This window comes from Chiloscyllium punctatum, chromosome 13 (assembly GCF_047496795.1).
Source record: "Chiloscyllium punctatum isolate Juve2018m chromosome 13, sChiPun1.3, whole genome shotgun sequence".
Lineage (NCBI taxonomy): Eukaryota > Metazoa > Chordata > Chondrichthyes > Orectolobiformes > Hemiscylliidae > Chiloscyllium > Chiloscyllium punctatum.
The window spans coordinates 75864612-76008790 of NC_092751.1; positions in this window are offsets into that span (position 1 = coordinate 75864612).

The window sequence follows — 144179 nt, forward strand, 5'->3', positions numbered from 1 at the left end:
TGTGATAACCCACTGACAGTGCAGCACTTTCTCTGTGATAACACACTGACAGTGCAGCACTTTCTCTGTGATAACCCACTGACAGTGCAGCTCTTTCTCTGTGATAACTCACTGACAGTGCATCACTTTCCCTGTGATAACCCACTGACAGTGCAGCACTTTCCCTGTGATAACCCACTGACAGTGCAGCACTTTCTCTTTGATAACCCACCGACAGTGCAGCACTTTCTCTGTGATAACCCACTGACAGTGCAGCACTTTCTCTGTGATAACTTACTGACAGTGCAGCACTTTCTCTGTGATAACTTACTGACAGTGCAGCACTTTCTCTGTGATAACCCACTGACAGTGCAGCGCTTTCTCTGTGATAACCCACTGACAGTGCAGCACTTTCTCTGTGATAACCCACTGACAGTGCAGCACTTTCCCTGTGATAACACACTGACAGTACAGCACTTTCCCTGTGATAACCCACTGACAGTACAGCACTTTCCCTGTGATAACCCACTGACAGTACAGCACTTTCTCTGTGATAACCCACTGACAGGCAGGAACTTTCTCTGTGATAACCCACTGACAGTGCAGCACTTTCCCTGTGATAACCCACTGACAGTGCAGCACTTTCTCTGTGAAAACCCAATAACAGTGCAGCACTTTCTCTGTGATAACCCAGTGACAGTGCAGCACTTTCTCTGTGATAACCCACCGACAGTACAGCACTTTCTCTGTGATAACCCACCGACAGTACAGCACTTTCCCTGTGATAACCCACTGACAGTGCAGCACTTTCTCTGTGATAACCCACTGACAGTGCAGCACTTTCTCTGTGATAACACACTGACAGTGCAGCACTTTCTCTGTGATAACCCACTGACAGTGCAGCACTTTCTCTGTGATAACGCACTGACACTGCAGCAGTTTCTCTGTGAAAACCCGCCGAAAGTGCAGCACTTTCTCTGTGATAGCCTACTGACAGTGCAGCACTTTCTCTGTGATAACCCACTGACAGTGCAGCACTTTCTCTGTGATAACCCACTGACAGTGCACCACTTTCTCTGTGATAACCGACCGACAGTACAGCACTTTCCCTGTGATAACCCACTGACAGTGCAGCACGTTCCCTGTGATAACCCACTGACAGTGCAGCACTTTCTCTGTGATAACCCACTGACAGTGCAGCACTTTCTCTGTGATAGCCTACTGACAGTGCAGCACTTTCTCTGTGATAACCCACTGACAGTGCAGCACTTTCCCTGTGATAACCCACTATCAGTGCAGCACTTTCTCTGTGATAACCCACTGACAGTGCAGCACTTTCCCTGTGATAACCCACTGACAGTGCAGCACATTCTCTGTGATAACCCACTGACAGTGCAGCACTTTCTCTGTGATAACCCACTGACAGTGCAGCACTTTCTCTGTGATAACCCACTGACAGTGCAGCACTTTCCCTGTGATAACACACTGACAGTACAGCACTTTCCCTGTGATAATCCACTGACAGTACAGCACTTTCCCTGTGATAACCCACTGACAGTACAGCACTTTCTCTGTGATAACCCACTGACAGGCAGGAACTTTATCTGTGATAACCCACTGACAGTGCAGCACTTTCCCTGTGAAAACCCACTGACAGTGCAGCACTTTCTCTGTGATAACCCACTGACAGTGCAGCACTTCCTCTGTGATAACCCACCGACAGTGCAGCACTTTCTCTGTGATAACCCACTGACAGTGCAGCACTTTCTCTGTGATAACACAATGACAGTGCAGCACTTTCTCTGTGATAACTTACCGACAGTGCAGCACTTTCTCTGTGATAACTCACCGACAGTACAGCACTTTCCCTGTGATAACCCACTGACAGTGCAGCACGTTCCCTGTGATAACCCACTGACAGTGCAGCACTTTCTCTGTGATAACCCACCGACAGTACAGCACTTTCTCTGTGATAACCCACCGACAGGACAGCACTTTCCCTGTGATAACCCACTGACAGTACAGCACTTTCTCTGTGATAACCCACTGACAGTGCAGCACTTTCTCTGTGATAACCCACCAACAGTACAGCACTTTCCCTGTGATAACCCACTGACAGTACAGCACTTTCTCTGTGATAACCCACTGACAGTGCAGCACTTTCTCTGTGATAACCCACTGACAGTGCAGCACTTTCTCTGTGATAACCCACCGACAGTACAGCACTTTCCCTGTGATAACCCACTGACAGTACAGCACTTTCCCTGTGATAACCCACTGACAGTGCAGCACTTTCTCTGTGATAACCCACCGACAGTACAGCACTTTCCCTGTGATAACCCACTGACAGTACAGCACTTTCTCTGTGATAACCCACTGACAGGCAGGAACTTTCTCTGTGATAACCCACTGACAGTGCAGCACTTTCTCTGTGATAACACACTGACAGTTAAGCACTTTCTCTGTGATAACTTACTGACAGTGCATCACTTTCACTGTGATAACCCACTGACAGTGCAGCGCTTTCTCTGTGATAACCCACTTACAGTGCACCACTTTCCCTGTGATAACCCACTGACAGTACAGCACTTTCTCTGTGATAACCCACTGACAGGCAGGAACTTTCTCTGTGATAACCCACTGACAGTGCAGCACTTTCCCTGTGATAACCCACCGACAGTGCAGCACTTTCTCTGTGATAACACACTGAGAGTGCAGCACTTTCTCTGTGTTAACCCACTGACAGTGCAGCACTTTCCATGTGATAACCCACTGACAGTACAGCACTTTCCCTGTGTTAACCCACTGACAGTGCTGCACTTTCTCTGTGATAACATACTGACAGTTAAGCACTTTCTCTGTGATAACTTACTGACAGTGCATCACTTTCCCTGTGATAACCCACTGACAGTGCAGCACTTTCTCTGTGATAACCCACTGACAGTGCACCACTTTCTCTGTGATAACCCACTGACGGTGCAGCACTTTCCCTGTGTTAACCCACTGACAGTGCAGCACTTTCTATGTGATAACTCACTGACAGTGCAGCACTTTCTCTGTGATAACCCACCGACAGTGAAGCACTTTCTCTGTGATAACACACTGACAGTTAAGCACTTTCTCTGTGTTAACCCACTGACAGTGCAGCACTTTCTTTGTGATAACCCACTGACAGTGCAGCACTTTCTCTGTGATAACCCACCGACAGTGCAGCACTTTCTCTGTGATAACCCACTGACAGTGCAGCACTTTCTCTGTGATAACACACTGACAGTGCAGCACTTTCTCTGGGATAACCCTCTGACAGTGCAGCACTTTCTTTGTGATAACTCGCGACAGTGCAGCACTTTCCCTGTGATAACCCACTGACAGTGCAGCACTTTCTCTGTGATAACCCACTGACAGTGCAGCACGTTCCCTGTGATAACCCACTGACAGTGCAGCACTTTCTCTGTGATAATCCACTGACAGTACATCACTTTCTCTGTGATAACCCACTGACAGTGCAGCACTTTCTCTGTGATAACCCACTGACAGGGCAGCACTTTCTCTGTGATAACCCACTGACAGTGCAGCACTTTCTTTGTGATAACTCGCGACAGTGCAGCACTTTCTCTGTGATAACCCACCGACAGTGCAGCACTTTCTCTGTGATAACCCACTGACAGTGCAGCACTTTCTCTGTGATAACCCACCGACAGTGCAGCGCTTTCTCTGTGATAACCCACTGACATAGCAGCACTTTCTCTGTGATAACCCACTGACAGTGCAGCACTTTCTCTGTGATAACTCGCGCCAGTGCAGCACTTTCCCTGTGATAACCCACTGACAGTGCAGCACTTTCTCTGTGATAACACACTGACAGTGCAGCATTTTCTCTGTGATAACCCACTGACAGTGCAGCACTTTCTCTGTGATAACTTACTGACAGTGCAGCACTTTCTCTGTGATAACCCACTGACAGTGCAGCACTTTCTCTGTGATAACACACAGACAGTGCAGCTCTTTCTCTGTGATAACTCACTGACAGTGCATCACTATCCCTGTGATAACCCACTGACAGTGCAGCACTTTCCCTGTGATAACCCACTGACAGTGCAGCACTTTCTCTGTGATAACCCACCGACAGTGCAGCACTTTCTCTGTGATAACCCACTGACAGTGCAGCACTTTCTCTGTGATAACTTGCTGACAGTGCAGCACTTTCTCTGTGATAACTTACTGACAGTGCAGCACTTTCTCTGTGATAACCCACTGACAGTGCAGCGCTTTCTCTGTGATAACTTACTGACAGTGCAGCAAATTCTCTGTGATAAATCACCGACAGTGCAGCACTTTCTCTGTGATAAATCACTGACAGTGCAGCACTTTCCCTGTGATAACTTACTTACAGTGCAGCACTTTCCCTGTGATAACTTACCAACAGTGCAGCACTTTCTCTGTGATAACCCACCGACAGTGCAGCAATTTCTCTGTGATAACCCACTGACAGTGCAGCACTTTCTCTGTGATAACACACTGACAGTGCAGCACTTTCTCTGTGATAACCCACTGACAGTGCAGCACTTTCTCTGTGATAGCCTACTGACAGTGAAGCACTTTCTCTGTGATAACCCACTGACAGTGCAGCACTTTCCCTGTGATAACACACTGACAGTGCAGCACTTTCTCTGTGATAACCCACTGACAGTGCAGCACTTTCCCTGTGATAACCCACTGACAGTGCAGCACTTTCTCTGTGATAACCCACTGACAGTGCAGCACTTTCTCTGTGATAACCCACTGACAGTGCAGCACTTTCTCTGTGATAACCCACTGACAGTGCAGCACTTTCCCTGTGATAACACACTGACAGTACAGCACGTTCCCTGTGATAACCCACTGACAGTACAGCACTTTCCCTGTGATAACCCACTGACAGTACAGCACTTTCTCTGTGATAACCCACTGACAGGCAGGAACTTTCTCTGTGATAACCCACTGTCAGTGCAGCACTTTCCCTGTGATAACCCACTGACAGTGCAGCACGTTCTCTGTGATAACCCAATGACAGTGCAGCACTTTCTCTGTGATAATCCACTGACAGTGCAGCACTTTCTCTGTGATAACCCACCGACAGTACAGCACTTTCTCTGTGATAACCCACCGACAGTACAGCACTTTCCCTGTGATAACCCACTGACAGTGCAGCACTTTCTCTGTGATAACTTACCGACAGTGCAGCACTTTCTCTGTGATAACCCACTGACAGTTCACCACTTTCTCTGTGATAACACACTGAAAGTCCAGCACTATGCCTGTGATAACCCACTGATAGTACAGCACTTTCCCTGTGATAACCCACTGACAGTGCATCACTTTCCCTGTGATAACCCACTGACTGTACAGCACTTTCCCTGTGTTAACCCACTGACAGTGCAGCACTTTCTATGTGATAACTCACTGACAGTGCAGCACTTTCTCTGTGATAACCCACCGACAGTGCAGCACTTTCTCTGTGATAACACACTGAGAGTGCAGCACTTTCTCTGTGATAACACACTGACAGTGCAGCACTTTCTCTGTGATAACTTACTGACAGTGCAGCACTTTCTCTGTGATAAATCACCGACATTGCAGCACTTTCTCTGTGATAAATCACTGACAGTGCAGCACTTTCCCTGTGATAACTTACTGACAGTGCAGCACTTTCTCTGTGATAACTTACTGATAGTGTGGCACTTTCTCTGTGATAACCCACTGACAGTGCAGCACTTTCTCTGTGATAACACACTGACAGTGCAGCACTTTCTCTGTGATAACCCACTGACAGTGCAGTACTTTCTCTGTGATAACGCACTGACACTGCAGCAGTTTCTCTGTGAAAACCCGCCGAAAGTGCAGCACTTTCTCTGTGATAGCCTACTGACAGTGCAGCACTTTCTCTGTGATAACCCACTGACAGTGCAGCACTTTCTCTGTGATAACCCACTGACAGTGCACCACTTTCTCTGTGATAACCCACTGACAGTGCAGCACTTTCCCTGTGATAACCCACTGACAGTGCAGCACTTTCTCTGTGATAACCCACTGACAGTGCAGCACTTTCTCTGTGATAACCCACTGACAGTGCAGCGCTTTCTCTGTGATAATCCACTGACAGTTCAGCACTTTCTCTGTGATAACACACTGACAGTGCAGCACTTTCTCTGTGATAACTTACCGACAGTGCAGCACTTTCTCTGTGATAACTCACCGACAGTACAGCACTTTCCCTGTGATAACCCACTGACAGTGCAGCACGTTCCCTGTGATAACCCACTGACAGTGCAGCACTTTCTCTGTGATAACCCACCGACAGTACAGCACTTTCTCTGTGATAACCCACCGACAGTGCAGCACTTTCTCTGTGATAACTTACTGACAGTGCAGCACTTTCTCTGTGATAACCCACTGACAGTGCAGCACTTTCTCTGTGATAACCCACCGACAGTACAGCACTTTCCCTGTGATAACCCACTGACAGTACAGCACTTTCTCTGTGATAACCCACTGACAGTGCAGCACTTTCTCTGTGATAACCCACTGACAGTGCAGCACTTTCTCTGTGATAACCCACCGACAGTACAGCACTTTCTCTGTGATAACCCACTGACAGTACAGCACTTTCCCTGTGATAACCCACTGACAGTACAGCACTTTCTCTGTGATAACCCACTGACAGTGCAGCACTTTCTCTGTGATAACCCACCGACAGTACAGCACTTTCCCTGTGATAACCCACTGACAGTACAGCACTTTCCCTGTGATAACCCACTGACAGTACAGCACTTTCCCTGTGATAACCCACTGACTGTACAGCACTTTCTCTGTGATAACCCACTGACAGGCAGGAACTTTCTCCGTGATAACCCACTGTCAGTGCAGCACTTTCCCTGTGATAACCCACTGACAGTGCAGCACTTTCTCTGTGATAACCCAATGACAGTGCAGCACTTTCTCTGTGACAACCCACTGACAGTGCAGCACGTTCTCTGTGATAACCCACCGACAGTACAGCACTTTCTCTGTGATAACCCACCGACAGTACAGCACTTTCCCTGTGATAACCCACTGACAGTGCAGCACTTTCTCTGTGATAACTTACCAACAGTGCAGCACTTTCTCTGTGATAACCCACTGACAGTTCACCACTTTCTCTGTGATAACACACTGAAAGTCCAGCACTATGCCTGTGATAACCCACTGATAGTACAGCACTTTCCCTGTGATAACCCACTGACAGTGCATCACTTTCCCTGTGATAACCCACTGACAGTACAGCACTTTCCCTGTGTTAACCCACTGACAGTGCAGCACTTTCTATGTGATAACTCACTGACAGTGCAGCACTTTCTCTGTGATAACCCACCGTCAGTGCAGCACTTTCTCTGTGATAACACACTGAGAGTGCAGCACTTTCTCTGTGATAACCCACTGACAGTGCAGCACTTTCTCTGTGATAACTTACTGACAGTGCAGCACTTTCACTGTGATAAATCACCGACATTGCAGCACTTTCTCTGTGATAAATCACTGACAGTGCAGCACTTTCCCTGTGATAACTTACTGACAGTGCAGCACTTTCCCTGTGATAACTTACTGATAGTGTGGCACATTCTCTGTGATAACCCACTGACAGTGCAGCACTTTCTCTGTGATAACACACTGACAGTGCAGCACTTTCTCTGTGATAACCCACTGACAGTGCAGCACTTTCTCTGTGATAACGCACTGACACTGCAGCAGTTTCTCTGTGAAAACCCGCCGAAAGTGCAGCACTTTCTCTGTGATAGCCTACTGACAGTGCAGCACTTTCTCTGTGATAACCCACTGACAGTGCAGCACTTTCTCTGTGATAACCCACTGACAGTGCACCACTTTCTCTGTGATAACCGACCGACAGTACAGCACTTTCCCTGTGATAACCCACTGACAGTGCAGCACGTTCCCTGTGATAACCCACTGACAGTGCAGCACTTTCTCTGTGATAACCCACTGACAGTGCAGCACTTTCTCTGTGATAGCCTACTGACAGTGCAGCACTTTCTCTGTGATAACCCACTGACAGTGCAGCACTTTCCCTGTGATAACCCACTGACAGTGCAGCACTTTCTCTGTGATAACCCACTGACAGTGCAGCACTTTCCCTGTGATAACCCACTGACAGTGCAGCACTTTCTCTGTGATAACCCACTGACAGTGCAGCACTTTCTCTGTGATAACCCACTGACAGTGCAGCACTTTCTCTGTGATAACCCACTGACAGTGCAGCACTTTCCCTGTGATAACACACTGACAGTACAGCACTTTCCCTGTGATAACCCACTGACAGTACAGCACTTTCCCTGTGATAACCCACTGACAGTACAGCACTTTCTCTGTGATAACCCACTGACAGGCAGGAACTTTATCTGTGATAACCCACTGACAGTGCAGCACTTTCCCTGTGAAAACCCACTGACAGTGCAGCACTTTCTCTGTGATAACCCACTGACAGTGCAGCACTTCCTCTGTGATAACCCACCGACAGTGCAGCACTTTCTCTGTGATAACCCACTGACAGTGCAGCACTTTCTCTGTGATAACACAATGACAGTGCAGCACTTTCTCTGTGATAACTTACCGACAGTGCAGCACTTTCTCTGTGATAACTCACCGACAGTACAGCACTTTCCCTGTGATAACCCACTGACAGTGCAGCACGTTCCCTGTGATAACCCACTGACAGTGCAGCACTTTCTCTGTGATAACCCACCGACAGTACAGCACTTTCTCTGTGATAACCCACCGACAGGACAGCACTTTCCCTGTGATAACCCACTGACAGTACAGCACTTTCTCTGTGATAACCCACTGACAGTGCAGCACTTTCTCTGTGATAACCCACCGACAGTACAGCACTTTCCCTGTGATAACCCACTGACAGTACAGCACTTTCTCTGTGATAACCCACTGACAGTGCAGCACTTTCTCTGTGATAACCCACTGACAGTGCAGCACTTTCTCTGTGATAACCCACCGACAGTACAGCACTTTCTCTGTGATAACCCACTGACAGTACAGCAATTTCCCTGTGATAACCCACTGACAGTACAGCACTTTCTCTGTGATAACCCACTGACAGTGCAGCACTTTCTCTGTGATAACCCACCGACAGTACAGCACTTTCCCTGTGATAACCCACTGACAGTACAGCACTTTCTCTGTGATAACCCACTGACAGGCAGGAACTTTCTCTGTGATAACCCACTGACAGTGCAGCACTTTCTCTGTGATAACACACTGACAGTTAAGCACTTTCTCTGTGATAACTTACTGACAGTGCATCACTTTCCCTGTGATAACCCACTGACAGTGCAGCACTTTCTCTGTGATAACCCACTTACAGTGCACCACTTTCCCTGTGATAACCCACTGACAGTACAGCACTTTCTCTGTGATAACCCACTGACAGGCAGGAACTTTCTCTGTGATAACCCACTGACAGTGCAGCACTTTCCCTGTGATAACCCACCGACAGTGCAGCACTTTCTCTGTGATAACACACTGAGAGTGCAGCACTTTCTCTGTGTTAACCCACTGACAGTGCAGCACTTTCCATGTGATAACCCACTGACAGTACAGCACTTTCCCTGTGTTAACCCACTGACAGTGCTGCACTTTCTCTGTGATAACATACTGACAGTTAAGCACTTTCTCTGTGATAACTTACTGACAGTGCATCACTTTCCCTGTGATAACCCACTGACAGTGCAGCACTTTCTCTGTGATAACCCACTGACAGTGCACCACTTTCTCTGTGATAACCCACTGACGGTGCAGCACTTTCCCTGTGTTAACCCACTGACAGTGCAGCACTTTCTATGTGATAACTCACTGACAGTGCAGCACTTTCTCTGTGATAACCCACCGACAGTGAAGCACTTTCTCTGTGATAACACACTGACAGTTAAGCACTTTCTCTGTGTTAACCCACTGACAGTGCAGCACTTTCTTTGTGATAACCCACTGAGAGTGCAGCACTTTCTCTGTGATAACCCACCGACAGTGCAGCACTTTCTCTGTGATAACCCACTGACAGTGCAGCACTTTCTCTGTGATAACACACTGACAGTGCAGCACTTTCTCTGGGATAACCCTCTGACAGTGCAGCACTTTCTTTGTGATAACTCGCGACAGTGCAGCACTTTCCCTGTGATAACCCACTGACAGTGCAGCACTTTCTCTGTGATAACCCACTGACAGTGCAGCACGTTCCCTGTGATAACCCACTGACAGTGCAGCACTTTCTCTGTGATAATCCACTGACAGTACATCACTTTCTCTGTGATAACCCACTGACAGTGCAGCACTTTCTCTGTGATAACCCACTGACAGGGCAGCACTTTCTCTGTGATAACCCACTGACAGTGCAGCACTTTCTTTGTGATAACTCGCGACAGTGCAGCACTTTCTCTGTGATAACCCACCGACAGTGCAGCACTTTCTCTGTGATAACCCACTGACAGTGCAGCACTTTCTCTGTGATAACCCACCGACAGTGCAGCGCTTTCTCTGTGATAACCCACTGACATAGCAGCACTTTCTCTGTGATAACCCACTGACAGTGCAGCACTTTCTCTGTGATAACTCGCGCCAGTGCAGCACTTTCCCTGTGATAACCCACTGACAGTGCAGCACTTTCTCTGTGATAACACACTGACAGTGCAGCATTTTCTCTGTGATAACCCACTGACAGTGCAGCACTTTCTCTGTGATAACTTACTGACAGTGCAGCACTTTCTCTGTGATAACCCACTGACAGTGCAGCACTTTCTCTGTGATAACACACAGACAGTGCAGCTCTTTCTCTGTGATAACTCACTGACAGTGCATCACTTTCCCTGTGATAACCCACTGACAGTTCAGCACTTTCCCTGTGATAACCCACTGACAGTGCAGCACTTTCTCTGTGATAACCCACCGACAGTGCAGCACTTTCTCTGTGATAACCCACTGACAGTGCAGCACTTTCTCTGTGATAACTTGCTGACAGTGCAGCACTTTCTCTGTGATAACTTACTGACAGTGCAGCACTTTCTCTGTGATAACCCACTGACAGTGCAGCGCTTTCTCTGTGATAACTTACTGACAGTGCAGCAAATTCTCTGTGATAAATCACCGACAGTGCAGCACTTTCTCTGTGATAAATCACTGACAGTGCAGCACTTTCCCTGTGATAACTTACTTACAGTGCAGCACTTTCCCTGTGATAACTTACCAACAGTGCAGCACTTTCTCTGTGATAACCCACAGACAGTGCAGCAATTTCTCTGTGATAACCCACTGACAGTGCAGCACTTTCTCTGTGATAACACACTGACAGTGCAGCACTTTCTCTGTGATAACCCACTGACAGTGCAGCACTTTCTCTGTGATAGCCTACTGACAGTGAAGCACTTTCTCTGTGATAACCCACTGACAGTGCAGCACTTTCCCTGTGATAACACACTGACAGTGCAGCACTTTCTCTGTGATAACCCACTGACAGTGCAGCACTTTCCCTGTGATAACCCACTGACAGTGCAGCACTTTCTCTGTGATAACCCACTGACAGTGCAGCACTTTCTCTGTGATAACCCACTGACAGTGCAGCACTTTCTCTGTGATAACCCACTGACAGTGCAGCACTTTCCCTGTGATAACACACTGACAGTACAGCACGTTCCCTGTGATAACCCACTGACAGTACAGCACTTTCCCTGTGATAACCCACTGACAGTACAGCACTTTCTCTGTGATAACCCACTGACAGGCAGGAACTTTCTCTGTGATAACCCACTGTCAGTGCAGCACTTTCCCTGTGATAACCCACTGACAGTGCAGCACGTTCTCTGTGATAACCCAATGACAGTGCAGCACTTTCTCTGTGATAATCCACTGACAGTGCAGCACTTTCTCTGTGATAACCCACCGACAGTACAGCACTTTCTCTGTGATAACCCACCGACAGTACAGCACTTTCCCTGTGATAACCCACTGACAGTGCAGCACTTTCTCTGTGATAACTTACCGACAGTGCAGCACTTTCTCTGTGATAACCCACTGACAGTTCACCACTTTCTCTGTGATAACACACTGAAAGTCCAGCACTATGCCTGTGATAACCCACTGATAGTACAGCACTTTCCCTGTGATAACCCACTGACAGTGCATCACTTTCCCTGTGATAACCCACTGACTGTACAGCACTTTCCCTGTGTTAACCCACTGACAGTGCAGCACTTTCTATGTGATAACTCACTGACAGTGCAGCACTTTCTCTGTGATAACCCACCGACAGTGCAGCACTTTCTCTGTGATAACACACTGAGAGTGCAGCACTTTCTCTGTGATAACACACTGACAGTGCAGCACTTTCTCTGTGATAACTTACTGACAGTGCAGCACTTTCTCTGTGATAAATCACCGACATTGCAGCACTTTCTCTGTGATAAATCACTGACAGTGCAGCACTTTCCCTGTGATAACTTACTGACAGTGCAGCACTTTCTCTGTGATAACTTACTGATAGTGTGGCACTTTCTCTGTGATAACCCACTGACAGTGCAGCACTTTCTCTGTGATAACACACTGACAGTGCAGCACTTTCTCTGTGATAACCCACTGACAGTGCAGTACTTTCTCTGTGATAACGCACTGACACTGCAGCAGTTTCTCTGTGAAAACCCGCCGAAAGTGCAGCACTTTCTCTGTGATAGCCTACTGACAGTGCAGCACTTTCTCTGTGATAACCCACTGACAGTGCAGCACTTTCTCTGTGATAACCCACTGACAGTGCACCACTTTCTCTGTGATAACCCACTGACAGTGCAGCACTTTCCCTGTGATAACCCACTGACAGTGCAGCACTTTCTCTGTGATAACCCACTGACAGTGCAGCACTTTCTCTGTGATAACCCACTGACAGTGCAGCGCTTTCTCTGTGATAATCCACTGACAGTTCAGCACTTTCCCTGTGATAACACACTGACAGTACAGCACTTTCCCTGTGATAACCCACTGAGAGTACAGCACTTTCCCTGTGATAACCCACTGACAGTACAGCACTTTCTCTGTGATAACCCACTGACAGGCAGGAACTTTCTCTGTGATAACCCACTGACAGTGCAGCACTTTCTCTGTGATAACCCACCGACGGTACAGCACTTTCTCTGTGATAACCCACCGACAGTACAGCACTTTCCCTGTGATAACCCACTGACAGTGCAGCACTTTCTCTGTGATAACTTAACGACAGTGCAGCACTTTCTCTGTGATAACCCACTGACAGTGCACCACTTTCTCTGTGATAACACACTGACAGTACAGCACTTTCCCTGTGATAACCCACTGACAGTACAGCACTTTCCCTGTGATAACCCACTGACAGTGCATCACTTTCCCTGTGATAACCCACTGACAGTACAGCACTTTCCCTGTGTTAACCCACTGACAGTGCAGCACTTTCTCTGTGATAACACACTGACAGTGCAGCACTTTCCCTGTGATAACCCAGTGACAGTGCAGCACTTTCTCCGTGATAACCCACCGACAATACAGCACTTTCTCTGTGATAACCGACTGACAGTGCAGCACTTTCTCTGTGATAACTCACCGACAGTGCAGCACATTCTCTGTGATAAATCACCGACAGTGCAGCAGTTTCACTGTGATAACTTACCGACAGTGCAGAACTTTCTCTGTGATAAATCACTGACAGTGCAGCACTTTCTCTGTGATAACATACCGACAGTGCAGCATTTTCTCTGTGATAACTTACCGACAGTGCAGCACTTTGTCTGTGATAACCCACTGACAGTGCAGCACTTTCTCTGTGATAACCCACTGACAGTGCAGCACTTTCTCTGTGATAACCCACTGACAGTGCAGCACTTTCTCTGTGATAACCCACTGACAGTGCAGCACTTTCCCTGTGATAACACACTGACAGTACAGCACTTTCCCTGTGATAACCCACTGACAGTACAGCACTTTCCCTGTGATAACCCACTGACAGTACAGCACTTTCTCTGTGATAACCCACTGACAGGCAGGAACTTTATCTGTGATAACCCACTGACAGTGCAGCACTTTCCCTGTGATAACCCACTGACAGTGCAGCACTTTCTCTGTGATAACCCACTGACAGTGCAGCACTTTCTCTGTGATAACCCACTGACAGTGCAGCACTTTCTCTGTGATAACACACGGACAGTGCAGCACTTTCTCTGTGATAACACACTGACAGTGCAGCACTTTCTCTGTGATAACCCACTGACAGTGCAGCACTTTCTCTGTGATAACCCACTGACAGTGCAGCAGTTTCCCTGTGATAACCCACTGACAGTGCAGCACTTTCTCTCTGATAACCCACTGACAGTGCAGCACTTTCTCTGTGATAACTCGCTGACAGTGCAACACTTTCTCTGTGATAACCCACTGACAGTGCAGCACTTTCCATGTGATAACCCACTGACAGTGCAGCACTTTCTCAGTGATAACTCGCTGACAGTGCAGCACTTTCTCTGTGATAACTCACCGACAGTGCAGCACTTTCTCTGTGATAACCCACTGATAGTGCAGCACTTTCTCTGTGATAACCCACTGACAGTGCAGCACTTTCTCAGTGATAACTCGCTGACAGTGCAGCACTTTCTCTGTGATAACCCACTGACAGTGCAGCACTTTCTCTGTGATAACTCACAGACAGTGCAGCACTTTCTCTGTGATAAATCACCGACAGTGCAGCCGTTTCACTGTGATAAATCACTGACATTGCAGCACTTTCTCTGTGATAACTTACCGACAGTGCAGCACTTTCTCTGTGATAACTCACCGACAGTACAGCACTTTCCCTGTGATAACCCACTGACAGTGCAGCACGTTCCCTGTGATAACCCACTGACAGTGCAGCACTTTCTCTGTGATAACCCACTGACAGTGCAGCACTTTCTCTGTGATAGCCTATTGACAGTGCAGCACTTTCTCTGTGATAACCCACTGACAGTGCAGCACTTTCCCTGTGATAACCCACTGACAGTGCAGCACTTTCTCTGTGATAACCCACTGACAGTGCAGCACTTTCTCTGTGATAACCCACTGACAGTGCAGCACTTTCTCTGTGATAACCCACTGACAGTGCAGCACTTTCCCTGTGATAACACACTGACAGTACAGCACTTTCCCCTTGATAACCCACTGACAGTACAGCACTTTCCCTGTGATAACCCACTGACAGTACAGCACTTTCTCTGTGATAACCCACTGACAGGCAGGAACTTTATCTGTGATAACCCACTGACAGTGCAGCACTTTCCCTGTGATAACCCACTGACAGTGCAGCACTTTGTCTGTGATAACCCACTGACAGTGCAGCACTTTCTCTGTGATAACCCACTGACAGTGCAGCACTTTCTCTGTGATAACACACGGACAGTGCAGCACTTTCTCTGTGATAACACACTGACAGTGCAGCACTTTCTCTGTGATAACCCACTGACAGTGCAGCACTTTCTCTGTGATAACCCACTGACAGTGCAGCAGTTTCCCTGTGATAACCCACTGACAGTGCAGCACTTTCTCTCTGATAACCCACTGACAGTGCAGCACTTTCTCTGTGATAACTCGCTGACAGTGCAACACTTTCTCTGTGATAACCCACTGACAGTGCAGCACTTTCCATGTGATAACCCACTGACAGTGCAGCACTTTCTCAGTGATAACTCGCTGACAGTGCAGCACTTTCTCTGTGATAACTCACCGACAGTGCAGCACTTTCTCTGTGATAACCCACTGATAGTGCAGCACTTTCTCTGTGATAACCCACTGACAGTGCAGCACTTTCTCAGTGATAACTCGCTGACAGTGCAGCACTTTCTCTGTGATAACCCACTGACAGTGCAGCACTTTCTCTGTGATAACTCACAGACAGTGCAGCACTTTCTCTGTGATAAATCACCGACAGTGCAGCCGTTTCACTGTGATAAATCACTGACATTGCAGCACTTTCTCTGTGATAACTTACCGACAGTGCAGCACTTTCTCTGTGATAACTCACCGACAGTACAGCACTTTCCCTGTGATAACCCACTGACATGCAGCACGTTCCCTGTGATAACCCACTGACAGTGCAGCACTTTCTCTGTGATAACCCACTGACAGTGCAGCACTTTCTCTGTGATAGCCTATTGACAGTGCAGCACTTTCTCTGTGATAACCCACTGAAAGTGCAGCACTTTCCCTGTGATAACCCACTGACAGTGCAGCACTTTCTCTGTGATAACCCACTGACAGTGCAGCACTTTCTCTGTGATAACCCACTGACAGTGCAGCGCTTTCTCTGTGATAACCCACTGACAGTGCAGCACTTTCCCTGTGATAACACACTGACAGTACAGCACTTTCCCTGTGATAACCCACTGAGAGTACAGCACTTTCCCTGTGATAACCCACTGACAGTACAGCACTTTCTCTGTGATAACCCACTGACAGGCAGGAACTTTCTCTGTGATAACCCACTGACAGTGCAGCACTTTCTCTGTGATAACCCACCGACAGTACAGCACTTTCTCTGTGATAACCCACCGACAGTACAGCACTTTCCCTGTGATAACCCACTGACAGTGCAGCACTTTCTCTGTGATAACTTAACGACAGTGCAGCACTTTCTCTGTGATAACCCACTGACAGTGCACCACTTTCTCTGTGATAACACACTGACAGTACAGCACTTTCCCTGTGATAACCCACTGACAGTACAGCACTTTCCCTGTGATAACCCACTGACAGTGCATCACTTTCCCTGTGATAACCCACTGACAGTACAGCACTTTCCCTGTGTTAACCCACTGACAGTGCAGCACTTTCTCTGTGATAACACACTGACAGTGCAGCACTTTCCCTGTGAAAACCCAGTGACAGTGCAGCACTTTCTCCGTGATAACCCACCGACAGTACAGCACTTTCTCTGTGATAACCGACTGACAGTGCAGCACTTTCTCTGTGATAACTCACCGACAGTGCAGCACATTCTCTGTGATAAATCACCGACAGTGCAGCAGTTTCACTGTGATAACTTACCGACAGTGCAGAACTTTCTCTGTGATAAATCACTGACAGTGCAGCACTTTCTCTGTGATAACTTACCGACAGTGCAGCATTTTCTCTGTGATAACTTACCGACAGTGCAGCAGTTTCACTGTGATAACTTACCGACAGTGCAGCACTTTCTCTGTGATAAATCACGGACAGTGCAGCACTTTCTCTGTGATAACTTACCGACAGTGCAGCACTTTCTCTGTGATAACACACTGACAGTGCAGCACTTTCTCTGTGATAACCCACTGACAGTGCAGCACTTTCTCTGTGATAACCCACTGACAGTGCAGCAGTTTCCCTGTGATAACCCACTGACAGTGCAGCACTTTCTCTCTGATAACCCACTGACAGTGCAGCACTTTCTCAGTGATAACTCGCTGACAGTGCAACACTTTCTCTGTGATAACCCACTGACAGTGCAGCACTTTCCATGTGATAACCCACTGACAGTGCAGCACTTTCTCAGTGATAACTCGCTGACAGTGCAGCACTTTCTCTGTGATAACTCACCGACAGTGCAGCACTTTCTCTGATATTAACCCACTGATAGTGCAGCACTTTCTCTGTGATAATCCACTGACAGTGCAGCACTTTCTCAGTGATAACTCGCTGACAGTGCAGCACTTTCTCTGTGATAACCCACTGACAGTGCAGCACTTTCTCTGTGATAACTCACAGACAGTGCAGCACTCTCTCTGTGATAAATCACCGACAGTGCAGCCGTTTCACTGTGATAAATCACTGACATTGCAGCACTTTCTCTGTGATAACTTACCGACAGTGCAGCACTTTCTCTGTGATAACTCACCGACAGTACAGCACTTTCCCTGTGATAACCCACTGACAGTGCAGCACGTTCCCTGTGATAACCTTCTGACAGTGCAGCACTTTCTCTGTGATAACCCACTGACATTGCAGCACTTTCTCTGTGATAGCCTACTGACAGTGCAGCACTTTCTCTGTGATAACCCACTGACAGTGCAGCACTTTCCCTGTGATAACCCACTGACAGTGCAGCACTTTCTCTGTGATAACCCACAGACAGTGCAGCACTTTCCCTGTGATAACCCACTGACAGTGCAGCACTTTCTCTGTGATAACCCACTGACAGTGCAGCACTTTCTCTGTGATAACCCACTGACAGTGCAGCACTTTCTCTGTGATAACCCACTGACAGTGCAGCACTTTCCCTGTGATAACACACTGACAGTACAGCACTTTCCCTGTGATAACCCACTGACAGTACAGCACTTTCCCTGTGATAACCCACTGACAGTACAGCACTTTCTCTGTGATAACCCACTGACAGGCAGGAACTTTATCTGTGATAACCCACTGACAGTGCAGCACTTTCCCTGTGATAACCCACTGACAGTGCAGCACTTTCTCTGTGATAACCCACTGACAGTGCAGCACTTCCTCTGTGATAACCCACTGACAGTGCAGCACTTTCTCTGTGATAACCCACTGACAGTGCAGCACTTTCTCTGTGATAACCCACTGACAGTGCAGCACTTTCTCTGTGATAACCCACTGACAGTGCAGCACTTTCTCTGTGATAACACACGGACAGTGCAGCACTTTCTCTGTGATAAATCACCGACAGTGCAGCAGTTTCACTGTGATAACTTACCGACAGTGCAGAACTTTCTCTGTGATAAATCACTGACAGTGCAGCACTTTCTCTGTGATAACTTACCGACAGTGCAGCATTTTCTCTGTGATAACTTACCGACAGTGCAGCAGTTTCACTGTGATAACTTACCGACAGTGCAGCACTTTCTCTGTGATAAATCACGGACAGTGCAGCACTTTCTCTGTGATAACTTACCGACAGTGCAGCACTTTCTCTGTGATAACACACTGACAGTGCAGCACTTTCTCTGTGATAACCCACTGACAGTGCAGCACTTTCTCTGTGATAACCCACTGACAGTGCAGCAGTTTCCCTGTGATAACCCACTGACAGTGCAGCACTTTCTCTCTGATAACCCACTGACAGTGCAGCACTTTCTCAGTGATAACTCGCTGACAGTGCAACACTTTCTCTGTGATAACCCACTGACAGTGCAGCACTTTCCATGTGATAACCCACTGACAGTGCAGCACTTTCTCAGTGATAACTCGCTGACAGTGCAGCACTTTCTCTGTGATAACTCACCGACAGTGCAGCACTTTCTCTGATATTAACCCACTGATAGTGCAGCACTTTCTCTGTGATAACCCACTGACAGTGCAGCACTTTCTCAGTGATAACTCGCTGACAGTGCAGCACTTTCTCTGTGATAACCCACTGACAGTGCAGCACTTTCTCTGTGATAACTCACAGACAGTGCAGCACTCTCTCTGTGATAAATCACCGACAGTGCAGCCGTTTCACTGTGATAAATCACTGACATTGCAGCACTTTCTCTGTGATAACTTACCGACAGTGCAGCACTTTCTCTGTGATAACTCACCGACAGTACAGCACTTTCCCTGTGATAACCCACTGACAGTGCAGCACGTTCCCTGTGATAACCTTCTGACAGTGCAGCACTTTCTCTGTGATAACCCACTGACATTGCAGCACTTTCTCTGTGATAGCCTACTGACAGTGCAGCACTTTCTCTGTGATAACCCACTGACAGTGCAGCACTTTCCCTGTGATAACCCACTGACAGTGCAGCACTTTCTCTGTGATAACCCACTGACAGTGCAGCACTTTCCCTGTGATAACCCACTGACAGTGCAGCACTTTCTCTGTGATAACCCACTGACAGTGCAGCACTTTCTCTGTGATAACCCACTGACAGTGCAGCACTTTCTCTGTGATAACCCACTGACAGTGCAGCACTTTCCCTGTGATAACACACTGACAGTACAGCACTTTCCCTGTGATAACCCACTGACAGTACAGCACTTTCCCTGTGATAACCCACTGACAGTACAGCACTTTCTCTGTGATAACCCACTGACAGGCAGGAACTTTATCTGTGATAACCCACTGACAGTGCAGCACTTTCCCTGTGATAACCCACTGACAGTGCAGCACTTTCTCTGTGATAACCCACTGACAGTGCAGCACTTCCTCTGTGATAACCCACTGACAGTGCAGCACTTTCTCTGTGATAACCCACTGACAGTGCAGCACTTTCTCTGTGATAACCCACTGACAGTGCAGCACTTTCTCTGTGATAACCCACTGACAGTGCAGCACTTTCTCTGTGATAACACACGGACAGTGCAGCACTTTCTCTGTGATAACCCACTGACAGTGCACCACTTTCTCTGTGATAACACACTGACAGTACAGCACTTTCCCTGTGATAACCCACTGACAGTACAGCACTTTCCCTGTGATAACCCACTGACAGTGCATTCACTTTCCCTGTGATAACCCACTGACAGTACAGCACGTTCCCTGTGTTAACCCACTGACAGTGCAGCACTTTCTCTGTGATAACACACTGACAGTGCAGCACTTTCCCTGAGATAACCCACTGACAGTGCAGCACTTTCTCCGTGATAACCCACCGACAGTACAGCACTTTCTCTGTGATAAACGACTGACAGTGCAGCACTTTCACTTTGATAACTCACCGACAGTGCAGCACATTCTCTGTGATAAATCACCGACAGTGCAGCAGTTTCACTGTGATAACTTACCGACAGTGCAGCACTTTCTCTGTGATAACTTACCGACAGTGCAGCATTTTCTCTGTGATAACTTACCGACAGTGCAGCAGTTTCACTGTGATAACTTAACGACAGTGCAGCACTTTCTCTGTGATAAATCACTGACAGTGCAGCACTTTCTTTGTGATAACTTACCGACAGTGCAGCACTTTCTCTGTGATAACACACTGACAGTGCAGCACTTTCTCTGTGATAACCCACTGACAGTGCAGCACTTTCTCTGTGATAACCCATTGACAGTGCAGCAGTTTCCCTGTGATAACCCACTGACAGTGCAGCACTTTCTCTGTGATAACCCACTGACAGTGCAGCACTTTCTCAGTGATAACTCGCTGACAGTGCAACACTTTCTCTGTGATAACCCACTGACAGTGCAGCACTTTCCCTGTGATAACCCACTGACAGTGCAGCACTTTCTCAGTGATAACACGCTGACAGTGCAGCACTTTCACTGTGATAACTCACCGACAGTGCAGCACTTTCTCTGTGATAACCCACTGACAGTGCAGCACTTTCTCTGTGATAACCCACTGACAGTGCAGCACTTTCTCAGTGATAACTCGCTGACAGTGCAGCACTTTCTCTGTGATAACCCACTGACAGTGCAGCACTTTCTCTGTGATAACTTCCCGACACTGCAGCACTTTCTCTGTGATAACTCACCGACAGTACAGCACTTTCCCTGTGATAACCCACAGACAGTGCAGCACGTTCCCTGTGATAAGCCACTGACAGTGCAGCACTTTCTCTGTGATAACCCACTGACAGTGCAGCACTTTCTCTGTGATAACCCACTGACAGTGCAGCACGTTCCCTGTGATAACGCACTGACAGTGCAGCACTTTCTCTGTGATAATCCACTGACAGTGTAGCACTTTCTCTGTGATAACCCACTGACAGTGCAGCACTTTCTCTGTGATAACCCACTGACAGGGCAGCACTTTCTCTGTGGTAACCCACTGACAGTGCAGCACTTTCTTTGTGATAACTCGCGACAGTGCAGCACTTTCTCTGTGATAACCCACCGACAGTGCAGCACTTTCTCTGTGATTACCCATTGACAGGGCAGCACTTTCTCTGTGATAACCCACTGACAGTGCAGCACGTTCCCTGTGATAACCCACTGACAGTGCAGCACTTTCTCTGTGATAACCCACTGACAGTGCAGCACTTTCTCTGTGATAGCCTATTGACAGTGCAGCACTTTCTCTGTGATAACCCACTGACAGTGCAGCACTTTCCCTGTGATAACCCACTGACAGTGCAGCACTTTCTCTGTGATAACCCACTGACAGTGCAGCACTTTCCCTGTGATAACCCACTGACAGTGCAGCACTTTCTCTGTGATAACCCACTGACAGTGCAGCACTTTCTCTGTGATAACCCACTGACAGTGCAGCACTTTCTCTGTGACAACCCACTGACAGTGCAGCACTTTCCCTGTGATAACACACTGACAGTACAGCACTTTCCCTGTGATAACCCACTGACAGTACAGCACTTTCTCTGTGATAACCCACTGACAGGCAGGAACTTTATCTGTGATAACCCACTGACAGTGCAGCACTTTCCCTGTGATAACCCACTGACAGTGCAGCACTTTCTCTGTGATAACCCACTGACAGTGCAGCACTTCCTCTGTGATAACCCACTGACAGTGCAGCACTTTCTCTGTGATAACCCACTGACAGTGCAGCACTTTCCCTGTGATAACCCACTGACAGTGCAGCACTTTCTCTGTGATAACCCACTGACAGTGCAGCACTTTCTCTGTGATAACCCACTGACAGTGCAGCACTTTCTCTGTGATAACCCACTGACAGTGCAGCACTTTCCCTGTGATAACACACTGACAGTACAGCACTTTCCCTGTGATAACCCACTGACAGTACAGCACTTTCCCTGTGATAACCCACTGACAGTACAGCACTTTCTCTGTGATAACCCACTGACAGGCAGGAACTTTATCTGTGATAACCCACTGACAGTGCAGCACTTTCCCTGTGATAACCCACTGACAGTGCAGCACTTTCTCTGTGATAACCCACTGACAGTGCAGCACTTCCTCTGTGATAACCCACTGACAGTGCAGCACTTTCTCTGTGATAACCCACTGACAGTGCAGCACTTTCTCTGTGATAACCCACTGACAGTGCAGCACTTTCTCTGTGATAACCCACTGACAGTGCAGCACTTTCTCTGTGATAACACACGGACAGTGCAGCACTTTCTCTGTGATAACCCACTGACAGTGCACCACTTTCTCTGTGATAACACACTGACAGTACAGCACTTTCCCTGTGATAACCCACTGACAGTACAGCACTTTCCCTGTGATAACCCACTGACAGTGCATTCACTTTCCCTGTGATAACCCACTGACAGTACAGCACGTTCCCTGTGTTAACCCACTGACAGTGCAGCACTTTCTCTGTGATAACACACTGACAGTGCAGCACTTTCCCTGAGATAACCCACTGACAGTGCAGCACTTTCTCCGTGATAACCCACCGACAGTACAGCACTTTCTCTGTGATAAACGACTGACAGTGCAGCACTTTCACTTTGATAACTCACCGACAGTGCAGCACATTCTCTGTGATAAATCACCGACAGTGCAGCAGTTTCACTGTGATAACTTACCGACAGTGCAGCACTTTCTCTGTGATAACTTACCGACAGTGCAGCATTTTCTCTGTGATAACTTACCGACAGTGCAGCAGTTTCACTGTGATAACTTAACGACAGTGCAGCACTTTCTCTGTGATAAATCACTGACAGTGCAGCACTTTCTTTGTGATAACTTACCGACAGTGCAGCACTCTCTCTGTGATAACACACTGACAGTGCAGCACTTTCTCTGTGATAACCCACTGACAGTGCAGCACTTTCTCTGTGATAACCCATTGACAGTGCAGCAGTTTCCCTGTGATAACCCACTGACAGTGCAGCACTTTCTCTGTGATAACCCACTGACAGTGCAGCACTTTCTCAGTGATAACTCGCTGACAGTGCAACACTTTCTCTGTGATAACCCACTGACAGTGCAGCACTTTCCCTGTGATAACCCACTGACAGTGCAGCACTTTCTCAGTGATAACACGCTGACAGTGCAGCACTTTCACTGTGATAACTCACCGACAGTGCAGCACTTTCTCTGTGATAACCCACTGACAGTGCAGCACTTTCTCTGTGATAACCCACTGACAGTGCAGCACTTTCTCAGTGATAACTCGCTGACAGTGCAGCACTTTCTCTGTGATAACCCACTGACAGTGCAGCACTTTCTCTGTGATAACTTCCCGACACTGCAGCACTTTCTCTGTGATAACTCACCGACAGTACAGCACTTTCCCTGTGATAACCCACAGACAGTGCAGCACGTTCCCTGTGATAAGCCACTGACAGTGCAGCACTTTCTCTGTGATAACCCACTGACAGTGCAGCACTTTCTCTGTGATAACCCACTGACAGTGCAGCACGTTCCCTGTGATAACGCACTGACAGTGCAGCACTTTCTCTGTGATAATCCACTGACAGTGTAGCACTTTCTCTGTGATAACCCACTGACAGTGCAGCACTTTCTCTGTGATAACCCACTGACAGGGCAGCACTTTCTCTGTGATAACCCACTGACAGTGCAGCACTTTCTTTGTGATAACTCGCGACAGTGCAGCACTTTCTCTGTGATAACCCACCGACAGTGCAGCACTTTCTCTGTGATTACCCATTGACAGGGCAGCACTTTCTCTGTGATAACCCACTGACAGTGCAGCACGTTCCCTGTGATAACCCACTGACAGTGCAGCACTTTCTCTGTGATAACCCACTGACAGTGCAGCACTTTCTCTGTGATAGCCTATTGACAGTGCAGCACTTTCTCTGTGATAACCCACTGACAGTGCAGCACTTTCCCTGTGATAACCCACTGACAGTGCAGCACTTTCTCTGTGATAACCCACTGACAGTGCAGCACTTTCCCTGTGATAACCCACTGACAGTGCAGCACTTTCTCTGTGATAACCCACTGACAGTGCAGCACTTTCTCTGTGATAACCCACTGACAGTGCAGCACTTTCTCTGTGACAACCCACTGACAGTGCAGCACTTTCCCTGTGATAACACACTGACAGTACAGCACTTTCCCTGTGATAACCCACTGACAGTACAGCACTTTCTCTGTGATAACCCACTGACAGGCAGGAACTTTATCTGTGATAACCCACTGACAGTGCAGCACTTTCCCTGTGATAACCCACTGACAGTGCAGGACTTTCTCTGTGATAACCCACTGACAGTGCAGCACTTCCTCTGTGATAACCCACTGACAGTGCAGCACTTTCTCTGTGATAACCCACTGACAGTGCAGCACTTTCTCTGTGATAACCCACCGACAGTACAGCACTTTCTCTGTGATAACCCACTGACAGTACAGCACTTTCCCTGTGATAACCCACTGACAGTACAGCACTTTCTCTGTGATAACCCACTGACAGTGCAGCACTTTCTCTGTGATAACCCACCGACAGTACAGCACTTTCCCTGTGATAACCCACTGACAGTACAGCACTTTCTCTGTGATAACCCACTGACAGGCAGGAATTTTCTCTGTGATAACCCACTGACAGTGCAGCACTTTCTCTGTGATAACACACTGACAGTTAAGCACTTTCTCTGTGATAACTTACTGACAGTGCATCACTTTCCCTGTGATAACCCACTGACAGTGCAGCACTTTCTCTGTGATAACCCACTGACAGTGCACCACTTTCCCTGTGATAACCCACTGACAGTACAGCACTTTCTCTGTGATAACCCACTGACAGGCAGGAACTTTCTCTGTGATAACCCACTGACAGTGCAGCACTTTCCCTGTGATAACCCACCGACAGTGCAGCACTTTCTCTGTGATAACACACTGAGAGTGCAGCACTTTCTCTGTGTTAACCCACTGACAGTGCAGCACTTTCCCTGTGATAACCCACTGACAGTACAGCACTTTCCCTGTGTTAACCCACTGACAGTGCGGCACTTTCTCTGTGATAACACACTGACAGTTAAGCACTTTCTCTGTGATAACTTACTGACAGTGCATCACTTTCCCTGTGATAACCCACTGACAGTGCAGCACTTTCTCTGTGATAACACACTGACAGTGCACCACTTTCTCTGTGATAACCCACTGACGGTGCAGCACTTTCCCTGTGTTAACCCACTGACAGTGCAGCACTTTCTATGTGATAACTCACTGACAGTGCAGCACTTTCTCTGTGATAACCCACCGACAGTGCAGCACTTTCTCTGTGATAACACACTGAGAGTGCAGCACTTTCTCTGTGTTAACCCACTGACAGTGCAGCACTTTCTCTGTGAAAACACACTGACAGTTAAGCACTTTCTCTGTGATAACTTACTGACAGTGCAGCATTTTCTCTGTGATAACCCACTGACAGTGCAGCACTTTCTCTGTGATAACCCACTGACAGTGCAGCACGTTCCCTGTGATAACGCACTGACAGTGCAGCACTTTCTCTGTGATAATCCACTGACAGTGTAGCACTTTCTCTGTGATAACCCACTGACAGTGCAGCACTTTCTCTGTGATAACCCACTGACGGTGCAGCACTTTCCCTGTGTTAACCCACTGACAGTGCAGCACTTTCTATGTGATAACTCACTGACAGTGCAGCACTTTCTCTGTGATAACCCACCGACAGTGCAGCACTTTCTCTGTGATAACACACTGAGAGTGCAGCACTTTCTCTGTGTTAACCCACTGACAGTGCAGCACTTTCTCTGTGAAAACACACTGACAGTTAAGCACTTTCTCTGTGATAACTTACTGACAGTGCAGCATTTTCTCTGTGATAACCCACTGACAGTGCAGCACTTTCTCTGTGATAACCCACTGACAGTGCAGCACGTTCCCTGTGATAACGCACTGACAGTGCAGCACTTTCTCTGTGATAATCCACTGACAGTGTAGCACTTTCTCTGTGATAACCCACTGACAGTGCAGCACTTTCTCTGTGATAACCCACTGACAGGGCAGCACTTTCTCTGTGATAACCCACTGACAGTGCAGCACTTTCTTTGTGATAACTCGCGACAGTGCAGCACTTTCTCTGTGATAATCCACTGACTGTGTAGCACTTTCTCTGTGATAACCCACTGACAGTGCAGCACTTTCTCTGTGATAACCCACTGACAGGGCAGCACTTTCTCTGTGATAACCCACTGACAGTGCAGCACTTTCTTTGTGATAACTCGCGACAGTGCAGCACTTTCTCTGTGATAACCCACCGACAGTGCAGCACTTTCTCTGTGATTACCCATTGACAGGGCAGCACTTTCTCTGTGATAACCCACTGACAGTGCAGCACGTTCCCTGTGATAACCCACTGACAGTGCAGCACTTTCTCTGTGATAACCCACTGACAGTGCAGCACTTTCTCTGTGATAGCCTATTGACAGTGCAGCACTTTCTCTGTGATAACCCACTGACAGTGCAGCACTTTCCCTGTGATAACCCACTGACAGTGCAGCACTTTCTCTGTGATAACCCACTGACAGTGCAGCACTTTCCCTGTGATAACCCACTGACAGTGCAGCACTTTCTCTGTGATAACCCACTGACAGTGCAGCACTTTCTCTGTGATAACCCACTGACAGTGCAGCACTTTCTCTGTGACAACCCACTGACAGTGCAGCACTTTCCCTGTGATAACACACTGACAGTACAGCACTTTCCCTGTGATAACCCACTGACAGTACAGCACTTTCTCTGTGATAACCCACTGACAGGCAGGAACTTTATCTGTGATAACCCACTGACAGTGCAGCACTTTCCCTGTGATAACCCACTGACAGTGCAGGACTTTCTCTGTGATAACCCACTGACAGTGCAGCACTTCCTCTGTGATAACCCACTGACAGTGCAGCACTTTCTCTGTGATAACCCACTGACAGTGCAGCACTTTCTCTGTGATAACCCACCGACAGTACAGCACTTTCTCTGTGATAACCCACTGACAGTACAGCACTTTCCCTGTGATAACCCACTGACAGTACAGCACTTTCTCTGTGATAACCCACTGACAGTGCAGCACTTTCTCTGTGATAACCCACCGACAGTACAGCACTTTCCCTGTGATAACCCACTGACAGTACAGCACTTTCTCTGTGATAACCCACTGACAGGCAGGAATTTTCTCTGTGATAACCCACTGACAGTGCAGCACTTTCTCTGTGATAACACACTGACAGTTAAGCACTTTCTCTGTGATAACTTACTGACAGTGCATCACTTTCCCTGTGATAACCCACTGACAGTGCAGCACTTTCTCTGTGATAACCCACTGACAGTGCACCACTTTCCCTGTGATAACCCACTGACAGTACAGCACTTTCTCTGTGATAACCCACTGACAGGCAGGAACTTTCTCTGTGATAACCCACTGACAGTGCAGCACTTTCCCTGTGATAACCCACCGACAGTGCAGCACTTTCTCTGTGATAACACACTGAGAGTGCAGCACTTTCTCTGTGTTAACCCACTGACAGTGCAGCACTTTCCCTGTGATAACCCACTGACAGTACAGCACTTTCCCTGTGTTAACCCACTGACAGTGCGGCACTTTCTCTGTGATAACACACTGACAGTTAAGCACTTTCTCTGTGATAACTTACTGACAGTGCATCACTTTCCCTGTGATAACCCACTGACAGTGCAGCACTTTCTCTGTGATAACACACTGACAGTGCACCACTTTCTCTGTGATAACCCACTGACGGTGCAGCACTTTCCCTGTGTTAACCCACTGTCAGTGCAGCACTTTCTATGTGATAACTCACTGACAGTGCAGCACTTTCTCTGTGATAACCCACCGACAGTGCAGCACTTTCTCTGTGATAACACACTGAGAGTGCAGCACTTTCTCTGTGTTAACCCACTGACAGTGCAGCACTTTCTCTGTGAAAACACACTGACAGTTAAGCACTTTCTCTGTGATAACTTACTGACAGTGCAGCATTATCTCTGTGATAACCCACTGACAGTGCAGCACTTTCTCTGTGATAACCCACCGACAGTGCAGCACTTTCTCTGTGATAACACACTGACAGTGCAGCACTTTCTCTGTGATAACCCACTGACAGTGCAGCACTTTCTCTGTGATAACTTACTGACAGTGCAGCACTTTCTCTGTGATAACCCACTGACAGTGCAGCACTTTCTCTGTGATAACAGACTGACAGTGCAGCACTTTCTCTGTGATAACCCACTGACAGTGCAGCACTTTCTCTGTGATAACTCACTGACAGTGCAGCACTTTCCCTGTGATAACCCACTGACAGTGCAGCACTTTCCCTGTGATAACCCACTGACAGTGCAGCACTTTCTCTGTGATAACCCACCGACAGTACAGCACTTTCCCTGTGTTAACCCACTGACAGTGCAGCACTTTCTCTGTGATAACACACTGACAGTGCAGCACTTTCGCTGTGATAACCCACTGACAGTGCAGCACTTTCTCCGTGATAACCCACCGACAGTGCAGCACTTTCTCTGTGATAACTTACCGACAGTGCAGCACTTTCTCTGTGATAACCCACTGACAGTGCACCACTTTCTCTGTGATAACACACTGACAGTACAGCACTTTCCCTGTGATAACCCACTGACAGTACAGCACTTTCCCTGTGATAACCCACTGACAGTGCATCACTTTCCCTGTGATAACCCACTGACAGTACAGCACGTTCCCTGTGTTAACCCACTGACAGTGCAGCACTTTCTCTGTGATAACACACTGACAGTGCAGCACTTTCCCTGAGATAACCCACTGACAGTGCAGCACTTTCTCCGTGATAACCCACCGACAGTACAGCACTTTCTCTGTGATAACCGACTGACAGTGCAGCACTTTCACTTTGATAACTCACCGACAGTGCAGCACATTCTCTGTGATAAATCACCGACAGTGCAGCAGTTTCACTGTGATAACTTACCGACAGTGCAGCACTTTCTCTGTGATAACTTACCGACAGTGCAGCATTTTCTCTGTGATAACTTACCGACAGTGCAGCAGTTTCACTGTGATAACTTAACGACAGTGCAGCACTTTCTCTGTGATAAATCACTGACAGTGCAGCACTTTCTTTGTGATAACTTACCGACAGTGCAGCACTTTCTCTGTCATAACACACTGACAGTGCAGCACTTTCTCTGTGATAACCCACTGACAGTGCAGCACTTTCTCTGTGATAACCCATTGACAGTGCAGCAGTTTCCCTGTGATAACCCACTGACAGTGCAGCACTTTCTCTGTGATAACCCACTGACAGTGCAGCACTTTCTCAGTGATAACTCGCTGACAGTGCAACACTTTCTCTGTGATAACCCACTGACAGTGCAGCACTTTCCCTGTGATAACCCACTGACAGTGCAGCACTTTCTCAGTGATAACACGCTGACAGTGCAGCACTTTCACTGTGATAACTCACCGACAGTGCAGCACTTTCTCTGTGATAACCCACTGACAGTGCAGCACTTTCTCTGTGATAACCCACTGACAGTGCAGCACTTTCTCAGTGATAACTCGCTGACAGTGCAGCACTTTCTCTGTGATAACCCACTGACAGTGCAGCACTTTCTCTGTGATAACTTCCCGACACTGCAGCACTTTCTCTGTGATAACTCACCGACAGTACAGCACTTTCCCTGTGATAACCCACAGACAGTGCAGCACGTTCCCTGTGATAAGCCACTGACAGTGCAGCACTTTCTCTGTGATAACCCACTGACAGTGCAGCACTTTCTCTGTGATAACCCACTGACAGTGCAGCACGTTCCCTGTGATAACGCACTGACAGTGCAGCACTTTCTCTGTGATAATCCACTGACAGTGTAGCACTTTCTCTGTGATAACCCACTGACAGTGCAGCACTTTCTCTGTGATAACCCACTGACAGGGCAGCACTTTCTCTGTGATAACCCACTGACAGTGCAGCACTTTCTTTGTGATAACTCGCGACAGTGCAGCACTTTCTCTGTGATAACCCACCGACAGTGCAGCACTTTCTCTGTGATTACCCATTGACAGGGCAGCACTTTCTCTGTGATAACCCACTGACAGTGCAGCACTTTCTTTGTGATAACTCGCGACAGTGCAGCACTTTCCCTGTGATAACCCACTGACAGTGCAGCACCTTCTCTGTGATAACACACTGACAGTGCAGCACTTTCTCTGTGATAACCCACCGACAGTACAGCACTTTCTCTGTGAAAACTTACTGACAGTGCAGCACTTTCTCTGTGATAACCCACTGACAGTGCTGCACTTTCTTTGTGATAACACACTGAGAGTGCTGCACTTTCTCTGTGATAACCCACTGACAGTGCAGCAATTTCTCTGTGATAACTCACTGACAGTGCAGCACTTTCCCTGTGATAACCCACTGACAGTGCATCACTTTCCCTGTGATAACCCACTGACAGTGCAGCACTTTCTCTGTGATAACCCACCGACAGTGCAGCACTTTCTCTGTGATAACCCACTGACAGTGCAGCACTTTCTCTGTGATAACACACTGACAGTGCAGCACTTTCTCTGTGATAACCCACTGACAGTGCAGCACTTTCTCTGTGATAACTTACTGAGAGTGCAGCACTTTCTCTGTGATAACCCACTGACAGTGCAGCACTCTCTCTATGATAACAGACTGACAGTGCAGCACTTTCTCTGTGATAACCCACTGACAGTGCAGCACTTTCTCTGTGATAACCCACTGACAGGGCAGCACTTTCTCTGTGATAACCCACTGACAGTGCAGCACTTTCTCTGTGAAAACTTACTGACAGTGCAGCACTTTCCCTGGGATAACCCACTGACAGTGCTGCACTTTCTTTGTGATAACACACTGACAGTGCAGCACTTTCTCTGTGATAACCCACTGACAGTGCAGCACTTTCTCTGTGATAACTCACTGACAGTGCAGCACTTTCCCTGTGATAACCCACTGACAGTGCATCACTTTCCCTGTGATAACCCACTGACAGTGCCGCACTTTCTCTGTGATAACCCACCGACAGTGCAGCACTTTCTCTGTGAAACCCCACTGACAGTGCAGCACTTTCTCTGTGATAACACACTGACAGTGCAGCACTTTCTCTGTGATAACCCACTGACAGTGCAGCACTTTCTCTGTGATAACTTACTGACAGTGCAGCACTTTCTCTGTGATAACCCACTGACAGTGCAGCACTTTCTCTGTGATAACAGACTGACAGTGCAGCACTTTCTCTGTGATAACCCACTGACAGTGCAGCACTTTCCCTGTGATAACTCACTGACAGTGCAGCACTTTCCCTGTGATAACCCACTGACAGTGCAGCACTTTCCCTGTGATAACCCACTGACAGTGCAGCACTTTCTCTGTAATAACCCACCGACAGTGCAGCGCGTTCACTGTGATAACCCACTGACAGTGCAGCACTTTCTCTGTGATAAATCACCGACAGTGCAGCACTTTCTCTGTGATAAACCACTGACAGTGCAGCACTTTCCCTGTGATAACTTCCTGACAGTGCAGCACTTTCCCTGTGATAACTTACTGACAGTGCAGCACTTTCTCTGTGATAACCCACCGACAGTGCAGCACTTTCTCTGTGATAACCCACTGACAGTGCAGCACTTTCTCTGTGATAACACACTGACAGTGCAGCACTTTCTCTGTGATAACCCACTGACAGTGCAGCACTTCCTCTGTGATAGCCTACTGACAGTGCAGCACTTTCTCTGTGATAACCCACTGACAGTGCAGCACTTTCCCTGTGATAAACCACTGACAGTGCAGCACTTTCTCTGTGAAAACCCACTGACAGTGCAGCACTTTCCCTGTGATAACCCACTGACATTGCAGCACTTTCTCTGTGATAACCCACTGACAGTGCAGCACTTTCTCAGTGATAACTCGCTGACAGTGCAACACTTTCTCTGTGATATCCCACTGACAGTGCAGCACTTTCCCTGTGATAACCCACTGACAGTGCAGCACTTTCTCAGTGATAACACGCTGACAGTGCAGCACTTTCACTGTGATAACTCACCGACAGTGCAGCACTTTCTCTGTGATAACCCACTGACAGTGCAGCACTTTCTCTGTGATAACCCACTGACAGTGCAGCACTTTCTCAGTGATAACTCGCTGACAGTGCAGCACTTTCTCTGTGATAACCCACTGACAGTGCAGCACTTTCTCTGTGATAACTTCCCGACAGTGCAGCACTTTCTCTGTGATAACTCACAGACAGTACAGCACTTTCCCTGTGATAACCCACAGACAGTGCAGCACGTTCCCTGTCATAACCCACTGACAGTGCAGCACTTTCTCTGTGATAACCCACTGACAGTGCAGCACTTTCTCTGTGATAACCCACTGACAGTGCAGCACGTTCCCTGTGATAACGCACTGACAGTGCAGCACTTTCTCTGTGATAATCCACTGACAGTGTAGCACTTTCTCTGTGATAACCCACTGACAGTGCAGCACTTTCTCTGTGATAACCCACTGACAGGGCAGCACTTTCTCTGTGATAACCCACTGACAGTGCAGCACTTTCTTTGTGATAACTCGCGACAGTGCAGCACTTTCTCTGTGATAACCCACCGACAGTGCAGCACTTTCTCTGTGATTACCCATTGACAGGGCAGCACTTTCTCTGTGATAACCCACTGACAGTGCAGCACTTTCTTTGTGATAACTCGCGACAGAGCAGCACTTTCCCTGTGATAACCCACTGACAGTGCAGCACTTTCTCTGTGATAACACACTGACAGTGCAGCACTTTCTCTGTGATAACCCACCGACAGTACAGCACTTTCTCTGTGAAAACTTACTGACAGTGCAGCACTTTCTCTGTGATAACCCACTGACAGTGCTGCACTTTCTTTGTGATAACACACTGAGAGTGCAGCACTTTCTCTGTGATAACCCACTGACAGTGCTGCACTTTCTTTGTGATAACACACTGAGAGTGCCGCACTTTCTCTGTGATAACCCACCGACAGTGCAGCACTTTCTCTGTGATAACCCACTGACAGTGCAGCACTTTCTCTGTGATAACACACTGACAGTGCAGCACTTTCTCTGTGATAACCCACTGACAGTGCAGCACTTTCTCTGTGATAACTTACTGACAATGCAGCACTTTCTCTGTGATAACCCACTGACAGTGCAGCACTTTCTCTGTGATAACAGACTGACAGTCCAGCACTTTCTCTGTGATAACCCACTGACAGTGCAGCACTTTCCCTGTGATAACTCACTGACAGTGCAGCACTTTCCCTGTGATAACCCACTGACAGTGCAGCACTTTCCCTGTGATAACCCACTGACAGTGCAGCACTTTCTCTGTAATAACCCACCGACAGTGCAGCGCGTTCACTGTGATAACCCACTGACAGTGCAGCACTTTCTCTGTGATAACTCACTGACAGTGCAGCACTTTCCCTGTGATAACCCACTGACAGTACAGCACTATCCCTGAGATAACCCACTGACAGTGCAGCACTTTCTCTGTGATAACACACTGACAGTGCAGCACTTTCCCTGTGATAACCCACTGACAGTGCAGCACGTTCCCTGTGATAACCCACTGACAGTGCAGCACTTTCTCTCTGATAACACACTGACAGTGCAGCACTTTCTCTGTGATAACCCACTGACAGTGCAGCACTTTCTCTGTGATAACTTACTGAGAGTGCAGCACTTTCTCTGTGATAACCCACTGACAGTGCAGCACTTTCTCGATGATAACAGACTGACAGTGCAGCACTTTCTCTGTGATAACCCACTGACAGTGCAGCACTTTCTCTGTGATAACCCACTGACAGGGCAGCACTTTCTCTGTGATAACCCACTGACAGTGCAGCACTTTCTCTGTGAAAACTTACTGACAGTGCAGCACTTTCTCTGGGATAACCCACTGACAGTGCTGCACTTTCTTTGTGATAACACACTGACAGTGCAGCACTTTCTCTGTGATAACCCACTGACAGTGCAGCACTTTCTCTGTGATAACTCACTGACAGTGCAGCACTTTCCCTGTGATAACCCACTGACAGTGCATCACTTTCCCTGTGATAACCCACTGACAGTGCAGCACTTTCTCTGTGATAACCCACCGACAGTGCAGCACTTTCTCTGTGATAACCCACTGACAGTGCAGCACTTTCTCTGTGATAACACACTGACAGTGCAGCACTTTCTCTGTGATAACCCACTGACAGTGCAGCACTTTCTCTGTGATAACTTACTGACAGTGCAGCACTTTCTCTGTGATAACCCACTGACAGTGCAGCACTTTATCTGTGATAACAGACTGACAGTGCAGCACTTTCTCTGTGATAACCCACTGACAGTGCAGCACTTTCCCTGTGATAACTCACTGACAGTGCAGCACTTTCCCTGTGATAACCCACTGACAGTGCAGCACTTTCCCTGTGATAACCCACTGACAGTGCAGCACTTTCTCTGTAATAACCCACCGACAGTGCAGCGCGTTCACTGTGATAACCCACTGACAGTGCTGCACTTTCTCTGTGATAACTCACTGACAGTGCAGCACTTTCCCTGTGATAACCCACTGACAGTGCAGCACTTTCCCTGTGATAACCCACTGACAGTGCAGCACTTTCTCTGTGATAAATCACCGACAGTGCAGCACTTTCTCTGTGATAAATCACTGACAGTGCAGCACTTTCCCTGTGATAACTTACTGACAGTGCAGCACTTTCCCTGTGATAACTTACTTAGAGTGCAGCACTTTCTCTGTGATAACCCACCGACAGTGCAGCACTTTCTCTGTGATAACCCACTGACAGTGCAGCACTTTCTCTGTGATAACACACTGACAGTGCAGCACTTTCTCTGTGATAACCCACTGACAGTGCAGCACTTCCTCTGTGATAGCCTACTGACAGTGCAGCACTTTCTCTGTGATAACCCACTGACAGTGCAGCACTTTCCCTGTGATAAACCACTGACAGTGCAGCACTTTCTCTGTGAAAACCCACTGACAGTGCAGCACTTTCCCTGTGATAACCCACTGACATTGCAGCACTTTCTCTGTGATAACCCACTGACAGTGCAGCACTTTCTCTGTGATAACCCACTGACAGTGCAGCACTTTCTCTGTGATAACCCACTGACAGTGCAGCACTTTCCCTTTGATAACACACTGACAGTACAGCACTTTCCCTGTGATAACCCACTGACAGTACAGCACTTTCCCTGTGATAACCCACTGACAGTACAGCACTTTCTCTGTTCTTTCCCACTGACAGGCAGGAACTTTCTCTGTGATAACCCACTGACAGTGCAGCACTTTCCCTGTGATAACCCACTGAGAGTGCAGCACTTTCTCCGTGATAACCCACTGACAGTGCAGCACTTGCTCTGTGATAACCCACTGACAATGCACCACTTTCTCTGTGATAACCCACCGACAGTACAGCACTTTCTCTGTGATAACCCACCGACAGTACAGCACTTTCCCTGTGATAACCCACTGACAGTGCAGCACTTTCTCTGTGATAACTTACCGACAGTGCAGCACTTTCTCTGTGATAACCCACTGACAGTGCACCACTTTCTCTGTGATAACACACTGACAGTACAGCACTTTCCCTGTGATAACCCACTGACAGTGCATCACTTTCCCTTTGATAACCCACTGACAGTACAGCACTTTCCCTGTGTTAACCCACTGACAGTGCAGCACTTTCTCTGTGATAACACACTGACAGTTAAGCACTTTCTCTGTGATAACTTACTGACAGTGCAGCATTTTCTCTGTGATAACCCACTGACAGTGCAGCACTTTCTCTGTGATAACCCACTGACAGTGCAGCACTTTCCCTTTGATAACACACTGACAGTACAGCACTTTCCCTGTGATAACCCACTGACAGTACAGCACTTTCCCTGTGATAACCCACTGACAGTACAGCACTTTCTCTGTTCTTTCCCACTGACAGGCAGGAACTTTCTCTGTGATAACCCACTGACAGTGCAGCACTTTCCCTGTGATAACCCACTGAGAGTGCAGCACTTTCTCCGTGATAACCCACTGACAGTGCAGCACTTGCTCTGTGATAACCCACTGACAATGCACCACTTTCTCTGTGATAACCCACCGACAGTACAGCACTTTCTCTGTGATAACCCACCGACAGTACAGCACTTTCCCTGTGATAACCCACTGACAGTGCAGCACTTTCTCTGTGATAACTTACCGACAGTGCAGCACTTTCTCTGTGATAACCCACTGACAGTGCACCACTTTCTCTGTGATAACACACTGACAGTACAGCACTTTCCCTGTGATAACCCACTGACAGTGCATCACTTTCCCTTTGATAACCCACTGACAGTACAGCACTTTCCCTGTGTTAACCCACTGACAGTGCAGCACTTTCTCTGTGATAACACACTGACAGTTAAGCACTTTCTCTGTGATAACTTACTGACAGTGCAGCATTTTCTCTGTGATAACCCACTGACAGTGCAGCACTTTCTCTGTGATAACCCACCGACAGTGCAGCACTTTCTCTGTGATAACCCACTGACAGTGCAGCACTTTCTCTGTGATAACACACTGACAGTGCAGCACTTTCTCTGTGATAACCCACTGACAGTGCAGCACTTTCTCTGTGATAATTTACTGACAGTGCAGCACTTTCTCTGTGATAACCCACTGACAGTGCAGCACTTTCTCTGTGATAACACACTGACAGTGCAGCACTTTCTCTGTGATAACCCACTGACAGTGCAGCACTTTCTCTGTGATAACTCACTGACAGTGCAGCACTTTCCCTGTGATAACCCACTGACAGTGCAGCACTTTCCCTGTGATAACCCACTGACAGTGCAGCACTTTCTCTGTGATAACCCACCGACAGTGCAGCACTTTCTTTGTGATAACTCGCGACAGTGCAGCACTTTCCCTGTGATAACCCACTGACAGTACAGCACTTTCCCTGTGTTAACCCACTGACAGTACAGCACTATCCCTGTGATAACCCACTGACAGTACAGCACTTTCCCTATGATAACCCACTGACAGTGCATCAATTTCCCTGTGATAACCCACAGACAGTGCAGCACTTTCCCTGTGTTAACCCACTGACAGTGCAGCACTTTCTCTGTGATAACACACTGACAGTGCAGCACTTTCCCTGTGATAACCCACTGACAGTGCAGCACGTTCCCTGTGATAACCCACTGACAGTGCAGCACTTTCTCTGTGGTAACCCACTAACAGTGCAGCACTTTCTCTGTGATAACCCACTGACAGTGCAGCACGTTCCCTGTGATAACCCACTGACAGTGCAGCACTTTCTCTGTGATAATCCACTGACAGTGCAGCACTTTCTCTGTGATAACCCACTGACAGTGCAGCACTTTCTCTGTGATAACTTACCGACAGTGCAGCACTTTCTCTGTGATAACTTACCGACAGTGCAGCAGTTTCACTGTGATAACTTACCGACAGTGCAGCACTTTCTCTGTGATAACCCACTGACAGGGCAGCACTTTCTCTGTGATAACCCACTGACAGTGCAGCACTTTCTTTGTGATAACCCACTGACAGTGCAGCACTTTCTCTGTGATAACTTACTGACAGTGCAGCACTTTCTCTGTGATAACCCACTGACAGTACAGCACTTTCTCTGTGATAACCCACTGACAGTGCAGCACTTTCTCTGTGATAACTCACTGACAGTGCAGCACTTACCCTGTGATAACCCACTGACAGTGCATCACTTTCCCTGTGATATCCCACTGACAGTGCAGCACTTTCCCTGTAATAACCCACTGACAGTGCAGCACATTCTCTGTGATAACCCACCGACAGTGCAGCACATTCTCTGTGATAAATCACCGACAGTGCAGCACTTTCTCTGTGATAAATCACTGACAGTGTAGCACTTTCCCTGTGATAACTTACTGACATTGCAGCACTTTCCCTCTGATAACTTACCGACAGTGCAGCACTTTCCCTGTGATAACCCACTGACAGTGCAGCACATTCTCTGTGATAAATCACCGACAATGCAGCACTTTCTCTGTGATAAATCACTGACAGTGCAGCACTTTCCCTGTGATAACTTACTGACATTGCAGCACTTTCCCTGTGATAACTTACCGACAGTGCAGCACTTTCTCTGTGATAACCCACCGACAGTGCAGCACTTTCTCTGTGATAACCCACTGACAGTGCAGCACCTTCTCTGTGATAACACACTGACAGTGCAGCACTTTCTCTGTGATAACTCACTGACAGTGCAGCACTTTCCCTGTGATAACCCACTGACAGTGCATCACTTTCCCTGTGATAACCCACTGACAGTGCAGCACTTTCTCTGTGATAACCCACCGAGAGTGCAGCACTTTCTCTGTGATAAACCACTGACAGTGCAGCACTTTCTCTGTGATAACCCACTGACAGTGCAGCACTTTCTCTGTGATAACTTACTGACAGTGCAGCACTTTCTCTGTGATAACCCACTGACAGTGCAGCACTTTCTCTGTGATAACACACTGACAGTGCAGCACTTTCTCTGTGATAACCCACTGACAGTGATTCACTTTCTCTGTGATAACTCACTGACAGTGCAGCACTTTCCCTGTGATAACCCACTGACAGTGCAGCACTTTCCCTGTGATAACCCACTGAGAGTGCAGCACTTTCTCTGTGATAACCCACCGACAGTGCAGCACATTCTCTGTGATAAATCACCGACAGTGCAGCACTTTCTCTGTGATAAATCACTGACAGTGCAGCACTTTCCCTGTGATAACTTACTGACATTGCAGCACTTTCCCTGTGATAACTTACCGACAGTGCAGCACTTTCCCTGTGATAACCCACTGACACTGCAGCACATTCTCTGTGATAAATCACCGACAATGCAGCACTTTCTCTGTGATAAATCACTGACAGTGCAGCACTTTCCCTGTGATAACTTACTGACATTGCAGCACTTTCCCTGTGATAACTTACCGACAGTGCAGCACTTTCTCTGTGATAACCCACCGACAGTACAGCACTTTCTCTGTGATAACCCACTGACAGTACAGCACTTTCCCTGTGATAACCCACTGACAGTACAGCACTTTCTCTGTGATAACCCACTGACAGTGCAGCACTTTCTCTGTGATAACCCACCGACAGTACAGCACTTTCCCTGTGATAACCCACTGACAGTACAGCACTTTCTCTGTGATAACCCACTGACAGGCAGGAACTTTCTCTGTGATAACCCACTGACAGTGCAGCACTTTCTCTGTGATAACACACTGACAGTTAAGCACTTTCTCTGTGATAACTTACTGACAGTGCATCACTTTCCCTGTGATAACCCACTGACAGTGCAGCACTTTCTCTGTGATAACCCACTGACAGTGCACCACTTTCCCTGTGATAACCCACTGACAGTACAGCACTTTCTCTGTGATAACCCACTGACAGGCAGGAACTTTCTCTGTGATAACCCACTGACAGTGCAGCACTTTCCCTGTGATAACCCACCGACAGTGCAGCACTTTCTCTGTGATAACACACTGAGAGTGTAGCACTTTCTCTGTGTTAACCCACTGACAGTGCAGCACTTTCCCTGTGATAACCCACTGACAGTACAGCACTTTCCCTGTGTTAACCCACTGACAGTGCGGCACTTTCTCTGTGATAACACACTGACAGTTAAGCACTTTCTCTGTGATAACTTACTGACTGTGCATCACTTTCCCTGTGATAACCCACTGACAGTGCAGCACTTTCTCTGTGATAACACACTGACAGTGCACCACTTTCTCTGTGATTACCCACTGACGGTGCAGCACTTTCCCTGTGTTAACACACTGACAGTGCAGCACTTTCTATGTGATAACTCACTGACAGTGCAGCACTTTCTCTGTGATAACCCACCGACAGTGCAGCACTTTCTCTGTGATAACACACTGAGAGTGCAGCACTTTCTCTGTGTTAACCCACTGACAGTGCAGCACTTTCTCTGTGAAAACACACTGACAGTTAAGCACTTTCTCTGTGATAACTTACTGACAGTGCAGCATTTTCTCTGTGATAACCCACTGACAGTGCAGCACTTTCTCTGTGATAACCCACCGACAGTGCAGCACTTTCTCTGTGATAACCCACTGACAGTGCAGCACTTTCTCTGTGATAACACACTGACAGTGCAGCACTTTCTCTGTGATAACCCACTGACAGTGCAGCACTTTCTCTGTGATAACTTACTGAGAGTGCAGCACTTTCTCTGTGATAACCCACTGACAGTGCAGCACTTTCTCTGTGATAACAGACTGACAGTGCAGCACTTTCTCTGTGATAACCCACTGACAGTGCAGCACTTTCTCTGTGATAACTCACTGACAGTGCAGCACTTTCCCTGTGATAACCCACTGACAGTGCAGCACTTTCCCTGTGATAACCCACTGACAGTGCAGCACTTTCTCTGTGATAACCCACCGACAGTACAGCACTTTCCCTGTGTTAACCCACTGACAGAGCAGCACTTTCTCTGTGATAACACACTGACAGTGCAGCACTTTCGCTGTGATAACCCACTGACAGTGCAGCACTTTCTCCGTGATAACCCACCGACAGTGCAGCACTTTCTCTGTGATAACTTACCGACAGTGCAGCACTTTCTCTGTGATAACCCACTGACAGTGCACCACTTTCTCTGTGATAACACACTGACAGTACAGCACTTTCCCTGTGATAACCCACTGACAGTACAGCACTTTCCCTGTGATAACCCACTGACAGTACAGCACTTTCCCTGTGTTAACCCACTGACAGTGCAGCACTTTCTCTGTGATAACACACTGACAGTGCAGCACTTTCCCTGAGATAACCCACTGACAGTGCAGCACTTTCTCCGTGATAACCCACCGACAGTACAGCACTTTCTCTGTGATAGCCGACTGACAGTGCAGCACTTTCACTTTGATAACTCACCGACAGTGCAGCACATTCTCTGTGATAAATCACCGACAGTGCAGCAGTTTCACTGTGATAACTTACCGACAGTGCAGCACTTTCTCTGTGATAACTTACCGACAGTGCAGCATTTTCTCTGTGATAACTTACCGACAGTGCAGCAGTTTCACTGTGATAACTTAACGACAGTGCAGCACTTTCTCTGTGATAAATCACTGACAGTGCAGCACTTTCTTTGTGATAACTTACCGACAGTGCAGCACTTTCTCTGTGATAACACACTGACAGTGCAGCACTTTCTCTGTGATAACCCACTGACAGTGCAGCACTTTCTCTGTGATAACCCATTGACAGTTCAGCAGTTTCCCTGTGATAACCCACTGACAGTGCAGCACTTTCTCTGTGATAACCCACTGACAGTGCAGCACTTTCTCAGTGATAACTCGCTGACAGTGCAACACTTTCTCTGTGATAACCCACTGACAGTGCAGCACTTTCCCTGTGATAACCCACTGACAGTGCAGCACTTTCTCAGTGATAACACGCTGACAGTGCAGCACTTTCACTGTGATAACTCACCGACAGTGCAGCACATTCTCTGTGATAACCCACTGACAGTGCAGCACTTTCTCTGTGATAACCCACTGACAGTGCAGCACTTTCTCAGTGATAACTCGCTGACAGTGCAGCACTTTCTCTGTGATAACCCACTGACAGTGCAGCACTTTCTCTGTGATAACTTCCCGACAGTGCAGCACTTTCTCTGTGATAACTCACCGACAGTACAGCACTTTCCCTGTGATAACCCACAGACAGTGCAGCACGTTCCCTGTGATAACCCACTGACAGTGCAGCACTTTCTCTGTGATAACCCACTGACAGTGCAGCACTTTCTCTGTGATAACCCACTGACAGTGCAGCACGTTCCCTGTGATAACGCACTGACAGTGCAGCACTTTCTCTGTGATAATCCACTGACAGTGTAGCACTTTCTCTGTGATAACCCACTGACAGTGCAGCACTTTCTCTGTGATAACCCACTGACAGGGCAGCACTTTCTCTGTGATAACCCACTGACCGTGCAGCACTTTCTTTGTGATAACTCGCGACAGTGCAGCACTTTCTCTGTGATAACCCACCGACAGTGCAGCACTTTCTCTGTGATTACCCATTGACAGGGCAGCAATTTCTCTGTGATAACCCACTGACAGTGCAGCACTTTCTTTGTGATAACTCGCGACAGTGCAGCACTTTCCCTGTGATAACCCACTGACAGTGCAGCACTTTCTCTGTGATAACACACTGACAGTGCAGCACTTTCTCTGTGATAACCCACCGACAGTACAGCACTTTCTCTGTGAAAACTTACTGACAGTGCAGCACTTTCTCTGTGATAACCCACTGACAGTGCTGCACTTTCTTTGTGATAACACACTGAGAGTGCAGCACTTTCTCTGTGATAACCCACTGACAGTGCAGCAATTTCTCTGTGATAACTCACTGACAGTGCACCACTTTCCCTGTGATAACCCACTGACAGTGCATCACTTTCCCTGTGATAACCCACTGACAGTGCAGCACTTTCTCTGTGATAACCCACCGACAGTGCAGCACTTTCTCTGTGATAACCCACTGACAGTGCAGAACTTTCTCTGTGATAACACACTGACAGTGCAGCACTTTCTCTGTGATAACCCACTGACAGTGCAGCACTTTCTCTGTGATAACTCACTGACAGTGCAGCACTTTCCCTGTGATAACCCACTGACAGTGCATCACTTTCCCTGTGATAACCCACTGACAGTGCAGCACTTTCTCTGTGATAACCCACCGACAGTGCAGCACTTTCTCTGTGATAACCCACTGACAGTGCAGCACTTTCTCTGTGATAACACACTGACAGTGCAGCACTTTCTCTGTGATAACCCACTGACAGTGCAGCACTTTCTCTGTGATAACTTACTGACAGTGCAGCACTTTCTCTGTGATAACCCACTGACAGTGCAGCACTTTATCTGTGATAACAGACTGACAGTGCAGCACTTTCTCTGTGATAACCCACTGACAGTGCAGCACTTTCCCTGTGATAACTCACTGACAGTGCAGCACTTTCCCTGTGATAACCCACTGACAGTGCAGCACTTTCCCTGTGATAACCCACTGACAGTGCAGCACTTTCTCTGTAATAACCCACCGACAGTGCAGCGCGTTCACTGTGATAACCCACTGACAGTGCTGCACTTTCTCTGTGATAACTCACTGACAGTGCAGCACTTTCCCTGTGATAACCCACTGACAGTGCAGCACTTTCCCTGTGATAACCCACTGACAGTGCAGCACTTCTCTGTGATAAATCACCGACAGTGCAGCACTTTCTCTGTGATAAATCACTGACAGTGCAGCACTTTCCCTGTGATAACTTACTGACAGTGCAGCACTTTCCCTGTGATAACTTACTTAGAGTGCAGCACTTTCTCTGTGATAACCCACCGACAGTGCAGCACTTTCTCTGTGATAACCCACTGACAGTGCAGCACTTTCTCTGTGATAACACACTGACAGTGCAGCACTTTCTCTGTGATAACCCACTGACAGTGCAGCACTTCCTCTGTGATAGCCTACTGACAGTGCAGCACTTTCTCTGTGATAACCCACTGACAGTGCAGCACTTTCCCTGTGATAAACCACTGACAGTGCAGCACTTTCTCTGTGAAAACCCACTGACAGTGCAGCACTTTCCCTGTGATAACCCACTGACATTGCAGCACTTTCTCTGTGATAACCCACTGACAGTGCAGCACTTTCTCTGTGATAACCCACTGACAGTGCAGCACTTTCCCTGTGATAACCCACTGACAGTGCAGCACTTTCCCTGTGATAACCCACTGACAGTGCAGCACTTTCTCTGTAATAACCCACCGACAGTGCAGCGCGTTCACTGTGATAACCCACTGACAGTGCAGCACTTTCTCTGTGATAACTCACTGACAGTGCAGCACTTTCCCTGTGATAACCCACTGACAGTGCAGCACTTTCCCTGTGATAACCCACTGACAGTGCAGCACTTTCTCTGTGATAAATCACCGACAGTGCAGCACTTACTCTGTGATAAATCACTGACAGTGCAGCACTTTCCCTGTGATAACTTACTGAGAGTGCAGCACTTTCTCTGTGATAACCCACCGACAGTGCAGCACTTTCTCTGTGATAACCCACTGACAGTGCAGCACTTTCTCTGTGATAACACACTGACAGTGCAGCACTTTCTCTGTGATAACCCACTGACAGTGCAGCACTTCCTCTGTGATAGCCTACTGACAGTGCATCACTTTCTCTGTGATAACCCACTGACAGTGCAGCACTTTCCCTGTGATAAACCACTGACAGTGCAGCACTTTCTCTGTGAAAACCCACTGACAGTGCAGCACTTTCCCTGTGATAACCCACTGACATTGCAGCACTTTCTCTGTGATAACCCACTGACAGTGCAGCACTTTCTCAGTGATAACTCGCTGACAGTGCAACACTTTCTCTGTGATAACCCACTGACAGTGCAGCACTTTCCCTGTGATAACCCACTGACAGTGCAGCACTTTCTCAGTGATAACTCGCTGACAGTGCAGCACTTTCACTGTGATAACTCACCGACAGTGCAGCACTTTCTCTGTGATAACCCACTGACAGTGCAGCACTTTCTCTGTGATAACCCACTGACAGTGCAGCACTTTCTCAGTGATAACTCGCTGACAGTGCAGCACTTTCTCTGTGATAACCCACTGACAGTGCAGCACTTTCTCTGTGATAACTTCCCGACAGTGCAGCACTTTCTCTGTGATAACTCACCGACAGTACAGCACTTTCCCTGTGATAACCCACAGACAGTGCAGCACGTTCCCTGTGATAACCCACTGACAGTGCAGCACTTTCTCTGTGATAACCCACTGACAGTGCAGCACTTTCTCTGTGATAACCCACTGACAGTGCAGCACGTTCCCTGTGATAACCCACTGACAGTGCAGCACTTTCTCTGTGATAATCCACTGACAGTGTAGCACTTTCTCTGTGATAACCCACTGACAGTGCAGCACTTTCTCTGTGATAACCCACTGACAGGGCAGCACTTTCTCTGTGATAACCCACTGACAGTGCAGCACTTTCTTTGTGATAACTCGCGACAGTGCAGCACTTTCTCTGTGATAACCCACCGACAGTGCAGCACTTTCTCTGTGATTACCCATTGACAGGGCAGCACTTTCTCTGTGATAACCCACTGACAGTGCAGCACTTTCTTTGTGATAACTCGCGACAGTGCAGCACTTTCCCTGTGATAACCCACTGACAGTGCAGCACTTTCTCTGTGATAACACACTGACAGTGCAGCACTTTCTCTGTGATAACCCACCGACAGTACAGCACTTTCTCTGTGAAAACTTACTGACAGTGCAGCACTTTCTCTGTGATAACCCACTGACAGTGCTGCACTTTCTTTGTGATAACACACTGAGAGTGCAGCACTTTCTCTGTGATAACCCACTGACAGTGCAGCAATTTCTCTGTGATAACTCACTGACAGTGCAGCACTTTCCCTGTGATAACCCACTGACAGTGCATCACTTTCCCTGTGATAACCCACTGACTGTGCAGCACTTTCTCTGTGATAACCAACCGACAGTGCAGCACTTTCTCTGTGATAACCCACTGACAGTGCAGCACTTTCTCTGTTATAACACACTGACAGTGCAGCACTTTCTCTGTGATAACCCACTGACAGTGCAGCACTTTCTCTGTGATAACTTACTGAGAGTGCAGCACTTTCTCTGTGATAACCCACTGACAGTGCAGCACTTTCTCTATGATAACAGACTGACAGTGCAGCACTTTCTCTGTGATAACCCACTGACAGTGCAGCACTTTCTCTGTGATAACCCACTGACAGGGCAGCACTTTCTCTGTGATAACCCACTGACAGTGCAGCACTTTCTCTGTGAAAACTTACTGACAGTGCAGCACTTTCTCTGGGATAACCCACTGACAGTGCTGCACTTTCTTTGTGATAACACACTGACAGTGCAGCACTTTCTCTGTGATAACCCACTGACAGTGCAGCACTTTCTCTGTGATGACTCACTGACAGTGCAGCACTTTCCCTGTGATAACCCAATGACAGTGCATCACTTTCCCTGTGATAACCCACTGACAGTGCAGCACTTTCTCTGTGATAACCCACCGACAGTGCAGCACTTTCTCTGTGATAACCCACTGACAGTGCAGCACTTTCTCTGTGATAACACACTGACAGTGCAGCATTTTCTCTGTGATAACCCACTGACAGTGCAGCACTTTCTCTGTGATAACTTACTGACAGTGCAGCACTTTCTCTGTGATAACCCACTGACAGTGCAGCACTTTCTCTGTGATAACAGACTGACAGTGCAGCACTTTCTCTGTGATAACCCACTGACAGTGCAGCACTTTCCCTGTGATAACTCACTGACAGTGCAGCACTTTCCCTGTGATAACCCACTGACAGTGCAGCACTTTCCCTGTGATAACCCACTGACAGTGCAGCACTTTCTCTGTAATAACCCACCGACAGTGCAGCGCGTTCACTGTGATAACCCACTGACAGTGCTGCACTTTCTCTGTGATAACTCACTGACAGTGCAGCACTTTCCCTGTGATAACCCACTGACAGTGCAGCACTTTCCCTGTGATAACCCACTGACAGTGCAGCACTTTCTCTGTGATAAATCACCGACAGTGCAGCACTTTCTCTGTGATAAATCACTGACAGTGCAGCACTTTCCCTGTGATAACTTACTGACAGTGCAGCACTTTCCCTGTGATAACTTACTGACAGTGCAGCACTTTCTCTGTGATAACCCACCGACAGTGCAGCACTTTCTCTGTGATAACCCACTGACAGTGCAGCACTTTCTCTGTGATAACACACTGACAGTGCAGCACTTTCTCTGTGATAACCCACTGACAGTGCAGCACTTCCTCTGTGATAGCCTACTGACAGTTCAGCACTTTCTCTGTGATAACCCACTGACAGTGCAGCACTTTCCCTGTGATAAACCACTGACAGTGCAGCACTTTCTCTGTGAAAACCCAATGACAGTGCAGCACTTTCCCTGTGATAACCCACTGACATTGCAGCACTTTCTCTGTGATAACCCACTGACAGTGCAGCACTTTCTCTGTGATAACCCACTGACAGTGCAGCACTTTCTCTGTGATAACCCACTGACAGTGCAGCACTTTCCCTGTGATAACACACTGACAGTACAGCACTTTCCCTGTGATAACCCACTGACAGTACAGCACTTTCCCTGTGATAAATCACTGACAGTGCAGCACTTTCTCTGTGATAACTTACCGACAGTGCAGCACTTTCTCTGCGATAACCCACTGACAGTGCTGCACTTTCTCTGTGATAACACACTGACAGTGCAGCACTTTCTCTGTGAAAACCCACTGACAGTGCAGCACTTTCTCTGAGATAAATCACTGACAGTGCAGCACTTTCCCTGTGATAATCCACTGACAGTGCAGCACTTTCTCTGTGATAACACACTGACAGTGCAGCACTTTCTCTGTGATAACTTACTGACAGTGCAGCACTTTCTCTGTGATAACCCACTGACAGTGCAGCACTTTCTCTGTGATAACACACTGACAGTGCAGCACTTTCTCTGTGATAACCCACTGACAGTGCAGCACTTTCTCTGTGATAACTCACTGTCAGTGCAGCACTTTCCCTTTGATAACCCACTGACAGTGCAGCACTTTCCCTGTGATAACCCACTGACAGTGCAGCACTTTCTCTGTGATAACTGACTGACAGTGCAGCACTTTCTCTGTGATAACTTACTGACAGTGCAGCACTTTCTCTGTGATAACCCACTGACAGTGCAGCACTTTCTCTGTGATAACTTACTGACAGTGCAGCTGTTTCTCTGTGGTAAATCACCGACAGTGCAGCACTTTCTCTGTGATAAATCACTGACAGTGCAGCACTTTCCCTGTGATAACTTACTGACAGTGCAGCACTTTCCCTGTGATAACTTACCGACAGTGCAGCACTTTCTATGTGATAACGCACCGACAGTGCAGCACTTTCTCTGCGATAACCCACTGACAGTGCTGCACTTTCTCTGTGATAACAAACTGACAGTGCAGCACTTTCTCTGTGATAACCCACTGACAGTGCAGCAGTTTCTCTGAGATAACTCACTGACAGTGCAGCACTTTCCCTGTGATAACCCACTGACAGTGCAGCACTTTCCCTGTGATAACCCACTGACAGTGCAGCACTTTCTCTGTGATAAATCACTGACAGTGCAGCACTTTCTCTGTGATAACTTACCGACAGTGCAGCACTTTCTCTGTGATAACTTACCGACAGGGCAGCAGTTTCACTGTGATAACTTACCGACAGTGCAGCACTTTCTCTGTGATAAATCACTGACAGTGCAGCACTTTCTCTGTGATAACTTACCGACAGTGCAGCACTTTCTCTGTGATAACTTACCGACAGTGCAGCAGTTTCACTGTGATAACTTACCGACAGTGCAGCACTTTCTCTGTGATAACTTACCGACAGTGCAGCACTTTCTCTGTGATAACACACTGACAGTGCAGCACTTTCTCTGTGATAACCCACTGACAGTGCAGCACTTTCCCTGTGATAACCCACTGACAGTTCAGCACTTTCTCTGTGATAACCCACTGACAGTGCAGCACTTTCTCAGTGATAACTCGCTGACAGTGCAGCACTTTCTCTGTGATAACCCACTGACAGTGCAGCACTTTCCCTGTGATAACCCACTGACAGTGCAGCACTTTCTCAGTGATACCTCGCTGACAGTGCAGCACTTTCTCTGTGATAACTGACCGACAGTGCAGCACTCTCTCTGTGATAACCCACTGACAGTGCAGCACTTTCTCTGTGATAACCCACTGACAGTGCAGCACTTTCTCAGTGATAACTCGCTGACAGCGCAGCACTTTCTCTATGATAACCCACTGACAGTGCAGCAATTTCTCTGTGATAAATCACCGACAGTGCAGCAGTTTCACTGTGATAAATCACTGACATTGCAGCACTTTCTCTGTGATAACTTACCGACAGTGCATCACTTTCTCTGTGATAACTCACCGACAGTACAGCACTTTCCCTGTGATAACCCACTGACAGTGCAGCACGTTCCCTGTGATAACCCACTGACAGCGCAGCACTTTCTCTGTGATAACCCACTGACAGTGCAGCACTTTCTCTGTGATAACCCACTGACAGTGCAGCACGTTCCCTGTGATAACCCACTGACAGTGCAGCACTTTCTCTGTGATAATCCACTGACAGTGCAGCACTTTCTCTGTGATAACCCACTGACAGGGCAGCACTTTCTCTGTGATAACCCACTGACAGTGCAGCACTTTCTTTGTGATAACTCGCGACAGTGCAGCACTTTCTCTGTGATAACCCACCGACAGTGCAGCACATTCTCTGTGATAACCCACTGACAGTGCAGCACTTTCTTTGTGATAACTCGCGACAGTGCAGCACTTTACCTGTGATAACCCACGGACAGTGCAGCACTTTCTCTGGGATAACACACTGACAGTGCAGCACTTTCTCTGTGAAAACTTACTGACAGTGCAGCACTTTCTCTGTGATAACCTACTGACAGTGCAGCACTTTCTCTGTGATAACACACTGACAGTGCAGCACTTTCTCTGTGATAACCCACTGACAGTGCAGCACTTTCTCTGTGATAACTCACTGACAGTGCTGCACTTTCCCTGTGGTAACCCACTGACAGTGCAGCACTTTCCCTGTGATAACCCACTGACAGTGCAGCACTTTCTCTGTGATAACTTACTGACAGTGCAGCACTTTCTCTGAGATAACTTACTGACAGTGCAGCACTTTCTCTGTGATAACCCACTGACAGTGCAGCACTTTCTCTGTGATAACTTACTGACAGTGCAGCACTTTCTCTGTGATAAATCACCGGCAGTGCAGCACTTTCTCTGTGATAACTTACTGACAGTGCAGCAGTTTCACTGTGATAACTTACCGACAGTGCAGCACATTCTCTGTGATAAATCACTGACAGTGCAGTACTTTCTCTGTGATAACTTACCGACAGTGCAGCACTTTCTCTGTGATAACACACTGACAGTGCAGCACTTTCTCTGTGATAACCCACTGACAGTGCAGCACTTTCTCTGTGATAACCCACTGACAGTGCAGCAGTTTCCCTGTGATAACCCACTGACAGTGCAGCACTTTCTCTGTGAAAACCCACTGACAGTGCAGCACTTTCTCAGTGATAACTCGCTGACAGTGCAGCACTTTCTCTGTGATAACCCACTGACAGTGCAGCAGTTTCCCTGTGATAACCCACTGACAGTGCAGCACTTTCCCTGTGATAACTCGCTGACAGTGCAGCACTTTCTCTGTGATATCTCACCGACAGTGCAGCACTTTCTCTGTGATAACCCACTGACAGTGCAGCACTTTCTCTGTGATAACACACTGACAGTGCAGCACTTTCTCTGTGATAACCCACTGACAGTGCAGCACTTTCTCTGTGAAAACCCGCCGACATTTCAGCACTTTCTCTGTGATAGCCTACTGACAGTGCAGCACTTTCTCTGGGATAACCCACTGACAGTGCAGCACTTCCTCTGTGATAACCCACTGACAGTGCAGCACTTTCTCTGTGATAACCCACTGACAGTGCAGCACTTTCCCTGTGATAACCCACTGACAGTGCAGCACTTTCTCTGTGATAACCCACTGACAGTGCAGCACTTTCTCTGTGATAACCCACTGACAGTGCAGCACTTTCCCTGTGATAACACACTGACAGTACAGCACTTTCCCTGTGATAACCCACTGACAGTACAGCACTTTCCCTGTGATAACCCACTGACAGTACAGCACTTTCTCTGTGATAACCCACTGACAGGCAGGAACATTCTCTGTGATAACCCACTGACTGTGCAGCACTTTCCCTGTGATAACCCAATGAGAGTGCAGCACTTTCTCTGTGATAACCCACTGACAGTGCAGCACATTCTCTGTGATAACCCACTGACAGTGCAGCACTTTCTCTGTGATAACCCACTGACAGTGCAGCACTTTCTCTGTGATAACTTACCGACAGTGCAGCACTTTCTCTGTGATAACCCACTGACAGTGCACCACTTTCTCTGTGCTAACACACTGACAGTACCGCACTTTCCCTGTGATAACCCACTGACAATACAGCACTTTCTCTGTGATAACCCACTGAGAGTGCAGCACTTTCTCTGTGATAACACACCGACAGTGCAGCACTTTCCCTGTGATAACTTACCGACAGTGCAGCACTTTCTCTGTGATAAATCACTGACAGTGCAGCATTTTCTCTGTGATAACTTACCGACAGTGCAGCACTTTCTCTGTGATAACTTACCGACAGTGCAGCAGTTTCACTGTGATAACTTACCGACACTGCAGCACTTTCTCTGTGATAAATCACTGACAGTGCAGCACTTTCTTTGTGATAACTTACCGACAGTGCAGCACTTTCTCTGTGATAACTTACCGACAGTGCAGCAGTTTCACTGTGATAACTTACCGACAGTGCAGCACTTTCTCTGTGATAACTTACCGACAGTGCAGCACTTTCTCTGTGATAACACACTGACAGTGCAGCACTTTCTCTGTGATAACCCACTGACAGTGCAGCACTTTCTCTGTGATAACCCACTGACAGTGCAGCACTTTCCCTGTGATAACCCACTGACAGTTCAGCACTTTCTCTGTGATAACCCACTGACAGTGCAGCACTTTCTCAGTGATAACTCGCTGACAGTGCAGCACTTTCTCTGTGATAACCCACTGACAGTGCAGCACTTTCCCTGTGATAACCCACTGACAGTGCAGCACTTTCTCAGTGATAACTCGCTGACAGTGCAGCACTTTCTCTGTGATAACTCACCGACAGTGCAGCACTTTCTCTGTGATAACCCACTGACAGTGCAGCACTTTCTCTGTGATAACCCACTGACAGTGCAGCACTTTCTCAGTGATAACTCGCTGACAGCGCAGCACTTTCTCTGTGATAACCCACTGACAGTGCAGCAATTTCTCTGTGATAAATCACCGACAGTGCAGCAGTTTCACTGTGATAAATCACTGACATTGCAGCGCTTTCTCTGTGATAACTTACCGACAGTGCATCACTTTCTCTGTGATAACTCACCGACAGTACAGCACTTTCCCTGTGATAACCCACTGACAGTGCAGCACGTTCCCTGTGATAACCCACAGACAGCGCAGCACTTTCTCTGTGATAACCCACTGACAGTGCAGCACTTTCTCTGTGAAAACTTACTGACAGTGCAGCACTTTCTCTGGGATAACCCACTGACAGTGCTGCACTTTCTTTGTGATAACACACTGACAGTGCAGCACTTTCTCTGTGATAACCCACTGACAGTGCAGCACTTTCTCTGTGATAACTCACTGACAGTGCAGCACTTTCCCTGTGATAACCCACTGACAGTGCATCACTTTCCCTGTGATAACCCACTGACAGTGCAGCACTTTCTCTGTGATAACCCACCGACAGTGCAGCACTTTCTCTGTGATAACCCACTGACAGTGCAGCACTTTCTCTGTGATAACACACTGACAGTGCAGCACTTTCTCTGTGATAACCCACTGACAGTGCAGCACTTTCTCTGTGATAACTTACTGACAGTGCAGCACTTTCTCTGTGATAACAGACTGACAGTGCAGCACTTTCTCTGTAATAACCCACTGACAGTGCAGCACTTTCCCTGTGATAACTCACTGACAGTGCAGCACTTTCCCTGTGATAACCCACTGACAGTGCAGCACTTTCCCTGTGATAACCCACTGACAGTGCAGCACTTTCTCTGTAATAACCCACCGACAGTGCAGCGCGTTCACTGTGATAACCCACTGACAGTGCAGCACTTTCTCTGTGATAACTCACTGACAGTGCAGCACTTTCCCTGTGATAACCCACTGACAGTGCAGCACTTTCCCTGTGATAACCCACTGACAGTGCAGCACTTTCTCTGTGATAAATCACCGACAGTGCAGCACTTACTCTGTGATAAATCACTGACAGTGCAGCACTTTCCCTGTGATAACTTACTGAGAGTGCAGCACTTTCTCTGTGATAACCCACCGACAGTGCAGCACTTTCTCTGTGATAACCCACTGACAGTGCAGCACTTTCTCTGTGATAACACACTGACAGTGCAGCACTTTCTCTGTGATAACCCACTGACAGTGCAGCACTTCCTCTGTGATAGCCTACTGACAGTGCATCACTTTCTCTGTGATAACCCACTGACAGTGCAGCACTTTCCCTGTGATAAACCACTGACAGTGCAGCACTTTCTCTGTGAAAACCCACTGACAGTGCAGCACTTTCCCTGTGATAACCCACTGACATTGCAGCACTTTCTCTGTGATAACCCACTGACAGTGCAGCACTTTCTCAGTGATAACTCGCTGACAGTGCAACACTTTCTCTGTGATAACCCACTGACAGTGCAGCACTTTCCCTGTGATAACCCACTGACAGTGCAGCACTTTCTCAGTGATAACTCGCTGACAGTGCAGCACTTTCACTGTGATAACTCACCGACAGTGCAGCACTTTCTCTGTGATAACCCACTGACAGTGCAGCACTTTCTCTGTGATAACCCACTGACAGTGCAGCACTTTCTCAGTGATAACTCGCTGACAGTGCAGCACTTTCTCTGTGATAACCCACTGACAGTGCAGCACTTTCTCTGTGATAACTTCCCGACAGTGCAGCACTTTCTCTGTGATAACTCACCGACAGTACAGCACTTTCCCTGTGATAACCCACAGACAGTGCAGCACGTTCCCTGTGATAACCCACTGACAGTGCAGCACTTTCTCTGTGATAACCCACTGACAGTGCAGCACTTTCTCTGTGATAACCCACTGACAGTGCAGCACGTTCCCTGTGATAACGCACTGACAGTGCAGCACTTTCTCTGTGATAATCCACTGACAGTGTAGCACTTTCTCTGTGATAACCCACTGACAGTGCAGCACTTTCTCTGTGATAACCCACTGACAGGGCAGCACTTTCTCTGTGATAACCCACTGACAGTGCAGCACTTTCTTTGTGATAACTCGCGACAGTGCAGCACTTTCTCTGTGATAACCCACCGACAGTGCAGCACTTTCTCTGTGATTACCCATTGACAGGGCAGCACTTTCTCTGTGATAACCCACTGACAGTGCAGCACTTTCTTTGTGATAACTCGCGACAGTGCAGCACTTTCCCTGTGATAACCCACTGACAGTGCAGCACTTTCTCTCTGATAACACACTGACAGTGCAGCACTTTCTCTGTGATAACCCACCGACAGTACAGCACTTTCTCTGTGAAAACTTACTGACAGTGCAGCACTTTCTCTGTGATAACCCACTGACAGTGCTGCACTTTCTTTGTGATAACACACTGAGAGTGCAGCACTTTCTCTGTGATAACCCACTGACAGTGCAGCAATTTCTCTGTGATAACTCACTGACAGTGCAGCACTTTCCCTGTGATAACCCACTGACAGTGCATCACTTTCCCTGTGATAACCCACTGACTGTGCAGCACTTTCTCTGTGATAACCCACCGACAGTGCAGCACTTTCTCTGTGATAACCCACTGACAGTGCAGCACTTTCTCTGTTATAACACACTGACAGTGCAGCACTTTCTCTGTGATAACCCACTGACAGTGCAGCACTTTCTCTGTGATAACTTACTGAGAGTGCAGCACTTTCTCTGTGATAACCCACTGACAGTGCAGCACTTTCTCTATGATAACAGACTGACAGTGCAGCACTTTCTCTGTGATAACCCACTGACAGTGCAGCACTTTCTCTGTGATAACCCACTGACAGGGCAGCACTTTCTCTGTGATAACCCACTGACAGTGCAGCACTTTCTCTGTGAAAACTTACTGACAGTGCAGCACTTTCTCTGGGATAACCCACTGACAGTGCTGCACTTTCTTTGTGATAACACACTGACAGTGCAGCACTTTCTCTGTGATAACCTACTGACAGTGCAGCACTTTCTCTGTGATAACTCACTGACAGTGCAGCACTTTCCCTGTGATAACCCAATGACAGTGCATCACTTTCCCTGTGATAACCCACTGACAGTGCAGCACTTTCTCTGTGATAACCCACCGACAGTGCAGCACTTTCTCTGTGATAACCCACTGACAGTGCAGCACTTTCTCTGTGATAACACACTGACAGTGCAGCATTTTCTCTGTGATAACCCACTGACAGTGCAGCACTTTCTCTGTGATAACCCACTGACAGTGCAGCACTTTCTCTGTGATAACCCACTGACAGTGCAGCACTTTCTCTGTGATAACAGACTGACAGTGCAGCACTTTCTCTGTGATAACCCACTGACAGTGCAGCACTTTCCCTGTGATAACTCACTGACAGTGCAGCACTTTCCCTGTGATAACCCACTGACAGTGCAGCACTTTCCCTGTGATAACCCACTGACAGTGCAGCACTTTCTCTGTAATAACCCACCGACAGTGCAGCGCGTTCACTGTGATAACCCACTGACAGTGCTGCACTTTCTCTGTGATAACTCACTGACAGTGCAGCACTTTCCCTGTGATAACCCACTGACAGTGCAGCACTTTCCCTGTGATAACCCACTGACAGTGCAGCACTTTCTCTGTGATAAATCACCGACAGTGCAGCACTTTCTCTGTGATAAATCACTGACAGTGCAGCACTTTCCCTGTGATAACTTACTGACAGTGCAGCACTTTCCCTGTGATAACTTACTGACAGTGCAGCACTTTCTCTGTGATAACCCACCGACAGTGCAGCACTTTCTCTGTGATAACCCACTGACAGTGCAGCACTTTCTCTGTGATAACACACTGACAGTGCAGCACTTTCTCTGTGATAACCCACTGACAGTGCAGCACTTCCTCTGTGATAGCCTACTGACAGTTCAGCACTTTCTCTGTGATAACCCACTGACAGTGCAGCACTTTCCCTGTGATAAACCACTGACAGTGCAGCACTTTCTCTGTGAAAACCCAATGACAGTGCAGCACTTTCCCTGTGATAACCCACTGACATTGCAGCACTTTCTCTGTGATAACCCACTGACAGTGCAGCACTTTCTCTGTGATAACCCACTGACAGTGCAGCACTTTCTCTGTGATAACCCACTGACAGTGCAGCACTTTCCCTGTGATAACACACTGACAGTACAGCACTTTCCCTGTGATAACCCACTGACAGTACAGCACTTTCCCTGTGATAAATCACTGACAGTGCAGCACTTTCTCTGTGATAACTTACCGACAGTGCAGCACTTTCTCTGCGATAACCCACTGACAGTGCTGCACTTTCTCTGTGATAACACACTGACAGTGCAGCACTTTCTCTGTGAAAACCCACTGACAGTGCAGCACTTTCTCTGAGATAAATCACTGACAGTGCAGCACTTTCCCTGTGATAATCCACTGACAGTGCAGCACTTTCTCTGTGATAACACACTGACAGTGCAGCACTTTCTCTGTGATAACTTACTGACAGTGCAGCACTTTCTCTGTGATAACCCACTGACAGTGCAGCACTTTCTCTGTGATAACACACTGACAGTGCAGCACTTTCTCTGTGATAACCCACTGACAGTGCAGCACTTTCTCTGTGATAACTCACTGTCAGTGCAGCACTTTCCCTTTGATAACCCACTGACAGTGCAGCACTTTCCCTGTGATAACCCACTGACAGTGCAGCACTTTCTCTGTGATAACTGACTGACAGTGCAGCACTTTCTCTGTGATAACTTACTGACAGTGCAGCACTTTCTCTGTGATAACCCACTGACAGTGCAGCACTTTCTCTGTGATAACTTACTGACAGTGCAGCTGTTTCTCTGTGGTAAATCACCGACAGTGCAGCACTTTCTCTGTGATAAATCACTGACAGTGCAGCACTTTCCCTGTGATAACTTACTGACAGTGCAGCACTTTCCCTGTGATAACTTACCGACAGTGCAGCACTTTCTATGTGATAACGCACCGACAGTGCAGCACTTTCTCTGCGATAACCCACTGACAGTGCTGCACTTTCTCTGTGATAACACACTGACAGTGCAGCACTTTCTCTGTGATAACCCACTGACAGTGCAGCAGTTTCTCTGAGATAACTCACTGACAGTGCAGCACTTTCCCTGTGATAACCCACTGACAGTGCAGCACTTTCCCTGTGATAACCCACTGACAGTGCAGCACTTTCTCTGTGATAAATCACTGACAGTGCAGCACTTTCTCTGTGATAACTTACCGACAGTGCAGCACTTTCTCTGTGATAACTTACCGACAGGGCAGCAGTTTCACTGTGATAACTTACCGACAGTGCAGCACTTTCTCTGTGATAAATCACTGACAGTGCAGCACTTTCTCTGTGATAACTTACCGACAGTGCAGCACTTTCTCTGTGATAACTTACCGACAGTGCAGCAGTTTCACTGTGATAACTTACCGACAGTGCAGCACTTTCTCTGTGATAACAGACTGACAGTGCAGCACTTTCTCTGTGATAACCCACTGACAGTGCAGCACTTTCCCTGTGATAACCCAATGACAGTGCATCACTTTCCCTGTGATAACCCACTGACAGTGCAGCACTTTCTCTGTGATAACCCACCGACAGTGCAGCACTTTCTCTGTGATAACCCACTGACAGTGCAGCACTTTCTCTGTGATAACACACTGACAGTGCAGCATTTTCTCTGTGATAACCCACTGACAGTGCAGCACTTTCTCTGTGATAACTTACTGACAGTGCAGCACTTTCTCTGTGATAACCCACTGACAGTGCAGCACTTTCTCTGTGATAACAGACTGACAGTGCAGCACTTTCTCTGTGATAACCCACTGACAGTGCAGCACTTTCCCTGTGATAACTCACTGACAGTGCAGCACTTTCCCTGTGATAACCCACTGACAGTGCAGCACTTTCCCTGTGATAACCCACTGACAGTGCAGCACTTTCTCTGTAATAACCCACCGACAGTGCAGCGCGTTCACTGTGATAACCCACTGACAGTGCTGCACTTTCTCTGTGATAACTCACTGACAGTGCAGCACTTTCCCTGTGATAACCCACTGACAGTGCAGCACTTTCCCTGTGATAACCCACTGACAGTGCAGCACTTTCTCTGTGATAAATCACCGACAGTGCAGCACTTTCTCTGTGATAAATCACTGACAGTGCAGCACTTTCCCTGTGATAACTTACTGACAGTGCAGCACTTTCCCTGTGATAACTTACTGACAGTGCAGCACTTTCTCTGTGATAACCCACCGACAGTGCAGCACTTTCTCTGTGATAACCCACTGACAGTGCAGCACTTTCTCTGTGATAACACACTGACAGTGCAGCACTTTCTCTGTGATAACCCACTGACAGTGCAGCACTTCCTCTGTGATAGCCTACTGACAGTTCAGCACTTTCTCTGTCATAACCCACTGACAGTGCAGCACTTTCCCTGTGATAAACCACTGACAGTGCAGCACTTTCTCTGTGAAAACCCAATGACAGTGCAGCACTTTCCCTGTGATAACCCACTGACATTGCAGCACTTTCTCTGTGATAACCCACTGACAGTGCAGCACTTTCTCTGTGATAACCCACTGACAGTGCAGCACTTTCTCTGTGATAACCCACTGACAGTGCAGCACTTTCCCTGTGATAACACACTGACAGTACAGCACTTTCCCTGTGATAACCCACTGACAGTACAGCACTTTCCCTGTGATAAATCACTGACAGTGCAGCACTTTCTCTGTGATAACTTACCGACAGTGCAGCACTTTCTCTGCGATAACCCACTGACAGTGCTGCACTTTCTCTGTGATAACACACTGACAGTGCAGCACTTTCTCTGTGAAAACCCACTGACAGTGCAGCACTTTCTCTGAGATAAATCACTGACAGTGCAGCACTTTCCCTGTGATAATCCACTGACAGTGCAGCACTTTCTCTGTGATAACACACTGACAGTGCAGCACTTTCTCTGTGATAACTTACTGACAGTGCAGCACTTTCTCTGTGATAACCCACTGACAGTGCAGCACTTTCTCTGTGATAACACACTGACAGTGCAGCACTTTCTCTGTGATAACCCACTGACAGTGCAGCACTTTCTCTGTGATAACTCACTGTCAGTGCAGCACTTTCCCTTTGATAACCCACTGACAGTGCAGCACTTTCCCTGTGATAACCCACTGACAGTGCAGCACTTTCTCTGTGATAACTGACTGACAGTGCAGCACTTTCTCTGTGATAACTTACTGACAGTGCAGCACTTTCTCTGTGATAACCCACTGACAGTGCAGCACTTTCTCTGTGATAACTTACTGACAGTGCAGCTGTTTCTCTGTGGTAAATCACCGACAGTGCAGCACTTTCTCTGTGATAAATCACTGACAGTGCAGCACTTTCCCTGTGATAACTTACTGACAGTGCAGCACTTTCCCTGTGATAACTTACCGACAGTGCAGCACTTTCTATGTGATAACGCACCGACAGTGCAGCACTTTCTCTGCGATAACCCACTGACAGTGCTGCACTTTCTCTGTGATAACACACTGACAGTGCAGCACTTTCTCTGTGATAACCCACTGACAGTGCAGCAGTTTCTCTGAGATAACTCACTGACAGTGCAGCACTTTCCCTGTGATAACCCACTGACAGTGCAGCACTTTCCCTGTGATAACCCACTGACAGTGCAGCACTTTCTCTGTGATAAATCACTGACAGTGCAGCACTTTCTCTGTGATAACTTACCGACAGTGCAGCACTTTCTCTGTGATAACTTACCGACAGGGCAGCAGTTTCACTGTGATAACTTACCGACAGTGCAGCACTTTCTCTGTGATAAATCACTGACAGTGCAGCACTTTCTCTGTGATAACTTACCGACAGTGCAGCACTTTCTCTGTGATAACTTACCGACAGTGCAGCAGTTTCACTGTGATAACTTACCGACAGTGCAGCACTTTCTCTGTGATAACTTACCGACAGTGCAGCACTTTCTCTGTGATAACACACTGACAGTGCAGCACTTTCTCTGTGATAACCCACTGACAGTGCAGCACTTTCCCTGTAATAACCCACTGACAGTTCAGCACTTTCTCTGTGATAACCCACTGACAGTGCAGCACTTTCTCAGTGATAACTCGCTGACAGTGCAGCACTTTCTCTGTGATAACCCACTGACAGTGCAGCACTTTCCCTGTGATAACCCACTGACAGTGCAGCACTTTCTCAGTGATACCTCGCTGACAGTGCAGCACTTTCTCTGTGATAACTGACCGACAGTGCAGCACTCTCTCTGTGATAACCCACTGACAGTGCAGCACTTTCTCTGTGATAACCCACTGACAGTGCAGCACTTTCTCAGTGATAACTCGCTGACAGCGCAGCACTTTCTCTATGATAACCCACTGACAGTGCAGCAATTTCTCTGTGATAAATCACCGACAGTGCAGCAGTTTCACTGTGATAAATCACTGACATTGCAGCACTTTCTCTGTGATAACTTACCGACAGTGCATCACTTTCTCTGTGATAACTCACCGACAGTACAGCACTTTCCCTGTGATAACCCACTGACAGTGCAGCACGTTCCCTGTGATAACCCACTGACAGCGCAGCACTTTCTCTGTGATAACCCACTGACAGTGCAGCACTTTCTCTGTGATAACCCACTGACAGTGCAGCACGTTCCCTGTGATAACCCACTGACAGTGCAGCACTTTCTCTGTGATAATCCACTGACAGTGCAGCACTTTCTCTGTGATAACCCACTGACAGGGCAGCACTTTCTCTGTGATAACCCACTGACAGTGCAGCACTTTCTTTGTGATAACTCGCGACAGTGCAGCACTTTCTCTGTGATAACCCACCGACAGTGCAGCACATTCTCTGTGATAACCCACTGACAGTGCAGCACTTTCTTTGTGATAACTCGCGACAGTGCAGCACTTTACCTGTGATAACCCACGGACAGTGCAGCACTTTCTCTGGGATAACACACTGACAGTGCAGCACTTTCTCTGTGAAAACTTACTGACAGTGCAGCACTTTCTCTGTGATAACCTACTGACAGTGCAGCACTTTCTCTGTGATAACACACTGACAGTGCAGCACTTTCTCTGTGATAACCCACTGACAGTGCAGCACTTTCTCTGTGATAACTCACTGACAGTGCTGCACTTTCCCTGTGGTAACCCACTGACAGTGCAGCACTTTCCCTGTGATAACCCACTGACAGTGCAGCACTTTCTCTGTGATAACTTACTGACAGTGCAGCACTTTCTCTGAGATAACTTACTGACAGTGCAGCACTTTCTCTGTGATAACCCACTGACAGTGCAGCACTTTCTCTGTGATAACTTACTGACAGTGCAGCACTTTCTCTGTGATAAATCACCGGCAGTGCAGCACTTTCTCTGTGATAACTTACTGACAGTGCAGCAGTTTCACTGTGATAACTTACCGACAGTGCAGCACATTCTCTGTGATAAATCACTGACAGTGCAGTACTTTCTCTGTGATAACTTACCGACAGTGCAGCACTTTCTCTGTGATAACACACTGACAGTGCAGCACTTTCTCTGTGATAACCCACTGACAGTGCAGCACTTTCTCTGTGATAACCCACTGACAGTGCAGCAGTTTCCCTGTGATAACCCACTGACAGTGCAGCACTTTCTCTGTGAAAACCCACTGACAGTGCAGCACTTTCTCAGTGATAACTCGCTGACAGTGCAGCACTTTCTCTGTGATAACCCACTGACAGTGCAGCAGTTTCCCTGTGATAACCCACTGACAGTGCAGCACTTTCCCTGTGATAACTCGCTGACAGTGCAGCACTTTCTCTGTGATATCTCACCGACAGTGCAGCACTTTCTCTGTGATAACCCACTGACAGTGCAGCACTTTCTCTGTGATAACACACTGACAGTGCAGCACTTTCTCTGTGATAACCCACTGACAGTGCAGCACTTTCTCTGTGAAAACCCGCCGACATTTCAGCACTTTCTCTGTGATAGCCTACTGACAGTGCAGCACTTTCTCTGGGATAACCCACTGACAGTGCAGCACTTCCTCTGTGATAACCCACTGACAGTGCAGCACTTTCTCTGTGATAACCCACTGACAGTGCAGCACTTTCCCTGTGATAACCCACTGACAGTGCAGCACTTTCTCTGTGATAACCCACTGACAGTGCAGCACTTTCTCTGTGATAACCCACTGACAGTGCAGCACTTTCCCTGTGATAACACACTGACAGTACAGCACTTTCCCTGTGATAACCCACTGACAGTACAGCACTTTCCCTGTGATAACCCACTGACAGTACAGCACTTTCTCTGTGATAACCCACTGACAGGCAGGAACATTCTCTGTGATAACCCACTGACTGTGCAGCACTTTCCCTGTGATAACCCAATGAGAGTGCAGCACTTTCTCTGTGATAACCCACTGACAGTGCAGCACATTCTCTGTGATAACCCACTGACAGTGCAGCACTTTCTCTGTGATAACCCACTGACAGTGCAGCACTTTCTCTGTGATAACTTACCGACAGTGCAGCACTTTCTCTGTGATAACCCACTGACAGTGCACCACTTTCTCTGTGCTAACACACTGACAGTACCGCACTTTCCCTGTGATAACCCACTGACAATACAGCACTTTCTCTGTGATAACCCACTGAGAGTGCAGCACTTTCTCTGTGATAACACACCGACAGTGCAGCACTTTCCCTGTGATAACTTACCGACAGTGCAGCACTTTCTCTGTGATAACACACCGACAGTGCAGCACTTTCCCTGTGATAACTTACCGACAGTGCAGCACTTTCTCTGTGATAAATCACTGACAGTGCAGCATTTTCTCTGTGATAACTTACCGACAGTGCAGCACTTTCTCTGTGATAACTTACCGACAGTGCAGCAGTTTCACTGTGATAACTTACCGACACTGCAGCACTTTCTCTGTGATAAATCACTGACAGTGCAGCACTTTCTCTGTGATAACTTACCGACAGTGCAGCACTTTCTCTGTGATAACTTACCGACAGTGCAGCAGTTTCACTGTGATAACTTACCGACAGTGCAGCACTTTCTCTGTGATAACTTACCGACAGTGCAGCACTTTCTCTGTGATAACACACTGACAGTGCAGCACTTTCTCTGTGATAACCCACTGACAGTGCAGCACTTTCTCTGTGATAACCCACTGACAGTGCAGCACTTTCCCTGTGATAACCCACTGACAGTTCAGCACTTTCTCTGTGATAACCCACTGACAGTGCAGCACTTTCTCAGTGATAACTCGCTGACAGTGCAGCACTTTCTCTGTGATAACCCACTGACAGTGCAGCACTTTCCCTGTGATAACCCACTGACAGTGCAGCACTTTCTCAGTGATAACTCGCTGACAGTGCAGCACTTTCTCTGTGATAACTCACCGACAGTGCAGCACTTTCTCTGTGATAACCCACTGACAGTGCAGCACTTTCTCTGTGATAACCCACTGACAGTGCAGCACTTTCTCAGTGATAACTCGCTGACAGCGCAGCACTTTCTCTGTGATAACCCACTGACAGTGCAGCAATTTCTCTGTGATAAATCACCGACAGTGCAGCAGTTTCACTGTGATAAATCACTGACATTGCAGCGCTTTCTCTGTGATAACTTACCGACAGTGCATCACTTTCTCTGTGATAACTCACCGACAGTACAGCACTTTCCCTGTGATAACCCACTGACAGTGCAGCACGTTCCCTGTGATAACCCACAGACAGCGCAGCACTTTCTCTGTGATAACCCACTGACAGTGCAGCACTTTCTCTGTGATAACCCACTGACAGTGCAGCACGTTCCCTGTGATAACCCACTGACAGCGCAGCACTTTCTCTGTGATAATCCACTGACAGTGCAGTACTTTCTCTGTGACAACCCACTGACAGTGCAGCACTTTCTCTGTGATAACCCACTGACAGGGCAGCACTTTCTCTGTGATAACCCACTGACAGTGCAGCACTTTCTTTGTGATAACTCGCGACAGTGCAGCACTTTCTCTGTGATAACCCACCGACAGTGCAGCACTTTCTCTTTGATAACCCACTGACAGGGCAGCACTTTCTCTCTGATAACCCGCTGACAGTGCAGCACTTTCTTTGTGATAACTCGCGACAGTGCAGCACTTTCCCTGTGATAACCCACTGACAGTGCAGCACTTTCTCTGTGATAACACACTGTCAGTGCAGCACTTTCTCTGTGATAACTTACTGACAGTGCAGCACTTTCTCTGTGATAACCCACTGACAGTGCAGCACTTTCTCTGTGATAACCCACTGACAGTGCAGCACTTTCTCTGTGATAACCCACTGACAGTGCAGCACTTTCTCTGTGATAACCCACTGACAGTGCCGCACTTTCTCTGTGATAACGTACTGACAGTGCAGCACTTTCTCTGTGATAACTTACCGACAGTGCAGCACTTTCTCTGTGATAACTTACCGACAGTGCAGCAGTTTCACTGTGATAACTTACCGACAGTGCAGCACTTTCTCTGTGATAAATCACTGACAGTGCAGCACTTTCTCTGTGATAACTTACCGACAGTGCAGCACTTTCTCTGTGATAACTTACCGACAGTGCAGCAGTTTCACTGTGATAACTTACCGACAGTGCAGCACTTTCTCTGTGATAACCTACCGACAGTGCAGCACTTTCTCTGTGATAACACACTGACAGTGCAGCACTTTCTCTGTGATAACCCACTGACAGTGCAGCAATTTCTCTGTGATAACCCACTGACAGTGCAGCACTTTCCCTGTGATAACCCACTGAGAGTTCAGCACTTTCTCTGTGATAACCCACTGACAGTGCAGCACTTTCTCAGTGATAACTCGGTGACAGTGCAGCACTTTCTCTGTGATAACCCACTGACAGTGCAGCACTTTCCCTGTGATAACCCACTGACAGTGCAGCACTTTCTCAGTGATAACTCGCTGACAGTGCAGCACTTTCTCTGTGATAACTCACCGACAGTGCAGCACTTTCTCTGTGATAACCCACTGACAGTGCAGCACTTTCTCTGTGATAACCCACTGACAGTGCAGCACTTTCTCAGTGATAACTCGCTGACAGCGCAGCACTTTCTCTGTGATATCCCACTGACAGCGCAGCAATTTCTCTTTGATAACTTACCGACAGTGCAGCAGTTTCACTGTGATAAATCACTGACATTGCAGCACTTTCTCTGTGATAACTTACCGACAGTGCATCACTTTCTCTGTGATAACTCACCGACAGTACAGCACTTTCCCTGTGATAACCCACTGACCGTGCAGCACGTTCCCTGTGATAACCCACAGACAGCGCAGCACTTTCTCTGTGATAACCCACTGACAGTGCAGCACTTTCTCTGTGATAACCCACTGACAGTGCAGCACGTTCCCTGTGATAACCCACTGACAGTGCAGCACTCTCTCTGTGATAATCCACTGACAGTGCAGCACTTTCTCTGTGACAACCCACTGACAGTGCAGCACTTTCTCTGTGATAACCCACTGACAGTGCAGCACTTTCTCTGTGATAACCCACTGACAGTGCAGCACTTTCTTTGTGATAACTCGCGACAGTGCAGCACTTTCTCTGTGATAACCCACCGACAGTGCAGCACTTCCTCTGTGATAACCCACTGACAGGGCAGCACTTTCTCTGTGATAACCCGCTGACAGTGCAGCACTTTCTTTGTGATAACTCGCGACAGTGCAGCACTTTCCCTGTGATAACCCACTGACAGTGCAGCACTTTCTCTGTAATAACACACTGACAGTGCAGCACTTTCTCTGTGATAACTTACTGACAGTGCAGCACTTTCTCTGTGATAACCCACTGACAGTGCAGCACTTTCTCTGTGATAACCCACTGACAGTGCAGCACTTTCTCTGTGATAACCCACTGAAAGTGCAGCACTTTCTCTGTGATAACTTACTGACAGTGCAGCACTTTCTCTCTGATAAATCACCGGCAGTGCAGCACTTTCTCTGTGATAAATCACTGACAGTGCAGCACTTTCCCTGTGATAACTTACTGACAGTGCAGCACTTTCCCAGTGATAACTTACCGACAGTGCAGCACTTTCTCTGTGATAACCCACTGACAGTGCAGCACTTTCTCTGTGATAACACACTGACAGTGCAGCACTTTCTCTGTGATAACGCACTGACAGTGCAGCACTTTCTCTGTGATAACTTACTGACAGTGCAGCACTTTCTCTGTGATAACCCACTGAGAGTGCAGGACTTTCTCTGTGATAACACACTGACAGTGCAGCACTTTCTCTGTGATAACCCACTGACAGCGCAGCACTTTCTCTGTGATAACTCACTGACAGTGCAGCACTTTCCCTGTGATAACCCACTGACAGTGCAGCACTTTCCCTGTGATAACCCACTGATAGTGCCGCACTTTCGCCGTGATAACCCACCGACAGTACAGCACTTTCTCTGTGATAACCCACTGACAGTGCAGCACTTTCTCTGTGATAACTCACCGACAGTGCAGCAGTTTCACTGTGATAACTTACCGACAGTGCAGCACTTTCTCTGTGATAAATCACTGACAGTGCAGCACTTTCTCTGTGATAACTTACCGACAGTGCAGCACTTTCTCTGTGATAACTTACCGACAGTGCAGCAGTTTCACTGTGATAACTTACCCACAGTGCAGCACTTTCTCTGTGATAAATCACTGACAGTGCAGCACTTTCTCTGTGATAACTTACCGACAGTGCAGCACTTTCTCTGTGATAACACACTGACAGTGCAGCACTTTCTCAGTGATAACTCGCTGACAGTGCAGCACTTTCTCTGTGATAAATCACTGACAGTGCAGCACTTTCTCTGTGATAACACACTGACAGTGCAGCAATTTCTCTGTGATAACCCACTGACAGTGCAGCACTTTCTCTGTGAAAACCCGCCGACAGTTCAGCACTTTCTCCGTGATAGCCTATAGACAGTGCAGCACTTTCTCTGGGAAAACCCACTGACAGTGCAGCACTTCCTCTGTGATAACCCACTGACAGTGCAGCACTTTCTCTGTGATAACCCACTGACAGTGCAGCACTTTCCCTGTGATAACCCACTGACAGTGCAGCACTTTCTCTGTGATAACTTACTGACAGTGCAGCACTTTCTCTGTGATAACCCACTGACAGTGCAGCACTTTCCCTGTGATAACACACTGACAGTACAGCACTTTCCCTGTGATAACCCACTGACAGTACAGCACTTTCCCTGTGATAACCCACTGACAGTACAGCACTTTCTCTGTGATAACCCACTGACAGGCAGGAACATTCTCTGTGATAACCCACTGACAGTGCAGCACTTTCCCTGTGATAACCCACTGAGAGTGCAGCACTTTCTCTGTGATAACCCACTGACAGTGCAGCACTTTCTCTGTGATAACCCACTGACAGTGCAGCACTTTCTCTGTGATAACCCACTGACAGTGCAGCACTTTCTCTGTGATAACTTACCGACAGTGCAGCACTTTCTCTGTGATAACCCACTGACAGTGCACCACTTTCTCTGTGATAACACACTGACAGTACCGCACTTTCCCTGTGATAACCCACTGACAGTACAGCACTTTCCCTGTGATAACCCACTGAGAGTGCAGCACTTTCTCTGTGATAACACACTGACAGTGCAGCACTTTCCCTATGATAACACACTGACAGTACAGCACTTTCTCTGTGATAAGCCACTGACAGTGCAGCACTTTCTCTGTGATAACTCACCGACAGTGCAGCAGTTTCACTGTGATAACTTACCGACAGTGCAGCACTTTCTCTGTGATAAATCACTGACAGTGCAGCACTTTCTCTGTGATAACTTACCGACAGTGCAGCACTTTCTCTGTGATAACTTACCGACAGTGCAGCAGTTTCACTGTGATAACTTACCGACAGTGCAGCACTTTCTCTCTGATAAATCACTGACAGTGCAGCACTTTCTCTGTGATAACTGACCAACAGTGCAGCACTTTCTCTGTGATAACTTACCGACAGTGCGGCAGTTTCACTGTGATAACTTACCGACAGTGCAGCACTTTCTCTGTGATAACTTACCGACAGTGCAGCACTTTCTCTGTTATAACACACTGACAGTGCAGCACTTTCTCTGTGATAACCCACTGACAGTGCAGCACTTTCTCTGTGATAACCCACTGACAGTGCAGCACTTTCCCTGTGATAACTCACTGACAGTTCAGCACTTTCTCTGTGATAACACACTGACAGTGCAGCACTTTCTCAGTGATAACTCGCTGACAGTGCAGCACTTTCTCTGTGATAACCCACTGACAGTGCAGCACTTTCCCTGTGATAACCCACTGACAGTGCAGCACTTTCTCAGTGATAACTCGCTGACAGTGCAGCACTTTCTCTGTGATAACTCACCGACAGTGCAGCACTTTCTCTGTGATAACCCACTGACAGTGCAGCACTTTCTCTGTGATAACCCACTGACAGTGCAGCACTTTCTCAGTGATAACTCGCTGACAGCGCAGCACTTTCTCTGTGATAACCCACTGACAGTGCAGCAGTGTCACTGTGATAAATCACTGACATTGCAGCGCTTTCTCTGTGATAACTTACCGACAGTGCAGCACTTTCTCTGTGATAACTCACCGACAGTACAGCACTTTCCCTGTGATAACCCACTGACAGTGCAGCACGTTCCCTGTGATAACCCACAGACAGCGCAGCACTTTCTCTGTGATAACCCACTGACAGTGCAGCACATTCTCTGTGATAACCCACTGACAGTGCAGCACGTTCCCTGTGATAACCCACTGACAGTGCAGCACTTTCTCTGTGATAATCCACTGACAGTGCAGCACTTTCTCTGTGACAACCCACTGACAGTGCAGCACTTTCTCTGTGATAACCCACTGACAGGGCAGCACTTTCTCTGTGATAACCGACAGTGCAGCACTTTCTCTGTGATTACTTACTGACAGTGCAGCACTTTCTCTGTGATAACCCACTGACAGTGCAGCACTTTCTCTGTGATAACCCACTGACAGTGCAGCACTTTCTCTGTGATAACCCACTGACAGTGCAGCACTTTCTCTGTGATAACCCACTGACAGTGCAGCACTTTCTCTGTGATAACCCACTGACAGTGCAGCACTTTCTCTGTGATAACTTACCGACAGTGCAGCACTTTCTCTGTGATAACTTACCGACAGTGCAGCAGTTTCACTGTGATAACTTACCGACACTGCAGCACTTTCTCTGTGATAAATCACTGACAGTGCAGCACTTTCTCTGTGATAACTTACCGACAGTGCAGCACTTTCTCTGTGATAACTTACCGACAGTGCAGCAGTTTCACTGTGATAACTTACCGACAGTGCAGCACTTTCTCTGTGATAACTTACCGACAGTGCAGCACTTTCTCTGTGATAACACACTGACAGTGCAGCACTTTCTCTGTGATAACCCACTGACAGTGCAGCACTTTCTCTGTGATAACCCACTGACAGTGCAGCACTTTCCCTGTGATAACCCACTGAGAGTTCAGCACTTTCTCTGTGATAACCCACTGACAGTGCAGCACTTTCTCAGTGATAACTCGCTGACAGTGCAGCACTTTCTCTGTGATAACCCACTGACAGTGCAGCACTTTCCCTGTGATAACCCACTGACAGTGCAGTACTTTCTCAGTGATAACTCGCTGACAGTGCAGCACTTTCTCTGTGATAACTCACCGACAGTGCAGCACTTTCTCTGTGATAACCCACTGACAGTGCAGCACTTTCTCTGTGATAACCCACTGACAGTGCAGCACTTTCTCAGTGATAACTCGCTGACAGCGCAGCACTTTCTCTGTGATATCCCACTGACAGTGCAGCAATTTCTCTGTGATAAATCACCGACAGTGCAGCAGTTTCACTGTGATAAATCACTGACATTGCAGCACTTTCTCTGTGATAACTTACCGACAGTGCATCACTTTCTCTGTGATAACTCACCGACAGTACAGCACTTTCCCTGTGATAACCCACTGACAGTGCAGCACGTTCCCTGTGATAACCCACAGACAGCGCAGCACTTTCTCTGTGATAACCCACTGACAGTGCAGCACTTTCTCTGTGATAACCCACTGACAGTGCAGCACGTTCCCTGTGATAACCCACTGACAGTGCAGCACTTTCTCTGTGATAATCCACTGACAGTGCAGCACTTTCTCTGTGACAACCCACTGACAGTGCAGCACTTTCTCTGTGATAACCCACTGACAGTGCAGCACTTTCTCTGTGACAACCCACTGACAGTGCAGCACTTTCTTTGTGATAACTCGCGACAGTGCAGCACTTTCTCTGTGATAACCCACCGACAGTGCAGCACTTCCTCTGTGATAACCCACTGACAGGGAAGCACTTTCTCTGTGATAACCCGCTGACAGTGCAGCACTTTCTTTGTGATAACTCGCGACAGTGCAGCACTTTCCCTGTGATAACCCACTGACAGTGCAGCACTTTCTCTGTAATAACACACTGACAGTGCAGCACTTTCTCTGTGATAACTTACTGACAGTGCAGCACTTTCTCTGTGATAACCCACTGACAGTGCAGCACTTTCTCTGTGATAACCCACTGACAGTGCAGCACTTTCTCTGTGATAACCCACTGAAAGTGCAGCACTTTCTCTGTGATAACTTACTGACAGTGCAGCACTTTCTCTCTGATAAATCACCGGCAGTGCAGCACTTTCTCTGTGATAAATCACTGACAGTGCAGCACTTTCCCTGTGATAACTTACTGACAGTGCAGCACTTTCCCTGTGATAACTTACCGACAGTGCAGCACTTTCTCTGTGATAACACACTGACAGTGCAGCACTTTCTCTGTGATAACCCACTGACAGTGCAGCACTTTCTCTGTGATAACCCACTGACAGTGCAGCACTTTCTCTGTGATAACTTACTGACAGTGCAGCACTTTCTCTGTGATAACCCACTGACAGTGCAGGACTTTCTCTGTGATAACACACTGACAGTGCAGCACTTTCTCTGTGATAACCCACTGACAGTGCAGCACTTTCTCTGTGATAACTCACTGACAGTGCAGCACTTTCCCTGTGATAACCCACTGACAGTGCAGCACTTTCCCTGTGATAACCCACTGACAGTGCCGCACTTTCGCCGTGATAACCCACCGACAGTACAGCACTTTCTCTGTGATAACCCACTGACAGTGCAGCACTTTCTCTGTGATAACTTACCGACAGTGCAGCAGTTTCACTGTGATAACTTACCCACAGTGCAGCACTTTCTCTGTGATAAATCACTGACAGTGCAGCACTTTCTCTGTGATAACTTACCGACAGTGCCGCACTTTCTCTGTGATAACACACTGACAGTGCAGCACTTTCTCAGTGATAACTCGCTGACAGTGCAGCACTTTCTCTGTGATAACTCACCGACAGTGCAGCACTTTCTCTGTGATAACCCACTGACAGTGCAGCACTTTCTTAGTGATAACTCGCTGACAGTGCAGCACTTTCTCTGTGATAACCCACTGACAGTGCAGCACTTTCTCTGTGATAAGTCACAGACAGTGCAGCAATTTCTCTGTGATAAATCACCGACAGTGCAGCAGTTTCACTGTGATAAATCAACGACAGTGCAGCAGTTTCACTGTGATAACTTACCCACAGTGCAGCACTTTCTCTGTGATAAATCACTGACAGTGCAGCACTTTCTCTGTGATAACTTACCGACAGTGCAGCACTTTCTCTGTGATAACACACTGACAGTGCAGCACTTTCTCTGTGATAACTTACTGACAGTGCAGCACTTTCTCTGTGATAACCCACTGACAGTGCAGCACTTTCTCTGTGATAATCCACTGACAGTGCAGCACTTTCTCTGTGATAACCCACTGACAGTGCAGCACTTTCTCTGTGATAACCCACTGACAGTGCAGCACTTTCTCTGTGATAACGTACTGACAGTGCAGCACTTTCTCTGTGATAACTTACCGACAGTGCAGCACTTTGTCTGTGATAACTTACCGACAGTGCAGCAGTTTCACTGTGATAACTTACCGACAGTGCAGCACTTTCTCTGTGATAAATCACTGACAGTGCAGCACTTTCTCTGTGATAACTTACCGACAGTGCAGCACTTTCTCTGTGATAACTTACCGAAAGTGCAGCAGTTTCACTGTGATAACTTACCGACAGTGCAGCACTTTCTCTGTGATAACTTACCGACAGTGCAGCACTTTCTCTGTGATAACACACTGACAGTGCAGCACTTTCTCTGTGATAACCCACTGACAGTGCAGCACTTTCTCTGTGATAACCCACTGACAGTGCAGCACTTTCCCTGTGATAACCCACTGAGAGTTCAGCACTTTCTCTGTGATAACCCACTGACAGTGCAGCACTTTCTCTGTGATAACCCACTGACAGTGCAGCACTTTCCCTGTGATAACCCACTGACAGTGCAGCACTTTCTCAGTGATAACTCGCTGACAGTGCAGCACTTTCTCTGTGATAACTCACCGACAGTGCAGCACTTTCTCTGTGATAACCCACTGACAGTGCAGCACTTTCTCTGTGATAACCCACTGACAGTGCAGCACTTTCTCAGTGATAACTCGCTGACAGCGCAGCACTTTCTCTGTGGTATCCCACTGACAGTGCAGCAATTTCTCTGTGATAAATCACCGACAGTGCAGCAGTTTCACTGTGATAAATCACTGACATTGCAGCACTTTCTCTGTGATAACTTACCGACAGTGCATCACTTTCTCTGTGATAACTCACCGACAGTACAGCACTTTCCCTGTGATAACCCACTGACAGTGCAGCACGTTCCCTGTGATAACCCACAGACAGCGCAGCACTTTCTCTGTGATAACCCACTGACAGTGCAGCACGTTCCCTGTGATAACCCACTGACAGAGCAGCACTTTCTCTGTGATAATCCACTGACAGTGCAGCACTTTCTCTGTGACAACCCACTGACAGTGCAGCACTTTCTCTGTGATAACCCACTGACAGTGCAGCACTTTCTCTGTGATAACCCACTGACAGTGCAGCACTTTCTTTGTGATAACTCGCGACAGTGCAGCACTTTCCCTGTGATAACCCACTGACAGTGCAGCACTTTCTCTGTAATAACACACTGACAGTGCAGCACTTTCTCTGTGATAACTTACTGACAGTGCAGCACTTTCTCTGTGATAACCCACTGACAGTGCAGGACTTTCTCTGTGATAACCCACTGACAGTGCAGCACTTTCTCTGTGATAACCCACTGAAAGTGCAGCACTTTCTCTGTGATAACTTACTGACAGTGCAGCACTTTCTCTCTGATAAATCACCGGCAGTGCAGCACTTTCTCTGTGATAAATCACTGACAGTGCAGCACTTTCCCTGTGATAACTTACTGACAGTGCAGCCCTTTCCCTGTGATAACTTACCGACAGTGCAGCACTTTCTCTGTGATAACCCACTGACAGTGCAGCACTTTATCTGTGATAACACACTGACAGTGCAGCACTTTCTCTGTGATAACCCACTGACAGTGCAGCACTTTCTCTGTGATAACTTACTGACAGTGCAGCACTTTCTCTGTGATAACCCACTGACAGTGCAGGACTTTCTCTGTGATAACACACTGACAGTGCAGCACTTTCTCTGTGATAACCCACTGACAGTGCAGCACTTTCTCTGTGATAACTCACTGACAGTGCAGCACTTTCCCCGTGATAACCCACTGATTGTGCAGCACTTTCCCTGTGATAACCCACTGACAGTGCCGCACTTTCGCCGTGATAACCCACCGACAGTACAGCACTTTCTCTGTGATAACCCACTGACAGTGCAGCACTTTCTCTGTGATAACTTACCGACAGTGCAGCAGTTTCACTGTGATAACTTACCCACAGTGCAGCACTTTCTCTGTGATAAATCACTGACAGGGCAGCACTTTCTCTGTGATAACTTACCGACAGTGCAGCACTTTCTCTGTGTTAACACACTGACAGTGCAGCACTTTCTCAGTGATAACTCGCTGACAGTGCAGCACTTTCTCTGTGATAACTCACCGACAGTGCAGCACTTTCTCTGTGATAACCCACTGACAGTGCAGCACTTTCTTAGTGATAACTCGCTGACAGTGCAGCACTTTCTCTGTGATAACCCACTGACAGTGCAGCACTTTCTCTGTGATAACTCACAGACAGTGCAGCAATTTCTCTGTGATAAATCACCGACAGTGCAGCAGTTTCACTGTGATAAATCACTGACATTGCAGCACTTTCTCTGTGATAACTTACCGACAGTACAGCACTTTCCCTGTGATAACCCACTGACAGTGCAGCACGTTCCCTGTGATAACCCACTGACAGTGCAGCACTTTCTCTGTGATAACCCACTGACAGTGCAGCACTTTCTCTGTGATAACCCACTGACAGTGCAGCACGTTCCCTGTGATAACCCACTGACAGTGCAGCACTTTCTCTGTGATAATCCACTGACAGTGCAGCACTTTCTCTGTGATAACCCACTGACAGTGCAGCACTTTCTCTGTGATAACCCACTGACAGTGCAGCACTTTCTCTGTGATAATCCACTGACAGTGCAGCACTTTCTTTTTGATAACTCGCGACAGTGCAGCACTTTCTCTGTGATAACCCACCGACAGTGCAGCACTTCCTCGTTGATAACCCACTCACAGTGCAGCACTTTCTTTGTGATAACTCGCGACAGTGCAGCACTTTCCCTGTGAAAACCCACTGACAGTGCAGCACTTTCTCTGTGATAACACACTGACAGTGCAGCACTTTCTCTGTGATAACTTACTGACAGTGCAGCACTTTCTCTGTGATAACCCACTGACAGTGCAGCATTTTCTCTGTGATAACACACTGACAGTGCAGCACTTTCTCTGTGATAACCCACTGACAGTGCAGCACTTTCTCTGTGATAACTCACTGACAGTGCAGCACTTTCCTGTGATAACCCACCGACAGTGCAGCAGTTTCACTGTGATAACTTACCGACAGTGCAGCACTTTCTCTGTGATAAATCACTGACAGTGCAGCACTTTCTCTGTGATAACTTACCGACAGTGCAGCACTTTCTCTGTGATAACTTACCGACAGTGCAGCAGTTTCACTGTGATAACGTACCGACAGTGCAGCACTTTCTCTGTGATAACTCACTGACAGTGCAGCACTTTCTCTGTGATAACTTACCGACAGTGCAGCACTTTCTCTGTGATAACACACTGACAGTGCAGCACTTTCTCAGTGATAACTCGCTGACAGTGCAGCACTTTCTCTGTGATAACTCACCGACAGTGCAGCACTTTCTCTGTGATGACCCACTGACAGTGCAGCACTTTCTTAGTGATAACTCGCTGACAGTGCAGCACTTTCTCTGTGATAACCCACTGACAGTGCAGCACTTTCTCTGTGATAACTCACAGACAGTGCAGCAATTTCTCTGTGATAAATCACCGACAGTGCAGCAGTTTCACTGTGATAAATCACTGACATTGCAGCACTTTCTCTGTTATAACTCACCGACAGTACAGCACTTTCCCTGTGATAACCCACTGACAGTGCAGCACGTTCCCTGTGATAACCCACTGACAGTGCGGCACTTTCTCTGTGATAACTTACCGACAGTGCAGCAGTTTCACTGTGATAACTTACCCACAGTGCAGCACTTTCTCTGTGATTAATCACTGACAGTGCAGCACTTTCTCTGTGATAACTCACCGACAGTGCAGTACTTTCTCTGTGATAACCCACTGACAGTGCAGCACTTTCTTAGTGATAACTCGCTGACAGTGCAGCACTTTCTCTGTGATAACCCACTGACAGTGCAGCACTTTCTCTGTGATAACTCACAGACAGTGCAGCAATTTTCTGTGATAAATCACAGACAGTGCAGCAGTTTCACTGTGATAAATCACTGACATTGCAGCACTTTCTCTGTGATAACTTACCGACAGTACAGCACTTTCCCTGTGATAACCCACTGACAGTGCAGCACGTTCCCTGTGATAACCCACTGACAGTGCAGCACTTTCTCTGTGATAACCCACTGACAGTGCAGCACTTTCTCTGTGATAACCCACTGACAGTGCAGCACGTTCCCTGTGATAACCCACTGACAGTGCAGCACTTTCTCTGTGATAATCCACTGACAGTGCAGCACTTTCTCTGTGATAACCCACTGACAGTGCAGCACTTTCTCTGTGATAACCCACTGACAGTGCAGCACTTTCTCTGTGATAACCCACTGACAGTGCAGCACTTTCTTTGTGATAACTCGCGACAGTGCAGCACTTTCTCTGTGATAACCCACCGACAGTGCAGCACTTCCTCGGTGATAACCCACTCACAGTGCAGCACTTTCTTTGTGATAACTCGCGACAGTGCAGCACTTTCCCTGTGAAAACCCACTGACAGTGCAGCACTTTCTCTGTGATAACACACTGACAGTGCAGCACTTTCTCTGTGATAACTTACTGACAGTGCAGCACTTTCTCTGTGATAACCCACTGACAGTGCAGCATTTTCTCTGTGATAACACACTGACAGTGCAGCACTTTCTCTGTGATAACCCACTGACAGTGCAGCACTTTCTCTGTGATAACTCACTGACAGTGCAGCACTTTCCTGTGATAACCCACTGACAGTGCAGCACTTTCTCTGTGATAACCCACCGACAGTGCAGCAGTTTCACTGTGATAACTTACCGACAGTGCAGCACTTTCTCTGTGATAAATCACTGACAGTGCAGCACTTTCTCTGTGATAACTTACCGACAGTGCAGCACTTTCTCTGTGATAACTTACCGACAGTGCAGCAGTTTCACTGTGATAACGTACCGACAGTGCAGCACTTTCTCTGTGATAAATCACTGACAGTGCAGCACTTTCTCTGTGATAACTTACCGACAGTGCAGCACTTTCTCTGTGAAAACACACTGACAGTGCAGCACTTTCTCAGTGATAACTCGCTGACAGTGCAGCACTTTCTCTGTGATAACTCACCGACAGTGCAGCACTTTCTCTGTGATGACCCACTGACAGTGCAGCACTTTCTTAGTGATAACTCGCTGACAGTGCAGCACTTTCTCTGTGATAACCCACTGACAGTGCAGCACTTTCTCTGTGATAACTCACAGACAGTGCAGCAATTTCTCTGTGATAAATCACCGACAGTGCAGCAGTTTCACTGTGATAAATCACTGACATTGCAGCACTTTCTCTGTGATAACTTACCGACAGTACAGCACTTTCCCTGTGATAACCCACTGACAGTGCAGCACGTTCCCTGTGATAACCCAGACAGTGCAGCACTTTCTCTGTGATAACCCACTGACAGTGCAGCACTTTCTCTGTGATAACCCACTGACAGTGCAGCACGTTCCCTGTGATAACCCACTGACAGTGCAGCACTTTCTCTGTGATAATCCACTGACAGTGCAGCACTTTCTCTGTGATAACCCACTGACAGTGCAGCACTTTCTCTGTGATAACCCACTGACAGTGCAGCACTTTCTCTGTGATAACCCACTGACAGTGCAGCACATTCTTTGTGATAACTCGCGACAGTGCAGCACTTTCTCTGTGATAACCCACCGACAGTGCAGCACTTCCTCGGTGATAACCCACTCACAGTGCATCACTTTCTTTGTGATAACTCGCGACAGTGCAGCACTTTCCCTGTGAAAACCCACTGACAGTGCAGCACTTTCTCAGTGATAACTTACTGACAGTGCAGCACTTTCTCTGTGATAACCCACTGACAGTGCAGCACTTTCTCTGTGATAACACACTGACAGTGCAGCACTTTCTCTGTGATAACCCACTGACAGTGCAGCTCTTTCTCTCTGATAACTCACTGACAGTGCAGCACTTTCCTGTGATAACCCACTGACAGTGCAGCACTTTCCCTGTGATAACCCACTGACAGTGCAGCACTTTCTCAGTGATAACTTACTGACAGTGCAGCACTTTCTCTGTGATAACCCACTGACAGTGCAGCACTTTCTCTGTGATAACACACTGACAGTGCAGCACTTTCTCTGTGATAACCCACTGACAGTGCAGCTCTTTCTCTCTGATAACTCACTGACAGTGCAGCACTTTCCTGTGATAACCCACTGACAGTGCAGCACTTTCCCTGTGATAACCCACTGACAGTGCAGCACTTTCTCTGTGATAATCCACTGACAGTGCAGCACTTTCTCTGTGATAACCCACTGACAGTGCAGCACTTTCTCTGTGATAACCCACTGACAGTGCAGCACTTTCTCTGTGATAACCCACTGACAGTGCAGCACTTTCTTTGTGATAACTCGCGACAGTGCAGCACTTTCTCTGTGATAACCCACCGACAGTGCAGCACTTCCTCGGTGATAACCCACTCACAGTGCAGCACTTTCTTTGTGATAACTCGCGACAGTGCAGCACTTTCCCTGTGAAAACCCACTGACAGTGCAGCACTTTCTCTGTGATAACACACTGACAGTGCAGCACTTTCTCTGTGATAACTTACTGACAGTGCAGCACTTTCTCTGTGATAACCCACTGACAGTGCAGCATTTTCTCTGTGATAACACACTGACAGTGCAGCACTTTCTCTGTGATAACCCACTGACAGTGCAGCACTTTCTCTGTGATAACTCACTGACAGAGCAGCACTTTCCTGTGATAACCCACTGACAGTGCAGCACTTTCTCTGTGATAACCCACCGACAGTGCAGCAGTTTCACTGTGATAACTTACCGACAGTGCAGCACTTTCTCTGTGATAAATCACTGACAGTGCAGCACTTTCTCTGTGATAACTTACCGACAGTGCAGCACTTTCTCTGTGATAACTTACCGACAGTGCAGCAGTTTCACTGTGATAACGTACCGACAGTGCAGCACTTTCTCTGTGATAAATCACTGACAGTGCAGCACTTTCTCTGTGATAACTTACCGACAGTGCAGCACTTTCTCTGTGATAACACACTGACAGTGCAGCACTTTCTCAGTGATAACTCGCTGACAGTGCAGCACTTTCTCTGTGATAACCCACCGACAGTGCAGCACTTTCTCTGTGATGACCCACTGACAGTGCAGCACTTTCTTAGTGATAACTCGCTGACAGTGCAGCACTTTCTCTGTGATAACCCACTGACAGTGCAGCACTTTCTCTGTGATAACTCACAGACAGTGCAGCAATTTCTCTGTGATAAATCACCGACAGTGCAGCAGTTCCACTGTGATAAATCACTGACATTGCAGCACTTTCTCTGTGATAACTTACCGACAGTACAGCACTTTCCCTGTGATAACCCACTGACAGTGCAGCACGTTCCCTGTGATAACCCACTGACAGTGCAGCACTTTCTCTGTGATAACCCACTGACAGTGCAGCACTTTCTCTGTGATAACCCACTGACAGTGCAGCACGTTCCCTGTGATAACCCACTGACAGTGCAGCACTTTCTCTGTGATAATCCACTGACAGTGCAGCACTTTCTCTGTGATAACCCACTGACAGTGCAGCACTTTCTCTGTGATAACCCACTGACAGTGCAGCACTTTCTCTGTGATAACCCACTGACAGTGCAGCACATTCTTTGTGATAACTCGCGACAGTGCAGCACTTTCTCTGTGATAACCCACCGACAGTGCAGCACTTCCTCGGTGATAACCCACTCACAGTGCAGCACTTTCTTTGTGATAACTCGCGACAGTGCAGCACTTTCCCTGTGAAAACCCACTGACAGTGCAGCACTTTCTCAGTGATAACTTACTGACAGTGCAGCACTTTCTCTGTGATAACCCACTGACAGTGCAGCACTTTCTCTGTGATAACACACTGACAGTGCAGCACTTTCTCTGTGATAACCCACTGACAGTGCAGCTCTTTCTCTCTGATAACTCACTGACAGTGCAGCACTTTCCTGTGATAACCCACTGACAGTGCAGCACTTTCCCTGTGATAACCCACTGACAGTGCAGCACTTTCTCTGTGATAACTGACTGACAGTGCAGCACTTTCTCTGTGATAACTTACTGACAGTGCAGCACTTTCTCTGTGATAACCCACTGACAGTGCAGCACTTTCTCTGTGATAACTTACTGACAGTGCAGCACTTTCTCTGTGATAAATCACCGACAGTGCAGCACTTTCTCTGTGATAAATCACTGACAGTGCAGCACTTTCCTTGTGATAACATACTGACAGTGCAGCACTTTCCCTGTGATAACTTACCGACAGTGCAGCACATTCTCTGTGATAACCCACCGACAGTGCAGCATTTTCTCTGTGATAACTTACCGACAGTGCAGCAGTTTCACTGTGATAACTTACCGACAGTGCAGCACATTCTCTGTGATAAATCACCGACAGTGCAGCACATTCTCTGTGATAAATCACTGACAGTGCAGTACTTTCTCTGTGATAACTTACCGACAGTGCAGCACTTTCTCTGTGATAACACACTGACAGTGCAGCACTTTCTCTGTGATAACCCACTGACAGTGCAGCACCTTCTCTGTGATAACCCACTGAGAGTGCAGTAGTTTCCCTGTGATAACCCACTGACAGTGCAGCACTTTCTCTGTGATAACCCACTGACGGTGCAGCACTTTCTCAGTCATAACTCACTGGCAGGCAGGAACTTTCTCTGTGATAACACACTGACAGTACAGCACTTTCTCTGTGATAACCCACTGACAGTGCAGCACTTTCTCTGTGATAACCCACTGAGAGTGCAGTAGTTTCCCTGTGATAACCCACTGACAGTGCAGCACTTTCTCTGTGATAACCCACTGACAGTGCAGCACTTTCTCTGTGATAACACACTGACAGTGCAGCACTTTCTCTGTGATAACCCACTGACAGTGCAGCACTTTCTCTGTGATAACCCACTGAGAGTGCAGTAGTTTCCCTGTGATAACCCACTGACAGTGCAGCACTTTCTCTGTGATAACCCACTGACAGTACAGCACTTTCCCTGTGATAACCCACTGACAGTACAGCACTTTCTCTGTGATAACCCACTGACAGGCAGGAACTTTCTCTGTGATAACCCACTGACAGTGCAGCACTTTCCCTGTGATAACCCACTGACAGTGCAGCACTTTCTCTGTGAAAATCCACTGACAGTGCAGCACTTTCTCTGTGATAACCCACTGACAGTGCAGCACTTTCTCTGTGATAACCCACCGACAGTACAGCACTTTCCCTGTGATAACCCACTGACAGTGCAGCACTTTCACTGTGATAATTTACCGACAGTGCAGCACTTTCTCTGTGATAACCCACTGACAGTGCACCACTTTCTCTGTGATAACACACTGACAGTACAGCATTTTCCATGTGATAACCCACTGACAGTACATCACTTTCCCTGTGATAACCCACTGACAGTGCATCACTTTCCCTGTGATAACCCACTGACAGTACAGCACTTTACCTGTGTTAACCCAATGACAGTGCAGCACTTTCTCTGTGATAACACACTGACAGTGCAGCACTTTCCCTGTGATAACCCACTGACAGTGCAGCACTTTCTCCGTGATAACCCACCGACAGTACAGAACTTTCTCTGTGATAACCGACTGACAGTGCAGCACTTTCTCTGTGATAACTCACCGACAGTGCAGCACTTTCTCTGTGATAACTTACCGACAGTGCAGCATTTTCTCTGTGATAACTTACCGACAATGCAGCAGTTTCACTGTGATAACTTACCGACAGTGCAGCACATTCTCTGTGATAAATCACTGACAGTGCAGTAATTTCTCTGTGATAACTTACCGACAGTGCAGCATTTTCTCTGTGATAACTTACCGACAGTGCAGCAAATTCTCTGAGATAAATCACTGACAGTGCAGCACTATCTCTGTGATAACCCAATGACAGTGCAGCACTTTCTCAGTGATAACTCGCTGACAGTGCAGCACTTTCTCTGTGATAACCCACTGACAGTGCAGCACTTTCTCTGTGATAACCCAATGAGAGTGCAGCAGTTTCCCTGTGATAACCCACTGACAGTGCAGCACTTTCTCTGTGATAAGCCACTGACAGTGCAGCACTTTCTCTGTGATAACCCACTGACAGTGCAGCTCTTTCTCTCTGATAACTCACTGACAGTGCAGCACTTTCCTGTGATAACCCACTGACAGTGCAGCACTTTCCCTGTGATAACCCACTGACAGTGCAGCACTTTCTCTGTGATAACTGACTGACAGTGCAGCACTTTCTCTGTGATAACTTACTGACAGTGCAGCACTTTCTCTGTGATAACCCACTGACAGTGCAGCACTTTCTCTGTGATAACTTACTGACAGTGCAGCACTTTCTCTGTGATAAATCACCGACAGTGCAGCACTTTCTCTGTGATAAATCACTGACAGTGCAGCACTTTCCTTGTGATAACATACTGACAGTGCAGCACTTTCCCTGTGATAACTTACCGACAGTGCAGCACATTCTCTGTGATAACCCACCGACAGTGCAGCATTTTCTCTGTGATAACTTACCGACAGTGCAGCAGTTTCACTGTGATAACTTACCGACAGTGCAGCACATTCTCTGTGATAAATCACCGACAGTGCAGCACATTCTCTGTGATAAATCACTGACAGTGCAGTACTTTCTCTGTGATAACTTACCGACAGTGCAGCACTTTCTCTGTGATAACACACTGACAGTGCAGCACTTTCTCTGTGATAACCCACTGACAGTGCAGCACCTTCTCTGTGATAACCCACTGAGAGTGCAGTAGTTTCCCTGTGATAACCCACTGACAGTGCAGCACTTTCTCTGTGATAACCCACTGACGGTGCAGCACTTTCTCAGTCATAACTCACTGGCAGGCAGGAACTTTCTCTGTGATAACACACTGACAGTACAGCACTTTCTCTGTGATAACCCACTGACAGTGCAGCACTTTCTCTGTGATAACCCACTGAGAGTGCAGTAGTTTCCCTGTGATAACCCACTGACAGTGCAGCACTTTCTCTGTGATAACCCACTGACAGTGCAGCACTTTCTCTGTGATAACACACTGACAGTGCAGCACTTTCTCTGTGATAACCCACTGACAGTGCAGCACTTTCTCTGTGATAACCCACTGAGAGTGCAGTAGTTTCCCTGTGATAACCCACTGACAGTGCAGCACTTTCTCTGTGATAACCCACTGACAGTACAGCACTTTCCCTGTGATAACCCACTGACAGTACAGCACTTTCTCTGTGATAACCCACTGACAGGCAGGAACTTTCTCTGTGATAACCCACTGACAGTGCAGCACTTTCCCTGTGATAACCCACTGACAGTGCAGCACTTTCTCTGTGAAAATCCACTGACAGTGCAGCACTTTCTCTGTGATAACCCACTGACAGTGCAGCACTTTCTCTGTGATAACCCACCGACAGTACAGCACTTTCCCTGTGATAACCCACTGACAGTGCAGCACTTTCACTGTGATAATTTACCGACAGTGCAGCACTTTCTCTGTGATAACCCACTGACAGTGCACCACTTTCTCTGTGATAACACACTGACAGTACAGCATTTTCCATGTGATAACCCACTGACAGTACATCACTTTCCCTGTGATAACCCACTGACAGTGCATCACTTTCCCTGTGATAACCCACTGACAGTACAGCACTTTACCTGTGTTAACCCAATGACAGTGCAGCACTTTCTCTGTGATAACACACTGACAGTGCAGCACTTTCCCTGTGATAACCCACTGACAGTGCAGCACTTTCTCCGTGATAACCCACCGACAGTACAGAACTTTCTCTGTGATAACCGACTGACAGTGCAGCACTTTCTCTGTGATAACTCACCGACAGTGCAGCACTTTCTCTGTGATAACTTACCGACAGTGCAGCATTTTCTCTGTGATAACTTACCGACAATGCAGCAGTTTCACTGTGATAACTTACCGACAGTGCAGCACATTCTCTGTGATAAATCACTGACAGTGCAGTAATTTCTCTGTGATAACTTACCGACAGTGCAGCATTTTCTCTGTGATAACTTACCGACAGTGCAGCAAATTCTCTGAGATAAATCACTGACAGTGCAGCACTATCTCTGTGATAACCCAATGACAGTGCAGCACTTTCTCAGTGATAACTCGCTGACAGTGCAGCACTTTCTCTGTGATAACCCACTGACAGTGCAGCACTTTCTCTGTGATAACCCAATGAGAGTGCAGCAGTTTCCCTGTGATAACCCACTGACAGTGCAGCACTTTCTCTGTGATAAGCCACTGACAGTGCAGCACTTTCTCAGTGATAACTCGCTGACAGTGCAGCACTTTCTCTGTGATAACCCACTGACAGTGCAGCACTTTCTCTGTGATAACCCAATGACAGTGCAGCCCTTTCTCTGTGATAACCCACTGACAGTTCAGCACTTTCTCTGTGATAACCCACTGACAGTACAGCACTTTCTCTGTGATAACACACTGACAGTGCAGCACTTTCCCTGTGATAACCCACTGACAGTGCAGCACTTTCTCTGTGATAACTTACTGACAGTGCAGCACTTCCTCGGTGATAACCCACTCACAGTGCAGCACTTTCTTTGTGATAACTCGCGACAGTGCAGCACTTTCCCTGTGAAAACCCACTGACAGTGCAGCACTTTCTCTGTGATAACACACTGACAGTGCAGCACTTTCTCTGTGATAACTTACTGACAGTGCAGCACTTTCTCTGTGATAACCCACTGACAGTGCAGCATTTTCTCTGTGATAACACACTGACAGTGCAGCACTTTCTCTGTGATAACCCACTCACAGTGCAGCACTTTCTTTGTGATAACTCGCGACAGTGCAGCACTTTCCCTGTGAAAACCCACTGACAGTGCAGCACTTTCTCTGTGATAACACACTGACAGTGCAGCACTTTCTCTGTGATAACTTACTGACAGTGCAGCACTTTCTCTGTGATAACCCACTGACAGTGCAGCATTTTCTCTGTGATAACACACTGACAGTGCAGCACTTTCTCTGTGATAACCCACTGACAGTGCAGCACTTTCTCTGTGATAACTCACTGACAGTGCAGCACTTTCCTGTGATAACCCACTGACAGTGCAGCACTTTCTCTGTGATAACCCACCGACAGTGCAGCAGTTTCACTGTGATAACTTACCGACAGTGCAGCACTTTCTCTGTGATAAATCACTGACAGTGCAGCACTTTCTCTGTGATAACTTACCGACTGTGCAGCACTTTCTCTGTGATAACTTACCGACAGTGCAGCAGTTTCACTGTGATAACGTACCGACAGTGCAGCACTTTCTCTGTGATAAATCACTGACAGTGCAGCACTTTCTCTGTGATAACTTACCGACAGTGCAGCACTTTCTCTGTGATAACACACTGACAGTGCAGCACTTTCTCAGTGATAACTCGCTGACAGTGCAGCACTTTCTCTGTGATAACTCACCGACAGTGCAGCACTTTCTCTGTGATGACCCACTGACAGTGCAGCACTTTCTTAGTGATAACTCGCTGACAGTGCAGCACTTTCTCTGTGATAACCCACTGACAGTGCAGCACTTTCTCTGTGATAACTCACAGACAGTGCAGCAATTTCTCTGTGATAAATCACCGACAGTGCAGCAGTTTCACTGTGATAAATCACTGACATTGCAGCACTTTCTCTGTGATAACTTACCGACAGTACAGCACTTTCCCTGTGATAACCCACTGACAGTGCAGCACGTTCCCTGTGATAACCCACTGACAGTGCAGCACTTTCTCTGTGATAACCCACTGACAGTGCAGCACTTTCTCTGTGATAACCCACTGACAGTGCAGCACGTTCCCTGTGATAACCCACTGACAGTGCAGCACTTTCTCTGTGATAATCCACTGACAGTGCAGCACTTTCTCTGTGATAACCCACTGACAGTGCAGCACTTTCTCTGTGATAACCCACTGACAGTGCAGCACTTTCTCTGTGATAACCCACTGACAGTGCAGCACATTCTTTGTGATAACACGCGACAGTGCAGCACTTTCTCTGTGATAACCCACCGACAGTGCAGCACTTCCTCGGTGATAACCCACTCATAGTGCAGCACTTTCTTTGTGATAACTCGCGACAGTGCAGCACTTTCCCTGTGAAAACCCACTGACAGTGCAGCACTTTCTCAGTGATAACTTACTGACAGTGCAGCACTTTCTCTGTGATAACCCACTGACAGTGCAGCACTTTCTCTGTGATAACACACTGACAGTGCAGCACTTTCTCTGTGATAACCCACTGACAGTGCAGCTCTTTCTCTCTGATAACTCACTGACAGTGCAGCACTTTCCTGTGATAACCCACTGACAGTGCAGCACTTTCCCTGTGATAACCCACTGACAGTGCAGCACTTTCTCTGTGATAACTGACTGACAGTGCAGCACTTTCTCTGTGATAACTTACTGACAGTGCAGCACTTTCTCTGTGATAACCCACTGACAGTGCAGCACTTTCTCTGTGATAACTTACTGACAGTGCAGCACTTTCTCTGTGATAAATCACCGACAGTGCAGCACTTTCTCTGTGATAAATCACTGACAGTGCAGCACTTTCCTTGTGATAACATACTGACAGTGCAGCACTTTCCCTGTGATAACTTACCGACAGTGCAGCACATTCTCTGTGATAACCCACCGACAGTGCAGCATTTTCTCTGTGATAACTTACCGACAGTGCAGCAGTTTCACTGTGATAACTTACCGACAGTGCAGCACATTCTCTGTGATAAATCACCGACAGTGCAGCACATTCTCTGTGATAAATCACTGACAGTGCAGTACTTTCTCTGTGATAACTTACCGACAGTGCAGCACTTTCTCTGTGATAACACACTGACAGTGCAGCACTTTCTCTGTGATAACCCACTGACAGTGCAGCACCTTCTCTGTGATAACCCACTGAGAGTGCAGTAGTTTCCCTGTGATAACCCACTGACAGTGCAGCACTTTCTCTGTGATAACCCACTGACGGTGCAGCACTTTCTCAGTCATAACTCACTGGCAGGCAGGAACTTTCTCTGTGATAACACACTGACAGTACAGCACTTTCTCTGTGATAACCCACTGACAGTGCAGCACTTTCTCTGTGATAACCCACTGAGAGTGCAGTAGTTTCCCTGTGATAACCCACTGACAGTGCAGCACTTTCTCTGTGATAACCCACTGACAGTGCAGCACTTTCTCTGTGATAACACACTGACAGTGCAGCACTTTCTCTGTGATAACCCACTGACAGTGCAGCACTTTCTCTGTGATAACCCACTGAGAGTGCAGTAGTTTCCCTGTGATAACCCACTGACAGTGCAGCACTTTCTCTGTGATAACCCACTGACAGTACAGCACTTTCCCTGTGATAACCCACTGACAGTACAGCACTTTCTCTGTGATAACCCACTGACAGGCAGGAACTTTCTCTGTGATAACCCACTGACAGTGCAGCACTTTCCCTGTGATAACCCACTGACAGTGCAGCACTTTCTCTGTGAAAATCCACTGACAGTGCAGCACTTTCTCTGTGATAACCCACTGACAGTGCAGCACTTTCTCTGTGATAACCCACCGACAGTACAGCACTTTCCCTGTGATAACCCACTGACAGTGCAGCACTTTCACTGTGATAATTTACCGACAGTGCAGCACTTTCTCTGTGATAACCCACTGACAGTGCACCACTTTCTCTGTGATAACACACTGACAGTACAGCATTTTCCATGTGATAACCCACTGACAGTACATCACTTTCCCTGTGATAACCCACTGACAGTGCATCACTTTCCCTGTGATAACCCACTGACAGTACAGCACTTTACCTGTGTTAACCCAATGACAGTGCAGCACTTTCTCTGTGATAACACACTGACAGTGCAGCACTTTCTCTGTGATAACCCACTGACAGTGCAGCACTTTCTCCGTGATAACCCACCGACAGTACAGAACTTTCTCTGTGATAACCGACTGACAGTGCAGCACTTTCTCTGTGATAACTCACCGACAGTGCAGCACTTTCTCTGTGATAACTTACCGACAGTGCAGCATTTTCTCTGTGATAACTTACCGACAATGCAGCAGTTTCACTGTGATAACTTACCGACAGTGCAGCACATTCTCTGTGATAAATCACTGACAGTGCAGTAATTTCTCTGTGATAACTTACCGACAGTGCAGCATTTTCTCTGTGATAACTTACCGACAGTGCAGCAAATTCTCTGAGATAAATCACTGACAGTGCAGCACTATCTCTGTGATAACCCAATGACAGTGCAGCACTTTCTCAGTGATAACTCGCTGACAGTGCAGCACTTTCTCTGTGATAACCCACTGACAGTGCAGCACTTTCTCTGTGATAACCCAATGAGAGTGCAGCAGTTTCCCTGTGATAACCCACTGACAGTGCAGCACTTTCTCTGTGATAAGCCACTGACAGTGCAGCACTTTCTCAGTGATAACTCGCTGACAGTGCAGCACTTTCTCTGTGATAACCCACTGACAGTGCAGCACTTTCTCTGTGATAACCCAATGACAGTGCAGCCCTTTCTCTGTGATAACCCACTGACAGTTCAGCACTTTCTCTGTGATAACCCACTGACAGTACAGCACTTTCTCTGTGATAACACACTGACAGTGCAGCACTTTCCCTGTGATAACCCACTGACAGTGCAGCACTTTCTCTGTGATAACTTACTGACAGTGCAGCACTTCCTCGGTGATAACCCACTCACAGTGCAGCACTTTCTTTGTGATAACTCGCGACAGTGCAGCACTTTCCCTGTGAAAACCCACTGACAGTGCAGCACTTTCTCTGTGATAACACACTGACAGTGCAGCACTTTCTCTGTGATAACTTACTGACAGTGCAGCACTTTCTCTGTGATAACCCACTGACAGTGCAGCATTTTCTCTGTGATAACACACTGACAGTGCAGCACTTTCTCTGTGATAACCCACTCACAGTGCAGCACTTTCTTTGTGATAACTCGCGACAGTGCAGCACTTTCCCTGTGAAAACCCACTGACAGTGCAGCACTTTCTCTGTGATAACACACTGACAGTGCAGCACTTTCTCTGTGATAACTTACTGACAGTGCAGCACTTTCTCTGTGATAACCCACTGACAGTGCAGCATTTTCTCTGTGATAACACACTGACAGTGCAGCACTTTCTCTGTGATAACCCACTGACAGTGCAGCACTTTCTCTGTGATAACTCACTGACAGTGCAGCACTTTCCTGTGATAACCCACTGACAGTGCAGCACTTTCTCTGTGATAACCCACCGACAGTGCAGCAGTTTCACTGTGATAACTTACCGACAGTGCAGCACTTTCTCTGTGATAAATCACTGACAGTGCAGCACTTTCTCTGTGATAACTTACCGACTGTGCAGCACTTTCTCTGTGATAACTTACCGACAGTGCAGCAGTTTCACTGTGATAACGTACCGACAGTGCAGCACTTTCTCTGTGATAAATCACTGACAGTGCAGCACTTTCTCTGTGATAACTTACCGACAGTGCAGCACTTTCTCTGCGATAACACACTGACAGTGCAGCACTTTCTCAGTGATAACTCGCTGACAGTGCAGCACTTTCTCTGTGATAACTCACCGACAGTGCAGCACTTTCTCTGTGATGACCCACTGACAGTGCAGCACTTTCTTAGTGATAACTCGCTGACAGTGCAGCACTTTCTCTGTGATAACCCACTGACAGTGCAGCACTTTCTCTGTGATAACTCACAGACAGTGCAGCAATTTCTCTGTGATAAATCACCGACAGTGCAGCAGTTTCACTGTGATAAATCACTGACATTGCAGCACTTTCTCTGTGATAACTTACCGACAGTACAGCACTTTCCCTGTGATAACCCACTGACAGTGCAGCACGTTCCCTGTGATAACCCACTGACAGTGCAGCACTTTCTCTGTGATAACCCACTGACAGTGCAGCACTTTCTCTGTGATAACCCACTGACAGTGCAGCACGTTCCCTGTGATAACCCACTGACAGTGCAGCACTTTCTCTGTGATAATCCACTGACAGTGCAGCACTTTCTCTGTGATAACCCACTGACAGTGCAGCACTTTCTCTGTGATAACCCACTGACAGTGCAGCACTTTCTCTGTGATAACCCACTGACAGTGCAGCACATTCTTTGTGATAACTCGCGACAGTGCAGCACTTTCTCTGTGATAACCCACCGACAGTGCAGCACTTCCTCGGTGATAACCCACTCACAGTGCAGCACTTTCTTTGTGATAACTCGCGACAGTGCAGCACTTTCCCTGTGAAAACCCACTGACAGTGCAGCACTTTCTCAGTGATAACTTACTGACAGTGCAGCACTTTCTCTGTGATAACCCACTGACAGTGCAGCACTTTCTCTGTGATAACACACTGACAGTGCAGCACTTTCTCTGTGATAACCCACTGACAGTGCAGCTCTTTCTCTCTGATAACTCACTGACAGTGCAGCACTTTCCTGTGATAACCCACTGACAGTGCAGCACTTTCCCTGTGATAACCCACTGACAGTGCAGCACTTTCTCTGTGATAACTGACTGACAGTGCAGCACTTTCTCTGTGATAACTTACTGACAGTGCAGCACTTTCTCTGTGATAACCCACTGACAGTGCAGCACTTTCTCTGTGATAACTTACTGACAGTGCAGCACTTTCTCTGTGATAAATCACCGACAGTGCAGCACTTTCTCTGTGATAAATCACTGACAGTGCAGCACTTTCCCTGTGATAACATACTGACAGTGCAGCACTTTCCCTGTGATAACTTACCGACAGTGCAGCACTTTCTCTGTGATAACCCACCGACAGTGCAGCATTTTCTCTGTGATAACTTACCGACAGTGCAGCAGTTTCACTGTGATAACTTACCGACAGTGCAGCACATTCTCTGTGATAAATCACCGACAGTGCAGCACATTCTCTGTGATAAATCACTGACAGTGCAGTACTTTCTCTGTGATAACTTACCGACAGTGCAGCACTTTCTCTGTGATAACACACTGACAGTGCAGCACTTTCTCTGTGATAACCCACTGACAGTGCAGCACCTTCTCTGTGATAACCCACTGAGAGTGCAGTAGTTTCCCTGTGATAACCCACTGACAGTGCAGCACTTTCTCTGTGATAACCCACTGACGGTGCAGCACTTTCTCAGTCATAACTCACTGGCAGGCAGGAACTTTCTCTGTGATAACACACTGACAGTACAGCACTTTCTCTGTGATAACCCACTGACAGTGCAGCACTTTCTCTGTGATAACCCACTGAGAGTGCAGTAGTTTCCCTGTGATAACCCACTGACAGTGCAGCACTTTCTCTGTGATAACCCACTGACAGTGCAGCACTTTCTCTGTGATAACACACTGACAGTGCAGCACTTTCTCTGTGATAACCCACTGACAGTGCAGCACTTTCTCTGTGATAACCCACTGAGAGTGCAGTAGTTTCCCTGTGATAACCCACTGACAGTGCAGCACTTTCTCTGTGATAACCCACTGACAGTACAGCACTTTCCCTGTGATAACCCACTGACAGTACAGCACTTTCTCTGTGATAACCCACTGACAGGCAGGAACTTTCTCTGTGATAACCCACTGACAGTGCAGCACTTTCCCTGTGATAACCCACTGACAGTGCAGCACTTTCTCTGTGAAAATCCACTGACAGTGCAGCACTTTCTCTGTGATAACCCACTGACAGTGCAGCACTTTCTCTGTGATAACCCACCGACAGTACAGCACTTTCCCTGTGATAACCCACTGACAGTGCAGCACTTTCACTGTGATAATTTACCGACAGTGCAGCACTTTCTCTGTGATAACCCACTGACAGTGCACCACTTTCTCTGTGATAACACACTGACAGTACAGCATTTTCCATGTGATAACCCACTGACAGTACATCACTTTCCCTGTGATAACCCACTGACAGTGCATCACTTTCCCTGTGATAACCCACTGACAGTACAGCACTTTACCTGTGTTAACCCACTGACAGTGCAGCACTTTCTCTGTGATAACACACTGACAGTGCAGCACTTTCCCTGTGATAACCCACTGACAGTGCAGCACTTTCTCCGTGATAACCCACCGACAGTACAGAACTTTCTCTGTGATAACCGACTGACAGTGCAGCACTTTCTCTGTGATAACTCACCGACAGTGCAGCACTTTCTCTGTGATAACTTACCGACAGTGCAGCATTTTCTCTGTGAAAACTTACCGACAATGCAGCAGTTTCACTGTGATAACTTACCGACAGTGCAGCACATTCTCTGTGATAAATCACTGACAGTGCAGTAATTTCTCTGTGATAACTTACCGACAGTGCAGCATTTTCTCTGTGATAACTTACCGACAGTGCAGCAAATTCTCTGAGATAAATCACTGACAGTGCAGCACTATCTCTGTGATAACCCAATGACAGTGCAGCACTTTCTCAGTGATAACTCGCTGACAGTGCAGCACTTTCTCTGTGATAACCCACTGACAGTGCAGCACTTTCTCTGTGATAACCCACTGAGAGTGCAGCAGTTTCCCTGTGATAACCCACTGACAGTGCAGCACTTTCTCTGTGATAAGCCACTGACTGTACAGCACTTTCCCTGTGTTAACCCACTGACAGTGCAGCACTTTCTCTGTGATAACACACTGACAGTACAGCACTTTCCCTGTGATTACCCACTGACAGTGCAGCACTTTCTCTGTGATAATTTACCGACAGTGCAGCACTTTCTCTGTGATAACCCACTGACAGTGCACCACTTTCTCTGTGATAACACACTGACAGTACAGCATTTTCCATGTGATAACCCACTGACAGTACATCACTTTCCCTGTGATAACCCACTGACAGTGCATCACTTTCCCTGTGATAACCCACTGACTGTACAGCACTTTCCCTGTGTTAACCCACTGACAGTGCAGCACTTTCTCTGTGATAACACACTGACAGTGCAGCACTTTCCCTGTGATAACCCACTGACAGTGCAGCACTTTCTCCGTGATAACCCACCGACAGTACAGAACTTTCTCTGTGATAACCGACTGACAGTGCAGCACTTTCTCTGTGATAACTCACCGACAGTGCAGCACTTTCTCTGTGATAACTTACCGACAATGCAGCATTTTCTCTGTGATAACTTACCGACAATGCAGCAGTTTCACTGTGATAACTTACCGACAGTGCAGCACATTCTCTGTGATAAATCACTGACAGTGCAGTACTTTCTCTGTGATAACTTACCGACAGTGCAGCATTTTCTCTGTGATAACTTACCGACAGTGCAGCAAATTCTCTATGATAAATCACTGACAGTGCAGCACTATCTCTGTGATAACCCACTGACAGTGCAGCACTTTCTCCGTGATAACTCACTGACAGTGCAACACTTTCCCTGTGATAACCCACTGACATTGCAGCACTTTCCCTGTGATAACACACTGACAGTGCAGCACTTTCCCTGTGATAACCCACTGACAGTGCAGCACTTTCTCTGTGATAACTTACTGACAGTGCAGCACTTTCTCTGTGATAACCCACTGACAGTGCAGCACTTTCTCTGTGATAACACACTGACAGTGCAGCACTTTCTCTGTGATAACCCACTGACAGTGCAGCACTTTCCCTGTGATAACTCACTGACAGTGCAACACTTTCCCTGTGATAACCCACTGACAGTGCAGCACTTTCCCTGTGATAACAAACTGACAGTGCGCCCCTTTCTCTGTGATAACCCACTGACAGTGCAGCACTTTCTCTGTGATAACCCACCGACAGTGCAGCACTTTCTCTGTGATAACTCACTGACAGTGCTGCACTTTCCCTGTGATAACCCACAGACAGTGCAGCACTTTCTCTGTGATAACCCACTGACAGTGCAGCACTTTCCCTGTGATAACCCACTGACAGTGCAGCACTTTCTGTGTCATAACCCACTGACAGTGCAGCACTTTCTCTGTGATAACCCACTGACAGTGCGCCCCTTTCTCTGTGATAACCCACCGACAGTGCAGCACTTTCTCTGTGATAACCCACCGACAGTGCAGCACTTTCTCTGTGATAACTCACCGACAGTGCAGCACTTTCTCTGTGATAACTCACTGACAGTGCTGCACTTTCCCTGTGATAACCCACTGACAGTGCAGCACTTTCTCTGTGATAACACACTGACAGTGCAGCACTTTCTCTGTGATAACCCACTGACAGTGCAGCACTTTCTCTGTGATAGCCTACTGACAGTGCAGCACTTTCTCTGTGATAACCCACTGACAGTGCAGCACTTTCCCTGTGATAACCCACAGACAGTGCAGCACTTTCTCTGTGATAACCCACTGACAGTGCAGCACTTTCCCTGTGATAACCCACTGACAGTGCAGCACTTTCTGTGTGATAACCCACTGACAGTGCAGCACTTTCTCTGTGATAACCCACTGAGAGTGCAGCACTTTCTCTGTGATAACCCACTGACAGTACAGCACTTTCTCTGTGATAACACACTGACAGTGCAGCACTTTCCCTGTAATAACCCACTGACAGTGCAGCACTTTCTCTGTGATAACTTACTGACAGTGCAGCACTTTCTCTGTGATAACCCACTGACAGTGCAGCACTTTCTCTGTGATAACACACTGACAGTGCAGCACTTTCTCTGTGATAACCCACTGACAGTGCAGCACTTTCCCTGTGATAACTCACTGACAGTGCAACACTTTCCCTGTGATAACCCACTGACAGTGCAGCACTTTCCCTGTGATAACAAACTGACAGTGCGCCCCTTTCTCTGTGATAACCCACTGACAGTGCAGCACTTTCTCTGTGATAACCCACCGACAGTGCAGCACTTTCTCTGTGATAACTCACTGACAGTGCTGCACTTTCCCTGTGATAACCCACAGACAGTGCAGCACTTTCTCTGTGATAACCCACTGACAGTGCAGCACTTTCCCTGTGATAACCCACTGACAGTGCAGCACTTTCTGTGTGATAACCCACTGACAGTGCAGCACTTTCTCTGTGATAACCCACTGACAGTGCGCCCCTTTCTCTGTGATAACCCACCGACAGTGCAGCACTTTCTCTGTGATAACCCACCGACAGTGCAGCACTTTCTCTGTGATAACTCACCGACAGTGCAGCACTTTCTCTGTGATAACTCACTGACAGTGCTGCACTTTCCCTGTGATAACCCACTGACAGTGCAGCACTTTCTCTGTGATAACACACTGACAGTGCAGCACTTTCTCTGTGATAACCCACTGACAGTGCAGCACTTTCTCTGTGATAGCCTACTGACAGTGCAGCACTTTCTCTGTGATAACCCACTGACAGTGCAGCACTTTCCCTGTGATAACCCACAGACAGTGCAGCACTTTCTCTGTGATAACCCACTGACAGTGCAGCACTTTCCCTGTGATAACCCACTGACAGTGCAGCACTTTCTGTGTGATAACCCACTGACAGTGCAGCACTTTCTCTGTGATAACCCACTGAGAGTGCAGCACTTTCTCTGTGATAACCCACTGACAGTGCAGCACTTTCCCTGTGATAACACACTGACAGTACAGCACTTTCCCTGTGATAACCCACTGACAGTGCAGCACTTTCCCTGTGATAACCCACTGACTGTACAGCACTTTCTCTGTGATAACCCACTGACAGGCAGGAACTTTCTCTGTGATAACCCACTGACAGTGCAGCACTTTCCCTGTGATAACCCACTGACAGTGCAGCACTTTCTCTGTAATAACTTACCGACAGTGCAGCACTTTCTCTGTGATAACCCACTGACAGTGCACCACTTTATCTGTGATAACACACTGACAGTTCAGCACTTTCCCTGTGATAACCCACTGACAGTACAGCACTTTCCCTGTGATAACCCACTGACAGTGCAGCACTTTCTCTGTGCTAACCCACTGACAGTGCAGCACTTTCTCAGTGATAACTCGCGACAGTGCAGCACTTTCTCTGTGATAACCCACTGACAGTGCAGCACTTTCTTTCTGATAACTCGCGACAGTGCAGCACTTTCTCTGTGATAACCCACTGACAGTGCAGCACTTTCTCTGTGATAACTCACTGACAGTGCAGCACTTTCTCTGTGATAACCCACCGACAGTGCAGCACTTTCTCTGTGATAACACACTGAGAGTGCAGCACTTTCTCTGTGATAACCCACTGACAGTGCAGCACTTTCTCTGTGATAACTTACTGACAGTGCAGCACTTTCTCTGTGATAAATCACCGACAGTGCAGCACTTTCTCTCTGAGAAATCACTGACAGTGCAGCACTTTCCCTGTGATAACTTACTGACAGTGCAGCACTTTCCCTGTGATAACTTACTGAGAGTGCAGCACTTTCTCTGTGATAACACACTGACAGTGCAGCACTTTCTCTGTGATAACCCACTGACAGTGCAGCACTTTCTCTGTGATAACGCACTGACAGTGCAGCACTTTCTCTGTGAAAATCCGCCGACAGTGCAGCACTTTCCCTGTGATAGCCTACTGACAGTGCAGCACTTTCTCTGTGATAACCCAGTGACAGTGCAGCACTTTCTCTGTGATAACCCACTGACAGTTCAGCACTTTCTCTGTGATAACCCACTGACAGTACAGCACTTTCCCTGTGATAACCCACTAACAGTGCAGCACTTTCTCTGTGATAACTTACCGACAGTGCAGCACTTTCTCTGTGAAAATCCGCCGACAGTGCAGCACTTTCCCTGTGATAGCCTACTGACAGTGCAGCACTTTCTCTGTGATAACCCACTGACAGTGCAGCACTTTCTCTGTGATAACACACTGACAGTGCCTCACTTTCTCTGTGATGACCCACTGACAGTGCAGCACTTTCTCTGTGATAACGCACTGACAGTGCAGCACTTTCTCTGTGAAAATCCGCCGACAGTGCAGCACGTTCCCTGTGATAGCCTACTGACAGTGCAGCACTTTCTCTGTGATAAACCACTGACAGTGCAGCACTTTCTCTGTGATAACCCACTGACAGTGCAGCACTTTCTCTATGATAACCCACTGACAGTGCAGCACTTTTCCTGTGATAACCCACTGACAGTGCAGCACTTTCTCTGTGATAACCCACTGACAGTTCAGCACTTTCTCTGTGATAACCCACTGACAGTGCAGCACTTTCTCTGTGATAACCCACTGACAGTGCAGCACTTTCCCTGTGATTCAACACTGACAGTAAAGCAAGTTCCCTGTGATAACCCACTGACAGTACAGCACTTTCCCTGTGATAACCCACTGACAGTACAGCACTTTCTCTGTGATAACCCACTGACAGGCAGGAACTTTCTCTGTGATAACCCACTGACAGTGCAGCACTTTCCCTGTGATAACCCACTGACAGTGCAGCACTTTCTCTGTGAAAATCCACTGACAGTGCAGCACTTTCTCTGTGATAACCCACTGACAGTGCAGCACTTTCTCTGTGATAACCCACCGACAGTACAGCACTTTCTCTGTGATAACCCACCGACAGTACAGCACTTTCCCTGTGATTACCCACTGACAGTGCAGCACTTTCTCTGTGATAATTTACCGACAGTGCAGCACTTTCTCTGTGATAACCCACTGACAGTGCACCACTTTCTCTGTGATAACACACTGACAGTACAGCATTTTCCATGTGATAACCCACTGACAGTACATCACTTTCCCTGTGATAACCCACTGACAGTGCATCACTTTCCCTGTGATAACCCACTGACTGTACAGCACTTTCCCTGTGTTAACCCACTGACAGTGCAGCACTTTCTCTGTGATAACACACTGACAGTGCAGCACTTTCCCTGTGATAACCACTGACAGTGCAGCACTTTCTCCGTGATAACCCACCGACAGTACAGAACTTTCTCTGTGATAACCGACTGACAGTGCAGCACTTTCTCTGTGATAACTCACCGACAGTGCAGCACTTTCTCTGTGATAACTTACCGACAATGCAGCATTTTCTCTGTGATAACTTACCGACAATGCAGCAGTTTCACTGTGATAACTTACCGACAGTGCAGCACATTCTCTGTGATAAATCACTGACAGTGCAGTACTTTCTCTGTGATAACTTACCGACAGTGCAGCATTTTCTCTGTGATAACTTACCGACAGTGCAGCAAATTCTCTATGATAAATCACTGACAGTGCAGCACTATCTCTGTGATAACCCACTGACAGTGCAGCACTTTCTCCGTGATAACTCGCTGACAGTGCAGCACTTTCTCTGTGATAACCCACTGACAGTGCAGCACTTTCTCTGTGATAACCCACTGAGAGTGCAGCAGTTTCCCTGTGATAACCCACTGACAGTGCAGCACATTCTCTGTGATAAGCCACTGACAGTGCAGCACTTTCTCAGTGATAACTCGCTGACAGTGCAGCACTTTCTCTGTGATAACCCACTGACAGTGGAGCACTTTCTCTGTGATAACCCACTGACAGTGCAGCACTTTCCCTGTGATAACCCACTGACAGTGCATCACTTTTCCTGTGATAACCCACTGACAGTGCAGCACTTTCTCTGTGATAACCCACCGACATTGCAGCACTTTCTCTGTGATAACCCACTGACAGTGCAGCACTTTCTCTGTGATTACACACTGACAGTGCAGCACTTTCTCTGTGATAACCCACTGACAGTGCAGCACTTTCTCTGTGATAACTTACTGACAGTGCAGCACTTTCTCTGTGATAACCCACTGACAGTGCAGCACTTTCTCTGTGATAACACACTGACAGTGCAGCACTTTCTCTGTGATAACCCACTGACAGTGCAGCACTTTCCCTGTGATAACTCACTGACAGTGCAACACTTTCCCTGTGATAACCCACTGACAGTGCAGCACTTTCCCTGTGATAACAAACTGACAGTGCGCCCCTTTCTCTGTGATAACCCACCGACAGTGCAGCACTTTCTCTGTGATAACCCACCGACAGTGCAGCACTTTCTCTGTGATAACTCACTGACAGTGCTGCACTTTCCCTGTGATAACCCACAGACAGTGCAGCACTTTCTCTGTGATAACCCACTGACAGTGCAGCACTTTCCCTGTGATAACCCACTGACAGTGCAGCACTTTCTGTGTCATAACCCACTGACAGTGCAGCACTTTCTCTGTGATAACCCACTGACAGTGCGCCCCTTTCTCTGTGATAACCCACCGACAGTGCAGCACTTTCTCTGTGATAACCCACCGACAGTGCAGCACTTTCTCTGTGATAACTCACCGACAGTGCAGCACTTTCTCTGTGATAACTCACTGACAGTGCTGCACTTTCCCTGTGATAACCCACTGACAGTGCAGCACTTTCTCTGTGATAACACACTGACAGTGCAGCACTTTCTCTGTGATAACCCACTGACAGTGCAGCACTTTCTCTGTGATAGCCTACTGACAGTGCAGCACTTTCTCTGTGATAACCCACTGACAGTGCAGCACTTTCCCTGTGATAACCCACAGACAGTGCAGCACTTTCTCTGTGATAACCCACTGACAGTGCAGCACTTTCACTGTGATAACCCACTGACAGTGCAGCACTTTCTGTGTGATAACCCACTGACAGTGCAGCACTTTCTCTGTGATAACCCACTGAGAGTGCAGCACTTTCTCTGTGATAACCCACTGACAGTGCAGCACTTTCCCTGTGATAACACACTGACAGTACAGCACTTTCCCTGTGATAACCCACTGACAGTGCAGCACTTTCCCTGTGATAACCCACTGACTGTACAGCACTTTCTCTGTGATAACCCACTGACAGGCAAGCACTTTCTCTGTGATAACCCACTGACAGTGCAGCACTTTCTCTGTGATAACTTACTGACAGTGCAGCACTTTCTCTGTGATAACCCACTGACAGTGCAGCACTTTCTCTGTGATAACACACTGACAGTGCAGCACTTTCTCTGTGATAACCCACTGACAGTGCAGCACTTTCCCTGTGATAACTCACTGACAGTGCAACACTTTCCCTGTGATAACCCACTGACAGTGCAGCACTTTCCCTGTGATAACAAACTGACAGTGCGCCCCTTTCTCTGTGATAACCCACCGACAGTGCAGCACTTTCTCTGTGATAACCCACCGACAGTGCAGCACTTTCTCTGTGATAACTCACTGACAGTGCTGCACTTTCCCTGTGATAACCCACAGACAGTGCAGCACTTTCTCTGTGATAACCCACTGACAGTGCAGCACTTTCCCTGTGATAACCCACAGACAGTGCAGCACTTTCTCTGTGATAACCCACTGACAGTGCAGCACTTTCCCTGTGATAACCCACTGACAGTGCAGCACTTTCTGTGTCATAACCCACTGACAGTGCAGCACTTTCTCTGTGATAACCCACTGACAGTGCGCCCCTTTCTCTGTGATAACCCACCGACAGTGCAGCACTTTCTCTGTGATAACCCACCGACAGTGCAGCACTTTCTCTGTGATAACTCACCGACAGTGCAGCACTTTCTCTGTGATAACTCACTGACAGTGCTGCACTTTCCCTGTGATAACCCACTGACAGTGCAGCACTTTCTCTGTGATAACACACTGACAGTGCAGCACTTTCTCTGTGATAACCCACTGACAGTGCAGCACTTTCTCTGTGATAGCCTACTGACAGTGCAGCACTTTCTCTGTGATAACCCACTGACAGTGCAGCACTTTCCCTGTGATAACCCACAGACAGTGCAGCACTTTCTCTGTGATAACCCACTGACAGTGCAGCACTTTCACTGTGATAACCCACTGACAGTGCAGCACTTTCTGTGTGATAACCCACTGACAGTGCAGCACTTTCTCTGTGATAACCCACTGAGAGTGCAGCACTTTCTCTGTGATAACCCACTGACAGTGCAGCACTTTCCCTGTGATAACACACTGACAGTACAGCACTTTCCCTGTGATAACCCACTGACAGTGCAGCACTTTCCCTGTGATAACCCACTGACTGTACAGCACTTTCTCTGTGATAACCCACTGACAGGCAGGAACTTTCTCTGTGATAACCCACTGACAGTGCAGCACTTTCCCTGTGATAACCCACTGACAGTGCAGCACTTTCTCTGTGATAACCCACTGACAGTGCAGCAATTTCTCTGTGATAACACACTGACAGTGCAGCACTTTCTCTGTGATAACCCATCGACAGTACAGCACTTTCTCTGTGTTAACCCACCGACAGTACAGCACTTTCCCTGTGATAACCCACTGACAGTGCAGCACTTTCTCTGTGATAACTTACCGACAGTACAGCACTTTCTCTGTGATAACCCACTGGCATTGCAGCACTTTCTCTGTGATAACCCACTGACAGTGCAGCACTTTCTCTGTGATAACTTACTGAGAGTGCAGCACTTTCTCTGTGATAACACACTGACAGTGCAGCACTTTCTCTGTGATAACCCACTGACAGTGCAGCACTTTCTCTGTGATAACGCACTGACAGTGCAGCACTTTCTCTGTGAAAATCCGCCGACAGTGCAGCACTTTCCCTGTGATAGCCTACTGACAGTGCAGCACTTTCTCTGTGATAACCCACTGACAGTGCAGCACTTTCTCTGTGATAACCCACTGACAGTTCAGCACTTTCTCTGTGATAACCCACTGACAGTACAGCACTTTCCCTGTGATAACCCACTAACAGTGCAGCAATTTCTCTGTGATAACTTACCGACAGTGCAGCACTTTCTCTGTGAAAATCCGCCGACAGTGCAGCACTTTCCCTGTGATAGCCTACTGACAGTGCAGCACTTTCTCTGTGATAACCCAATGACAGTGCAGCACTTTCTCTGTGATAACACACTGACAGTGCCTCACTTTCTCTGTGATGACCCACTGACAGTGCAGCACTTTCTCTGTGATAACGCACTGACAGTGCAGCACTTTCTCTGTGAAAATCCGCCGACAGTGCAGCACTTTCCCTGTGATAGCCTACTGACAGTGCAGCACTTTCTCTGTGATAAACCACTGACAGTGCAGCACTTTCTCTGTGATAACCCACTGACAGTGCAGCACTTTCTCTATGATAACCCACTGACAGTGCAGCACTTTTCCTGTGATAACCCACTGACAGTGCAGCACTTTCTCTGTGATAACCCACTGACAGTTCAGCACTTTCTCTGTGATAACCCACTGACAGTGCAGCACTTTCTCTGTGATAACCCACTGACAGTGCAGCACTTTCCCTGTGATTCAACACTGACAGTAAAGCACTTTCCCTGTGATAACCCACTGACAGTACGGCACTTTCCCTGTGATAACCCACTGACAGTACAGCACTTTCTCTGTGATAACCCACTGACAGGCAGGAACTTTCTCTGTGATAACCCACTGACAGTGCAGCACTTTCCCTGTGATAACCCACTGACAGTGCAGCACTTTCTCTGTGAAAATCCACTGACAGTGCAGCACTTTCTCTGTGATAACCCACTGACAGTGCAGCACTTTCTCTGTGATAACCCACCGACAGTACAGCACTTTCTCTGTGATAACCCACCGACAGTACAGCACTTTCCCTGTGATAACCCACTGACAGTGCAGCACTTTCTCTGTGATAATTTACTGACAGTGCAGCACTTTCTCTGTGATAACCCACTGACAGTGCACCACTTTCTCTGTGATAACACACTGACAGTACAGCATTTTCCATGTGATAACCCACTGACAGTACATCACTTTCCCTGTGATAACCCACTGACAGTGCATCACTTTCCCTGTGATAACCCACTGACAGTACAGCACTTTCCCTGTGTTAACCCACTGACAGTGCAGCACTTTCTCTGTGATAACACACTGACAGTGCAGCACTTTCCCTGTGATAACCCACTGACAGTGCAGCACTTTCTCCGTGATAACCCACCGACAGTACAGAACTTTCTCTGTGATAACCGACTGACAGTGCAGCACTTTCTCTGTGATAACTCACCGACAGTGCAGCACTTTCTCTGTGATAACTTACCGACAGTGCAGCATTTTCTCTGTGATAACTTACCGACAATGCAGCAGTTTCACTGTGATAACTTACCGACAGTGCAGCACATTCTCTGTGATAAATCACTGACAGTGCAGTACTTTCTCTGTGATAACTTACCGACAGTGCAGCATTTTCTCTGTGATAACTTACCGACAGTGCAGCAAATTCTCTGTGATAAATCACTGACAGTGCAGCACTATCTCTGTGATAACCCACTGACAGTGCAGCACTTTCTCCGTGATAACTCGCTGACAGTGCAGCACTTTATCTGTGATAACCCACTGACAGTGCAGCACTTTCTCTGTGATAACCCACTGAGAGTGCAGCAGTTTCCCTGTGATAACCCACTGACAGTGCAGCACTTTCTCTGTGATAAACCACTGACAATGCAGCACTTTCTCAGTGATAACTCGCTGACAGTGCAGCACTTTCTCTGTGATAACCCACTGACAGTGCAGCACTTTCTCTGTGATAACCCACTGACAGTGCAGCACTTTCCCTGTGATAACCCACTGACAGTGCATCACTTTTCCTGTGATAACCCACTGACAGTGCAGCACTTTCTCTGTGATAACCCACTGACAGTGCAGCACTTTCCCTGTGATAACCCACTGACAGTGCATCACTTTTCCTGTGATAACCCACTGACAGTGCAGCACTTTCTCTGTGATAACCCACCGACATTGCAGCACTTTCTCTGTGATAACCCACTGACAGTGCAGCACTTTCTCTGTGATTACACACTGACAGTGCAGCACTTTCTCTGTGATAACCCACTGACAGTGCAGCACTTTCTCTGTGATAACTTACTGACAGTGCAGCACTTTCTCTGTGATAACCCACTGACAGTGCAGCACTTTCTCTGTGATAACACACTGACAGTGCAGCACTTTCTCTGTGATAACCCACTGACAGTGCAGCACTTTCCCTGTGATAACTCACTGACAGTGCAACACATTCCCTGTGATAACCCACTGACAGTGCAGCACTTTCCCTGTGATAACAAACTGACAGTGCGCCCCTTTCTCTGTGATAACCCACCGACAGTGCAGCACTTTCTCTGTGATAACCCACCGACAGTGCAGCACTTTCTCTGTGATAACTCACTGACAGTGCTGCACTTTCCCTGTGATAACCCACAGACAGTGCAGCACTTTCTCTGTGATAACCCACTGACAGTGCAGCACTTTCCCTGTGATAACCCACTGACAGTGCAGCACTTTCTGTGTGATAACCCACTGACAGTGCAGCACTTTCTCTGTGATAACCCACTGACAGTGCGCCCCTTTCTCTGTGATAACCCACCGACAGTGCAGCACTTTCTCTGTGATAACCCACCGCCAGTGCAGCACTTTCTCTGTGATAACTCACCGACAGTGCAGCACTTTCTCTGTGATAACTCACTGACAGTGCTGCACTTTCCCTGTGATAACCCACTGACAGTGCAGCACTTTCTCTGTGATAACACACTGACAGTGCAGCACTTTCTCTGTGATAACCCACTGACAGTGCAGCACTTTCTCTGTGATAGCCTACTGACAGTGCAGCACTTTCTCTGTGATAACCCACTGACAGTGCAGCACTTTCCCTGTGATAACCCACGGACAGTGCAGCACTTTCTCTGTGATAACCCACTGACAGTGCAGCACTTTCCCTGTGATAACCCACTGACAGTGCAGCACTTTCTGTGTGATAACCCACTGACAGTGCAGCACTTTCTCTGTGATAACCCACTGAGAGTGCAGCACTTTCTCTCTGATAACCCACTGACAGTGCAGCACTTTCCCTGTGATAACACACTGACAGTACAGCACTTTCCCTGTGATAACCCACTGACAGTGCAGCACTTTCCCTGTGATAACCCACTGACTGTACAGCACTTTCTCTGTGATAACCCACTGACAGGCAGGAACTTTCTCTGTGATAACCCACTGACAGTGCAGCACTTTCCCTGTGATAACCCACTGACAGTGCAGCACTTTCTCTGTGATAACCCACTGACAGTGCAGCAATTTCTCTGTGATAACACACTGACAGTGCAGCACTTTCTCTGTGATAACCCATCGACAGTACAGCACTTTCTCTGTGTTAACCCACCGACAGTACAGCACTTTCCCTGTGATAACCCACTGACAGTGCAGCACTTTCTCTGTGATAACTTACCGGCAGTACAGCACTTTCTCTGTGATAACCCACTGACAGTGCAGCACTTTCTCTGTGATAACCCACTGACAGTGCAGCACTTTCTCAGTGATAACTTACTGACAGTGCAGCACTTTCTCTGTGATAACCCACTTACAGGGAAGCACTTTCTCTGTGATAACCCACTGACAGTACAGCACTTTCCCTGTGTTAAGCCACTGACAGTGCAGCACTTTCTCTGTGATAACACACTGACAGTGCAGCACTTTCCCTGTGATAACCCACTGACAGTGCAGCACATTCTCCGTGAAAAATCACTGACAGTGCAGTACTTTCTCTGTGATAACTTACCGACAGTGCAGCACTTTCTCTGTGATAACACACTGACAGTGCAGCACTTTCTCTGTGATAACCCACTGACAGTGCAGCACTTTCTCTGTGATAACCCACTGAAAGTGCAGCAGTTTCTCAGTGATAACTCGCTGACAGTGCAGCACTTTCTCTGTGATAACTCACCGACAGTGCAGCACTTTCTCTGTGATAACCCACTGACAGTGCAGCACTTTCTCTGTGATAACTCGCTGACAGTGCAGCACTTTCTCTGTGATAACCCACTGACAGTGCAGCACTTTCTCTGTGATAACTCACAGACAGTGCAGCACTTTCTATGTGATAAATCACCGACAGTACAGCACTTTCTCTGTGTTAACCCACCGACAGTACAGCACTTTCCCTGTGATAACCCACTGACAGTGTAGCACTTTCTCTGTGATAACTTACCGACAGTACAGCACTTTCTCTGTGATAACCCACTGACAGTGCACCACTTTCTCTGTGATAACACACTGACAGTACAGCACTATCCCTGTGATAACCCACTGACAGTACAGCACTTTCCCTGTGATAACCCACTGACAGTGCATCACTTTCCCTGTGATAACCCACTGACAGTACAGCACTTTCCCTGTGTTAACCCACTGACAGTGCAGCACTTTCTCTGTGATAACACACTGACAGTGCAGCACTTTCCCTGTGATAACCCACTGACAGTGCAGCACATTCTCCGTGATAACCCACCGACAGTACAGCACTTTCTCTGTGATAACCGACTGACAGTGCAGCACTTTCTCTGTGATAACTCACCGACAGTGCAGCACTTTCTCTGTGATAAATCACCAACAGTGCAGCAGTTTCACTGTGATAACTTACCGGCAGTGCAGCACTTTCTCTGTGATAAATCACTGACAGTGCAGCACTTTCTCTGTGATAACTTATCGACAGTGCAGCACTTTCCCTGTGATAACCCACTGACTGTGCAGCACTTTCTCTGTGAAAATCCACTGACAGTGCAGCACTTTCTCTGTGATAACCCACTGACAGTGCAGCACTTTCCCTGTGATAACCCACTGACTGTACAGCACTTTCTCTGTGATAACCCACTGACAGGCAGGAACTTTCTCTGTGATAACCCACTGACAGTGCAGCACTTTCCCTGTGATAACCCACTGACAGTGCAGCACTTTCTCTGTGATAACCCACTGACAGTGCAGCAATTTCTCTGTGATAACACACTGACAGTGCAGCACTTTCTCTGTGATAACCCATCGACAGTACAGCACTTTCTCTGTGTTAACCCACCGACAGTACAGCACTTTCCCTGTGATAACCCACTGACAGTGCAGCACTTTCTCTGTGATAACTTACCGGCAGTACAGCACTTTCTCTGTGATAACCCACTGACAGTGCAGCACTTTCTCTGTGATAACCCACTGACAGTGCAGCACTCTCTCTGTGATAACTTACTGACAGTGCAGCACTTTCTCTGTGATAACCCACTTACAGGGAAGCACTTTCTCTGTGATAACCCACTGACAGTACAGCACTTTCCCTGTGTTAAGCCACTGACAGTGCAGCACTTTCTCTGTGATAACACACTGACAGTGCAGCACTTTCCCTGTGATAACCCACTGACAGTGCAGCACATTCTCCGTGATAAATCACTGACAGTGCAGTTCTTTCTCTGTGATAACTTACCGACAGTGCAGCACTTTCTCTGTGATAACACACTGACAGTGCAGCACTTTCTCTGTGATAACCCACTGACAGTGCAGCACTTTCTCTGTGATAACCCACTGACAGTGCAGCAGTTTCTCAGTGATAACTCGCTGACAGTGCAGCACTTTCTCTGTGATAACTCACCGACAGTGCAGCACTTTCTCTGTGATAACCCACTGACAGTGCAGCACTTTCTCAGTGATAACTCGCTGACAGTGCAGCACTTTCTCTGTGATAACCCACTGACAGTGCAGCACTTTCTCTGTGATAACTCACAGACAGTGCAGCACTTTCTCTGTGATAAATCACCGACAGTACAGCACTTTCTCAGTGTTAACCCACCGACAGTACAGCACTTTCTCTGTGATAACACACTGACAGTGCAGCACTTTCCCTGTGATAACCCACTGACAGTGCAGCACATTCTCCGTGATAACCCACCGACAGTACAGCACTTTCTCTGTGATAACCGACTGACAGTGCAGCACTTTCTCTGTGATAACTCACCGACAGTGCAGCACTTTCTCTGTGATAAATCACCGACAGTGCAGCAGTTTCACTGTGATAACTTACCGGCAGTGCAGCACTTTCTCTGTGATAAATCACTGACAGTGCAGCACTTTCTCTGTGATAACTTACCGACAGTGCAGCACTTTCCCTGTGATAACCCACTGACAGTGCAGCACTTTCTCTGTGAAAATCCACTGACAGTGCAGCACTTTCTCTGTGATAACCCACTGACAGTGCAGCACTTTCTCTGTCATAACCCACCGACAGTACAGCACTTTCTCTGTGATAACCCACCGACAGTACAGCACTTTCCCTGTGATAACCCACTGACAGTGCAGCACTTTCTCTGTGATAATTTACCGACAGTGCAGCACTTTCTCTGTGATAACCCACTGACAGTGCAGCAGTTTCTCAGTGATAACTCGCTGACAGTGCAGCACTTTCCCTCTGATAACCCACTGACAGTACAGCACTTTCTCTGTGTTAACCCACTGACAGTGCAGCACTTTCCCTGTGATAACCCACTGACAGTACAGCACTTTCCCTGTGTTAACCCACTGACAGTGCGGCACTTTCTCTGTGATAACACACTGACAGTTAAGCACTTTCTCTGTGATAACTTACTGACAGTGCATCACTTTCCCTGTGATAACCCACTGACAGTGCAGCACTTTCTCTGTGATAACACACTGACAGTGCACCACTTTCTCTGTGATAACCCACTGACGGTGCAGCACTTTCCCTGTGTTAACCCACTGACAGTGCAGCACTTTCTATGTGATAACTCACTGACAGTGCAGCACTTTCTCTGTGATAACCCACCGACAGTGCAGCACTTTCTCTGTGATAACACACTGAGAGTGCAGCACTTTCTCTGTGTTAACCCACTGACAGTGCAGCACTTTCTCTGTGAAAACACACTGACAGTTAAGCACTTTCTCTGTGATAACTTACTGACAGTGCAGCATTTTCTCTGTGATAACCCACTGACAGTGCAGCACTTTCTCTGTGATAACCCACCGACAGTGCAGCACTTTCTCTGTGATAACCCACTGACAGTGCCGCACTTTCTCTGTGATAACACACTGACAGTGCAGCACTTTCTCTGTGATAACCCACTGACAGTGCAGCACTTTCTCTGTGATAACTTACTGACAGTGCAGCACTTTCTCTGTGATAACCCACTGACAGTGCAGCACTTTCTCTGTGATAACAGACTGACAGTGCAGCACTTTCTCTGTGATAACCCACTGACAGTGCAGCACTTTCTCTGTGATAACTCACTGACAGTGCAGCACTTTCCCTGTGATAACCCACTGACAGTGCAGCACTTTCCCTGTGATAACCCACTGACAGTGCAGCACTTTCTCTGTGATAACCCACCGACAGTACAGCACTTTCCCTGTGTTAACCCACTGACAGTGCAGCACTTTCTCTGTGATAACACACTGACAGTGCAGCACTTTCGCTGTGATAACCCACTGACAGTGCAGCACTTTCTCCGTGATAACCCACCGACAGTGCAGCACTTTCTCTGTGATAACTTACCGACAGTGCAGCACATTCTCTGTGATAAATCACTGACAGTGCAGTACTTTCTCTGTGATAACTTACCGACAGTGCAGCATTTTCTCTGTGATAACTTACCGACAGTGCAGCAAATTCTCTGTGATAAATCACTGACAGTGCAGCACTATCTCTGTGATAACCCACTGACAGTGCAGCACTTTCTCAGTGATAACTCGCTGACAGTGCAGCACTTTCTCTGTGATAACCCACTGAAAGTGCAGCACTTTCTCTGTGATAACCCACTGAGAGTGCAGCAGTTTCCCTGTGATAACCCACTGACAGTGCAGCACTTTCTCTGTGATAAGCCACTGACAGTGCAGCACTTTCTCAGTGATAACTCGCTGACAGTGCAGCACTTTCTCTGTGATAACCCACTGACAGTGCAGCACTTTCTCTGTGATAACCCACTGACAGTGCAGCACTTTCCCTGTGATAACCCACTGACAGTGCATCACTTTTCCTGTGATAACCCACTGACAGTGCAGCACTTTCTCTGTGATAACCCACCGACATTGCAGCACTTTCTCTGTGATAACCCACTGACAGTGCAGCACTTTCTCTGTGATTACACACTGACAGTGCAGCACTTTCTCTGTGATAACCCACTGACAGTGCAGCACTTTCTCTGTGATAACTTACTGACAGTGCAGCACTTTCTCTGTGATAACCCACTGACAGTGCAGCACTTTCTCTGTGATAACACACTGACAGTGCAGCACTTTCTCTGTGATAACCCACTGACAGTGCAGCACTTTCCCTGTGATAACTCACTGACAGTGCAACACATTCCCTGTGATAACCCACTGACAGTGCAGCACTTTCCCTGTGATAACAAACTGACAGTGCGCCCCTTTCTCTGTGATACCCACCGACAGTGCAGCACTTTCTCTGTGATAACCCACCGACAGTGCAGCACTTTCTCTGTGATAACTCACTGACAGTGCTGCACTTTCCCTGTGATAACCCACTGACAGTGCAGCACTTTCCCTGTGATAACCCACTGACAGTGCAGCACTTTCTGTGTGATAACCCACTGACAGTGCAGCACTTTCTCTGTGATAACCCACTGACAGTGCGCCCCTTTCTCTGTGATAACCCACCGACAGTGCAGCACTTTCTCTGTGATAACCCACCGACAGTGCAGCACTTTCTCTGTGATAACTCACCGACAGTGCAGCACTTTCTCTGTGATAACTCACTGACAGTGCTGCACTTTCCCTGTGATAACCCACTGACAGTGCAGCACTTTCTCTGTGATAACACACTGACAGTGCAGCACTTTCTCTGTGATAACCCACTGACAGTGCAGCACTTTCTCTGTGATAGCCTACTGACAGTGCAGCACTTTCTCTGTGATAACCCACTGACAGTGCAGCACATTCCCTGTGATAACCCACGGACAGTGCAGCACTTTCTCTGTGATAACCCACTGACAGTGCAGCACTTTCCCTGTGATAACCCACTGACAGTGCAGCACTTTCTGTGTGATAACCCACTGACAGTGCAGCACTTTCTCTGTGATAACCCACTGAGAGTGCAGCACTTTCTCTCTGATAACACACTGACAGTGCAGCACTTTCCCTGTGATAACACACTGACAGTACAGCACTTTCCCTGTGATAACCCACTGACAGTGCAGCACTTTCCCTGTGATAACCCACTGACTGTACAGCACTTTCTCTGTGATAACCCACTGACAGGCAGGAACTTTCTCTGTGATAACCCACTGACAGTGCAGCACTTTCCCTGTGATAACCCACTGACAGTGCAGCACTTTCTCTGTGATAACCCACTGACAGTGCAGCAATTTCTCTGTGATAACACACTGACAGTGCAGCACTTTCTCTGTGATAACCCATCGACAGTACAGCACTTTCTCTGTGTTAACCCACCGACAGTACAGCACTTTCCCTGTGATAACCCACTGACAGTGCAGCACTTTCTCTGTGATAACTTACCGGCAGTACAGCACTTTCTCTGTGATAACCCACTGACAGTGCAGCACTTTCTCTGTGATAACCCACTGACAGTGCAGCACTTTCTCTGTGATAACTTACTGACAGTGCAGCACTTTCTCTGTGATAACCCACTTACAGGGAAGCACTTTCTCTGTGATAACCCACTGACAGTACAGCACTTTCCCTGTGTTAAGCCACTGACAGTGCAGCACTTTCTCTGTGATAACACACTGACAGTGCAGCACTTTCCCTGTGATAACCCACTGACAGTGCAGCACATTCTCCGTGATAAATCACTGACAGTGCAGTACTTTCTCTGTGATAACTTACCGACAGTGCAGCACTTTCTCTGTGATAACACACTGACAGTGCAGCACTTTCTCTGTGATAACCCACTGACAGTGCAGCACTTTCTCTGTGATAACCCACTGAAAGTGCAGCAGTTTCTCAGTGATAACTCGCTGACAGTGCAGCACTTTCTCTGTGATAACTCACCGACAGTGCAGCACTTTCTCTGTGATAACCCACTGACAGTGCAGCACTTTCTCTGTGATAACTCGCTGACAGTGCAGCACTTTCTCTGTGATAACCCACTGACAGTGCAGCACTTTCTCTGTGATAACTCACAGACAGTGCAGCACTTTCTCTGTGATAAATCACCGACAGTACAGCACTTTCTCTGTGTTAACCCACCGACAGTACAGCACTTTCCCTGTGATAACCCACTGACAGTGTAGCACTTTCTCTGTGATAACTTACCGACAGTACAGCACTTTCTCTGTGATAACCCACTGACAGTGCACCACTTTCTCTGTGATAACACACTGACAGTACAGCACTATCCCTGTGATAACCCACTGACAGTACAGCACTTTCCCTGTGATAACCCACTGACAGTGCATCACTTTCCCTGTGATAACCCACTGACAGTACAGCACTTTCCCTGTGTTAACCCACTGACAGTGCAGCACTTTCTCTGTGATAACACACTGACAGTGCAGCACTTTCCCTGTGATAACCCACTGACAGTGCAGCACATTCTCCGTGATAACCCACCGACAGTACAGCACTTTCTCTGTGATAACCGACTGACAGTGCAGCACTTTCTCTGTGATAACTCACCGACAGTGCAGCACTTTCTCTGTGATAAATCACCGACAGTGCAGCAGTTTCACTGTGATAACTTACCGGCAGTGCAGCACTTTCTCTGTGATAAATCACTGACAGTGCAGCACTTTCTCTGTGATAACTTATCGACAGTGCAGCACTTTCCCTGTGATAACCCACTGACAGTGCAGCACTTTCTCTGTGAAAATCCACTGACAGTGCAGCACTTTCTCTGTGATAACCCACTGACAGTGCAGCACTTTCCCTGTGATAACCCACTGACTGTACAGCACTTTCTCTGTGATAACCCACTGACAGGCAGGAACTTTCTCTGTGATAACCCACTGACAGTGCAGCACTTTCCCTGTGATAACCCACTGACAGTGCAGCACTTTCTCTGTGATAACCCACTGACAGTGCAGCAATTTCTCTGTGATAACACACTGACAGTGCAGCACTTTCTCTGTGATAACCCATCGACAGTACAGCACTTTCTCTGTGTTAACCCACCGACAGTACAGCACTTTCCCTGTGATAACCCACTGACAGTGCAGCACTTTCTCTGTGATAACTTACCGGCAGTACAGCACTTTCTCTGTGATAACCCACTGACAGTGCAGCACTTTCTCTGTGATAACCCACTGACAGTGCAGCACTCTCTCTGTGATAACTTACTGACAGTGCAGCACTTTCTCTGTGATAACCCACTTACAGGGAAGCACTTTCTCTGTGATAACCCACTGACAGTACAGCACTTTCCCTGTGTTAAGCCACTGACAGTGCAGCACTTTCTCTGTGATAACACACTGACAGTGCAGCACTTTCCCTGTGATAACCCACTGACAGTGCAGCACATTCTCCGTGATAAATCACTGACAGTGCAGTACTTTCTCTGTGATAACTTACCGACAGTGCAGCACTTTCTCTGTGATAACACACTGACAGTGCAGCACTTTCTCTGTGATAACCCACTGACAGTGCAGCACTTTCTCTGTGATAACCCACTGACAGTGCAGCAGTTTCTCAGTGATAACTCGCTGACAGTGCAGCACTTTCTCTGTGATAACTCACCGACAGTGCAGCACTTTCTCTGTGATAACCCACTGACAGTGCAGCACTTTCTCAGTGATAACTCGCTGACAGTGCAGCACTTTCTCTGTGATAACCCACTGACAGTGCAGCACTTTCTCTGTGATAACTCACAGACAGTGCAGCACTTTCTCTGTGATAAATCACCGACAGTACAGCACTTTCTCAGTGTTAACCCACCGACAGTACAGCACTTTCTCTGTGATAACACACTGACAGTGCAGCACTTTCCCTGTGATAACCCACTGACAGTGCAGCACATTCTCCGTGATAACCCACCGACAGTACAGCACTTTCTCTGTGATAACCGACTGACAGTGCAGCACTTTCTCTGTGATAACTCACCGACAGTGCAGCACTTTCTCTGTGATAAATCACCGACAGTGCAGCAGTTTCACTGTGATAACTTACCGGCAGTGCAGCACTTTCTCTGTGATAAATCACTGACAGTGCAGCACTTTCTCTGTGATAACTTACCGACAGTGCAGCACTTTCCCTGTGATAACCCACTGACAGTGCAGCACTTTCTCTGTGAAAATCCACTGACAGTGCAGCACTTTCTCTGTGATAACCCACTGACAGTGCAGCACTTTCTCTGTGATAACCCACCGACAGTACAGCACTTTCTCTGTGATAACCCACCGACAGTACAGCACTTTCCCTGTGATAACCCACTGACAGTGCAGCACTTTCTCTGTGATAATTTACCGACAGTGCAGCACTTTCTCTGTGATAACCCACTGACAGTGCAGCAGTTTCTCAGTGATAACTCGCTGACAGTGCAGCACTTTCCCTGTGATAACCCACTGACAGTACAGCACGTTCTCTGTGTTAACCCACTGACAGTGCAGCACTTTCTCTGTGATAACTCACAGACAGTGCAGCACTTTCTCTGTGATAAATCACCGACAGTACAGCACTTTCTCAGTGTTAACCCACCGACAGTACAGCACTTTCTCTGTGATAACACACTGACAGTGCAGCACTTTCCCTGTGATAACCCACTGACAGTGCAGCACATTCTCCGTGATAACCCACCGACAGTACAGCACTTTCTCTGTGATAACCGACTGACAGTGCAGCACTTTCTCTGTGATAACTCACCGACAGTGCAGCACTTTCTCTGTGATAAATCACCGACAGTGCAGCAGTTTCTCAGTGATAACTCGCTGACAGTGCAGCACTTTCCCTGTGATAACCCACTGACAGTACAGCACTTTCTCTGTGTTAACCCACTGACAGTGCAGCACTTTCTCTGTGATAACCCACTGACAGTGCAGCACTTTCTCAGTGATAACTCGCTGACAGTGCAGCACTTTCTCTGTGATAACCCACTGACAGTGCAGCACTTTCTCTGTGATAACTCACAGACAGTGCAGCACTTTCTCTGTGATAAATCACCGACAGTACAGCACTTTCTCAGTGTTAACCCACCGACAGTACAGCACTTTCTCTGTGATAACACACTGACAGTGCAGCACTTTCCCTGTGATAACCCACTGACAGTGCAGCACATTCTCCGTGATAACCCACCGACAGTACAGCACTTTCTCTGTGATAACCGACTGACAGTGCAGCACTTTCTCTGTGATAACTCACCGACAGTGCAGCACTTTCTCTGTGATAAATCACCGACAGTGCAGCAGTTTCACTGTGATAACTTACCGGCAGTGCAGCACTTTCTCTGTGATAAATCACTGACAGTGCAGCACTTTCTCTGTGATAACTTACCGACAGTGCAGCACTTTCCCTGTGATAACCCACTGACAGTGCAGCACTTTCTCTGTGAAAATCCACTGACAGTGCAGCACTTTCTCTGTGATAACCCACTGACAGTGCAGCACTTTCTCTGTGATAACCCACCGACAGTACAGCACTTTCTCTGTGATAACCCACCGACAGTACAGCACTTTCCCTGTGATAACCCACTGACAGTGCAGCACTTTCTCTGTGATAATTTACCGACAGTGCAGCACTTTCTCTGTGATAACCCACTGACAGTGCAGCAGTTTCTCAGTGATAACTCGCTGACAGTGCAGCACTTTCCCTGTGATAACCCACTGACAGTACAGCACTTTCTCTGTGTTAACCCACTGACAGTGCAGCACTTTCCCTGTGATAACCCACTGACAGTACAGCACTTTCCCTGTGTTAACCCACTGACAGTGCGGCACTTTCTCTGTGATAACACACTGACAGTTAAGCACTTTCTCTGTGATAACTTACTGACAGTGCATCACTTTCCCTGTGATAACCCACTGACAGTGCAGCACTTTCTCTGTGATAACACACTGACAGTGCACCACTTTCTCTGTGATAACCCACTGACGGTGCAGCACTTTCCCTGTGTTAACCCACTGACAGTGCAGCACTTTCTATGTGATAACTCACTGACAGTGCAGCACTTTCTCTGTGATTACCCACCGACAGTGCAGCACTTTCTCTGTGATAACACACTGAGAGTGCAGCACTTTCTCTGTGTTAACCCACTGACAGTGCAGCACTTTCTCTGTGAAAACACACTGACAGTTAAGCACTTTCTCTGTGATAACTTACTGACAGTGCAGCATTTTCTCTGTGATAACCCACTGACAGTGCAGCACTTTCTCTGTGATAACCCACCGACAGTGCAGCACTTTCTCTGTGATAACCCACTGACAGTGCAGCACTTTCTCTGTGATAACCCACTGACAGTGCAGCACTTTCTCTGTGATAACTTACTGACAGTGCAGCACTTTCTCTGTGATAACCCACTGACAGTGCAGCACTTTCTCTGTGATAACAGACTGACAGTGCAGCACTTTCTCTGTGATAACCCACTGACAGTGCAGCACTTTCTCTGTGATAACTCACTGACAGTGCAGCACTTTCCCTGTGATAACCCACTGACAGTGCAGCACTTTCCCTGTGATAACCCACTGACAGTGCAGCACTTTCTCTGTGATAACCCACCGACAGTACAGCACTTTCCCTGTGTTAACCCACTGACAGTGCAGCACTTTCTCTGTGATAACACACTGACAGTGCAGCACTTTCGCTGTGATAACCCACTGACAGTGCAGCACTTTCTCCGTGATAACCCACCGACAGTGCAGCACTTTCTCTGTGATAACTTACCGACAGTGCAGCACTTTCTCTGTGATAACCCACTGACAGTGCACCACTTTCTCTGTGATAACACACTGACAGTACAGCACTTTCCCTGTGATAACCCACTGACAGTACAGCACTTTCCCTGTGATAACCCACTGACAGTGCATCACTTTCCCTGTGATAACCCACTGACAGTACAGCACGTTCCCTGTGTTAACCCACTGACAGTGCAGCACTTTCTCTGTGATAACACACTGACAGTGCAGCACTTTCCCTGAGATAACCCACTGACAGTGCAGCACTTTCTCCGTGATAACCCACCGACAGTACAGCACTTTCTCTGTGATAACCGACTGACAGTGCAGCACTTTCACTTTGATAACTCACCGACAGTGCAGCACATTCTCTGTGATAAATCACCGACAGTGCAGCAGTTTCACTGTGATAACTTACCGACAGTGCAGCACTTTCTCTGTGATAACTTACCGACAGTGCAGCATTTTCTCTGTGATAACTTACCGACAGTGCAGCAGTTTCACTGTGATAACTTAACGACAGTGCAGCACTTTCTCTGTGATAAATCACTGACAGTGCAGCACTTTCTTTGTGATAACTTACCGACAGTGCAGCACTTTCTCTGTGATAACACACTGACAGTGCAGCACTTTCTCTGTGATAACCCACTGACAGTGCAGCACTTTCTCTGTGATAACCCATTGACAGTGCAGCAGTTTCCCTGTGATAACCCACTGACAGTGCAGCACTTTCTCTGTGATAACCCACTGACAGTGCAGCACTTTCTCAGTGATAACTCGCTGACAGTGCAACACTTTCTCTGTGATAACCCACTGACAGTGCAGCACTTTCCCTGTGATAACCCACTGACAGTGCAGCACTTTCTCAGTGATAACACGCTGACAGTGCAGCACTTTCACTGTGATAACTCACCGACAGTGCAGCACTTTCTCTGTGATAACCCACTGACAGTGCAGCACTTTCTCTGTGATAACCCACTGACAGTGCAGCACTTTCTCAGTGATAACTCGCTGACAGTGCAGCACTTTCTCTGTGATAACCCACTGACAGTGCAGCACTTTCTCTGTGATAACTTCCCGACAGTGCAGCACTTTCTCTGTGATAACTCACCGACAGTACAGCACTTTCCCTGTGATAACCCACAGACAGTGCAGCACGTTCCCTGTGATAAGCCACTGACAGTGCAGCACTTTCTCTGTGATAACCCACTGACAGTGCAGCACTTTCTCTGTGATAACCCACTGACAGTGCAGCACGTTCCCTGTGATAACGCACTGACAGTGCAGCACTTTCTCTGTGATAATCCACTGACAGTGTAGCACTTTCTCTGTGATAACCCACTGACAGTGCAGCACTTTCTCTGTGATAACCCACTGACAGGGCAGCACTTTCTCTGTGATAACCCACTGACAGTGCAGCACTTTCTCTGTGATAACTCGCGACAGTGCAGCACTTTCTCTGTGATAACCCACCGACAGTGCAGCACTTTCTCTGTGATTACCCATTGACAGGGCAGCACTTTCTCTGTGATAACCCACTGACAGTGCAGCACTTTCTTTGTGATAACTCGCGACAGTGCAGCACTTTCCCTGTGATAACCCACTGACAGTGCAGCACCTTCTCTGTGATAACACACTGACAGTGCAGCACTTTCTCTGTGATAACCCACCGACAGTACAGCACTTTCTCTGTGAAAACTTACTGACAGTGCAGCACTTTCTCTGTGATAACCCACTGACAGTGCTGCACTTTCTTTGTGATAACACACTGAGAGTGCTGCACTTTCTCTGTGATAACCCACTGACAGTGCAGCAATTTCTCTGTGATAACTCACTGACAGTGCAGCACTTTCCCTGTGATAACCCACTGACAGTGCATCACTTTCCCTGTGATAACCCACTGACAGTGCAGCACTTTCTCTGTGATAACCCACCGACAGTGCAGCACTTTCTCTGTGAAAACCCACTGACAGTGCAGCACTTTCTCTGTGATAACACACTGACAGTGCAGCACTTTCTCTGTGATTACCCACTGACAGTGCAGCACTTTCTCTGTGATAACTTACTGAGAGTGCAGCACTTTCTCTGTGATAACCCACTGACAGTGCAGCACTTTCTCTATGATAACAGACTGACAGTGCAGCACTTTCTCTGTGATAACCCACTGACAGTGCAGCACTTTCTCTGTGATAACCCACTGACAGGGCAGCACTTTCTCTGTGATAACCCACTGACAGTGCAGCACTTTCTCTGTGAAAACTTACTGACAGTGCAGCACTTTCTCTGGGATAACCCACTGACAGTGCTGCACTTTCTTTGTGATAACACACTGACAGTGCAGCACTTTCTCTGTGATAACCCACTGACAGTGCAGCACTTTCTCTGTGATAACTCACAGACAGTGCAGCACTTTCCCTGTGATAACCCACTGACAGTGCATCACTTTCCCTGTGATAACCCACTGACAGTGCCGCACTTTCTCTGTGATAACCCACCGACAGTGCCGCACTTTCTCTGTGATAACCCACCGACAGTGCAGCACTTTCTCTGTGATAACCCACTGACAGTGCAGCACTTTCTCTGTGATAACACACTGACAGTGCAGCACTTTCTCTGTGATAACCCACTGACAGTGCAGCACTTTCTCTGTGATAACTTACTGAAAGTGCAGCACTTTCTCTGTGATAACCCACTGACAGTGCAGCACTTTCTCTGTGATAACAGACTGACAGTGCAGCACTTTCTCTGTGATAACCCACTGACAGTGCAGCACTTTCCCTGTGATAACTCACTGACAGTGCAGCACTTTCCCTGTGATAACCCACTGACAGTGCAGCACTTTCCCTGTGATAACCCACTGACAGTGCAGCACTTTCTCTGTAATAACCCACCGACAGTGCAGCGCGTTCACTGTGATAACCCACTGACAGTGCAGCACTTTCTCTGTGATAACTCACTGACAGTGCAGCACTTTCCCTGTGATAACCCACTGACAGTGCAGCACTTTCCCTGTGATAACCCACTGACAGTGCAGCACTTTCTCTGTGATAAATCACCGACAGTGCAGCACTTTCTCTGTGATAAACCACTGACAGTGCAGCACTTTCCCTGTGATAACTTACTGACAGTGCAGCACTTTCCCTGTGATAACTTACTGACAGTGCAGCACTTTCTCTGTGATAACCCACCGACAGTGCAGCACTTTCTCTGTGATAACCCACTGACAGTGCAGCACTTTCTCTGTGATAACACACTGACAGTGCAGCACTTTCTCTGTGATAACCCACTGACAGTGCAGCACTTCCTCTGTGATAGCCTACTGACAGTGCAGCACTTTCTCTGTGATAACCCACTGACAGTGCAGCACTTTCCCTGTGATAAACCACTGACAGTGCAGCACTTTCTCTGTGAAAACCCACTGACAGTGCAGCACTTTCCCTGTGATAACCCACTGACATTGCAGCACTTTCTCTGTGATAACCCACTGACAGTGCAGCACTTTCTCAGTGATAACTCGCTGACAGTGCAACACTTTCTCTGTGATATCCCACTGACAGTGCAGCACTTTCCCTGTGATAACCCACTGACAGTGCAGCACTTTCTCAGTGATAACACGCTGACAGTGCAGCACTTTCACTGTGATAACTCACCGACAGTGCAGCACTTTCTCTGTGATAACCCACTGACAGTGCAGCACTTTCTCTGTGATAACCCACTGACAGTGCAGCACTTTCTCAGTGATAACTCGCTGACAGTGCAGCACTTTCTCTGTGATAACCCACTGACAGTGCAGCACTTTCTCTGTGATAACTTCCCGACAGTGCAGCACTTTCTCTGTGATAACTCACAGACAGTACAGCACTTTCCCTGTGATAACCCACAGACAGTGCAGCACGTTCCCTGTGATAACCCACTGACAGTGCAGCACTTTCTCTGTGATAACCCACTGACAGTGCAGCACTTTCTCTGTGATAACCCACTGACAGTGCAGCACGTTCCCTGTGATAACGCACTGACAGTGCAGCACTTTCTCTGTGATAATCCACTGACAGTGTAGCACTTTCTCTGTGATAACCCACTGACAGTGCAGCACTTTCTCTGTGATAACCCACTGACAGGGCAGCACTTTCTCTGTGATAACCCACTGACAGTGCAGCACTTTCTTTGTGATAACTCGCGACAGTGCAGCACTTTCTCTGTGATAACCCACCGACAGTGCAGCACTTTCTCTGTGATTACCCATTGACAGGGCAGCACTTTCTCTGTGATAACCCACTGACAGTGCAGCACTTTCTTTGTGATAACTCGCGACAGTGCAGCACTTTCCCTGTGATAACCCACTGACAGTGCAGCACTTTCTCTGTGATAACACACTGACAGTGCAGCACTTTCTCTGTGATAACCCACCGACAGTACAGCACTTTCTCTGTGAAAACTTACTGACAGTGCAGCACTTTCTCTGTGATAACCCACTGACAGTGCTGCACTTTCTTTGTGATAACACACTGAGAGTGCAGCACTTTCTCTGTGATAACCCACTGACAGTGCTGCACTTTCTTTGTGATAACACACTGAGAGTGCCGCACTTTCTCTGTGATAACCCACCGACAGTGCAGCACTTTCTCTGTGATAACCCACTGACAGTGCAGCACTTTCTCTGTGATAACACACTGACAGTGCAGCACTTTCTCTGTGATAACCCACTGACAGTGCAGCACTTTCTCTGTGATAACTTACTGACAGTGCAGCACTTTCTCTGTGATAACCCACTGACAGTGCAGCACTTTCCCTGTGATAACTCACTGACAGTGCAGCACTTTCTCTGTGATAACCCACTGACAGTGCAGCACTTTCTCTGTGATAACTTACTGACAGTGCAGCACTTTCTCTGTGATAACCCACTGACAGTGCAGCACTTTCCCTGTGATAACTCACTGACAGTGCAGCACTTTCCCTGTGATAACCCACTGACAGTGCAGCACTTTCCCTGTGATAACCCACTGACAGTGCAGCACTTTCTCTGTAATAACCCACCGACAGTGCAGCGCGTTCACTGTGATAACCCACTGACAGTGCAGCACTTTCTCTGTGATAACTCACTGACAGTGCAGCACTTTCCCTGTGATAACCCACTGACATTACAGCACTATCCCTGAGATAACCCACTGACAGTGCAGCACTTTCTCTGTGATAACACACTGACAGTGCAGCACTTTCCCTGTGATAACCCACTGACAGTGCAGCACGTTCCCTGTGATAACCCACTGACAGTGCAGCACTTTCTCTGTGATAACACACTGACAGTGCAGCACTTTCTCTGTGATAACCCACTGACAGTGCAGCACTTTCTCTGTGATAACTTACTGAGAGTGCAGCACTTTCTCTGTGATAACCCACTGACAGTGCAGCACTTTCTCGATGATAACAGACTGACAGTGCAGCACTTTCTCTGTGATAACCCACTGACAGTGCAGCACTTTCTCTGTGATAACCCACTGACAGGGCAGCACTTTCTCTGTGATAACCCACTGACAGTGCAGCACTTTCTCTGTGATAACTTACTGACAGTGCAGCACTTTCTCTGGGATAACCCACTGACAGTGCTGCACTTTCTTTGTGATAACACACTGACAGTGCAGCACTTTCTCTGTGATAACCCACTGACAGTGCAGCACTTTCTCTGTGATAACTCACTGACAGTGCAGCACTTTCCCTGTGATAACCCACTGACAGTGCATCACTTTCCCTGTGATAACCCACTGACAGTGCAGCACTTTCTCTGTGATAAACCACCGACAGTGCAGCACTTTCTCTGTGATAACCCACTGACAGTGCAGCACTTTCTCTGTGATAACACACTGACAGTGCAGCACTTTCTCTGTGATAACCCACTGACAGTGCAGCACTTTCTCTGTGATAACTTACTGACAGTGCAGCACTTTCTCTGTGATAACCCACTGACAGTGCAGCACTTTCTCTGTGATAACAGACTGACAGTGCAGCACTTTCTCTGTGATAACCCACTGACAGTGCAGCACTTTCCCTGTGATAACTCACTGACAGTGCAGCACTTTCCCTGTGATAACCCACTGACAGTGCAGCACTTTCCCTGTGATAACCCACTGACAGTGCAGCACTTTCTCTGTAATAACCCACCGACAGTGCAGCGCGTTCACTGTGATAACCCACTGACAGTGCTGCACTTTCTCTGTGATAACTCACTGACAGTGCAGCACTTTCCCTGTGATAACCCACTGACAGTGCAGCACTTTCCCTGTGATAACCCACCGACAGTGCAGCACTTTCTCTGTGATAAATCACCGACAGTGCAGCACTTTCTCTGTGATAAATCACTGACAGTGCAGCACTTTCCCTGTGATAACTTACTGACAGTGCAGCACTTTCCCTGTGATAACTTACTGAGAGTGCAGCACTTTCTCTGTGATAACCCACCGACAGTGCAGCACTTTCTCTGTGATAACCCACTGACAGTGCAGCACTTTCTCTGTGATAACACACTGACAGTGCAGCACTTTAACTGTGATAACCCACTGACAGTGCAGCACTTCCTCTGTGATAGCCTACTGACAGTGCAGCACTTTCTCTGTGATAACCCACTGACAGTGCAGCACTTTCCCTGTGATAAACCACTGACAGTGCAGCACTTTCTCTGTGAAAACCCACTGACAGTGCAGCACTTTCCCTGTGATAACCCACTGACATTGCAGCACTTTCTCTGTGATAACCCACTGACAGTGCAGCACTTTCTCTGTGATAACCCACTGACAGTGCAGCACTTTCTCTGTGATAACCCACTGACAGTGCAGCACTTTCCCTGTGATAACACACTGACAGTACAGCACTTTCCCTGTGATAACCCACTGACAGTACAGCACTTTCCCTGTGATAACCCACTGACAGTACAGCACTTTCTCTGTTCTTTCCCACTGACAGGCAGGAACTTTCTCTGTGATAACCCACTGACAGTGCAGCACTTTCCCTGTGATAACCCACTGAGAGTGCAGCACTTTCTCCGTGATAACCCACTGACAGTGCAGCACTTTCTCTGTGATAACCCACTGACAATGCAGCACTTTCTCTGTGATAACCCACCGACAGTACAGCACTTTCTCTGTGATAACCCACCGACAGTACAGCACTTTCCCTGTGATAACCCACTGACAGTGCAGCACTTTCTCTGTGATAACTTACCGACAGTGCAGCACTTTCTCTGTGATAACCCACTGACAGTGCACCACTTTCTCTGTGATAACACACTGACAGTACAGCACTATCCCTGAGATAACCCACTGACATTACAGCACTTTCCCTGTGATAACCCACTGACAGTGCATCACTTTCCCTTTGATAACCCACTGACAGTACAGCACTTTCCCTGTGTTAACCCACTGACAGTGCAGCACTTTCTCTGTGATAACACACTGACAGTTAAGCACTTTCTCTGTGATAACTTACTGACAGTGCAGCATTTTCTCTGTGATAACCCACTGACAGTGCAGCACTTTCTCTGTGATAACCCACCGACAGTGCAGCACTTTCTCTGTGATAACCCACTGACAGTGCAGCACTTTCTCTGTGATAACACGCTGACAGTGCAGCACTTTCTCTGTGATAACCCACTGACAGTGCAGCACTTTCTCTGTGATAATTTACTGACAGTGCAGCACTTTCTCTGTGATAACCCACTGACAGTGCAGCACTTTCTCTGTGATAACACACTGACAGTGCAGCACTTTCTCTGTGATAACCCACTGACAGTGCAGCACTTTCTCTGTGATAACTCACTGACAGTGCAGCACTTTCCCTGTGATAACCCACTGACAGTGCAGCACTTTCCCTGTGATAACCCACTGACAGTGCAGCACTTTCTCTGTGATAACCCACCGACAGTGCAGCACTTTCTTTGTGATAACTCGCGACAGTGCAGCACTTTCCCTGTGATAACCCACTGACAGTACAGCACTTTCCCTGTGTTAACCCACTGACAGTACAGCACTATCCCTGTGATAACCCACTGACAGTACAGCACTTTCCCTATGATAACCCACTGACAGTGCATCAATTTCCCTGTGATAACCCACAGACAGTGCAGCACTTTCCCTGTGTTAACCCACTGACAGTGCAGCACTTTCTCTGTGATAACACACTGACAGTGCAGCACTTTCTCTGTGATAACCCACTGACAGTGCAGCACGTTCCCTGTGATAACCCACTGACAGTGCAGCAATTTCTCTGTGATAATCCACTGACAGTGCAGCACTTTCTCTGTGATAACCCACTGACAGTGCAGCACTTTCTCTGTGATAACTTACCGACAGTGCAGCACTTTCTCTGTGATAACTTACCGACAGTGCAGCAGTTTCACTGTGATAACTTACCGACAGTGCAGCACTTTCTCTGTGATAACCCACTGACAGGGCAGCACTTTCTCTGTGATAACCCACTGACAGTGCAGCACTTTCTTTGTGATAACCCACTGACAGTGCAGCACTTTCTCTGTGATAACTTACTGACAGTGCAGCACTTTCTCTGTGATAACCCACTGACAGTACAGCACTTTCTCTGTGATAACCCACTGACAGTGCAGCACTTTCTCTGTGATAACTCACTGACAGTGCAGCACTTACCCTGTGATAACCCACTGACAGTGCATCACTTTCCCTGTGATATCCCACTGACAGTGCAGCACTTTCCCTGTAATAACCCACTGACAGTGCAGCACATTCTCTGTGATAACCCACTGACAGTGCAGCACTTTCTCTGTGATAACCCACCGACAGTACAGCACTTTCCCTGTGATAACCCACTGACAGTACAGCACTTTCTCTGTGATAACCCACTGACAGGCAGGAACTTTCTCTGTGATAACCCACTGACAGTGCAGCACTTTCTCTGTGATAACACACTGACAGTTAAGCACTTTCTCTGTGATAACTTACTGACAGTGCATCACTTTCCCTGTGATAACCCACTGACAGTGCAGCACTTTCTCTGTGATAACCCACTGACAGTGCACCACTTTCCCTCTGATAACCCACTGACAGTACAGCACTTTCTCTGTGATAACCCACTGACAGGCAGGAACTTTCTCTGTGATAACCCACTGACAGTGCAGCACTTTCCCTGTGATAACCCACCGACAGTGCAGCACTTTCTCTGTGATAACACACTGAGAGTGTAGCACTTTCTCTGTGTTAACCCACTGACAGTGCAGCACTTTCCCTGTGATAACCCACTGACAGTACAGCACTTTCCCTGTGTTAACCCACTGACAGTGCGGCACTTTCTCTGTGATAACACACTGACAGTTAAGCACTTTCTCTGTGATAACTTACTGACAGTGCATCACTTTCCCTGTGATAACCCACTGACAGTGCAGCACTTTCTCTGTGATAACACACTGACAGTGCACCACTTTCTCTGTGATAACCCACTGACGGTGCAGCACTTTCCCTGTGTTAACACACTGACAGTGCAGCACTTTCTATGTGATAACTCACTGACAGTGCAGCACTTTCTCTGTGATAACCCACCGACAGTGCAGCACTTTCTCTGTGATAACACACTGAGAGTGCAGCACTTTCTCTGTGTTAACCCACTGACAGTGCAGCACTTTCTCTGTGAAAACACACTGACAGTTAAGCACTTTCTCTGTGATAACTTACTGACAGTGCAGCATTTTCTCTGTGATAACCCACTGACAGTGCAGCACTTTCTCTGTGATAACCCACCGACAGTGCAGCACTTTCTCTGTGATAACCCACTGACAGTGCAGCACTTTCTCTGTGATAACACACTGACAGTGCAGCACTTTCTCTGTGATAACCCACTGACAGTGCAGCACTTTCTCTGTGATAACTTACTGACAGTGCAGCACTTTCTCTGTGATAACCCACTGACAGTGCAGCACTTTCTCTGTGATAACAGACTGACAGTGCAGCACTTTCTCTGTGATAACCCACTGACAGTGCAGCACTTTCTCTGTGATAACTCACTGACAGTGCAGCACTTTCCCTGTGATAACCCACTGACAGTGCAGCACTTTCCCTGTGATAACCCACTGACAGTGCAGCACTTTCTCTGTGATAACCCACCGACAGTACAGCACTTTCCCTGTGTTAACCCACTGACAGTGCAGCACTTTCTCTGTGATAACACACTGACAGTGCAGCACTTTCGCTGTGATAACCCACTGACAGTGCAGCACTTTCTCCGTGATAACCCACCGACAGTGCAGCACTTTCTCTGTGATAACTTACCGACAGTGCAGCACTTTCTCGGTGATAACCCACTGACAGTGCACCACTTTCTCTGTGATAACTTACTGACAGTGCAGCACTTTCTCTGTGATAACCCACTGACAGTGCAGCACTTTCTCTGTGATAACAGACTGACAGTCCAGCACTTTCTCTGTGATAACACACTGACAGTGCAGCACTTTCCCTGTAATAACTCACTGACAGTGCAGCACTTTCCCTGTGATAACCCACTGACAGTGCAGCACTTTCCCTGTGATAACCCACTGACAGTGCAGCACTTTCTCTGTAATAACCCACCGACAGTGCAGCGCGTTCACTGTGATAACCCACTGACAGTGCAGCACTTTCTCTGTGATAACTCACTGACAGTGCAGCACTTTCCCTGTGATAACCCACTGACAGTACAGCACTATCCCTGAGATAACCCACTGACAGTGCAGCACTTTCTCTGTGATAACACACTGACAGTGCAGCACTTTCCCTGTGATAACCCACTGACAGTGCAGCACGTTCCCTGTGATAACCCACTGACAGTGCAGCACTTTCTCTGTGATAACACACTGACAGTGCAGCACTTTCTCTGTGATAACCCACTGACAGTGCAGCACTTTCTCTGTGATAACTTACTGAGAGTGCAGCACTTTCTCTGTGATAACCCACTGACAGTGCAGCACTTTCTCGATGATAACAGACTGACAGTGCAGCACTTTCTCTGTGATAACCCACTGACAGTGCAGCACTTTCTCTGTGATAACCCACTGACAGGGCAGCACTTTCTCTGTGATAACCCACTGACAGTGCAGCACTTTCTCTGTGATAACTTACTGACAGTGCAGCACTTTCTCTGGGATAACCCACTGACAGTGCTGCACTTTCTTTGTGATAACACACTGACAGTGCAGCACTTTCTCTGTGATAACCCACTGACAGTGCAGCACTTTCTCTGTGATAACTCACTGACAGTGCAGCACTTTCCCTGTGATAACCCACTGACAGTGCATCACTTTCCCTGTGATAACCCACTGACAGTGCAGCACTTTCTCTGTGATAAACCACCGACAGTGCAGCACTTTCTCTGTGATAACCCACTGACAGTGCAGCACTTTCTCTGTGATAACACACTGACAGTGCAGCACTTTCTCTGTGATAACCCACTGACAGTGCAGCACTTTCTCTGTGATAACTTACTGACAGTGCAGCACTTTCTCTGTGATAACCCACTGACAGTGCAGCACTTTCTCTGTGATAACAGACTGACAGTGCAGCACTTTCTCTGTGATAACCCACTGACAGTGCAGCACTTTCCCTGTGATAACTCACTGACAGTGCAGCACTTTCCCTGTGATAACCCACTGACAGTGCAGCACTTTCCCTGTGATAACCCACTGACAGTGCAGCACTTTCTCTGTAATAACCCACCGACAGTGCAGCGCGTTCACTGTGATAACCCACTGACAGTGCTGCACTTTCTCTGTGATAACTCACTGACAGTGCAGCACTTTCCCTGTGATAACCCACTGACAGTGCAGCACTTTCCCTGTGATAACCCACCGACAGTGCAGCACTTTCTCTGTGATAAATCACCGACAGTGCAGCACTTTCTCTGTGATAAATCACTGACAGTGCAGCACTTTCCCTGTGATAACTTACTGACAGTGCAGCACTTTCCCTGTGATAACTTACTGAGAGTGCAGCACTTTCTCTGTGATAACCCACCGACAGTGCAGCACTTTCTCTGTGATAACCCACTGACAGTGCAGCACTTTCTCTGTGATAACACACTGACAGTGCAGCACTTTCTCTGTGATAACCCACTGACAGTGCAGCACTTCCTCTGTGATAGCCTACTGACAGTGCAGCACTTTCTCTGTGATAACCCACTGACAGTGCAGCACTTTCCCTGTGATAAACCACTGACAGTGCAGCACTTTCTCTGTGAAAACCCACTGACAGTGCAGCACTTTCCCTGTGATAACCCACAGACATTGCAGCACTTTCTCTGTGATAACCCACTGACAGTGCAGCACTTTCTCTGTGATAACCCACTGACAGTGCAGCACTTTCTCTGTGATAACCCACTGACAGTGCAGCACTTTCCCTGTGATAACACACTGACAGTACAGCACTTTCCCTGTGATAACCCACTGACAGTACAGCACTTTCCCTGTGATAACCCACTGACAGTACAGCACTTTCTCTGTTCTTTCCCACTGACAGGCAGGAACTTTCTCTGTGATAACCCACTGACAGTGCAGCACTTTCCCTGTGATAACCCACTGAGAGTGCAGCACTTTCTCCGTGATAACCCACTGACAGTGCAGCACTTTCTCTGTGATAACCCACTGACAATGCAGCACTTTCTCTGTGATAACCCACCGACAGTACAGCACTTTCTCTGTGATAACCCACCGACAGTACAGCACTTTCCCTGTGATAACCCACTGACAGTGCAGCACTTTCTCTGTGATAACTTACCGACAGTGCAGCACTTTCTCTGTGATAACCCACTGACAGTGCACCACTTTCTCTGTGATAACACACTGACAGTACAGCACTATCCCTGAGATAACCCACTGACAGTACAGCACTTTCCCTGTGATAACCCACTGACAGTGCATCACTTTCCCTTTGATAACCCACTGACAGTACAGCACTTTCCCTGTGTTAACCCACTGACAGTGCAGCACTTTCTCTGTGATAACACACTGACAGTTAAGCACTTTCTCTGTGATAACTTACTGACAGTGCAGCATTTTCTCTGTGATAACCCACTGACAGTGCAGCACTTTCTCTGTGATAACCCACCGACAGTGCAGCACTTTCTCTGTGATAACCCACTGACAGTGCAGCACTTTCTCTGTGATAACACGCTGACAGTGCAGCACTTTCTCTGTGATAACCCACTGACAGTGCAGCACTTTCTCTGTGATAATTTACTGACAGTGCAGCACTTTCTCTGTGATAACCCACTGACAGTGCAGCACTTTCTCTGTGATAACACACTGACAGTGCAGCACTTTCTCTGTGATAACCCACTGACAGTGCAGCACTTTCTCTGTGATAACTCACTGACAGTGCAGCACTTTCCCTGTGATAACCCACTGACAGTGCAGCACTTTCCCTGTGATAACCCACTGACAGTGCAGCACTTTCTCTGTGATAACCCACCGACAGTGCAGCACTTTCTTTGTGATAACTCGCGACAGTGCAGCACTTTCCCTGTGATAACCCACTGACAGTACAGCACTTTCCCTGTGTTAACCCACTGACAGTACAGCACTATCCCTGTGATAACCCACTGACAGTACAGCACTTTCCCTATGATAACCCACTGACAGTGCATCAATTTCCCTGTGATAACCCACAGACAGTGCAGCACTTTCCCTGTGTTAACCCACTGACAGTGCAGCACTTTCTCTGTGATAACACACTGACAGTGCAGCACTTTCTCTGTGATAACCCACTGACAGTGCAGCACGTTCCCTGTGATAACCCACTGACAGTGCAGCACTTTCTCTGTGATAATCCACTGACAGTGCAGCACTTTCTCTGTGATAACCCACTGACAGTGCAGCACTTTCTCTGTGATAACTTACCGACAGTGCAGCACTTTCTCTGTGATAACTTACCGACAGTGCAGCAGTTTCACTGTGATAACTTACCGACAGTGCAGCACTTTCTCTGTGATAACTTACCGACAGTGCAGCACTTTCTCTGTGATAACCCACTGACAGGGCAGCACTTTCTCTGTGATAACCCACTGACAGTGCAGCACTTTCTTTGTGATAACCCACTGACAGTGCAGCACTTTCTCTGTGATAACTTACTGACAGTGCAGCACTTTCTCTGTAATAACCCACTGACAGTACAGCACTTTCTCTGTGATAACCCACTGACAGTGCAGCACTTTCTCTGTGATAACTCACTGACAGTGCAGCACTTACCCTGTGATAACCCACTGACAGTGCATCACTTTCCCTGTGATATCCCACTGACAGTGCAGCACTTTCCCTGTAATAACCCACTGACAGTGCAGCACATTCTCTGTGATAACCCACTGAGAGTGCAGCACTTTCTCTGTGATAACCCACCGACAGTACAGCACTTTCCCTGTGATAACCCACTGACAGTACAGCACTTTCTCTGTGATAACCCACTGACAGGCAGGAACTTTCTCTGTGATAACCCACTGACAGTGCAGCACTTTCTCTGTGATAACACACTGACAGTTAAGCACTTTCTCTGTGATAACTTACTGACAGTGCATCACTTTCCCTGTGATAACCCACTGACAGTGCAGCACTTTCTCTGTGATAACCCACTGACAGTGCACCACTTTCCCTCTGATAACCCACTGACAGTACAGCACTTTCTCTGTGATAACCCACTGACAGGCAGGAACTTTCTCTGTGATAACCCACTGACAGTGCAGCACTTTCCCTGTGATAACCCACCGACAGTGCAGCACTTTCTCTGTGATAACACACTGAGAGTGTAGCACTTTCTCTGTGTTAACCCACTGACAGTGCAGCACTTTCCCTGTGATAACCCACTGACAGTACAGCACTTTCCCTGTGTTAACCCACTGACAGTGCGGCACTTTCTCTGTGATAACACACTGACAGTTAAGCACTTTCTCTGTGATAACTTACTGACAGTGCATCACTTTCCCTGTGATAACCCACTGACAGTGCAGCACTTTCTCTGTGATAACACACTGACAGTGCACCACTTTCTCTGTGATAACCCACTGACGGTGCAGCACTTTCCCTGTGTTAACACACTGACAGTGCAGCACTTTCTATGTGATAACTCACTGACAGTGCAGCACTTTCTCTGTGATAACCCACCGACAGTGCAGCACTTTCTCTGTGATAACACACTGAGAGTGCAGCACTTTCTCTGTGTTAACCCACTGACAGTGCAGCACTTTCTCTGTGAAAACACACTGACAGTTAAGCACTTTCTCTGTGATAACTTACTGACAGTGCAGCATTTTCTCTGTGATAACCCACTGACAGTGCAGCACTTTCTCTGTGATAACCCACCGACAGTGCAGCACTTTCTCTGTGATAACCCACTGACAGTGCAGCACTTTCTCTGTGATAACACACTGACAGTGCAGCACTTTCTCTGTGATAACCCACTGACAGTGCAGCACTTTCTCTGTGATAACTTACTGACAGTGCAGCACTTTCTCTGTGATAACCCACTGACAGTGCAGCACTTTCTCTGTGATAACAGACTGACAGTGCAGCACTTTCTCTGTGATAACCCACTGACAGTGCAGCACTTTCTCTGTGATAACTCACTGACAGTGCAGCACTTTCCCTGTGATAACCCACTGACAGTGCAGCACTTTCCCTGTGATAACCCACTGACAGTGCAGCACTTTCTCTGTGATAACCCACCGACAGTACAGCACTTTCCCTGTGTTAACCCACTGACAGTGCAGCACTTTCTCTGTGATAACACACTGACAGTGCAGCACTTTCGCTGTGATAACCCACTGACAGTGCAGCACTTTCTCCGTGATAACCCACCGACAGTGCAGCACTTTCTCTGTGATAACTTACCGACAGTGCAGCACTTTCTCTGTGATAACCCACTGACAGTGCACCACTTTCTCTGTGATAACACACTGACAGTACATCACTTTCCCTGTGATAACCCACTGACAGTACAGCACTTTCCCTGTGATAACCCACTGACAGTACAGCACTTTCCCTGTGTTAACCCACTGACAGTGCAGCACTTTCTCTGTGATAACACACTGACAGTGCAGCACTTTCCCTGAGATAACCCACTGACAGTGCAGCACTTTCTCCGTGATAACCCACCGACAGTACAGCACTTTCTCTGTGATAGCCGACTGACAGTGCAGCACTTTCACTTTGATAACTCACCGACAGTGCAGCACATTCTCTGTGATAAATCACCGACAGTGCAGCAGTTTCACTGTGATAACTTACCGACAGTGCAGCACTTTCTCTGTGATAACTTACCGACAGTGCAGCATTTTCTCTGTGATAACTTACCGACAGTGCAGCAGTTTCCCTGTGATAACCCACTGACAGTGCAGCACTTTCCCTGTGATAACCCACTGACAGTGCAGCACTTTCTCTGTGATAACCCACCGACAGTGCAGCACTTACTTTGTGATAACTCGCGACAGTGCAGCACTTTCCCTGTGATAACTCACTGACAGTACAGCACTTTCCCTGTGTTAACCCATTGACAGTACAGCACTATCCCTGTGATAACCCACTGACAGTACAGCACTTTCCCTATGATAACCCACTGACAGTGCATCAATTTCCCTGTGATAACCCACAGACAGTGCAGCACTTTCCCTGTGTTAACCCACTGACAGTGCAGCACTTTCTCTGTGATAACACACTGACAGTGCAGCACTTTCCCTGTGATAACCCACTGACAGTGCAGCACGTTCCCTGTGATAACCCACTGACAGTGCAGCACTTTCTCTGTGATAACCCACTAACAGTGCAGCACTTTCTCTGTGATAACCCACTGACAGTGCAGCACGTTCCCTGTGATAACCCACTGACAGTGCAGCACTTTCTCTGTGATAATCCACTGACAGTGCAGCACTTTCTCTGTGATAACCCACTGACAGTGCAGCACTTTCTCTGTGATAACTTACCGACAGTGCAGCACTTTCTCTGTGATAACTTACCGACAGTGCAGCAGTTTCACTGTGATAACTTACCGACAGTGCAGCACTTTCTCTGTGATAACTTACCGACAGTGCAGCACTTTCTCTGTGATAACCCACTGACAGGGCAGCACTTTCTCTGTGATAACCCACTGACAGTGCAGCACTTTCTTTGTGATAACCCACTGACAGTGCAGCACTTTCTCTGTGATAACTTACTGACAGTGCAGCACTTTCTCTGTGATAACCCACTGACAGTACAGCACTTTCTCTGTGATAACCCACTGACAGTGCAGCACTTTCTCTGTGATAACTCACTGACAGTGCAGCACTTACCCTGTGATAACCCACTGACAGTGCATCACTTTCCCTGTGATATCCCACTGACAGTGCAGCACTTTCCCTGTAATAACCCACTGACAGTGCAGCACATTCTCTGTGATAACCCACCGACAGTGCAGCACATTCTCTGTGATAAATCACCGACAGTGCAGCACTTTCTCTGTGATAAATCACTGACAGTGTAGCACTTTCCCTGTGATAACTTACTGACATTGCAGCACTTTCCCTCTGATAACTTACCGACAGTGCAGCACTTTCCCTGTGATAACCCACTGACAGTGCAGCACATTCTCTGTGATAAATCACCGACAATGCAGCACTTTCTCTGTGATAAATCACTGACAGTGCAGCACTTTCCCTGTGATAACTTACTGACATTGCAGCACTTTCCCTGTGATAACTTACCGACAGTGCAGCACTTTCTCTGTGATAACCCACCGACAGTGCAGCACTTTCTCTGTGATAACCCACTGACAGTGCAGCACCTTCTCTGTGATAACACACTGACAGTGCAGCACTTTCTCTGTGATAACTCACTGACAGTGCAGCACTTTCCCTGTGATAACCCACTGACAGTGCATCACTTTCCCTGTGATAACCCACTGACAGTGCAGCACTTTCTCTGTGATAACCCACCGAGAGTGCAGCACTTTCTCTGTGATAAACCACTGAGAGTGCAGCACTTTCTCTGTGATAACCCACTGACAGTGCAGCACTTTCTCTGTGATAACTTACTGACAGTGCAGCACTTTCTCTGTGATAACCCACTGACAGTGCAGCACTTTCTCTGTGATAACACACTGACAGTGCAGCACTTTCTCTGTGATAACCCACTGACAGTGATTCACTTTCTCTGTGATAACTCACTGACAGTGCAGCACTTTCCCTGTGATAACCCACTGACAGTGCAGCACTTTCCCTGTGATAACCCACTGAGAGTGCAGCACTTTCTCTGTGATAACCCACTGACAGTGCAGCACTTTCTCTGTGATAAATCACCGACAGTGCAGCACTTTCTCTGTGATAAATCACTGACAGTGCAGCACTTTCCCTGTGATAACTTACTGACATTGCAGCACTTTCCCTGTGATAACTTACCGACAGTGCAGCACTTTCCCTGTGATAACCCACTGACAGTGCAGCACATTCTCTGTGATAAATCACCGACAATGCAGCACTTTCTCTGTGATAAATCACTGACAGTGCAGCACTTTCCCTGTGATAACTTACTGACATTGCAGCACTTTCCCTGTGATAACTTACCGACAGTGCAGCACTTTCTCTGTGATAACCCACCGACAGTACAGCACTTTCTCTGTGATAACCCACTGACAGTACAGCACTTTCCCTGTGATAACCCACTGACAGTACAGCACTTTCTCTGTGATAACCCACTGACAGTGCAGCACTTTCTCTGTGATAACCCACCGACAGTACAGCACTTTCCCTGTGATAACCCACTGACAGTACAGCACTTTCTCTGTGATAACCCACTGACAGGCAGGAACTTTCTCTGTGATAACCCACTGACAGTGCAGCACTTTCTCTGTGATAACACACTGACAGTTAAGCACTTTCTCTGTGATAACTTACTGACAGTGCATCACTTTCCCTGTGATAACCCACTGACAGTGCAGCACTTTCTCTGTGATAACCCACTGACAGTGCACCACTTTCCCTGTGATAACCCACTGACAGTACAGCACTTTCTCTGTGATAACCCACTGACAGGCAGGAACTTTCTCTGTGATAACCCACTGACAGTGCAGCACTTTCCCTGTGATAACCCACCGACAGTGCAGCACTTTCTCTGTGATAACACACTGAGAGTGTAGCACTTTCTCTGTGTTAACCCACTGACAGTGCAGCACTTTCCCTGTGTTAACCCACTGACAGTGCGGCACTTTCTCTGTGATAACACACTGACAGTTAAGCACTTTCTCTGTGATAACTTACTGACAGTGCATCACTTTCCCTGTGATAACCCACTGACAGTGCAGCACTTTCTCTGTGATAACACACTGACAGTGCACCACTTTCTCTGTGATAACCCACTGACGGTGCAGCACTTTCCCTGTGTTAACACACTGACAGTGCAGCACTTTCTATGTGATAACTCACTGACAGTGCAGCACTTTCTCTGTGATAACCCACCGACAGTGCAGCACTTTCTCTGTGATAACACACTGAGAGTGCAGCACTTTCTCTGTGTTAACCCACTGACAGTGCAGCACTTTCTCTGTGAAAACACACTGACAGTTAAGCACTTTCTCTGTGATAACTTACTGACAGTGCAGCATTTTCTCTGTGATAACCCACTGACAGTGCAGCACTTTCTCTGTGATAACCCACCGACAGTGCAGCACTTTCTCTGTGATAACCCACTGACAGTGCAGCACTTTCTCTGTGATAACACACTGACAGTGCAGCACTTTCTCTGTGATTACCCACTGACAGTGCAGCACTTTCTCTGTGATAACTTACTGACAGTGCAGCACTTTCTCTGTGATAACCCACTGACAGTGCAGCACTTTCTCTGTGATAACAGACTGACAGTGCAGCACTTTCTCTGTGATAACCCACTGACAGTGCAGCACATTCTCTGTGATAACTCACTGACAGTGCAGCACTTTCCCTGTGATAACCCACTTACAGTGCAGCACTTTCCCTGTGATAACCCACTGACAGTGCAGCACTTTCTCTGTGATAACCCACCGACAGTACAGCACTTTCGCTGTGTTAACCCACTGACAGTGCAGCACTTTCTCTGTGATAACACACTGACAGTGCAGCACTTTCGCTGTGATAACCCACTGACAGTGCAGCACTTTCTCTGTGATAACCCACCGACAGTACAGCACTTTCGCTGTGTTAACCCACTGACAGTGCAGCACTTTCTCTGTGATAACTTACTGACAGTGCAGCACTTTCTCTGTGATAACCCACTGACAGTGCAGCACTTTCTCTGTGATAACAGACTGACAGTGCAGCACTTTCTCTGTGATAACCCACTGACAGTGCAGCACATTCTCTGTGATAACTCACTGACAGTGCAGCACTTTCCCTGTGATAACCCACTTACAGTGCAGCACTTTCCCTGTGATAACCCACTGACAGTGCAGCACTTTCTCTGTGATAACCCACCGACAGTACAGCACTTTCGCTGTGTTAACCCACTGACAGTGCAGCACTTTCTCTGTGATAACACACTGACAGTGCAGCACTTTCGCTGTGATAACCCACTGACAGTGCAGCACTTTCTCCGTGATAACCCACCGACAGTGCAGCACTTTCTCTGTGATAACTTACCGACAGTGCAGCACTTTCTCTGTGATAACCCACTGACAGTGCACCACTTTCTCTGTGATAACACACTGACAGTACAGCACTTTCCCTGTGATAACCCACTGACAGTACAGCACTTTCCCTGTGATAACCCACTGACAGTACAGCACTTTCCCTGTGTTAACCCACTGACAGTGCAGCACTTTCTCTGTGATAACACACTGACAGTGCAGCACTTTCCCTGAGATAACCCACTGACAGTGCAGCACTTTCTCCGTGATAACCCACCGACAGTACAGCTCTTTCTCTGTGATAGCCGACTGACAGTGCAGCACTTTCACTTTGATAACTCACCGACAGTGCAGCACATTCTCTGTGATAAATCACCGACAGTGCAGCAGTTTCACTGTGATAACTTACCGACAGTGCAGCACTTTCTCTGTGATAACTTACCGACAGTGCAGCATTTTCTCTGTGATAACTTACCGACAGTGCAGCAGTTTCACTGTGATAACTTAACGACAGTGCAGCACTTTCTCTGTGATAAATCACTGACAGTGCAGCACTTTCTTTGTGATAACTTACCGACAGTGCAGCACTTTCTCTGTGATAACACACTGACAGTGCAGCACTTTCTCTGTGATAACCCACTGACAGTGCAGCACTTTCTCTGTGATAACCCATTGACAGTGCAGCAGTTTCCCTGTGATAACCCACTGACAGTGCAGCACTTTCTCTGTGATAACCCACTGACAGTGCAGCACTTTCTCAGTGATAACTCGCTGACAGTGCAACACTTTCTCTGTGATAACCCACTGACAGTGCAGCACTTTCCCTGTGATAACCCACTGACAGTGCAGCACTTTCTCAGTGATAACACGCTGACAGTGCAGCACTTTCACTGTGATAACTCACCGACAGTGCAGCACTTTCTCTGTGATAACCCACTGACAGTGCAGCACTTTCTCAGTGATAACTCGCTGACAGTGCAGCACTTTCTCTGTGATAACCCACTGACAGTGCAGCACTTTCTCTGTGATAACTTCCCGACAGTGCAGCACTTTCTCTGTGATAACTCACCGACAGTACAGCACTTTCCCTGTGATAACCCACAGACAGTGCAGCACGTTCCCTGTGATAACCCACTGACAGTGCAGCACTTTCTCTGTGATAACCCACTGACAGTGCAGCACTTTCTCTGTGATAACCCACTGACAGTGCAGCACGTTCCCTGTGATAACGCACTGACAGTGCAGCACTTTCTCTGTGATAATCCACTGACAGTGTAGCACTTTCTCTGTGATAACCCACTGACAGTGCAGCACTTTCTCTGTGATAACCCACTGACAGGGCAGCACTTTCTCTGTGATAACCCACTGACAGTGCAGCACTTTCTTTGTGATAACTCGCGACAGTGCAGCACTTTCTCTGTGATAACCCACCGACAGTGCAGCACTTTCTCTGTGATTACCCATTGACAGGGCAGCACTTTCTCTGTGATAACCCACTGACAGTGCAGCACTTTCTTTGTGATAACTCGCGACAGTGCAGCACTTTCCCTGTGATAACCCACTGACAGTGCAGCACTTTCTCTGTGATAACACACTGACAGTGCAGCACTTTCTCTGTGATAACCCACCGACAGTACAGCACTTTCTCTGTGAAAACTTACTGACAGTGCAGCACTTTCTCTGTGATAACCCACTGACAGTGCTGCACTTTCTTTGTGATAACACACTGAGAGTGCAGCACTTTCTCTGTGATAACCCACTGACAGTGCAGCAATTTCTCTGTGATAACTCACTGACAGTGCACCACTTTCCCTGTGATAACCCACTGACAGTGCATCACTTTCCCTGTGATAACCCACTGACAGTGCAGCACTTTCTCTGTGATAACCCACCGACAGTGCAGCACTTTCTCTGTGATAACCCACTGACAGTGCAGCACTTTCTCTGTGATAACACACTGACAGTGCAGCACTTTCTCTGTGATAACCCACTGACAGTGCAGCACTTTCTCTGTGATAACTTACTGAGAGTGCAGCACTTTCTCTGTGATAACCCACTGACAGTGCAGCACTTTCTCTATGTTAACAGACTGACAGTGCAGCACTTTCTCTGTGATAACCCACTGACAGTGCAGCACTTTCTCTGTGATAACCCACTGACAGGGCAGCACTTTCTCTGTGATAACCCACTGACAGTGCAGCACTTTCTCTGTGAAAACTTACTGACAGTGCAGCACTTTCTCTGGGATAACCCACTGACAGTGCTGCACTTTCTTTGTGATAACACACTGACAGTGCAGCACTTTCTCTGTGATAACCCACTGACAGTGCAGCACTTTCTCTGTGATAACTCACTGACAGTGCAGCACTTTCCCTGTGATAACCCACTGACAGTGCATCACTTTCCCTGTGATAACCCACTGACAGTGCAGCACTTTCTCTGTGATAACCCACCGACAGTGCAGCACTTTCTCTGTGATAACCCACTGACAGTGCAGCACTTTCTCTGTGATAACACACTGACAGTGCAGCACTTTCTCTGTGATAACCCACTGACAGTGCAGCACTTTCTCTGTGATAACTTACTGACAGTGCAGCACTTTCTCTGTGATAACAGACTGACAGTGCAGCACTTTCTCTGTGATAACCCACTGACAGTGCAGCACTTTCCCTGTGATAACTCACTGACAGTGCAGCACTTTCCCTGTGATAACCCACTGACAGTGCAGCACTTTCCCTGTGATAACCCACTGACAGTGCAGCACTTTCTCTGTAATAACCCACCGACAGTGCAGCGCGTTCACTGTGATAACCCACTGACAGTGCAGCACTTTCTCTGTGATAACTCACTGACAGTGCAGCACTTTCCCTGTGATAACCCACTGACAGTGCAGCACTTTCCCTGTGATAACCCACTGACAGTGCAGCACTTTCTCTGTGATAAATCACCGACAGTGCAGCACTTACTCTGTGATAAATCACTGACAGTGCAGCACTTTCCCTGTGATAACTTACTGACAGTGCAGCACTTTCCCTGTGATAACTTACTGACAGTGCAGCACTTTCTCTGTGATAACCCACCGACAGTGCAGCACTTTCTCTGTGATAACCCACTGACAGTGCAGCACTTTCTCTGTGATAACACACTGACAGTGCAGCACTTTCTCTGTGATAACCCACTGACAGTGCAGCACTTCCTCTGTGATAGCCTACTGACAGTGCATCACTTTCTCTGTGATAACCCACTGACAGTGCAGCACTTTCCCTGTGATAAACCACTGACAGTGCAGCACTTTCTCTGTGAAAACCCACTGACAGTGCAGCACTTTCCCTGTGATAACCCACTGACATTGCAGCACTTTCTCTGTGATAACCCACTGACAGTGCAGCACTTTCTCAGTGATAACTCGCTGACAGTGCAACACTTTCTCTGTGATAACCCACTGACAGTGCAGCACTTTCCCTGTGATAACCCACTGACAGTGCAGCACTTTCTCAGTGATAACTCGCTGACAGTGCAGCACTTTCACTGTGATAACTCACCGACAGTGCAGCACTTTCTCTGTGATAACCCACTGACAGTGCAGCACTTTCTCTGTGATAACCCACTGACAGTGCAGCACTTTCTCAGTGATAAGTCGCTGACAGTGCAGCACTTTCTCTGTGATAACCCACTGACAGTGCAGCACTTTCTCTGTGATAACTTCCCGACAGTGCAGCACTTTCTCTGTGATAACTCACCGACAGTACAGCACTTTCCCTGTGATAACCCACAGACAGTGCAGCACGTTCCCTGTGATAACCCACTGACAGTGCAGCACTTTCTCTGTGATAACCCACTGACAGTGCAGCACTTTCTCTGTGATAACCCACTGACAGTGCAGCACGTTCCCTGTGATAACGCACTGACAGTGCAGCACTTTCTCTGTGATAATCCACTGACAGTGTAGCACTTTCTCTGTGATAACCCACTGACAGTGCAGCACTTTCTCTGTGATAACCCACTGACAGGGCAGCACTTTCTCTGTGATAACCCACTGACAGTGCAGCACTTTCTTTGTGATAACTCGCGACAGTGCAGCACTTTCTCTGTGATAACCCACCGACAGTGCAGCACTTTCTCTGTGATTACCCATTGACAGGGCAGCACTTTCTCTGTGATAACCCACTGACAGTGCAGCACTTTCTTTGTGATAACTCGCGACAGTGCAGCACTTTCCCTGTGATAACCCACTGACAGTGCAGCACTTTCTCTGTGATAACACACTGACAGTGCAGCACTTTCTCTGTGATAACCCACCGACAGTACAGCACTTTCTCTGTGAAAACTTACTGACAGTGCAGCACTTTCTCTGTGATAACCCACTGACAGTGCTGCACTTTCTTTGTGATAACACACTGAGAGTGCAGCACTTTCTCTGTGATAACCCACTGACAGTGCAGCAATTTCTCTGTGATAACTCACTGACAGTGCACCACTTTCCCTGTGATAACCCACTGACAGTGCATCACTTTCCCTGTGATAACCCACTGACTGTGCAGCACTTTCTCTGTGATAACCCACCGACAGTGCAGCACTTTCTCTGTGATAACCCACTGACAGTGCAGCACTTTCTCTGTGATAACACACTGACAGTGCAGCACTTTCTCTGTGATAACCCACTGACAGTGCAGCACTTTCTCTGTGATAACTTACTGAGAGTGCAGCACTTTCTCTGTGATAACCCACTGACAGTGCAGCACTTTCTCTATGATAACAGACTGACAGTGCAGCACTTTCTCTGTGATAACCCACTGACAGTGCAGCACTTTCTCTGTGATAACCCACTGACAGGGCAGCACTTTCTCTGTGATAACCCACTGACAGTGCAGCACTTTCTCTGTGAAAACTTACTGACAGTGCAGCACTTTCTCTGGGATAACCCACTGACAGTGCTGCACTTTCTTTGTGATAACACACTGACAGTGCAGCACTTTCTCTGTGATAACCCACTGACAGTGCAGCACTTTCTCTGTGATAACTCACTGACAGTGCAGCACTTTCCCTGTGATAACCCAATGACAGTGCATCACTTTCCCTGTGATAACCCACTGACAGTGCAGCACTTTCTCTGTGATAACCCACCGACAGTGCAGCACTTTCTCTGTGATAACCCACTGACAGTGCAGCACTTTCTCTGTGATAACACACTGACAGTGCAGCACTTTCTCTGTGATAACCCACTGACAGTGCAGCACTTTCTCTGTGATAACTTACTGACAGTGCAGCACTTTCTCTGTGATAACCCACTGACAGTGCAGCACTTTCTCTGTGATAACAGACTGACAGTGCAGCACTTTCTCTGTGATAACCCACTGACAGTGCAGCACTTTCCCTGTGATAACTCACTGACAGTGCAGCACTTTCCCTGTGATAACCCAGACAGTGCAGCACATTCCCTGAGATAACCCACTGACAGTGCAGCACTTTCTCTGTAATAACCCACCGACAGTGCAGCGCGTTCACTGTGATAACCCACTGACAGTGCTGCACTTTCGCTGTGATAACTCACTGACAGTGCAGCACTTTCCCTGTGATAACCCACTGACAGTGCAGCACTTTCCCTGTGATAACCCACTGACAGTGCAGCACTTTCTCTGTGATAAATCACCGACAGTGCAGCACTTTCTCTGTGATAAATCACTGACAGTGCAGCACTTTCCCTGTGATAACTTACTGACAGTGCAGCACTTTCCCTGTGATAACTTACTGACAGTGCAGCACTTTCTCTGTGATAACCCACCGACAGTGCAGCACTTTCTCTGTGATAACCCACTGACAGTGCAGCACTTTCTCTGTGATAACACACTGACAGTGCAGCACTTTCTCTGTGATAACCCACTGACAGTGCAGCACTTCCTCTGTGATAGCCTACTGACAG